The sequence below is a fragment of the Peromyscus californicus genome, unplaced genomic scaffold (genome assembly GCF_007827085.1).
Source record: "Peromyscus californicus insignis strain IS unplaced genomic scaffold, ASM782708v3 Scaffold_11__1_contigs__length_118956290, whole genome shotgun sequence".
NCBI lineage: Eukaryota > Metazoa > Chordata > Mammalia > Rodentia > Cricetidae > Peromyscus > Peromyscus californicus.
The window spans coordinates 11,585,738-11,707,633 of record NW_026294402.1 but is presented as its reverse complement, the minus strand read 5'-3'; the positions used below and the strand labels follow the sequence as shown (position 1 = coordinate 11,707,633).

General features: G+C 47.3%; 1 protein-coding gene across 6 annotated transcripts; it reads right to left on the bottom strand.

The window, feature by feature from the left end:
- Positions 1-3,196: 3,196 nt before the first annotated feature.
- Positions 3,197-58,314, bottom strand: Smco4 (single-pass membrane protein with coiled-coil domains 4). Of its 6 annotated transcripts, none has more exons than XM_052752878.1 (3): positions 58,196-58,314; positions 23,438-23,513; positions 3,197-3,923 (listed from the first exon to the last, which is right to left on the bottom strand). In XM_052752878.1, exon 3 carries the CDS (start codon positions 3,842-3,844, stop codon positions 3,665-3,667), a length of 180 nt encoding a protein of 59 aa, XP_052608838.1. In that variant the 5' UTR covers positions 3,845-3,923; positions 23,438-23,513; positions 58,196-58,314; the 3' UTR covers positions 3,197-3,664. The 6 variants fall into 6 exon arrangements, with proteins under 6 accessions (XP_052608838.1, XP_052608839.1, XP_052608840.1 ...); XM_052752879.1 differs by lacking the exon at positions 58,196-58,314 and adding an exon at positions 57,689-57,993; XM_052752880.1 differs by lacking the exon at positions 58,196-58,314 and adding an exon at positions 57,440-57,546.
- Between the last annotated feature and the right edge of the window lie 63,582 nt (positions 58,315-121,896).

Here is a 121,896-nt window from a genome sequence, read left to right as displayed (position 1 = left end):
ACACCATACACACCACGCAGATGCAGAGGTGGGATAGTTACTCACACCATGCACACCACGCAGATGCAGAGGTGGGATAGTTACTCACACCATACACACCACGCAGATGCAGAGGTGGGATAGTTACTCACACCATGCACACCACGCAGATGCAGAGGTGGGATAGTTACTCACACCATGCACACCACACAGATGCAGAGGTGGGATAGTTACTCACACCATGCACACCACGCAGATGCAGAGGTGGGATAGTTACTCACACCATGCACACCACGCAGATGCAGAGGTGGGATAGTTACTCACACCATGCACACCACGCAGATGCAGAGGTGGGATAGTTACTCACACCATGCACACCACACAGATGCAGAGGTGGGATAGTTACTCACACCATGCACACCACACAGATGCAGAGGTGGGATAGTTACTCACACCATACACACCACACAGATGCAGAGGTGGGTTACTCACACCATGCAGACCACGCAGATGCAGAGGTGGGATAGTTACTCACACCATGCACACCACGCAGATGCAGAGGTGGGATAGTTACTCACACCATGCACACCACGCAGATGCAGAGGTGGGATAGTTACTCACACCATGCACACCACGCAGATGCAGAGGTGGGATAGTTACTCACACCATGCACACCACGCAGATGCAGAGGTGGGATAGTTACTCACACCATGCAGACCACGCAGATGCAGAGGTGGGATAGTTACTCACACCATGCACACCACGCAGATGCAGAGGTGGGTTACTCACACCATGCACACCACGCAGATGCAGAGGTGGGTTACTCACACCATACACACCACGCAGATGCAGAGGTGGATTACTCACACCATACACACCACGCAGATGCAGAGGTGGGATAGTTACTCACACCATGCACACCACGCAGATGCAGAGGTGGGTTACTCACACCATGCACACCACGCAGATGCAGAGGTGGGATAGTTACTCACACCATGCACACCACGCAGATGCAGAGGTGGGATAGTTACTTACACCATGCACACCACGCAGATGCAGAGGTGGGTTACTCACACCATACACACCACGCAGATGCAGAGGTGGGATAGTTACTCACACCATGCACACCACGCAGATGCAGAGGTGGGTTACTCACACCATGCACACCACGCAGATGCAGAGGTGGGATAGTTACTCACACCATGCACACCACGCAGATGCAGAGGTGGGATAGTTACTCACACCATGCACACCACGCAGATGCAGAGGTGGGTTACTCACACCATGCAGACACGGCCCCACGTGGAAAGTTTAAGGGAGGGGGGAGAATGGAGAGAAAGAGGGAAGGAAAGAGAGAAAAGGAGAGAAGGGAAGGCGGAGGTGCACGCAGCCCTGTGAAGAGGGAAAAGAGGAAGAAGAAAAAGGAGGGGAGGGTTTTTTTCTTACAGAGGGCTTTTTTACATAAAATGATGTCAGGAAGCTGGGTGGCCCCAAGGGGCAGTTCAGAATGTTAGCAATGTCTTCAAGACATCTACTCTAGGAGTGAGGAACCTGCCTGACTCCATTTTAAAGGCAGGAGCCCTTATGCTGTATTTTTAAAAATAAGTTTCTATTTACTATGAGAGTTGAGTTGCTCTCTGTTTCCTGGAACCTGACCTTCCCCAACCCGGGACCTTGAGAATACCCTGACCCTCCATGACCCCTCCTAGTCACATGGTGGGTGATCACATGATTCAAGTGTTTGTTTGTTTTTATTTCCTTATTGCCCCATTGTCTCCCTTCTGTAAAACTACTCATAATTTTACTCTTTAAAGGGGTCCAAGAGATGGATTCAGGACTGCTCTCTTAACCCAACTTAGGAGGCAGTCGCTGGCTGGCTCTTGGGTGTACACCAATACAAAATCAAGCTTGATTTGTGGTAGTGGTTGTTAGAATTCTGCCCTTACTCCAGCTACACACGCACAGTTCAGGGTCTTGCGTCTTACCTCATCAGTGTGCACTGGTGACCACATGCACATGGCGTGGGCAGGCAGTAAGTGCATGTATGATGGAGCTCCCTAAGCCCGCTTCACAGGGAGCCGGATGCAGACCCCACCCTCTCTGCTCTCCCCCGACCCCACCATCCTTCCCTCTGTTCTCTGCACATGCTCCTTCCCAGGCCTGGTTCTCTTGTACTGCCCCTTCCTCCTAATAAAGCTCTCTGTAACCAGGTAGTTGTGGCCGTGGCGCATGACCTTCCCACGAGGAAACCAGTGCCGCCACCAGCACCACTTATCATTCAGTACAGTGGTTTTATTGGGATTAACAGGAGGAGGGGACAGCCAGCAGCTTGGTGTCACCATGGAAAACAGGAAATGGCTACAGGGCCTCCCTCCCACTCCTGGTTGAGCAGGGCCTTGGGGCCAGGCACTGAGGCTCAAAACAGAACCCTGAGTTCCCCACACTTGAGAGCTTTTAGTCACACACTCTGCCAGCCCCACACTCGACAACTGTTTTAGTAAATCTCTATACAGGGCCACTGACACTTGGGGTAGGGGGTGGCATCAAGCCACTCACCCACATCAGCATCTCCAGATTTCAGCTGGAGTCTTTCATTTTCTCTCCCAGAAAGGCCCCCTCCAATAGTCTCCAAATATCCAGTAACATCTGTGCTGTCAGCACGTCACTAGCCACTGAGAGTAGGAAAGCCCTTCCCTCCTTGCAAATCTCTCTGTAATCAGCAGTGACAGCGCCTAGAGACACCCATGGAACAGTGACCAGGGATCTGACTTCCAAAGAGGCAGCTCCATCAGGCACTAGGACCTGGGAAGCCCGCTGCTGGAGGAAAATGAGGCTCAGCCAATCTGCATTTAAAACTCAGTTGGAATGCCAAGAGCCTGCACCCATCAGCTAAGAACAAAAGCTAGCCTGACCTTTTACCACTAGGAATCAGGGTGTGTTGCCATTTGCAAATACAGCATCCAGCAGGAAATGCTAACCAGACGGAGAGTGTGTGTGGTCATATGCCAATGAGAACTCACTTTGCTAAAAGAGGTCAGTTAGCACTCACTTTGCCCCTCTCTAGACTTCTTCTCAGCCTTACAAAGACCCAGTCAAATACATCATTTTCCTGCAAGTGTAGAATAGCAGCAAGTGAAGGGGGAGGTGGAAACAGCCCCAGGCAAGGGGAAAGAGACAAGGTCTGAGCAAGGGACCCAAAAACTAGATAAATACCCAGTTTAAGACTATTATCTCCTTTATTCAAAAAATAAATATTTCACTTTGAGTCAACATATTTCAAATCCCATCAAGCACAAAGAATAAATGCTGTCCCCTGTAGTTGTGAATGGGAGCAGGAAAGCATGTTGCAGGAATGGGAGGGAGGGTGGTGCTGATTCCAACAGCCTCACCCAGAGAGTCCTCCACTCCCCAGGTCAGCTATGCATCGATTTCAGGGGGAAAAAGACACACACACACACACACACACACACACACACACACACACACACACGCTCTGCTTTGAAGTCTGAAAGGCACATGAAGTGGACCATCAGGTGTATGGCACATTCACTGATAAAATGTTCCCTATTCCCTCCCCCAAACAAGTAGAGAAATTTTAGTCAAGTCAAAGACCGGAGAAGACAGGGCACTCCTGCTTGGAGCTCGGCACTGTAGACATCTCTAGAGGAGAGCTGGAACGGAGCGCTCACTCGGTGACGGCCGGGCGCGTGGCCACGTACACAAACACTACGATCAGGAGCACCACCACAGCCACGGTGGGCAGCACCACTGTGGTGATCTGCTGCCGGGCCTCCTGCATGGCCTGCTTGCGCTCCTTCTTGTCCTTGGACGTCTCCTTCTTTGGCTTCCCCTTGAGCTGACGCATCTTTGCTAGAGGATGCTGGGAAGATACGTCCAGAGAGGTCTAGAGGGAGGGCCACAATCCTCTGTCCAGGCAGGGACCTCTGTAAGGAGAACAACTGTGATCAGGGAGGAACGGAACAAAGGAAATAAAGGAAATCTTAGAGCCGGGGAGATGGCTCAGGGCGTGAGTGATCACACCACATACGTGAGGACTTGTGTTCAGGTCCCAGTACCCCACGTTAGGCTGGGAATGGCTGCACATGCTGTAACCCCAGCACTGGGGAAAAGAGACAGGCAGCGTAGTCAAACAGTAAGCTGCTGGTTTGGTGAGAGACACTACCTCAAGGCAGGAAGAGAGCAGCAGATGAAGACACCCTGTTCTTGCTCTGGCTCCTTTTGTGTAGCAAACATCCCCCCTGGAGGGAAGTGCTGTGGGATGTTCTGTATATTAAATATGTTGCTCTGATTGGTTAATAAATAAAACACTGATTGGCCAGTAGCCAGGCAGGAAGTATAAGTGGGACAAGGAGAGAGGAGAATTCTGGGAAGTGGAAGGCTGAGGCAGAGAGATGCTGCCAGCCACCGCCATGAAAAGTGAGATGTAAGGTACCCGTAAGTCACGAGCCACATGGCAACTTATAGACTAATAGATATGGGTTAATTTAAGAAATAAGAACTAGATAACAAGGAGCCTGCCACGGCCATACAGTTTGTAAACAATATAAGTCTCTGCATGTTTACTTGGTTGGGTCTAAGCGGCTGTGGAACTGGCCGGTGAGAGAGACCGTGGGCCAGGCAGGACTGGAGAAAACTCCAACTATAGGGAAGCTCCTTAAGACTCAGGAAGTTCTACGGGAGATTCATGAAGACTTGGTCAAGAAGTCCCCCAAACCGACCAGATGCACAAGGCTGCCCCATCCCAAGGCGCTATAAGCAGTAAGGACTTCTAAGGAGACCCAGAGGAGCTGAACTGCCTGAAGAGACTGATTGACCTTAATTGTGGCAAGTTGACAAAATAAAATAACTCAGCACTCATAGGGAGGCACTGTGAGCAATGTGTCCCAGGGGAAGCAAAAGGGGAATGTTCTAGTGGGTGGTGGGTATTAGGATTCTGTACGTGCGCAGCTCGATACCCACCATACCAGACTGGGGTCCTAGAGCTGAAAGGAAAAGTGAATACATGCCCCCATCCCTAAGCCAGAAGTTATCTCAAATTGATAATCCCTTTAAAATGAAGTGAGTTTTCTTCAAGGGAATCTCACTGGAGAGACAAACTACTCTTAAGCGTGTAGGCTGCATGCCAGCAGTAGATGGCCAGCAGAAAACACATTCAATGGCATCTTTGTTTCTTGTCTCTTAATGTTGTAGCTAGGGCTTTAAATTTTTTTCACTTTTTTATTTATATATTTTTCTCTCTTCTTAACCCTACAGGTCCTTTGTGTATATATGACAGCTTTCAGTTTAGTGTTTTCATGGGGTTCCTGAGTGTGCAAACGAGGTCCTTTGTGTGTATATTATGGCTTTCAGTTTAGTGTTTTTATGGATTCCTGAGTGTGCAAACAAGATCCTTTGTGTATATATGACGGCTTTCAGTTTAGTGTTTTTATGGGATTCCTGAGTGTGCAAACGAGGTCCTTTGTGAGTATATTACGGCTTTCAGTTTAGTATTTCATGGATTCCTGAGTGTGCAAACGAAGTCCTTTGTGTGTATATTATGGCTTTCAGTTTAGTATTTTATGGGATTCCTGAGTGTGCAAACGAGGTCCTTTGTGTATATATGACGGCTTTCAGTTTAGTGTTTTTATGGATTTCTGAGTGTGCAAATGAGTACTTTTCTGCATCTGTATCTGTTTCTTTGCATCTTTTCTTTTTGTTTGTTTGTTTTGTCTTATTCTGATGTGTTAGTTTTTGATATTATATTACAATCATCTCTTAGAAGCCTGTTTATTTCTAATGAAAGATAGAAAATGGATGGATCTGGGGGGGAGGAGTAGATGGAGGGGAAACCATAATCAGGATATATTATGTGAGAGCAGGATCCTAACAGTGGGTTCTTGGATGTGGGGCAGTCAACATGAGAAAGAGGCAGCATTTGCTTGCCAGAAGTCCAATGGCTAGGCCTTATTGGCAGATCAGATGTGGCCAGTGAAGACCTGGCAGAGACAATGAGGAGGACCCCATGGTCTGCAGACACTGGGTGGACCACCAGCTGGCTAGTGACACTATCATGAGAGAAGTGACCAGAGGAAGGCCCAGTCCTTGGAAGAACAGATCCTAGGAAGATGTTACCGCTCTGTTCACACCTGCCCATGTGTAAGGATGCCCACTGGGTGTTTCTGTGGAAATATCCACGAGACAGCTGAGAGTCTGGAGCTGGGTCTGCCCACAGATCTTCAGTGGGACTAGGGGAGGTCACTACAGCACAGCAGACAGAGAAGAGGACCTGGGACTGATCCTTGCTTACACACCTGCACCCTGGAAGCTGTGGGTCAGTAGATATCGAGAAGAGAAAAAGAAACTGAAGAGAATGCTCATCGCAGGGCTCAGGAAAGCCAAGGTCACTGTTGAGAAGACCACTGAGACAGATACAAGCTGCACCCACTAGTCACTGCACTGTGTCTGCTGTGGAGGATTTCAGTGGGCATGACATAGGTTGAGACCAACAGTTGCATGTGGCTGCTGATGTCCCAAACTTTTTCTTACTTGTCTAATTAGTATCATATTTCAGAATGTATCATTAGTATCATATTTCGGAGCATGCTGATTCCTTCCCTGAGAAGATTTTGCCATGAAAAAAAATTGGCTAAACATATTCAATGCATAGCTGATGTCCATGTTAGTATGAACACTTTCATAGTCTTCCAATCTGTAAAGAGAAATGGCAAACATTTTGAAAAGCAAAGTGCAAACAGCTGGCTTGAAGTTCTGCTAGAAGACTGTGTGGCCAAAAAAGGTTTTCTGATTTTATTTTAATAATGAGGGTAACCTGAGGGTGTTTTGGGGTCTAGCAGAATGGAAGAGAATCCTCTTGCTAAAGACAGGTATGGGAAGGAGCAGAAGTGAGAACACACTTGCAAGGGGAGAGGGAAAAGCAGAGTAAAGAGCACAGGGAAGAGCTGATGAAGAGAAACAGGATCAAGGGTCTGCCCTGGGAACACAGGAGGGCAGGTCTACATGGAGGAGTCACAGGAGGGTAAGGTTTACACTGGACAAGACACACCCTGGAGGAGACAGGAGGGTGGGTCCACACTGGAGGAGACACAGGAGGGTGGGTCCACACTGGAGGAGACAGGAGGGTGGGTCCACATTGGAGGAGACAGGAGGGTGGGTCCACACTGGAGGAGACAGGAGGGTGGGTCCACACTGGAGGAGACAGGAGGGTGGGTCCACACTGGAGGAGACAGGAGGGTGGGTCCACACTGGAGGAGACAGGAGAGTGGGTCCACACTGGAGGAGACAGGAGGGTGGGTCCACACTGGAGGAGACAGGAGGGTGGGTCCACACTGGAGGAGACAGGAGGGTGGGTCCACACTGGAGGAGACAGGAGGGTGGGTCCACACTGGAGGAGACAGGAGGGTGGGTCCACACTGGAGGAGACAGGAGAGTGGGTCCACACTGGAGGAGACAGGAGAGTGGGTCCACACTGGAGGGAACACAGGAGGGTGGGTCCACACTGGAGGAGACAGGAAGGTGGGTCCACACTGGAGGAGACAGGAGGGTGGGTCCACACTGGAGGAGACAGGAGGGTGGGTCCACACTGGAGGAGACAGGAGGGTGGGTCCACACTGGAGGAGACAGGAGAGTGGGTCCACACTGGAGGAGACAGGAGAGTGGGTCCACACTGGAGGGAACACAGGAGGGTGGGTCCACACTGGAGGAGACAGGAGGGTGGGTCCACACTGGAGGAGACAGGAGGGTGGGTCCACAGTGGAGGAAACAGGAGGGTGGGTCCACACTGGAGGAGACAGGAGGGTGGGTCCACACTGGAGGGAACACAGGAGGGTGGGTCCACACTGGAGGGAACACAGGAGGGTGGGTCCACACTGGGGGAGACAGGAGGGTGGGTCCACACTGGAGGGGACAGGAGAGTGGGTCCACACTGGAGGAGACAGGAGGGTGGGTCCACACTGGGGGAGACAGGAGGGTGGGTCCACACTGGAGGGAACACAGGAGGGTGGGTCCACACTGGAGGAGACAGGAGGGTGGGTCCACACTGGAGGAGACAGGAGGGTGGGTCCACACTGGAGGAGACAGGAGGGTGGGTCCACACTGGAGGAGACAGGAGGGTGGGTCCACAATGGAGGGAACACAGGAGGGTGGGTCCACACTGGAGGAGACAGGAGGGTGGGTCCACACTGGAGGACACAGGAGGGTGGGTCCACACTGGAGGGAACACAGGAGGGTGGGTCCACACTCGGGGAGACAGGAGGGTGGGTCCACACTGGAGGAGACAGGAGAGTGGGTCCACACTGGAGGAGACAGGAGGGTGGGTCCACACTGGAGGAGACAGGAGGGTGGGTCCACACTGGAGGGAACACAGGAGGGTGGGTCCACACTGGAGGAGACAGGAGAGTGGGTCCACACTGGAGGAGACAGGAGAGTGGGTCCACACTGGAGGAGACAGGAGGGTGGGTTCACACTGGGGGAGACAGGAGGGTGGGTCCACACTGGAGGAGACAGGAGAGTGGGTCCACACTGGAGGGGACAGGAGGGATGGTTTTGCCTGCCTGGAGGGGACACAGGAGGGTTAAGACTGCACTGGAAAGAAACAAGGCTCCTGGGGTTTTTTGATTGTTTTATTTTTGAAGTAAACTGGAAAAGTTAGCTGCAGTTAGGAGGTAGGTCTAAGGAAAGGAGGCTTGAAATAATTATACTAAAAAGAAAAATAAGAAACATGGAAAAATGGTCCACATGATTGGCATTCTAACCATCCACTTCCTGTTCTTTGAGCATACTGAGGAGCCCGAGTGCTAGCCAGAGTGACTGAATCAGGTGTTCTCCTGGGCCAAGGGTGTACCTTGCAGACATGGCAAGACTTTGGAAATGGATAGTTTTTTTTTTTCATAAAGACGCTGAGCCAAGTGGCCTGCAGTTCTGAACTCTGAGAAGCATGAGAAGCCACTGTGGTTGGACAAGCTTCTGCCTATGAAACGAGTAGCCCTTCCCCTGAGGTACACAGAAGACAGACCTACAGAAGCTACTCGGTGTCCCCTGTGACACCAGCAGGAGCAGAATACGGTGGGGTCAGGAGCAGAGAGGCAGCCTTCACCTCTGAGAGGACCTAACTCTCCCCAGGCCTCTGTTCTGAGGTTACTGGTATCTGTTTCTGTGGTGATAAATGCCTTTCACCCTGATCTGGCTCTGATGTTCTCTGCACTGAACATGGAATAGCAGCCCGATTTAAATATTCCCCCAGAGCCCCAGCTTACCCAATGAGGGACTAGCACAACGCACTGCCAAGCCACAAGGTTTGACTATAACGCACAGCCACCGCTCTCTGGGCATTCTCTACACACCTTCCTGTCCTCAGCTCTCTTTAGAGCCACTTCTAAAGAGATGGGCTCGCCAGTCCCTTGTGGAGAAGAAAAAAGAGGCTAAGTGTGCCATTTCAGGAGGCTTCCCCCAGCAGCAGCTCAGGCCTGTCCTCAACCCATGCTCTTACTAACTGCTTCTCCAATAGGATTCCCTACACACATGCAGTTACATTCTTTAATCAACTTTCTTTCCAGTTTGGAGATCACAATGCACATACCTGATGTACCCAGTAAGACAGAAGCTGATGTTACCAGTTGGTTACCCCACAGTCTCTAGCGCCCCTAACCAAGGAAACGGAAACATCACAAACACTGAGTTCTACCAGATTCTAATGGGACTTCATAGGCTATGTCCCACTGCCACCAATAGAAGCCCATGGCAACTAGCCAACCCTGGGACCTTCTAAGTGGCCAGTGGGAAGAGACTGGAGGTAGGAGTATATGGGGGAGATGAGGAACTGCTATGGTCATGATTCTTCTCTGATTATAACTATGCAGTCTCTCACACGTGTGCACACTGATGGATAAATACATAAACATACACACACATAATATAACTACTACCAGAGTGCCCAGTGTACCCAATGGGCCAAAGCAGCGCCCAGTGCGCAGCACATGGAAGCTTACTACCCAGAGGGGCCGTCCTGTCCCTGAGGCTGGGGGAAGCTTACTACCCAGAGGGGCTGTCCTGTCCCTGAAGCTGACACTGGGAAGAACAGATCACTGCTTTGTTTGTTTGTTTGTTTTTAATTCACCACATAACCTATGGGAGACAGAATCCTCAGTGTTTTCTTTCCCCCTTCGACATCAGCTGCTGGGCAGATGTGTTCAAAGGCTGGTTCCTGCTATTGAGAGCAGGCTCTGGAGAACAAAGGTTACTCCAACTCCCTCCATCCCAGACCTACTAAACCCACTCTGCCTAATACTGCAGCCTGAGCATTTAAAATGCTGCCGAGGGACTCGAGGGAAAGCTCCATAGTTGAGAGTGAGCAATGCTCCTGCAAAGAACCCCAGTTCCGTTTACAGCACCCATACAGGGCAGCTCCAACTGCCTGCAACTCCTTCTCCAGGGAATCTGATGCTCTCTTCTGGCCTCCACAGACATGTACACATCTGCTCATACCATACAGAGGCACACGCACATGGTTTATAAAACCTTAAATGTGGCAGATCTCCAAAATGAGCTCTGCTGCTTAACACAGACCATATTTTAGTAGATTAGTGCCAAAATAAGGGATGTAATTTCATGTTGAAATGATAACATTTTGGATACTCAGGCTTAGATAAAGTTAACATCACCTGTTTTCTTTCTTAAATTGGCTCCTAGGAACATTTAATTCCCTCAGTAGCTTGCACAACACTTGTCACCGACACTGCTGTGCCTGAAAGGTGCTATAAGGAGTCCCATGCTCTGCTCCCCTGGAAGTGTCAGCGACAGGGGCTTCACCCACAACAGTGACAGCTCCCCAGGGCTTTCACAGCCCAGTGCCATTGGCTCTCCGCGGCCTCCTCATAGCAGCATGACCCACGGCCGCCAGCACACTATAGCACCTATGCTCACAATTAATTCAGTACTTCCCCTGAAGACCCATGGCTGCCGACACACTAGAACACCTATGCTCACAATTAATTCAGTACTTCCCTTGAGGACCCATGGCTGCCAACACACTAGAACATCTGTGCTCACAATTAATTCAGTACTTCCCCTGAACACCCATGGCTGCCGACACACTAGAACATCTGTGCTCACAATTAATTCAGTACTTCCCCTGAACACCCATGGCTGCCGACACACTAGAACATCTGTGCTCACAATTAATTCAGTACTTCCCCTGAAGACCCATGGCTGCCGACACACTAGAACACCTATGCTCACAATTAATTCAGTACTTCCCTTGAAGACCCATGGCTGCCGACATACTAGAGCAATTATGTTCACAATTAATTCAGTACTTCCCTTGAACACCCATGGCTGCCGACACACTAGAACACCTATGCTCACAATTAATTCAGTACTTCCCTTGAACACCCATGGCTGCCGACACACTAGAACACCTATGCTCACAATTAATTCAGTGCTTCCCTTGAACACTCATGGCTGCCGACACACTAGAGCACCTACGCTCACAATTAATTCAGTACTTCCCTTGAACACCCATGGCTGCCGACACACTAGAGCACCTATACTCACAATTAATTCAGTACTTCCCTTGAGCACCCATGGCTGCCGACACACTAGAGCACCTACGCTCACAATTAATTCAGTACTTCCCTTGAGCACCCATGGCTGCCGACACACTAGAGCACCTACGCTCACAATTAATTCAGTACTTCCCTTGAACATCCATGGCTGCCGACACACTAGAGCACCTATACTCACAATTAATTCAGTACTTCCCTTGAGCACCCTTGGTTGCTGACACACTAGAACATCTGTGCTCACAATTAATTCAGTACTTCTCTTGGACATCCATGGCTGCCGACACACTAGAGCACCTATACTCACAATTAATTCAGTACTTCCCTTGAGCACCCACGGCTGCTGACACACTAGAGCAATTATGCTCACAATTAATTCAGTACTTCCCTTGAACACCCATGGCTGCCGACACACTAGAACATCTGTGCTCACAATTAATTCAGTACTTCCCCTGAACACCCATGGCTGCCGACACACTAGAACATCTGTGCTCACAATTAATTCAGTACTTCCCTTGAGCACCCATGGCTGCCGACACACTACAGCACCTATACTCACAATTAATTCAGTACTTCCCTTGAGCACCCATGGCTGCCGACACACTACAGCACCTATGCTCACAATTAATTCAGTGCTTCCCTTGAGCACCCTCTTCTAGGCACTGTCAGCTGCTACAGCGCACCCCCCCACACACACTCCCACCCTTGGCCAGCTTTTGCTCATAACCTTCCCAATACTCTCTAGGCAGAAGAAATGGCTGCTTGTCTGTGAAACCTCAGGACTCAGTTTATGCCTTTATGACAGTACTCGCTGGTGGCCACTGCCTAACTGGCCGGGCCTCTGTCACTCACCCTGGACTCCTCCGGGACTACAAATGAATCTTGGTGGCAGTGTTAACCCCCAGGGCTGTCAGGAAGCCCTGGGCGTAACAGGCACTTAGCAGATATGTGCTGGATGGAGGATCAAGGCTGAAGTGATGCAGCTCTTCAGCGAACTATCAGAACGGGAAGAGCTGCAGGAAGGAACTAGGCACCACTTACAAGCACTTTCTCATAATTACCACAACCCCACAGGACTGCCACTTCTACTATGTTACATGATGAAAGAAATCAGATCAGGACAACGAGTTTTCCAAGTTCAAATACGACGAGGGAACAAGCACAATGCCAAGTCCAGTGAACGCCCACAATAAACATGTATGAAATATTTAATGAGCAGCAACTGACTGAGGATTTGAACTCAGAACCTATTCAAGGCAGCCAACCCTCTTTGTTATCCGTGGGGCCACCAAACCACCAACTGAGAACAGTAGGTACTGTTTCCCAGGCACGCCCTCCATATTAGCACTCCACAAACATGCAACTGTACCATGCAGACAGAGAAACTGAGGCTAGGAGCTGCAAGCCCCAGGTCCCAAACAGGCACAGCTGTGTTTCCAACCTGGCTCTTATGGCTCAGGTGCTGCTCCATGTAGCTGCCCCAAAATGGCCAGAAGCATCATCTCCATAAGACAATGGACCACATTTCCTGTTCATCAGATTTCCAATCTGAGGCCACAGGAAGAGCGTGAGACCTGCAGGCTGTCTTACTTGCCACTGACAGAGGCCATCTCAAGGCAGGCTTGCCCTGATGTCTAGAACAATGCACCAGAAAGCTCTTTGCAAACTTCAGTTTCTAAAGATAAGTCACTTAACGCATTGCGAGCCCCAGCTTTTCATGTTGGTGTCCAGGCTGCCCAGTTGTGCCAGGTAAAAAGCTGGGCCACATCCTAGGAGAATGAGCATGAGGGCTGGGCAGCTCCAAACCCCTGAGGGTCAGTGCAGCTTTCTCTGCCCATCACTACACTGACAGGGGCCAACAGCATGGAGACAGCCAAGAGTTGGAGTTGTGCCCACCAAGCCCAGCTTGACCTGGCCTGGGGTCTGTGTTAAGAAGCTGAGGACTATGGCAATTATGTCTGACCACTCAACACATGGAGAGTCCAGTAAGCAGGCCCGGGGCAGATGGCTGGCCTGTTCTCAGTGTAGGTCTCTCGCACCAAAGAAGGTCGTTTATGGAGCTGCCTAAGACTAGGGCAGCCTTTTTCTCCCGCTGTGACAGCTCCACTCCACTCTGCCACAGAGTAGGGGTGAGAGGCCAGCAGGCTACTAGGGAGACTGAGGAAGATGGGGCGCCAGACGCCCCCCAGCACCTGCTGCTGACAGAAGTGCTTTCCTGGGAACATACACAAGAACAATGACAGCCATGCAGGTGCCCGCTCCTCTGTCCCCTACTGCTAACAGGCCAGAGGTCTGCCAAGCACACCCAGACTGGAGTGTGTGTGTGTGTGTGTGTGTGTGTGTGTGTGTGTGTGTGTGTGTGTGTCAGAACTACAGACAGAAGCACACCTCACAGTGAGGGCAGAAGGATCAAGGAAACATAAAATTTGACAACACCAGGACCAGTCATGCCTAAAAGCAAATCCCAGAGCACAACAGAACCTGGGGGCTGCCGAACAGAACCAGCATGAAAATCCAGGGTTCTCAGTAACTTACGTAAGTAGTATTTCTTAGCAACTGGGGTTTGCAAAGTGCTTTCCCATGCATTATTGCTCTCACCCCCACAGGCACTCTGTGTGGCACTTTTAACAAGAAAAGACAGCATACACGGAGCAATTAAGGGCATGGCAGAGTCTCAGCCCTGTCCCAGTAATTCTAGGGACGGTGACCCTGGCTGACCACTAAGCCTCTTAGACTTTCAATCACTTCATTGTAAATCAGGGATAAAAATACCTCTCATTCACACATTTCTTGAGTTGTACTATACACTGGGACAATTGCAAGGAGCCAGCTCTGAACCACACAGGCAGAAAGGCTGCCCTAGGTAGGGAAACAGACTTCACTCACAGGGACTGTGACAAGACCAGACAACCGGCTTCCAGGAAGCTGATAACGTTCCAGCAAAGGGTAGCGGAGGGATTCGGAAGAAAGTGACCCTTTTCTGGGATGACCTTCCAGGTGGGCAGCAGAGCAGTCGGCCCCTCTGGTGAGCATGTCTGACACACCTTAGCATGACACAGAGGCCAACCAGGCTGCAGAGGGCAAGAAAGTATCAAGCTAAAATATCAGAAAGTGGGAGCAGGTCAAGGCAAGATGAGGCCCCATGAGCCGTCTGCTACCATTTCGTAAGAACTCTGAAAAAACTCTCCAGAGGCGAAGAATGAAGCTAGGGGCTCAGCTATGTAACTAATGGAGCCTTCATGCATGGGACGGTGACTTGGTCTAGGGGAAGGGCAGATGTGGTCACACGCTTGGTGCACTTGGAGAGGCCAACAGATTGGGAAAGTGCATGAAAGACAGAAATTGACCAAAGACTAGTCTGAGCAACAGACCTCAGAAGGGAAAACACAGGAGGTGTGTGGATGCAAAGAAATAGGAACCTGGACGTGTGAGTCAACTCTGAGATCCTGTTAGACCACACCAAGACTCTGAGGAGGTAGCTGGACAGGGCCAGCCTTCAGTTCAAGAAGCTTTCAGTTCAAGAAGCTGGACTGGATTGAGAAGATAATGGGAGATGAACTCTGGTTACAGAAAGCTCATGAGTAGGCCAAAACAGGGTCTGGGAATCAAGCCCTGCTGTCAACCAACTCTTGGATCTTGGGGAGTTTAAAGGAACCAGTAAGAGATAAAAGAGGATCAGGAAAAACTGGGTAAGATTAGTGTACCCTGGAAGTCAACTGAAGAAGGTGTTTGGGGGAGAGGGACTGCTCACCTGATGTGGCCACAGGCGGGTCCTCAGAGCCTAGGAGCAGTTGTGGTGGGGGCAGGGCAAGCAGGAAGGAGGAGGGAACATGCAGCCCTTCACAAAACCCTCAGCAGGCAATTACTCAGGGAGGACTCTGGGCACAGCCCTGGCTTTGCCATTTGTTGGTCTGTAGCGATAAGCAGGTCACTTGCTCTCTCTATGCCCCAAGCTTCTCAGCTGAAAAAATGGGGTGATCAGTTGCACCTGGAGAGCTAAGTGTGCGAACACCACCTGCTGCATATTGAGTACAATGCAAGCATCCACCAATCAGCTCTCATCATGACAGGGCGTACTGATGAAGCAACTGTGCATGACAAAATAATATGCATGAAAAACTAATATGGGAAGAAAACAACCAGCCCAGCAGGCAGGGAGAGGAAGTGGGGAAAGTCACAAAACACCTGGTCAGGTAGGGCATGGAATTGCTAGAGGGCTGTGGTGACCGGTGCGGCACAGGACTCAGCTGGTTACAGGCCATACATCTCCAAACAAGGCAAGCCAGCTGCTACCAGCTAGAATAGATTCTCAATTCTACCATTCCCACTAAGTCACAGTCCTCCCTTTTCAGCTTGAGTTATTGTCACATTCCCCAGACTAACTTCCAATTGCATGCCTCTCCTGCCCAGGAAAAAATAATCTTGGCTCAGAGGTGTCTGGATACTGAAGGGGACCTCATGAGCACAGGTCTGTCTCATACACACCTTCTATGATCCAAAGCTCTGTGTACTGATGAAGGGTGAGCTGAATGTCAAAGCTGGGGCCCCGGAAGAACCCTGAAACAATGAGCAGAAGTTACAGGGAGCTAGGCTGGACTGCCTTTGGGGCAGGGAGCTCTCCATCTCTAGCTGAGGCCTAAGGAAGCAGAGGATGAACAGCAGGCTGCAGAGGAACTATACAGTTGGGTCAAAGAGATGGCCCCCACAGTTGCTGCTGTCTCCTCTACCCTGGAGCAGTCTCTACCTGATAAACAAGCTCCTCAGAGCCAGAAAGGACATCACGTGTGTGAAGGTGCCCAGGAGTATGACCAGCTCTTCCACACTGCCATTCTTTAATGACACCCTCAGCTCCACCCACTGCTCAGTTAGACACTTTGAGACAGCAGTCATGTCGAGGAAGACCGACTCCTCCCTGGCTAGTGAAAGCTCAACTCTACAGCAGCTTAGAACCAAGGATCCGGGGAGAATCCATGAAGAGGTGCAGACCAGTCAGCTGCATTCAGTTTAAGATAATGTTTCTCTAATTTCTCCATCTGAAATAGAACAGAGTGATCATCCTCCTTAAAGGCCAGGTTTGTAGCACAGTCAGCCAAATAACAGAACTTCATTTTGTCTGCTCTACTATCTTCAGATGTCAAGGAGTCATCTGTAACATTAGCCTTGTTTGTGTAAAGTGTCATGCAGCATGATGAAGCCATCTGTGGCTCTCCCTGACCCCTAACAACATCCTCAGGTCTCCAGCTCTTCCTGGGCACCAGGCCCTCATCCCAGAGACAAAAAGCCAATTTAAAGGTTCTAGAATTGGCCCAGGCCCCAGAACACAAGTAGGTAGTGGATCAGTGTCAAACCTGAGCAGTCTGGTTCCATACCTCTTCTTCACTAATAAGCTTGTTAAATTCTCATCCAGAAACTATCTCCATGTTTAATAATTCTTTATATGTCATTTCCCCCAGATCAAAACATGGTCCTCAAGAGGGCAGGGCACATCACCCATGGCAGATGCACTATGGTGTACCCCAGATAAGAACAATGTAATTTGATCAGAACATGCCAGCCAATCCCTGCATTTCTATGGCCAGATCTGGGCACACTCCACCATCCTTCCTAGACATGAACACAGCCCTCATGTTCTAACAGTCACAGACTTCATCAATAATCAAATGCAAACATTAGTGTCTATTGAACCTTTAAAATGAAAAATCCATCTCTAAGCTAAAGTATAGTAAGTAAATTACAGAGCCCAGCTGATGGTAGATACATCAAAGAGTGAGGGGCTTCCTGTATTTTTCAAAAAAGAGTAGAAACTGCCTATCCCCAAAACTCTGTATGTGGGCCTTCCTCTCTAAAGAAACTGGGGCTCAATCCACCTGCAGGGCTGGACCTGAAGTTGAAGACAGAGAAGAAGTCACATCACACTTCATTTAGTCAACAGATATTTGTCACACACCATTGTGCTGGGACCCACATGTACAGATTCACTCATAAACTCTATCCATTGTCTGGATGCTTCCCCAGCAACATCCCTCATGCCTGGTGCTGATTAACTGTGGTGACTGCGATGTCTGCCTGACAGGTCTAGGAAACAGTCACTATTCACCAAATACAAAGCAGCCTTGGTATGCAAGATGTCTGATCCTGGCGGTGGGACCTGGTCTCTTGGAACTCAGTTCTAACTGAGGAAGACAATAATAAATAATTGTGTGCTGTGATGAGAGAGGAACAAGCCATGAGCACAGGAGGAGCAGGAGCAGGCTAGTGCAGACAGTGAGGTAGGACTGACTCTCTGATTACAGAGGAGGAGAAAAGGGTGTCAGGAAGAAACAGGAGGTAAAGGACCTGAGGCAGGGGTAGTCTGAAATGTGTCAGGTTCAGAAAGATGACCACAGCAGTCAGGGCAGAGGGGCTGAAGTGGCCAGTGGCCCGGAAAGCAGCAGGACTAGATAGGTGGGTTCAAAAGACTGTGAAAGCTGAGTGGTAACATCTTGAGGCCTATTATCTGGCTTCACTGTAGGCCCAGACTCCTGAAAAAGTTAAAATATTCTGCAAAAGGCAGGCAGTGAACTGGGTGCTATAAATGTTTACCAAATAGTGTGTGTCCACAGGGGCAGTAGTGTGTATTCACAGGGTTTCCTAGAGTGGGTCTTGGTGTGGGAGAAGGAAAATGCCCCATCAGACAATAACCTTGAGCTACTAAAGTTCATCTGTCAGTAACAAGTTGATATCTATTTGGTCTTGAACTGAGACACCATCTTTAGGGTTGAACTTCATGCTGACTTTCTAAAGTGGACGTCGAGGGTGGGTGGGGAGGTGGCATGAGGAAACCGCACAGAACAAAAGGCTTCCGAGCACCGAAGGTGGGTTCATCTCAGACGTCCCTGTATTCCAGGCTGGCCACGGCCTCTGTCCACTCAGACCTCTGTGGAGTCACTATCAATAAGAACATTCCAACAGCCTCGGTCAGGGAGAGCTGTACGGTCGCCGGCCCACTCACTGCTTCTGACCTGCTCATGAGGGGCTCATCAGCTTCCGACATACTAAACCTGGACTCCGGAGTCACTGCACCCCAGATGAGGTAAAGCTGCAATCCTCACTGACTTTCAGTGCCTATCTGACCTGCCTCCAGCCACTCAACTCCCAAATGTCAGGATCCCAATGGAACAAAGGGCCATCTTCGCACTCAACCAATCAGCCCCTGTGACTTCCACTGCCGGTGCCACATGGTGCTGATCTGGCCCTGGAATACAGCTCATCCACAGTCACACACCTGTCTGCATGGAGTGGGAGAACATTGCTACTTCAAGCTGTCCCATCTGACTGGTGTCAGCCTACTCCTCTTGTTACCACAGCTGGAGCCAAAAGCATGGAATACCCTACCCCCTCTTCCTGCTACACAGAAGTTCTCTTCCTCCGGCTCCACCCTCCCCATACTGCTTTGCATGTCCCCTTCTCTTCTCTATCCCCACAGCCTTGAATTCAGGCTGATCTTTGTTCCTGAAGGTTGCGGAACCGTTGTGTAACCTGTGTTTTCGCTCTACTCTCTCAAAGCCCTTGGTATGAAAACATGCCTAATCTCATCTAAAACCACTGCCCACACGGGCAGGGTAAAGAGTGCTATACCTGCCCATCCCCTCACTTCCCCTGACCAACAAAAACATATGGCAAGCTTCAAAATCACTGTAGCAGCAGATATGGAGATGTGAACATCTTTAGTCGAGGGGCACAGATGACTCATCTAAACCTCATGCCTGCTTGAAAGTATAGTCATTGGAAACTTTTTCAACACAAAAAATATTTCTGGCATAAATATGCATTACTCGATATGCAGGGTTAAAAACCAACCTGTCAGACTAATAACAAGAAAGCCAAGTGAGCAGTAACTGATCATTAGACATCTAGATTCCCAGCAGCTAGAAACTGTTACAAATTCAGGATTTTGCTGACACGGCACCATTAGAGTGCTGTTTCCAAGACCTGAGGAAACTGGAAGCCAGACCGTACAGGCGCCGCTGCAGGGCCCTCCCTGGCGAGCAGTGCAGAAGCTCTCCCATCCTCCAGCAGGGCACTCACTGGGCCTCTGCATTCCAGCGGCACAGCATCTTCACGGTTAAGTCACTAAACTGGAGTTGGGCCCCACAAAGGGGAGTCCAGAATTCTGAGTCTCACACCCACAAGAACAGATGAAAAGGGCTGGAGAGTCAGCTCAAGAGGCAAAGGCGCCTTCCGTCATGCCTTACAAGCTGCTTTGACCCCTAAGAACCACCCAGTGGAAGAGAACTGACTCCCTCACGCTGTTCTCTGATCTGCACACATGCCTCCACCCCAAACACATACACACAATAAAATAAATACTTCTTAAAAAAAAAAACAATGGATTAAATGACACAGGATGGGAATAAGGCCTCTGCCTTTGGGGGCAGGGTGGGGAGATTTTAAGAAGGCAGTCATATTCCAAAGAGGAATCCGACCCAGAACTCCCTAGCGCAAATTCTATAACAATGTTCCTCTAGCTACAGAATTAAATGAGCCAAACTCCTTGTTGAACCCTGTTCCCAAGTAAGGTCCTCCATGATCTAGCTCCTACCCACATGCTGGAGCCCATGCCCCACCCCAACATGTCCCCAACGACCTACTTTGCCATCAGGACAGCCTTACGGACCTCCTACTGTCTGAAGTGGTTGGCAATTCCCCTTAAGACCCACCATAAAGATCACACTACTTTCTGCTCTAAAGGTGAGGAAAGGCCCATCTCTGACACACACTCAACCACAGCCCGTGGCACCTGTGGATCTCCTGTGAGGCAGCTCACGGTCATTTTTTTGCTATGATTCATCAGTCATAGTTCAAATTTAAGAACACAGAGCAGCTGTGTTCCTTAGAGGACACACTGCACCAAAACTCCAGCTGTAATTTCACTATTCCTGTTCCTTACCTTGACCAGGAAGCCTGGGAGGATGAGGTGTTAGAGCAAGAGATGTGCTGGTAGATGTAAACACCCACCAGAGAAAGTTCAAGGTCAGATAAGAACAGCAAAGCTGCAGGGAAGAGTGTTGAACAGGAGGGTTGTACGGCCAGCTCGAATCTTCTTCCTCCCCTGCAGGATGCTGGTCTTTTCTGCCACAAGCCTAGACGGAGTCATGAGTTCCTGAGTTACAACACTGCTCAACATTCCTATGCCAAGAATATTTAGAGGAGAGGACCACTCGGGAGGGAAGGAGGTGTTAAAATGTCTTTTCACTATGTATCAGCTGTGAACTTATCAAGGTTCCAAATGAAATAATGATTCACCTCTGAGTTCTAAGAATTGAAATTCCAGGGTTCCTGGGGACAAATCGCCCCCTGTTCCATGTCCCATAACACAACAGCCATCCTACTTACACCTTTGAAAGCCTGACAGATACTTTATTGTATTTGGAAAATCAGAGTCATTGCAATCTTCAGCCCACAGAGTCCTCTCAAGTCTACAGGCTCCATCCAAGTTCAGTACTGTTAAAGATACTCCTTAGCACAAAGAGAGGATTGGAACAGAGACAGAGGGGTGCCAGGAAGCCAGCTGACAGGCCTTGGCAGGCAGCTAGGAGACAGGAAGCTGGTTTGGATGAGGTTGAGACTTACTTTGAGAGAAGCACTGAGACCTTCAGGATTTGAAGGAGAAAAGGTGACCATGACCAGATGACTCTCCAAGTCTTTCTTGGTTTGAAAAGCAAAGCAAGTCAACTACTACACATCTGGATGAGATGGAAGGGAGAGCAGAGATCTGCAAAGAGCTAAAACATGACCACACTGAGTTCGAGGTGCCCTTGCCATACCCACGTTTGCTAACTGTTGAACAAGACACAGAAAAAGCTATGGAGCACAGAGGAGTCATGGGGAATGATGGGCACCTGAGGTGGTCATTGCCAACCCCTTCCTGCCATCCTCTCCTCTCACAGTGACTGAGTGTCCCTGCCACCATGCCAACTCAAGATGGAGTGCAACCAGTGAGACCAAGTTCACCCAGGAGGTGCACAGGCTGCCTCTGTTACAGCCCCAGCATCACAGGTACCCGAGCTTGAAAGTTAAGAAAACAAAAACCCTTAGCTAGCTAACAACAAGAAGAATAGACAGAGAGAATTTGGTTTATGGAATTTTTTTCAGCCATAAAGGACAAAATTATGTCATTTGCAAGAAAATGATTGCCACCAAAGATAATCACATTAAGCAAATTAAGTCAGTCTCAGAAAGACAAATTTCGGTTTTCTCTCATTTGTGCTTCCTAGATTATTTATTTCATGGAGATATGTAAAGTGATTGATATATATAGAAAGGAACTAATGGGTGGAAGAGGACAGTAGAGAGACGTGGGGGGTGGGGTGGGGTGGGGTGGTTATGTACTCAAAGTACAATACGTGCATGAAAATGCCTCTATGTAACAGTACAATATATGACGGAAACATACAATAAAACCTTTTTAAAATTTGCTTTATGCTACAACTGGAAGTGTACAGCCTGATACATTCACTATTCAGATACAGCATCATGGGAGGTCTGCTGATTTCTCAACTCAAGTACTCCTAGTAACGAGAGTGCTGGTCTTGGTCATGGGCCCTGCAACTTACACCTTGCCAGCATGGTCCTGTTTAGAGGACTCCTGTTCAGTCCCACGGACAACTGGTATCACATACAGAGGAAAGCCTTCCAACAAAAAACCGGAAAGGTCAGCCTATTTCAGGAAACAATGGTTCATTGAAACTGCATCCTGCTCTCAAGCGAATCTGCCTCCTTCTGGACCACAACCTGGCCTCGCACTGTGGCATCTGCTTTCCAACTTCCTCATCAAAGGACAAATCAAATGTCAGTTGACAATCTGCTTTCTAATTAAAAGTTGATTCTTTTCTTTTTTTAGAAATTGCATCTAACTAAACAATTCCACATGGCAATTCGGTGTGCAGTGCCACCCTGATTGACAGAACCATTTGCAATTATTTAAAAAAGGAAAACGAAAACACTGTCAAATGCAGCAGGATCAAGTTGATTGGACACTGACTTCCAGTTGACTTATGAAGTATGACTATGCAGCATTCATACAGCACATCAATACTCGCAGCATTTAAATAAACCCTAAGTGGGAGAGGGCACTTTCAAGGCTGATTGGAAGGTATCAGGGGGAGGACATTGGCTGTAGAGGAAAGCTCAGGCTGGTGATGAAGAATCACAGGGTTAACAGAAGAGCAACATTCCCGGAAAGGCACCTGAGGCTGGGAAGGGTGGGGCTCCAGGTTTCTTGACACAAGCAGCCTGCCATGGTTTCCAGAGAGCAGACTAAGATGCTACATGGAGGGAGAAAACAGACTACATCCACATTGTCTGGTGCCCTCGGAGCAAGCTCTGAACTTCTGAGCTTGTTTGTTGACTTGGAATGAAAGGCTACCATATGCCTGTCTGTCCTCCAAGACCGCTGGGAGAAGGAAACTGTGTGTAGAATTACCTGAAGTGGGAAGGCACTCTAGCCCCAAGAGACTGCTGTGATCACCAAGGAAGGGCTGGCACTTGTCTACCCAAGGACAGCAAAGACAGGATAAACCAAAGTCTTCTTTGGAATAATTGCAGGTACAGAAACTGAGAAATGGCACCTACTGGCTGGTTTAAAGTAAAATGTTTGGGTAGGGAGACAGTTACTGCAACTGTCCACTAAGCCACCTAGAGGCTCCCATGGACAAGGGTGAGGTCTGCAAGGCACAACCACAGTGACATTAAAACCTCGCTCGCCCCAGGCTGCCTCCTGTGCAACCCCAATTCAAAACCAGCCTCTGGGCAGACGTTTGAGGAAGGTCTTTGATGAGCGAGAAGAGGCCAGGCAGCAAGGAGGCAGGTTTGCCATCTCCCCAAGGATGGGGAGTTTTTACCTTTTCTTCACACTCAGGAGCTGCTGCTTCAGTGACGACAGACAGCTGACTTCCAGTCAGAGTGATCTAGTGACTCCTGTGGAGAAATCAGAAGTGAAGGAGTAAGAGGTGTGCGGAGGTAGGCCACCCATCCTGACTGCCACCCATGCTGAGAAGGCAGACAGGGGCTCGCCTCTCCAGCTGCCAGGGGAAGGACGGACAGTCCACTGTCCTACGCGGACACAGCCCAGGTGGGAGCACCTCTGCTGGCACTCCCAGCAGACAGCTGCGCTTGCTCCCTGCATTCCTGGGAGTCCGCGGCAACCTTCTGCCAACATAAATGGTGTGAGAGCATTCCTGTTTCCTGCGACCAACACTGTAAAATGAGAGGCCCAGGGCTGGGTCCAGGAGAGCGAGTAGAAGTGGACAGTGAAGATATAGAGGCTTCTGAAATAAAGACGTGAGGAAAAGAAAAAAGGAGGAAATAGCATGGGACTCACACCACTGTCCCAAAAGTAGTCAAGGAAAAAGATGTCTGGGGACCCAGAGCACAGGCCAAAAAATAATTCCTGAAATCCAGAGACATGAGACCTCAGGATGGAGGCGCAGACTGCAGGGACGAGGGGCAGCATCAGGGCAGGACCTGTAAAACACCAACGTAAGAGTTTCACTGAAAATAGAGCTGGGAGCATCTGAGAAGAGTCCAGAGCAAAGAGTAACTGAGCAATGGAGCAATGCCCATCACCAAAGAGACCCAGCAACTCAGGGCCAAGCCTTGGCTTTAATGCACCACCCTTTCTACCAGACCAGTGTCCTGCCTTAAGTAATACAATGTGATTTGCACCAGTTTTGTGGTATGGCTATGGCTGATTGTTTCTGGTCTAGCCTGGCTTACTGATACGGCTCCAATCATCTGGCAGCCCAGCCAGGCTGGAGGGTCTCAAGTGAATTCACTAACCTGATGGTGATCAACACTGCTTTATGTATTTTTCATTTTATTGAATGTAAATACACATTCACACAAGCATGCATATACATACACATATGCATACTTGTACATACATGCATGCACACTTACACACATAATAAGCACATCCCAGACTTGTGACCAATTTCTATCACTTGCCACACTCCCTCATCAGTTCTAGCCCTGGTGAATCAGGAGTCGCACACGCTGCACAAACCCAAACTTTCAGCCCTGTATTGTGGAGCACTGACTGGTAAGGCTCTGAGAACAGGATGGTGAAGGCGGGATTAGGAGGCAGGGCTGGAAAGGAGAAGGCCGCACGTGTCAGGTTAAGACACGGGACTTCCCTGGAGTAGTGTGAGAGCTGAAGCGACCTCACTGTTGAGATGCACAGTTGACACAGGCTCCCAAAGAGAAGACAGGGCTAGCAGTGCAAAGTCAGAGGACTGGAAATCTGAGAACGAGGAGCCCCGAATGGTCTCCGGCCTCGACAGGGTCACCATCTTCTGAAGCTGGCTTACTGGCTACCGTACACCCTGGCTTCTGGGCCTGGGGGATAGCTCAGTGGCCCAAGGACTTGGGCTACTTCGGCGTTTAGGAGCGGATGCTGGTGGAGACTATGACAGGGACAGGAGCTGGTATGCAAGAGCAAGCCTTGAGGCAGCTCTGCCACCCGCCCATCCTTGCCTACCCAGTCCAAGCAGCAAAGTCAGCCCTACACTGCTCCTGGCCAGGCCTCAGTTTCCCCACCCACAAAACAAGGAAGAGGATGAGGCTCATAGAACAAAAAAGGCTCGAAATAGTGCCACCTGCCACCAACTTCCTGTGCTAGTGGTGACAAGGAGCACAGAATGTCAAGGTGGTTAGAAGCTGTCCGGCCACTAGGCTGTCACCTGATCAGAGGGGCCACTCTGTTGTGTCAAATGCGGACTAGCGCATGAGCTTCAAAACCAACTGCCACCAAGCAAGCAGTTTAAAACAGCAGAGACTTCTTCTCGGTGCCGAGGCCAGAAGTCTGAAACCAAGCAGGCAGCATACACACACATCGCCCCCGGAGGCTCCTCCTCCTCGCACAGCTCTGAAGGGCACCAGCACTCCTTGGCTCGAGACTGTGTCATCCCCATCTCTTGGCCCCATCTTCCCTCTGCTTTCTCCTGAGCATCTTGTAAGAGTCCATGAGTTGGCCTCCTGACTAAGCCATGATGACGCTACCCCATGATCCTCACGTCTGCAGACTCTTTCCTGTTCAGCCCTCAGCTGGCTTGCTTACTATTAATTCCTCTCTGATAAGTTATTGCATTTACTGCACATTCGTATCAGTTCACATCTGGGGAGAATAAGCCCCGACGCAATTTCCTGATAGCCCGAGCAGCACTGCAGCAAACGCATCTCTGATCTGGTCCCTGGAACCATGCTCAGAGCCCTGCTCCTCCTGCATGACCCAGAAGCCAGGCCACAGCAGTCGCTGCAAGAAAGGAGGGGAAGTAGGCAGGTGGCACCTTGCAGCTGGTTCTCGGCTTACACAGCCACCCTCTCACCCATTCATCTGGGCCCCACATGGTTTTAGCAGCAAAACTAAATCCACTGGTTTTCTGTTTGAGTACCACTAAGCCAAGTTTTAAACGTCCAAGTCTGAAAACAGGAACAAACTCTACACAGAAACCTGGAACCACCTGCCATCAACATGCGCTTTCTACAGACACGCATCCTCGCTGACCTCAGGAACTCCTAGGAAGCTTTCAGTCTTTGAAACGAACAGACAAGGACTTTGAGACATAGCAGAACAGGGCATCATTTCAAAACAAAAGGCCACTGGTCCCTTTGCAAACTCACACCCCAGCCTTAACTGCACACAACTTCAGAAGACCCGGGAGTGTCTAAACTTTAGCTCTAAAGTGATAGTGTTCCACAGGCCCTCTCATATCTCAGCTGCCAGCAGGAACACGGCAGGTGTGAGTCTTCTGGAAGGCTGCTCACCACACTCTGAGATGCTGAAAAATCACATACACCCTTTGAAGCCACAATTCCATTTCCCAAAATCTATGGTAGGGAACTGATCTGAGACAGAACAAAACTAGACAGTCAAGTGTATCCACGGTAGCCTTATGTGTGAGGTACAAAACAAAAAGACTTCTTGCCAACAAAAAGAAAATATTAGATAAATAAATGTGGTAGATCATAAATAAAATTTTATTAAGCCATTAAAATAAAAAATCATGTTATGCAGAATTTTTAATAAAAACAACTGCATTTCTTAAGTGAGCTAGGCATTCCCCTAAGCATGGAAAGTATTGTATATGTCCTCCCTCTCTCTCTCTCTCTCTCTCTCTCTCTCTCTCTCTCTCTCAACACACACACAAACACACACACACACACACACACACCATCAAGGGTTAGACCAACTCAGGAATGCAGGTGTTTTATTTCAACTTTACAATCAAAAAATGAGTGGTTGAGAATCAAGATACTTGCTCAAGGTTGTCTGGCTTGTAAGAAGGGGCTCTGGGATTCGAACCCACACAGTCCAGCCTCAGAGGCCCTCTTAAGCACTACAGATTGAACAAGAGCCCTAGAGATGGCAGGCCCCATCCTGAAAGCTGTGCATGTAACCTTACATGAACAAGCACTCTGAAGATATCAACAACCTTGAGTTCAAGCCGGGATGGACTCACGGCAAATAGAGGCCACAGAGTGAGCATAAACCTAGTCTGAGTGATTTAGTGATGGCCTATCTCAAAACTGAAAAACAAGTTTTTGGGGATTTTTTGTTTGTTTGTTTAAAAGAGCACAATCTGGGGATACAGCTCAGAAACAGAGTGCTTGCCTAGCATGCTTGAAGCCCTGGGTGTGGATTCAAATCCTAGTACTACATTTAATTTGCAATAATCTGAGTAAGACCTGGACGCCACAGCTAACAGAAGCAAGGGAGCAAGGAATAAACCCCTATAGCTGGTTGAGGAATCAGTCCTGCCTGCACCTTGATTTGGGACTCTGTCTCTCCAAACTCAAGGGAATAAACACACACCGTTTAAAGGCCCTCCATACACAGGAAGTCATTACAGCAGCTACAAGAAACCCATGCAAACACCTAGACTGTGCTCTAACCAATGCAGGAGAGAACGCTCATGTGGTAAGCAACAAAAACGGAAATCAAAATTTATACACAATGATCTTAATTATGCATACAAAATACAGGCAAATACAACAAATGCTTTTAGTCATTATCCCTGAATAGAAACATGTTCGGCATTATGCTTTTTTTATATTTTTTCCAATTTCTATAATTAGCGTGAATTATTTTCACAAAGAAAAGAAAGGGTTTTTAATTAGCAATTCATGATCTTTCTGCAAATCTAACTCAAATACAAAGACTAAAAACCAGGAGGTCCAAAATTTCCTGACAATCATCTTAATTCAATCTCAGGCCACCACCTGAAGAAAATCAGCAACTGAGGCCTACCACGCTGTAAAAGAACCACCCAGCCCCCAGTTTCTCAAAATCTAATTTTTCAGACTCCTGTGGGAGCAAAACGTGACCAAAGAAGTTTCAGGCTTTGGAAACCAAAGAGAGCAGAGGGCGGTATGTTTTCCTTCGTCTATCCAGCCTTGTGGTGCCGGGGAGAGCCAGGTCAGCCCGAAGTCTGCGGCCACGTGCCAAGAACAGAGAGCACCAGTAAAGGTAAATGTTTAATTCTCCGTAGAAGACGTTCCAGAAGGAGACCGTCAACGGCAGCCTCGTGTCCTCACCACGTCCCGCCTGCAGAGCTGCTCTGGCACAGGCTCTTGCTATCAGCTGTGCAGGCACAAGAACCAAGGCTGCTTCCCTGTGTCTGCACCTGTGCTTTGATCAGACAGACTCCAAGTGCATACCGTTTTCCCCAGTGTGCAGGCAGTCTGGACCAAAACAGACAGCAGGGTGTGTCTTTCTGACCTGCATGTTCTCACAAGAAGGTGGAAACCGAGAGTAGCTGGTTCCCTCTAAACTGAGTCAGACCAGTTTCCCAGAACACACTGAGCATGGGGACAGAGCAGGGAAATGAGACACTGATGAGGGCATAGAAGATGGGGGGTGCGGGGGGGGGGGGGGGGGGGGGGGGGGGAGCATCCTACAGTCCAGGTGTTCCTAAGTACATTAGGAATTGTTTGACTGGCTAGGGTACATCACCTGTAATGGCTAGAGTACATCACATGCCAAAAAGACAAATTCAACACACTGCCCTAGAAGCAGACTCAGCCTGGAATACAACTGACATCATTATCTGGATCACAAGGATACCAGCAGCAGTACCCAGAGAAAGAACTATGGGCAAGGCAGAGCTCTAAAAACCAGGGCAGTTGAGAGCAAATAATTGGGTATGGTATACCTCCTTACAAAGCATTCCCCCACCACCTACGATTTCAGTGACTAGCCAATGTGTGTTGGGGTCTCCCACTCAGCCCTCCACTTCACAGTGTACTAGTACCTAGCAGTGTCTAAACCTATGGGGTCAGGCAAGAACAAACCCAGGCAGTCAACTTTATCATCTACTAAAACGGAAAGGCAGGGGCTGGAGAGACTGTTCTTCCAGGACTGGAGTTTAGTTCCTAGCACCCATATCAGTTCACAACTACCTGTGACTCCAGCTCCAATGTCCTCTTCTGGCCTGCATGCTCATAAATAAAATATTTTTTCCCAAATCCTTCTGTGCTTAACACCTGCTGTTATCACATACACCACCACCCCCTCAAAAAAAAGTGCTAAGAAAACCCTGGAATACCATCCTAAGCTTTTCATCTGTTCAAAAGCCATCTATTCAGGCCTTAACACAAAGATGGAGGAGGAGGAGGAAGACATCTACTTTCTCACACAACCCAGGCCCATTTGCCTGGGGACGATGCCGCTCACAGTGGGCTGGGCCCTCCCACATCAATCTTAGCCAAGACAATCCCCAACAGACATGTTCACATGGCAATCAGACAGGGTAATTCCTCAGCTGAGGTTCCCTCTCTCCAGGTGTGTCAAGTTGTAGCAACCAAGATGAACCATCACAGAACAAATGACCACCAGGTGGTCCTGAAACAGGACAAATGAGGAGCCTTGAGACCACAGCAGATTCCAGTCAAGTAAACAACCCGGCTCAGTAAGAGACTCTGCCTGAGTAAAGAGAGTGGAGAGTGATAGAGGAAAATACCCAGCATCAGCATCAAGTCTCCACATTCTCATTCTCTCTCTCTCTCTCTCTCTCTCTCTCTCTCTCTCTCTCTCTCTCTCTCTCTCTCTCACACACACACACACACACACACACAGCCATGTACACACACAGGTGTGCAAACATGCATACACATCATGCAAACACTGCACACACAAAGAATGTCTAGCTATTATGAAATCTGCTTATTATTACATTTAACTTAATATTTTTAAGTCATTTCAGATTCTAATATATAAAAGTTTCTAGAAATGATCTGTGTACATGAAAGGTATTCAGATGGCTTAGTTGGGGAAAGGCCTTGAAAACATATGGACTCGGCTTGGATCCCGAGAACTCAAGTACAAAGCTGGGTACAGTGGCAATACAAGCAGCATAGATAAGCAGATCCCGGGAAGTGTGTGGGCCAGCCAGCCTGGCCTACAGACTGTCTTAAACAGAAGGCTAACGGGTACCAGCAGAACAAAAGCCAAGGTCACCCTCAGACTCGTGCATACAGACACTGAATACACAAGCCCTCTGCCATAGACATTCACACACACACACACACACACACACACACAAACACACACACATATTCACACATTTACATTCTCACACACAGATTCACACATACACATGCACACCTTGTTCAGGAAAATCTCACTAATTTTAAGACACTAGTCTGGTGTTGTGGGGGTCAGAGAACAGAGGAACGGAGGCTAACACTGTGGTGGGCACTCAGACCTGCCAAAAGGCCAGAGAGAGGAGTGCTAACCACCACAACTGCCACTGGCAGACTTGCCTCCGAGAAAGGAAAAACAAAAGCACTCTGTTCCACAGACATATGATCTAAGAACAAATATGATGGGAAGTCAAACTGCAGGGCACCAAAGACCCATTATTACATCCTAAAAAATGAAATACAAATTTCTATAAGAGAACAGAAATGGGGAGATATTGAAATTTAATGATGGAAGAAAGAGGAAAAGCCAGGCCTTACAAAGCAGACTTGTATCCAAATAAAATCCTGCAACATGAAGGAAATCACGGCAACAAAGTGCAAGGCTTTAAATCTCTTAAGATGCCAAAATCAAGATGCATCTCCGGCATGTCTGGAAAATAAAATTACAGGAGCCAACAAAGAGTAGTAAACTGCACAGTAAAGACGACAGAGAAGCTCACAGCTGCTATCCCAACTCTCAAGAGGCTGAGCAGTGGGACCACTGAGAGCTAGAGGCTAGCCTGGGCTACAGAGTGAGTGAGACTGTTTCAAAAAACTAGACAGATGATAGATGGGTAATCAGTATGTACACAGACAGACAGACAGACAGACAGACAGAACCTAGCCAGAGAAGACAAACAGGAAGAAAAGGCAGTGAGGAGAGGACATCTCCGCACACTGCACCCCACTGCTGGAGAGGGGAGAGAAGGAACAAAGGGAACATTTTCAGAGTGAAGAAGAGGAGCCCTGCAGAGTCAGGTCCAGCTCACCCCCTGAGCAAGTCCATCATCCCCTGGGAAACATCTGCTTACTCCAACCCAGAGCAAACGCAGCAAACTCGCTCTCCAGCAGCTTACACAGCTATCTGCTGAGTCACAAGAGCTACTGGTGGAAAACAATGGCAAATTGTTGAAGCTCACTGGGCCTCAGTTTCCTCTTCTGCACAATGAGGGGTCCATCATCTCTTCCAGGGTGGTGGGCAGAGGTGCCACAACATGGTGGTCCTGTGAGGCCGAGTCTGGTGCAGAGGAGGCCTTCCACAAGCAGGCCTGAGACTATCAGTGCAGCTCCTACTTCACAGCCAACACAGAATCTAGGGCTTTCGGGTCAACACCTATTGGAGGCCAGAGGGCTCCTGGAGGCCGGCTGTCAAGGTTCCAAAATTCACTAAAGTCTTAGGTGTGGAGAAGGGGTTTGAATGGGTTGGGCCAGGATCACACATGCCCAGCTGATGAGAGCTACCTCGACCAAAGCCTGGGTCTATGTGGCCTCTCTGGTGCCTGGCAGCCTGCATCACAGAGGCACTCTGCCCAGAAAGAGACCCAAGACAGGAAAGGTTGAAGAAAGAGCTGGCCTCCGGGACAACAGGATAGCTAATGCCAGGCACCACTTACAGTCTGTCCCCTCCCCTGGGCCAGGATCACCTAGAGGTGAGCTGCCAACTATTACTATGAGCACGAGGCTGCTCCATTGCTCACGTGCTCTTTTTCTGGATGTGCGTGTATGTGTGTGCGTACGTGTGTGCAGGGACCAGTGGTGAACATCAGGTGTTGCCGTTTTGATGTGGGTACCGGAAGTCACACTCAAGCCTGAATTCATGATTGCACGGCGAGCACATGACCAGCTGAGCCTTCTCCCCAGACCTGAACTACTCTCCCCATCTAAGGTCTAGGACTTTCCCCAGACCCTGTCAGAATGGAAAGCCTACCCAATGGGTGTGGGTCAACAGCTCAACATCCAGTTAGGGTAGATATTGGGAGTCTAGTAAATAAAGGTAAAACTCAAAAGATTTTGACCTAGTCTGTGTAATAAAGATAGCCAATTAAATGCATTCTGGGAAAGTCAGGCAAGAAGAAGATTGAAGACTATTTTGACAGAAATGATCAATTGGACTCTTCCCTCTTCTTTACCTCCCCCAGATAATGGAACAGCCAGTAAGTAACTCCTTAGCATGCCAGGTGCTGTCCTCGGTGCCCTTGGACGGACACTGAGTGAACAGGAAACTTACTTTATGGCTGTTTTAAGCACAGTCAACTTGTAATGGTAGCAGGTCATAATGAGGCCTAAGTCTAAGATGACCAGGGCAGATTCAAAGGGCCAGAGATCTTTCAAAGCCCGGTTGATCTAGGTGCTGAGTAAGGAAGATTGAGAGTCACAGAGAGGAGCTGGGAAGCAGGCACTGGGCCTTGCGACCACACAGATTTCATACTCTGAAGCGAATGGGCTCCTCAGTGGATCCCCGAAGGAAGGCACTGCTCAATCTGCATTTCTAGAAAGTGTGGCTATACTGGGCTCTGCCACACAGAACCATTCCAACTTTTCTTTTGTGGCAACATGCAAGTAGGATACTTTACACCCAGAAACATGCACCTGCTCACAAACACACTCAGCCTGCACTGGACTCCTGGCATTACCTGTGACCCTGGACCAGCTTCTCAAGTTCCTGCGACTGTTCCACCAACTATAAAACACAACAATAATGACACCACCTCCAGGCTGTTGTTGGGGACAGATGGGTGAGTGATACAAATCCCTTGCCGATGTCAGCTGTGGTTTGTGAAACCACCGTTACATATGATTCTCACCAACTAAATCAGTCTCACCACATGCTGAACCTCCAACATTTTCCATTCCACCTTTTCCTTCCTGAATCTTTGAAAAGCCGATTTCAGAATCTAGTGGCAAGGGTAATGACCTAACCTGAGAGATGCTGGCTTGGAGCCGGGGGGTGAGTGAAGGCAGCAGAGTCTACAGGACTGGTGAGCACCCAGTCACTAGTGAGGGACAGGAAAGGGCAAAGACCCTCTGAAGTGTCTGCAGTGGTGGTATCCTTAGGTTGGGGATCTCAGAAGGAGTGGTTTCAGCCTGTGGGATCAGAGGAAAATGATACTTCTCCCCCACACCACTGTCAACCCTGCATGGAATGGCAGCCAGCAGCAAGAGGCCAATTTTTACAATGACTAATTGATTAGGTCCTGAATATCACATTTTCTAGACTCCTGAGGACACCCTTCTTACAGCAGTGGTTACATCTGTTAATCACTGCCACGGCTAAGGACTGTGTCACCTCCTGCCATCCTCAGCCATTCCCACTGCACAGGTGACACTCGGAACAATGCCGGTGAGTAAGAGTCATGCCAGCACTCACACTGAAGCTATTTAACTCCAAAGCCAAATCCATGTGCAATTATTCTGAAATCTGCGGACCATTATCCTTGTCACAGAGACATGCAGAACACCCTGCCTGACTTGGAGACGGCACTCTCTGCTCCCCAGGACATAATTAACTCAGAAAAAGCCTTCTTTAGGCTCAGAAAAGACCACGATTTATGCATTTGTTTCCTACAGCTACACAGGTCAGGTCAAGCAACTCTGAGATTACAACTTGAAAGATTAACTGTGCTCACAGCACATTTTGTTTAGAAAATTAATGGTATTCAGAACAGTGGACTCATTAGTGCCAGGTACTAAATAAAACAATATTGGAAGTTGAATCGCCCCCCCCCCCCCATCTCCTGCTACATAGTCACTATGAAAAAGGCGAGCCCAGGGAGTCACCAAAGGTCACAGTGCCTACAACTCTTGTGTAATTCACAGAAGAAAAAAGTTGTGTTCATCTGGGGCAAAGGAAAGGATGTAGCTGAGGGGGATGAATTAGCAAAATCCGTACACTCCCTGATACAGACTGCTCCCCACTGACCTCTTCTCTACACCAGCTCTAGCCCGCCGCAGACACCAGCCTGCCAAGCACCAATAGTGACAACGGTGCGCTTTAACTGTGCAGCTGGGGTGTTGGGAGAAAATAGGATGAGAACAGACAGACTGAGAGGATTCATCTACAGACAAACAACAGCCCAGAACTAGACAGCCCACTCTACCAGTGTGGACAGAACAGGAAGAAAGCAAAACGACTTCTTTACCCATGAAAGTAGCCTCAGCCCTCCCACCTTAACCACCCTCTCCCCCACCAAGGACCAAGGGGACCTTCCTCGGGCCTTACTAAGCTGCAGGGTCCACCAGGGCCAGACGGCAGGGGTAGGAGTGGGGGATATGAATATGGGTGAATGTGTTGTGTGTGTGTGTGTGTGTGTGTGTGTGTGTGTGTGTGTGTGTGTAAAAGAGAGAAAGGGTCTGTGGCTGAGTGAGTTTATCTTGTTGGGTGTGGTTGTATAATAGAGAGAAAGGGGAGTGTGTGTGTGTGTGTGTGTGTGTGTGTGTGTGTGTGTGTAAGAGAGAGAGAAAGAAAGGGTGTGTAGTTGAGTGAGTGTCTATCTTGTTGGGTATGGGTGTAAGAGAGAGAAAGGTGTGTGTGTATGTGTGTGTAAAAGAGAGAAAGGGTATGTGGTTGAGTGAGTGTTTATCTTGTTGGGTGTGGGTGTGTAAGAGAGAGAAAGGGGAGTGTGTGTGTGTGTATGTGTGTGTGTGTGTGTGTGTGTGTGTGTGTGTGTGTAAGTGCTGAAAGCCCCTTGGGAAGAGAGACAAAGGCACTCACCCTCTTTTCCTTCCGTGGGTTTCCCCTTCCTCTTTTAACTATATAAACAAGCTGCCCTTGGTCTCTGGACCTTCCTGCCTCAGTCTCCCAAACGCCAGGAAAACAGATATGTGCCTCCATGCCTGGCTCCCTGCTCCCTTAACTGTCGAGTGTCTGACTTTTCTGTTTGACTTAATCACTTCTGGAGAATTCCGTGTACCAAGTACTGTCTTACAGGTATCCATCCCTCTCACACACGCCACATGACTATGGTGACTTCTACAAGTCCAGAAAGCGGGGCAGTTTTGACCCTTTTCCGCGGGTCTAACCATGCCGGATGCTAATGTCCACGCTGGGTCTCTAGCGTTCGTGTCTCTCCAGGTAGAACCTGCTCTCTCCTCGTAACCGGACGTAAAGACAGACATCTGTAAGCACCCGCAGCATGCCCAGCGCTTCCCATCCATTCTCTTCTGACAGTCCTAATGGGACACACTAATTCTAGGCATTCTTTAAACGTGCTGAGAGGGCAAAGACCACTTACAAGACTAATTGGCCCACAGCACAGAGTGACAGCCCAGGACTGCAGCCTTGCCGTCCAACTCCACACTTCCTTCTGTGCCCTCACTGAGAAGCCTCACCCACGAGCAATCCTTGTGTGAGGTCACTGGAGAATCTCACCTTCACGGAGACAGGTTTAGCTGCCTATCTGATTTTTTTCAAGGATGAGGCAAGGACACTGTTCACTGCTATTGAGAGTGTAACCCAGTACAGCCATTAAGGGAATAAGTATGGGGGTGTCTTAGTTACTGTCCTATTGTGGTGAAGAGACACCGTGACCAAGGCAACTTATATGAGGAAGCATTTAATTGGGGGCTTACAGTTTCAGAGGGTTAGTCCATTATCATCATGGTGGGAGCATGGCAGCAGGCAGGCATGGTACTGGAGCAGCAGCTGAGAACTTACATCTGATCCACCGGCAGAGGGAGAATGAGACTGGGCCTGGTGTGGGCTTTTGAAACATCAAAGCCCACACTCAGTGACACACCTCCTCCAACAAGGCCACACCTTCTAATCCTTCCCCAAGAGTTCCACTAACACAGGACCAAGTATTCAAACAAACAAAGAAATGGGGCCGTTCTCATCCAAACTACCATAGGATGTTTCTCAAAACATTAAAAACACAACTATTACATGGCTCAACAATACCACTCCTCGGCATATACCTAAAGAGTTCATCTGAGTTTTTAAACAGCAAAATGTCACCTAAGCCATAGTTCCACCAGGAACCACAAAGCAGGCTCTGGGACGTTTCAACCAAGGAAAACTAGCAAGGGACAGGCTGCAGACAGGGCAGCATCTGTGGGTGGGTTGCAGTCATTCTCTGCCCACATTCTCGTTCTTGGTAAAACCACATTTGCCCATGGAATGGTATGAACCCAAGATCTCTCACAGTCTTTAAAGTCTGTCTTTGCTGCATCTCTTCAGAGGTCAGGCCTGAAGCAGCAAGAGAGACTGGGTCAAAATGAGGCCACAGGAAAGACACGCAAGCGCGCACGAGAACCCATGCCGAGCACACTAACACACCCTCGTTCTACATCTCTCGGCAGGCAGCTTTCACAAGCTTTGGGGTCACCAGTGATCACAAGGGTGACAGCAAGGTGGGAACAAAAGGGCGACCCCAGAAGAGAACATCGTGCGCCTCTAAATTAACAACAGCACAGCAGAGAAACTTCAAAAGACAAGACTGACACTTCTGATAGAAGCAAGAAACTAACATGGCCGGGACAGCTGGCCAATCAGGTAAGAGGCAGGGGAGCTGGCAGCCTTCACCACACAGGTGTTCCTGAGGCAGGAAATGAGATAAAAACAACTCAATTAATTCATTGTGCATTCCTGTCCAGCAGAGCTGGGAGATAAGCCGGAAACATCAACGGAGAGCCAGAGACTCACTCTGCAAATGTTGGGGCTGACAAAGGAGCACGTGTAAAATATAAAATTACACAAGACTGACTCTGGCAACCTCTTCCCAACTGGAGGCCTAGAAAGCCACTCCTTTCTAATCAGGGGCTCTTCTAGGGAAGCTGAGGGGCGGGGGGATATGGGAGCATAAGGAGAAAGGGAGGTGAGGTGTAAAAGCCAAGAGCAAGGCAATGGGGTCACCCTCATTTGTAACCTCCCCTAGGTGTGAGACGCAGCCAAGCTGAGACTTGACACAGACGCAGCAGGCAGGCCAAGAGTCAGAACATGCTAGCAAAACGCAGATGCCAGAGGTGCCGCCGCACAGCCGGGGAAAGGGAAAGACGCTGGGAATTTAAAGCGAGGTAGGAAAACACAAAGGTGGTCGGGGCCAACATATAACAGAGCAGCTGTAAGTCCTTACTGGAGAGGGGACCCCACAATGCTGCAGCCAGCACCAAGCACTTCATCTAACAGGAACAAGACACTGGCAGCGAAAGGCAGAAGAGATGCCTGAGGCAGCAGGGACCCACAGCAGACGGACCACACCCTGTTTCACAGAAAAGATGCTAAAGAGGGTTATAAACTGAAGACACGACCACCCCATGCTACAGTCAAGGGGAAGATTTTTATTGTAGATATGAGGGAGATCAGCCAGAGACTTCTGGAAGAATCCAGAACAGAGAGAGAAAGTAGTAGACTGAACACGGCCAGCAGAGTGGGTGGGCCTGGCCAGGAGAGAAACAGGAGCAGAGAGGGGAGGTGGAATACGTAAGAGACAAAGACAAAGAAAGGACCGAGAGAGCGCAGCCAAAACAGCAGGGCTCTAAGGAGAATGAGAAGCTGGGAAAGCCTAGGGGTGAGGGGTGAGGAGAGCCAGGGTGCCAGCATGGACTCTAACATATGTAGCAGGTATGTGTGACAGTGTGGGAGCCTGGAGACCAGCATACATTTGGGATGATAAGAGTCACCACAAATAGCCATTTTGTCCCTTCTGCCAGTGACAAGGGAAATTGACTCCTTTGGTAGAAGGGAACCATCTTCACAAGTTCCTGAGGAATACTGGCTTTTGCTTAACTGCCACAATCGGAGGAAATGGAGTTTCCTTTGGACCTGACAGGGGGCTGGGGAGATCACTCAGTGGTTAAAACACTTGCCACCAAATGTGACCAGAGTTCAGATCCCCAGAGCGCATGGAAATGCCAGATGGGTGTGGTGGTCCACAAGCTGGCCAGCTGGCTGGGATTGATCAGGGATGACTCCCAATATCAGTCTTGGGCTTCCATATTCATGAACCTTCACATGTATACTCACTCACACACGTGTACCTACACTCATACATATCACACACACATGCACATGGAAAAGAAAAGGCACTAAGGTACTCACCCAATCACAGAACTGGAGCCAGAGTCTTAGACTGGGAAAGTCTGCAGGCTGAACCATTAGCTTGACTGTAGGGACAATACTGTGGGGGAGATTCTATTTCAACTAAGGCTCCAGGTAGAAACCACCTATCTGGCTAACTCTCAGCATGTACCACTGTTGCCTCTTTGAGGGGCGCGTGTGCGCGCACGCGCGCGCGCACACACACACACACACACACACACACACACACACCAAAAAGAAAAAAGAAAAAAAGAAAAGAAAGGAAAACAGTGTTTATAAAGAACAGAACTATTTTAATTTCGAGAGGAAAAGTTCATGACACTCAAGCCTAAACTACAGAATTGAGCAGACTGAGACTTGAAAACAAGGGTTGAATGCCAACACTCAGCACACAGGCCCTCAACAAACCCTGTGGGAGTATGCATGGGTGTCAGTCATGGCCTTGGTTCACAGCAAGACCGCTAAGGTCAGAGAATGACCTCAGAACCTTGCTTGCCAGACCCAGAGAGTCCACTAAAGGCATCACTGGGCTGGATACAAAGCCACCAGGTTCCCTTAAACTGCTACATTGTTTTAGAAACTAAAAAGCACCTGCTGTCCCAAGCAGCTTCATCCGGTTCTCCAATTCCAGCCCAGCCCCACTTCCCCACCTACAGTATAAGGCCAGGAAATTTCTTCAGCGCACACCTGCTCTACTGCACCAGCATCTCCTTTCTCAGCCACAGTCGAACCCCAGGTGAAGCTTCAAGTTTACTTCCAGAGTTCTGGAAGGGGCCTCCTGTGGGGGAGCATGGCTCCAGCTGCACCCTGAAGCCCGAAGAGAGTCATATCATCCTTTTTAATACTAAACACAAAGCCAAGAGCAGCAGGCCGTGCTTACGGATGCTAGGCTCTGTGCCAAGGCTTTGGGCCTAAGCCATCTCATCTCATCTCATCTCCAGTATCTCTGAGGTGGGCATGTTTTCATACCCAGCTTCAAGATGGAGGGGTTATCCAAAGTCTCACAAGAATTCAAACCCAGGTTTCTCCAGCTTAACGGCCCAAGCTTCTGTCAGAGTGAAAACACCACCCTTCGCCCTCCGGGGCATCATTGAATGAGTCCACAAAATAAACTGACAGTAGACAGGTTCCCCCACACAGGGCATCATGTTGAAGGACCAAAGTGGTGGGCGCGGCGTGGCACGGACACGACCAGGAAGCAAAATGCCCAAGGAGGAAGAGAAGCAGGTGACCTAGAGAAGAACCGATCTCTGGGAAAGATGAATGGGCCCTCACATAAACAGGTGTATCCTCTGACAAAGTGAGTGTGGTGTGACTCCCCCCTCCTCTGTGACATCCATACAATCATCTCTGGCTGCAGGATGCATCTTTAGGCAGACAAGGGGAGTTCAGATAACACACCTTCTTGCGTGTACTGTGCCCCATTTGAAGTCCAAATTGACATATTTGAGGTGGTATTTTCCTGATCCCCACCATCTTTCTGTTTTCTTTATTCATAACACTAAGGCAAGATCCGCTTTCTGATCCCTTGTGGGAAGACCATTCGCCAAACTGGCCTGCACATTTCTCTGGCTGTTCTTGCAGCTGTAAGGGGGAAACATAAGGAGTGCTCCCAGACAGACCTGGCAATGGGCTGGACAGGCAGACAGGTAGGTGGTAGCTGACGGACACAGGTTGTAACAGGTTTAGGGAGTCAGAGGAGGGGCTGTCGTATACTAGGACACCCAGTCCTTCATGCCACTGCAAGCCTATCAGTGGAAGACTAAGCTTGCAAATGATCTCGTTTTCAATGAATTAAGACTCCAAAGTCACCACCTCCACCACCATCTCACCAAGACCCAACCTCTCATGGGAAGAATCCTCATGTGACTCTCGGCTTATTCACATGATCAGAACTGGAGGCCCCTCTGCCCTACAGGACTGTGAGCTCCTTGAATTAAGGAAAATAACTCAAGACCACGTGGCAAATATAAAAAGCACTGGAACCCCAAAGACTAAACACTGTGGGCTGGTTCCCTGGCTCCCTGTACTTGTCTCCACCCAAATGTATGAACACTAAAGAAGGAAGGGGGGTGAGTAGACTGGGGAGTTCTCACTCGACGGTAGAAAACGGAAGAGTAAGTCCACTAGCTGCGTGGGAGGTGTTTTGAGAGGAGGCCAAAGGGCTTTTGAAGTGAGCTCATGATGAGTACTTAGTAAGTGACTGTGTTCAAAGGGAAGGGGACCAATATTCATGTCTTAAAAACTGTTTCTAGCTGGGCGGTGGTGGCGCACGCCTTTAATCCCAGCACTCGAGAGGCAGAGGCAGGCGGATCTCTGTGAGTTCGAGGCCAGCCTGGTCTCCAAAGAGTTCCAGGAAAGGCGCAAAGCTACACAGAGAGACCCTGGCTCGGAAAACTAAAAAAAAAAAAAAAAAAAAAAAAACTGTTTCTAAATGCTGTTTTGCCTGGCATGTTGGCTCATATCTGCTATCCTAGTACTCAGGAGACTGAGGCATGAGGTTCACCATGAGTTCAAGGCCAGCCTGGGCTACAGAGTAAGAAACTGTGTCAAAGAATAAATAAACGGAGGCCGGCAAGATGGCTCAGCAGTCAAGAGTACTAAATGCTCTTCTGAAGGACCAGGGTTTGAGTCCCAACACCCACATGGCAGCTTACAACTGTCTGTAACTCCAGTTCCAGGGAACCCAAGGCAGAAACTCAAGGCAGGGGATTCAAGCAGAAGCTACGGGAGAACAGGCCAGGCCACCTGCCTGGGGATGGTGCCACAGACTACCTGGATGGAGGAAACTCTATAGTTGAGGTTCCTTCTTCCCAGGTATGTCAAGTTGACAACCAAGATTATCCATAACAAACAGGACGACCGGCCCCCAAATCAGGAATCTCTGCAGGGTCTCCCTGCAAAAGTCTGCAGAGTAGATCACTCCCACTCTCCCTGGGGAAAGGAGAGGGTCTTGGGTCTCAGCTAATAGAGCAAAATAGGCGGGTTTCCTAAGTGAAGCTGGTGGGAAACTAAAGACAAGAGCACCCCATGAGTTGGGTTCTGACTTACACACACAGTCCGTCTCACCGAAGCTTTTTATTACTGGACATTTATAGGATACGGACACAGAAAGGGTATACAGCCAGCTCCTATTCACAAAGCCAGGAAATGCTGGAGGGGATGGCTGCTCCTGGTGGAGACGCTTGCTGGTCCCAGCAAAGTCCAGGCAGCTTCTGAGGAGGCATTCTCATTGACAGCACAAGTCGGTTTTAAACAGACACCTCTTCAGATTTTCTTTAGGAGAACCCTTTTTTAACAACTGTTACTTTGCTTCTGTTTCAAGTCAGGAGGAGCTGCTCATGGCTGACTTGCTGTGTGCCGAACCTAAAAAATAGTTTAGAGGAAGCTACAGCAAAAAGCAAGCATGCTAAGTGCTGGGCTACCACAAAAAGCATCTGTAAATGGAGACGGACGGTGGTGGCCCTGAGGAACGCTGGCCAAGCCAATCCCTGGGCAGACTGCCTCCAGTTCTACTAAGACGACTACCTGGAGCAGCAGTGTTCCCTTCAGGGCTTTGCAACCCACTGTGAGGACAAAGCTGGAGAGCAAGAATCAGCATACAACCACCTCCAAACTCAGACCTGCTCCTCAAACCTGCGGGAAGACAGGAAGACAGGCAGGAAGACAGGAAGGAAGACAGGAAGGCAGGAAGACAGGAAGACAGGAAGGCAGGAAGACAGGAAGACAGGCAGGAAGACAGGAAGGCAGGAAGACAGGCAGGAAGACAGGAAGGCAGGAAGACAGGAAGACAGGCAGGAAGACAGGAAGGCAGGAAGACAGGCAGGAAGACAGGAAGAAAGACAGGAAGGCAGGAAGGCAGGAAGACAGGAAGGAAGACAGGAAGACAGGAAGGCAGGAAGGAAGACAGGAAGACAGGAAGGCAGGAAGGCAGGAAGACAGGAAGGAAGACAGGAAGGCAGGAAGACAGGAAGACAGGAAGACAGGAAGACAGGCAGGAAGGAAGGAAGACAGGAAGACAGGAAGACAGGAAGGAAGACAGGAAGGAAGACAGGAAGACAGGAAGGCAGGAAGGCAGGAAGACAGGAAGGAAGACAGGAAGGCAGGAAGACAGGAAGACAGGAAGACAGGAAGACAGGCAGGAAGGAAGGCAGGAAGACAGGAAGGCAGAAAGGAAGGCAGGAAGGAAGGAAGGAAGGAAGGAAGGGAGGGAGGAAGGGAAGGAGGGAGGAAGGAAGGAAGGGAGGGAGGGAGGGAGGGAGGGAGGGAGGGAGGGAGGAAGGAAGGGAGGAAGGAAAGCAGGCAGGCAGAGAGCAGGCAGGAAGGCAGCAGGACTGAACAGTCTGGTCAACACTGGAGCACACACTGGCTAGTGTGAAGCCAGCAATGTCACATCTGAACACACTGCCCTCACTCAGGAGGCTTAGGTGAGGACACCAGGGAACACAGCTCAGCAAGAGAAAAGTCTCTGAAGAGTGAAGGAGCCACAGTGTCACACTAACTCCAGGTAACAGCACCTCTCCCGCCCTGGGCCATCCTTCCTTTAAAAAAGGTCAGAACAGGCCACAAAGCCTCAACCAAGCACTCATCCCACATAGGATATCAAAACTGTTCATGCAAAAACAGGCTGACTCTGACTAGACGTGTGGGTGTCCTTGGCCCCACTGTTTCCACACAAGAGTGTGAGCAGAGGGCTGTTCCACTCGGATCCCCGCATCCTCCGATCTCACTTCCGAGGTGGCTGTGAGGGTTTTAGGAGGGGAGCTTCAGGAAAAGCTCAGCACGCAGCATGTCAACAACAGAAGCAAGCAAATCCGCAAAGATGGACCCGATTTCTCAGAAGGCAGTTTCGTGCTCTTAGTGAGGATCAAGGCTTTTCCGAAAACTTAGGAAAGTGGGTAGGAAGACCCCAGAAGGGTTCCACAGCCTCTGCTGGTGCTCCATAGAAGGCCTGGAGATTCGGTGTCTCCTACTCCAGCATCTTCACACTATAAATACACCCTGAAACCAGCCAGAGTGCTTACGGCCAGTCTCCTGGGCAAACGAGGCCAGCCAGATTTGCTCTGGAAATTAAACATCCATGGAACGTAGCCAAACTCAGCTCAAAACACGTATCCATGACCTCCTTAGTCTGCCAGTACTAAACCAGTCTCCAAGCAGAAACCAAGTGGACAGTGAGATGGGGTCGCTGACTTCAGCAGCCTTGCCCAGACCGTCCTCTGTGTCACATAAAGCATGCAGCAGAGATGACTCAAGAGTCAACCCAAGGTGCTGAGACAGGCGCCCAGCCACAAACCACCGATGCGAATAGTTGCTGGAAAGCAACAGCGGCAGAGGCGTGCCGATTGCCCACGCCCTCCGGCTCTCCAGTGAAACACTTCTGCCCACGCCCTCCGGCTCTCCAGCGAAACACTTCTGCCCATGCGGACCAAGGGTCACCCGCCTTCTGCCAGGGCCTGTTCATGCTACCGAAGCCTTCACCCTTTAACTGTGACTTTCCTCCTGAAACCAGGGCTTCTGTGAGAGCTACACCATCTTCCCCCGGTGTTCTTCAGTGTCTCACACTTGGTGGGTCTACCAAGGTGAACACACACACACACACAGAGAGAGAGAGAGAGAGAGAGAGAGAGAGAGCACGCTAGCAACAGAGCACAGCTCCCAGCCACTCCCTCAAAGGGTTAGAGAACAAAATAAGACTGGGCTTCAAACAAGACAGCTAGCCAGAGAAGGACAGCGTACACTAGTACTTTCGAGAACACAGGACTGCAAGGTGATCTAAATGACAAGTCGCTTCAACAAGGGAAGTGAGTCTTGTAGAGTAGATCTACGGAACTTGCCAGGACAAACTGCAGAGCATTTAGCACCAGGTACACAGTACTAAGTACACAGAGGAGTACTCCCCCTCACCAGCTAAGCAAGGGCAGAGGGAGTCTGCCAATGGCAACACAGAGCAAAACCAAGCAAGGCCTTTCGCAACACTTCAGATCCAATATCCTCCTCCATCTCTGGGCTCAGCCCCCTTCCCATCCAACATCCTCCAAATCAACACTGCCTAAGCTCTGTGTGCCCGAATTCCCATTACAGAAACTACTTGAAAGCAGAAATTGGGTGGAGATGTTGCTTGGTTCACAGAGTCCTTGGCAAGCAAGCATGAGACCCTGGGTTCCATCTCCAGCATCATACAGAACTGGGCATGGTGGCACATGCCAGTAATCCTAGCACCTGTGAGGTGCAGAGGCCAGAGGATTTGAAGTTCAAGGTGAACCCAAGCTATATAGTGTGTTTGAGGCCAGCCTGGGCTACAAGAAATCTACCTCAAAATAAAGCAAGTTGAGGGAAGGAGGGAGGGAGGGAGGGAGGGAGGGAGGGAGGGAGGGAGGGAGGAAATGAGACCAAGCATAAAGACTGAGGCACAGACCTTCAAACTCCAAGTTCAATGCTTGCTCTCTGAAATCACTCAGACTCACTGAGCTCACATATGAAGTGCCAGGCCACTCTTCTGCCCCAGGCCACTCTATCATTGTGCACACAGAATCCCAGCAGGCAGCCTATACACTTCCACCTTCTCAGTAACGATAGAAACACAACCACCACCAGCTTCAATACCACAAATCCAGGCTGACCAACACAGCCCTAACCAGTACACAACCCCACTGCTGGAAGTCTCAAGAGAAACAGGCATGAGTGAACAGCTTTGTACAGCCGGTGTGGGGCAAGCATAGGATAAGACACAGAGACCCCACAGTCACAAACCAGAGCATCCAGTAAGTAGTTATCAGTGCTACACTCAAGTGTGACCTCTGGAACTTACACTGTGACCTTCAACAATAACTCCACTCAAGTCTCAGCTTCCTCAAATATAAAACGATAAGTTCAGGAAAGGATCTAACAGCAAAGATACAGGCCTGAACTGCACATGTGAAAACAGTTTAAAAGGCCAGGAGTAGGGATCTGGAGAGATGGCTTAGGGGTTAAGAGCACTCCCCACTCTTCCTGAGGACTTGAGCTTAGTTCCCAGCACTCCCATCAGGTAGCTTACAACCACCTGTAACTCCAGCTCCAGGGAATCTGATAGCTGTGCACATACATAGCTATGAACGAATGAATGAATGAATGAATGAATCTGACAGCTGTGTACACACATAGCTATAAATAAACAAACAAATAAATAAATAAATAAATCTGACAGCTGTGTACACACATAGCTATAAATGAATGAATGAATGAATGAATAAATAAATAAGAGGCTAGGAGTAGTGGTACACACCTATAATCCAAGTATTCAGGGTGGTGGGGGCAAGAAGATCACAAGTTCAAGGCTAACTTAGACTGTTTACAAAAAAAGGTTAAAAGGTAAGTTTCATGCTATTTATACTTTATCACAATAAAAGTAAGTTTTTGTTTATATTTTTATAAACAATTTTAGTAGTAGGATTACATAAGATATTATAAAGGCATGTCTTACAATATCTGGTACCTATTAAATTCTAATAAGTAGCAACTTGTTACTAATATTGATGTTTTTACCATGTACAACACACAAGAAACGTTATCTGGGCTAGAGATATATGTCAATTGGTAGAATGCCGCCCAGCATGTCTGAAGTCCCATAAACTAGGCATGATGGCAGAGGGATCAGAAGATCAAGGTCATCTTCAGCTACACAGCAGGTGTGAGACTAGCCTGACATACACAAACCCTGTTTCAAAAAGAAAATAAAGATGCAAATTTCCAAGAATACAAAATATAGAGATAACCAGGGAAATAACTTTTTAGTATTTCCCCTTTGCAAATGTATTTCTCAACAAATTTACAATGTAATATATGTACAATCTTGTAGTTATGACACATTTTTTTCCCTTACTTGAGTTATGAAAACAACCCCCAGAAATAAAGAGCCTTTGTTCAAGGCAAGGACAGAAAGTTGTGTGAAACTTGAGAGAACACGGAGATTAACTGAGCAACTGAAGGCACCTGCCTCCAGAAGCAGTGTGGGGGTTCAGCCAAGTCCTCCCCTCCCACGCCTCCCTCCCAAGCACCACTGCCTAGGAAGCAAGGACCTTGGAGGGCTGTCATGGAATACTAGAGATGCTGGCCATGACTTCTGGGGGAGCCTGAATGTGTCAGGTTCCCAATCGACAGAACAGCCCTGCCCTCAGTGGGTTCCCACACAGGGAGATGAGGCCAAGGGCTGCCCAAGAGGGACAGAGGGACACTCTAGTCCTCTCATCCAGGTTAAAGGTCAGACAAGCACAAAAACAGTGAGCTTCGGAGAGGCTCTCTAGCGGCGCTGCCTGCCAAGTGTTCAGGGAGCTCCAGGATGGAGCTTTTGTGCCACTGCCCATGATGGGGTGGGGTTTCCAGTAAGGTGGCTGCTTTTGAGTCATCCGTGCTCTGGCAAGTAGCCCCAATAATGTCCCCAACTGAGGCCCAGGGCAGCAAGTGACTTGGCCAAAGCAGGAGAAATAGGAACAGAATTTAGTATCACAGTCCCAATGTGGGGACTCTGAGCTCAGATTTCACAGCGTGCAATAAGCCTGGAGCCCCCAAAACATGTCAGAGTCCACACTCAATACTATCTTGTCTATCAAAAGTTACTTACCAAGTGCTCAGAACACAATGACAGAGACAAAAGCCATCCCCAGGCTCAGGACCAAGCTGACTCATAGGTACATTGGGATTGTCATCTGGCTATAAGACAAGGGTTCCCACTGTATACATAACGCTGAAACAACACTGGCCTTGCATCATCTATAGGACACCACCAGGACCATCTTCCTGATTGGCTCTAGCAGAAAAAGACTGCATTTTAAAAAGCACTTCTTCTATGGGAGTCGTTTGATGTGCTAAGAGAAACACCCCCAAAATAACCCTGGGGGAGGAATTACACTCTCACAAAATGCATCAGGGGTCTACAACTTTCACTCTGCAGAGTGCTTTGCTCAGGAGGGAGTTGGGGGGTAAGTGTGTATCTCCCCAAAGGCAGCTACTCCTGACACAGGCAATTCTACCCCCATCTCCACTTATCATAATTATCATCTAAAACCATGCTCTTCACAGGGGACTGGGCAGCAGCACCATCCAGCTAATCTCCAAACATGGCTGACCTCTAGGACCCCCTCTGTCGGTGAAGGAAGCAAGCTCACCCCACGGCCCACCTCTCAGGAGCCTTCCTCACCGCCTTCTGCAGCTCCAAGAGGAAATTCCTTGTCAGTTAGACAAGGTGGCTTCCGATCCAGCGCTGTGCTGTTTCCTCAGCAGTCATTCAGACTGACCCCACAGGCCTCAGGCAGGCCAGCAGGCTAAGGCAAGCTTCCGTCCGAGTCGCTTCATTTTAATGACTGCAACTAGGTGTTTTATGAAAACCTTGTGAGTTACAGAGTGAGAAGGCCCTGGGCTTAGGCACTAAGAACACAGCAGATCAGCCCTCTCTCTCCACAGGTCTCTGCAGACATTCCTGCATTTTCAAGGCTAACTGTGACCCACTCACCAAGGGAGCTGACTGGACTCTTCACTGCATTGTGACTTTACAGCTTGCAAAGATCTGGATGCTGAACTTGCACACTGACCTCAGCATTTCCAGCACCTGCCTGGAACAGAGGATGGAGCCCACAGGATCAGGGAGTGGAAGGCCATGAAACGCACAGCAGGGTAGCTCTGCATGCTTTTTCCATGTACACATGTCACCCAAGCCTCGTGCTCATGAATGTGGCATGTGTGAGGGGAGGTGGGTGGGTGAGGGATCAGGAAAGGGCCGAGGATCCGTGGTGATCGGAAAACTAACTTCTTCCTTTGAAAGGCACGCGCGCGCGCGCGCGCGCGCACGTGCACACATACACACACACACACACACACACACACACACACACACACACACACACACACACACACGGAGCACATGCATCAGCACAGCCATCTGAGCTTAGAGAAGTCCTGCTGTCACGGTGATTGCAGCTTTGACAGTGGCTGACACCCCTCTACAGGAAGACCAGCACCTCCAATAAGGACAGGACAGGACCCCTGCTGTCCTTGAGCCCTCAGAGGCCTGCCTTCTCAGATGTCCCCACAAAACACACACTTCGCATTTAACACACTGGCCCTGCACCATCTGTGGGAGGGCGCGCCCACCTCAGAGGCTCTGCTGACCACCCTTCCTTCGTGACAGTTAACTCCAGCCCTAACTTAGAACAGTCCCTCCTTCTCCCTTCCCTCAGGCTGAAGCTCAAATAAATACTCCTTCAGTGAGACCTTCCCCAGCTCCTTTCAACACCACATCTGCCTGACCCTCTCTCTGCCTTTCAGCCATCCCTTCATCTCACCCACTAGCTGATTTTGAACAATAGCCCCCAAATCCATGACCACCTGGAACTTCAGGCATGGGACCCCATGTGTAAACAGGGTGTGTGCAGTTAGTTAGGTACAACCTAAGTGTGGCAGTTAATTTTATGTGTGGACTTGACCAGCTCGAAGGCATCCAGACATTCAGCCTGTCACAGGTGAGAAGGCAGAGTGAGCAGAGCCGACTTCTCTGCCTAAGGTGGGTGAGTCTATCAATCAAAGGAACCCTTGAACAGAACAGCCTGTGTACATGAGAGTTCCTCTGACTGACTGCTGCAGGACTCGGACAGCACTGGTCATTTCCTGCCTTTGTTCTTGAACTCAAAATCAGGCTTGGGGGTCTTCAGCCTGCCAGCTCTCAGACTGTGACTTCTATTGTTGGCTCTCCTGCTTCAGGCCATAGACTTGGTCAGAACTCATGCCTCATCATGCTGGGTCTCCAGCTTCTGGAAGACAGATCCTAGAGATTCAACACATGTACAGTCACACACACACACACACACACACACACACACACACACACACACACATACACACACACACACACACACACACACACACACACACACGCGCGCGCACACACACGCGCTCTAGCTCTCAGGAAGAGCCCTTAAAACAATGAACCTAACTGCTTGTTCTGAGCCTCTGGAGAACCAAGCACAGAGGGGTAAGGACAGCCCCAGGGGATGGCAGATGACAGCAGAGCCAGGAGCACCCAGCAGTTCTCCGCAGCTAGGATGGGAACATGGAACAGATTCCCGGGGAGCCTGAGAATGGGCAGAAGAAACTTCTGCTGCTTCAGCCACTGCCCCGGGTGCTTTGTCTCAGCAGCCACGGGACACCAGCACACGTGCATGGCCCTGGCTTCTTCCCCTCACAGTACAGTCCAAGCCCACTGGAGACAGACCATCACTTTAACAGGAGGAGGGCCGCTACCTTCAGCCTAGAGACACCCATGCAGAGAGACTAATGTGCTAACGTCCCTCAGAGACAGCCAGCCAGGTGAGGAAGCGGACTGGGAACTCACTCTTTCGATTCACAACACTAACTTCCCACAGGCGGTGACCTCACCTCCAGGAGAGCTGCCAAGGTGATGACTGCCGTGGGCCAGGGGCAGGATCCAGCGTGACCCTCCTCTCCATCACACTGTGACCTTGAACAGGCACCTCACCCCTGGGGTCTCAGTGTCTTTATCTGTCAAATGCAGTGTGTAATAAAAGCCCAGGCTATCTGCTCTCTACAGGCTAACTGTGGCTCGTTTTAATTTGTGCTGGTTCTGAGAAGCCGCCCAGACCTCCAGCCCCAAGGTGAGGCCTTGATTCTGCTGACTTGCTGACTTCTATTCAGGGCATACCTTTGGTACCTACTGCACACTGTGCTCAAGTCTCTGTTAGTCCACTGTACCATTAACTGTCACACACACACACACACACACACACACACACACACACACACACACACACACACGGTCCAGACTCATGTCACAGCTTCTGTAACTGCAATTCTGCCCACTCCCTAGGACCTCCTGCATCTGTGCAGGGTACGCTGGGACCCCGAAGCTTCCAGACCACATGCTCATTCACCAAGCACGGCTTGCAGCAGCAATACTTCTTCCCAGGTAGATACCACCACGCTGGGTGTTCTGCAGGCCTTGGGTACAGCCTTCTCCACATTCAACCTGCAGCAACCTCAGTGCATAGGTTGACCCTGATCATTAGAGCCTCGGGCAGTAGATGACACAGCCAACACTGTCCATGTCTGGAAACAGGTAACACATGGCAGTGTACAGAAGATGGGAAGAGTCCCTACTCTCTAAAGCCTGAGACCTGGACTCCCTCTCTGTCCTGCCAAGTGTGACTTGAAACAGACATGTTACCTCTCAGGGCCTGAGAAAAGTTCATTCTAGGTTTCAGGATTCAGCTCTGGGGTACTGATGTGCACGTAAGAGCTGTTCACTAGGAAAGCATGGGGTGAGCGTTCCTCTCCTGCCAAGGCTCCCTGAGAGCCCCCCACCTGCACCCCTCTCTTTTCCTATCTGTCTCTAGATAGCTACTGATCTCCAGACCGAGCCCCTTCAATGTTAGTAGGCTATATGCATTTTCCTATGTACAGTCAAATGTTCAGGCATTCACTTAAAAACATTTACTGGAGATGGCTCAGGAGGAAAAGGTTCCTGCCACACAGGCCTGACAATCCCTGCAACCAATATAAAGGTGGAAAGAGAAAACCAACTCAAAAAAGTTGCACTCTTACCTCCACAAATGCATGCTTACACATTCACACATGCACACACACAAATTAATTAAAAGTTTAAAACCATTTACTAAGGAAAGGAATTTGCAAACGGAAGAAATTACTTCAGTCACTGAGTGCCTGCTGAGTAGATGTCCAACTCTATAAAGAGCATTCTGGATCCTCACAATCACCCTGTGAGTTAAGTCCTAGATGGGCCTGGATCCCTAAAGGGGAAACTGAGGCTAGAAAGAGAACTAACCCTGTTCTAGTGTCAGAACATAAGGGCTTGGCTCTCCCCTCGATGAGGACTGAGCAGGAGCTGAGTTCCAAAAGAGCCGGGCTCCCAAGTCCCTTCCTCACCCCTCTGCCCCACCACCCCCACTGCGGGACCCCTTCAGGAACGAAGACTGAAGTGCTCCAGTAAGCCAAAACTTCCCAAAGTCCATGTCTCAGGCTGTGTGGACAGCCCAGAGGAGTCAACCTGCAGGTACCATCCGTCTATCAGCTTGTTGGCTTCCTGCTAAGGCTGCAGTTTCTCCTAAAGACCCTGGTACCTGGCAAACTGTCACAGTATCCCACAGCAAGCGAGGAGCAGGGGTGATGGCCACGCAGCTGGAAGAAAAGCCTGCCCCACAGAGGCGCTCTCCCAGGCTTTGTGGAAGCCACAGCATCTGGTTTTCAAGTACAAGGTCTCCACATGCTATTCACCATGTCGGAGGCCTCCTTGGCAGACCAGTCTCAACTGGTACTTACACACACCCAGTTCCTCAGGGAAATACTCCAAGATATTCTCAGGGACCCTACACCAAATCCCGAGTGTCCGGCACCGTACCTAGACTCTGGCAGAAGTGGAAAGAATGTGAAACCAGGAGGTCTGGCTGCCAGGTGCCACGCCACCACCCCTGGTGCCACAGTGCTTCCGCCACCCTGTGCAGAGCCAATCAGGGTCCTTGTGTGCTCTACTCAGTGGTTACTAAGGGCCTGCCTACTCTGGCGTAAGCTCTCATCACTGAGATCTGGAGGCTGAGAAACGAGTACCAGGACTTTACCGGGAATCGACAGAATGCTGATAAAATGCAATCTATTTCTTCCACTCGGTATAATGTCAGCCGGTAAGGAAAGGGGCAAACTTGTAAACTGTAGTAGCAATCAGGACATCTAAGAGCACCATGTGGGTACTGCTGTGATGTGCTAAACGAATGTGAACATCCGACAAATCAATTCCAGTTTTAGAGAAACACAGGCATACTAACGCACAAACACTGCGTAAGAGAAAACTTCATGCGCTAGCACATTTGTCCATCAACAGGAAACCAATTCATAAACTGATACACCTACAGCACACTTTACACACTTAACAGACAAAACAACAGAGAAGAGATACATGCGTGTAAATAACTTCACAACATCTTACAAGAACAAAGAAAGTGGATTGGTGCGTACAATAAGATCTAGGCTTGCGAAACAAAGAAACCCTATGTACATGTGTCTAAATGGGCTGACAAATGGCTTCAAGATGATCATCCAGCTGCTAAGACTAGTTGCTGCTAAGGACTTGGCAGGGAGGAGGGACCTGGGAGAGGGTTGTTGGGTGTTACCACGGCTGCTCTCCTCTTCCACCACACTCTTTCTGTAGGAAGGTGGGGGTGTGGAAGCAGATACTCACACGCCACCTGTACTTGTACGATCTAAGAAGAACACAACTGGCCTGACTGTAAACACCACCACCCAAACAGACTGTCCTGCTGCCAAACTGCACCACACATCAGTATATGTTTCCATGACACACTCCAGGAGGAACTAAAAGGTTCAAGTTGAATTTCTGACAACAGGCCAAACTGGGATTGACCAGGTAAGAGGACAACATGGAAGCAAGGAGAGCCATGAGTTCCTGAGAACACACAGGCCTTTCCTACCCTCAACCTGCCATGCCCAAACACACCAGATCTGGGCCTTTCCTCACACAGATAGACACGATGTCAAAGGAGAACTGCCCTTCCTGCAGCAGAGGGGAGGTCTCCCACCATCATCCAATGAGCATCTCCCAGGCAAGCCAAGAGAAGGATCTGGCCAAACTCCACCTTCCCAACAGACGCACGCACGCACCATGTGCCAGTGCCTGTGTTCATGAGAGGGCCAAGACTGGCAGAAAAGCCTGCTCAGTGGATTCCCTCCACTCCGGCAAGCAGCCCGGGGATCGCAGCCCCTCACTCCTCAAACCCAAACCGCATCAGTATACAAATCAGACATCTCTGCCAACAGAGCAGCGTTAGCACAGAGAGATAAATCAGCGGTATCCTGGCTAAATGTATATTTATTCTTTCTGCTTGCCAGAGCCACAGCACTGCTGTAGATTTAAACATCTGATAAATATCTTTTCTGATTCTTAGTAATAATTAAAACAAACAGACCCCAACACACACACACACACCTCAAAAACAGAAAGTCAGCAAAGAGGCGGCTCTGCTTTGGACCTAATACTCCATGGCAGCTACGATCTTCAGTAAGAGCACTCTTCCACAGCCTGGGCCCTACCCAGACAAGGATGCTATTGCAGTCGACAGTCTGGGGACCAAAAGGAGGCACCTTAGGACCATGATGTGAGGTCACCCCCGCAAAAGAAAAAGCAAGCAGTAAGCAGTAGGCACTGAGGTGGGTCTACACATAGTGTCTTCCAGCAGAGACTCTGAGACAGGCTGAGAAGCTGTGCAAAGACGTCCAACAGGTACCTCAGCTGCCTTCTCATCCTCACAAAGAACACAGCCCAGACAAAGCCAGAACCTGGCCAACCGATCCCCAGCCTGACCAGAACCAGAACAAACAGGAATGCAATCCAGAAATGGAAGGCCATAAGCAAGTTTATTACAGTCTCCAGCACAGACTAAGGGAGCTGACCCAAGATGTGTGAACAGTGTATTCCATGTAGGAATTCCAGTCACCCAGGGCTCATAAGCTGCTCCACCTGAGTCTGCCAGCCTCCACTGCACAGGCTACAGCACTTAAGGCAGCGACTCTCAACCTATGGGTCTTGACCCTTTGGGGAGTCACATATCAAACATCCTGCATATCAGATATTTACATTACAATTCATAACAGTAGCAGAATTACAGTTATGAGAGTTTCATAGTTGGGGGGGTCACCACAACATAAGGAACTGTATTAAAGGGTCACAGCATTAGTAAGGCTGAGAACCACTGCTCTAAGGGAAGATAACCTCTGTTCCTCGGAGTTGGCCACTAACCACAGTAAAGGCATCATCACGCTTTCCCTGGCAATCCCACACAGGCAAGCACAGAGAACTGAGCACTAACCCTAGCATGTCTGCTTGGGGACCAGCAATTACTGGGATGCAAACCGCTTTGAAACTAGACTGCATCCTTCTAGCACTTTCCACTTAAATGCTCAAACCGCATCTTCCTAAGTGGGGTCTAAGGAGCCCGACTTCAATCCTGAAAAGCTTCTGGAAATGATAAGGTCAGAGGGTGACCACAGAGAAGGCCTTTCTGGTCACACGAAGACACCGGTCTCTAGCTGGCAGTGAGACACCAACAGAAACCATTCCTGCTACTGCAGATTTCCTCTCAGCATCGCCAGGCTCAGAACTCAAAGCTGTAGAAGGAAGAGGAGCAGGAGGACTGGATTCTCTGAACTCCATCCTCCAGAGACCGAGCTCTCCCCATTCACTGTGCACCTTTCCCCCATCAGAGGGCCACAGTGCGTGTTCTTCATGCAGGCTGTGTTTTGAGCCCACTATATTAATGGACTCTTTCCTCTACTAATTTCCCTTTGCTGTGCTTATCTTAACACTCCTTGTACAGACTTGCCACTTTCTACTGAGGAAGCTCCCAAACTACAAGACAAAGGCCCTATGCGATCCTCAACAGAGTGAGCACAGCCCCATCTGCCCAGAATCGATGTAAGCACAGGCCATGGTCTAAGGCTGACTATTTGTTGGACACGTGTCTCTGAACCATCACTACATCTGTGACAGTCTCTCAAATTTTCTGAGCATGCTTCTGAGCACTGGAGACAACAAGATCAGCCTTTCATATCTGCAAGACACATGTGTCCGTGAGCCATCACCACACCATGCTTTGTGGATGGTGCGATGGGCCTCCCAGGTGTACTGTCAGGATCATGTCCACGCCATGACCTCTTCGCTCTCCAAGAGTGACCAACTCTGTGGCTGTCCCCAGCCTGGCTCAGTAGCCGGTGCTCTTTATTTCCTCTCTACAATCCATGGGCAAGAATTAACCCAAGAGAACAGAGGGCAGAGGCAAGCTCTAAAGTGTAAAAGCTAGGCTATCAAACTGGAAAAGAAACGGAAATTAACTCATTATTAACACAATGTAAGAACAGGGAAGGAACAGGGGGAAAATATGAATTCCTGGGATGCTTTGGACCTCATCTGTTTCAAAAACTTAGGAGGGTGGCATTTTAAAGACTCATAATGGGGATATTTCCATGGTTTAAAAACTATTTTTTAATAAATTTCTTCAGGGAATTAGAAGGCACTTTTATAGACTGACTAGATCCTAATGAAAATCCCGGCATCCGTCACAACACCCTCTTGGAATTTAATTTCCCTTCTGCACACAAGTGACGACAGAAATTCACTGATGTTGCCACTAAGGCAAGTCACAGTCTGCCTAGAGTGCAAAAACTTCAAAGCCAACAGGGGCAGGAGGACTAGTGGGAAGTGATTCCAATCTACCTGTGTTCCTCATCCACTGTCAGCCAGTCACTTCCTCCATGACCACCTGCCCCGTCCCTTCCAGGGCCTCCAGAAGCCCCCAAATTCAGCTATCCTTTCCTTGTCCAAAAAAGAAAAGAAATCTAGGAAATAAGCCAAAGAAAACTAGCTATAACTACCTCCATCTCCCAACACATGATTTGCCCTTTCTGGCTTCTGATTTTGTTCAGTTCCTTCTTGAACCCATCCCCCCAAGGCCCTGGAATGTTCTCTGTGTACACTGGGATTGGCGTGAGGAGGCAAAAGCCGGAGGAATTATTCATAAGGACAAAAATGTTCTTTAAAAAGCCTTTCTCCCCTGAGGACAATTCCTCCTGGAAGACTTAATCAATCCCATTATCTGGAGTGCCTGAGTAAGGAGAGAGAGGAGGGGCCAGACTTCACCCAGCATTTGGTTCACAGGTGAGGGAAAGCAGCATGGCTCCCATTTTACACAGGCAGATCCCAGGTCAGAGGTGAGGCAAGGGCTGGGGACTTACACCTGGGCCCACTTATACTCCCAAGATTCATGTTACAGGCGGCTTCCAGTGTCCAGGCCTTATGGCCCAACATCCTGAGTAAGACAGCATGTTGATTTTCAGGTTCATGACGTCACTTAGAGATGGCAACCTTTTAGACAGATAAGAATTGCTTTCCCATCACTACAAAAGGCTATCTGCATGCAGAGAAGCTGCTGGGACCCAGAGTTGTGTCTCTTGGCTTTGCTTCCTCACCCATGAACCGGAGCCCATTCCTCTTCACCAAGTCTAAAAAGCATAAAGGGTTCAAGTGGTAACTATATTGAAAATACGATCTTTGTTAATTTAGCAGTCTCTGTTAAAGTCATATTCACAGATGCACACACGACAGATATTTTAAGGGCTGGATGTAATTAGTCAAGCCCTTACATGTTTAAGATACCAGTTTACACTATCTTAAAGTTAACATCTACTGCCACTCCCAAGAAACTAGCAACACAATTTTAAGGATTACTGAAAATGACATGGTCAAGTCAAAGCCAATGTGGATTTGGAAAGCTGAAAATGGAAGTGGACAGGAGAAGAACATTCAGTTACGACAGAACAAGGAAACCCTCCTCACCTCCCACACCTTAACTCGACCATTAATACGCTGGTTAGCCCCGGTTTCAGGGATTCTGTGACTGCCCTCAGCACCCAGAAACTTGTCTCCCCAAGTTCAGATGAGGGGACTGGGGAATAAGACGGTGTAGACGCAGCCAACACTGCTACTTGGATATTTTTTTAATGACTGCACCCAAGCATACTGCATGCCTATTTATTTACTACTTTCACTTGAAAGCAATCAGCTTAGTTCAGAAACACCACATGCACTAGGAAATCAGCCCACGACTTCTAAGCCGGGATGGAAGAGACGGCAGGGCTGCAGTTGCACGCGCCTCAATCAGACAGAAGGATAATGAGATCTGGACATGTCCACCAGGGAGGGCTCCATCAAACCAACTGAGCGACCACCCCAGGCTTGAAGGCTAAAAAAAGAAACCGTTCATGCCCATGGGTGATATGTTCAGTATGTCCTCAGCTTTAGGAGCAGCTTTATAGCAAAGACAAATGGACAGCCCGGAACACCACTGCCTGCCTGAGCACAGCACTCACAAGGTACACTTACCACCAATGATTACTTTTTTGCTTTGTGTGGTCAATCTTTTTAGCTTCTGTTTCCCTTTCAAGCTACCCTAATTTCTTCCTGAGAGCAAGTAGGAACATATGTGCACACAGGAGTCTGCAAGTCAGACAAGGCTACACTCCAAGCCTCCCTCTAAAACCTATTCCTGCATCCCATTGCACAGATAACAACACTGAGGTCCGGATGGCTCACCCAAGGTCATGTCCTACTGACACAATGAGATTCTCCCAAGGACTCAAGAGGCCCCTGACCCGGGCCCACAATTGTATGCTACTGCGCTGGACTTGGCATGGAGGTGTCTTGAATACTAAGTTTATTTGGGGGTGAGGGTCATCCAGTTCATCAAAGGGCACCACATAGGTTGTTCTAATAACTCACGGACATCCGCTGAAACCTTGTTTGGGAAGTATCCAACGACAGACAGGAAATCAGAGGCCATGTCTTCTATCCACCCACCATGGCTAGATGTGCTGTGTGGCTCTGGGCAGCTGCTGGCCCAGCCCCGGGAATCTCTTAAACGCTAGGGGGCCCCGACTTTCGCAGCTCCGAGCAGGGAATGAGAGGGTGGGTGGGTGTGCGTGCTTCATGCGGTCCCATCCCACTCTCCTCAGAACACCCTACACGTACCGTTCACTCGGCGGCCCGCTCAACTTCCCCAGGACCAACGCACCGCAGTGGGAGGTGAACGAGGCACCGGGAGGGGCGGTCCTGGAGCCCGCGACGCACGAAACCACACTCAGTTCCTTCCCCACGGGGACCCCGGACGCCACGAGGGGCCCCCAACTCCGGGCCGGGCCCCTGGGCCGCAGCGGGGAAGAGGCCGGTCCGTCCCCGCCGCCTTCCTGGGTTCCCCGGCCGCCCGCCGCCACCTGCAAACACGCGCCCCTCTGCGGGCCGCGCGTGTGTCCGCGTGTCCGCGCGGGGCCTCGGCCGCCCGCGCCGCACTTCCCGCCCGGCCCCCGGGGCCGGCGAGCCGCCCCAACTTTTCCCGGCCCGGCCCGGAAGGCAGACGCGGCGGGGAGCGCAAAGCCGTCCCGCCCGCCGGCGCGCGCCCCCCGCGGCGCCCCGGCCTCCCGGCCCCGCTCGCCGAGGCCCCGCTCGCAGCCGCGCGCTCCCCGCAGCCCCCGCGCCCACCTGCCGCCGCCGCGCACGGCCGGGTACGTGGCAGGGGCCGCCGCTCGCCCGCCTCGCCTCTGCTCGCGCCTCGCGGGCGGCTCCGGGGCGCGGGATCGCGGCGCCAGGCGCCCTCTGCCGCCGGGAAGCCGAATCCTGCGCCCTAACCCTAACGCGGGGCCGGGCCGGGCGGCACCCTGCACCCTGCAGCCTGCAGCCTGCGGGAGCCCGGCAGGCCTGGACCCCAGCCCGCCACATGCAGGGGGACGCAGGCGTCGCTGTCAGGTCCAGCGGAGGCAGCCAGGCCTGACGCACCCTGAGTCTAGGACCCATTGAACCGGAGGCGGGGGTCTGTCTTGCAAAGCGAAGGGCTACCCTGCATGGCCAGGTGCACCCAGCTGCGCCTCCGCCATTGTTGAGGGGAGAAGGGAGGGTTTAGGGTTTGCGGAGTGTTATGTTCCACATGGCGGAGTTGAGCTTGGCCGGCCAAGCGGTCTGTGACCAGAGGCGCTGGCTTCCTCAGGTGGCCACTCTTGCAAAACTGTTTTCAGGTGGCCCTTGGGTACGTTCAGAAAGCTGCACAGTTTCATGTCCGACACAGGTCAGTTGCCCGATGGCAGAAGTTTGTGCAGTGTGACCTGTGTCTGGGGTTTATGAGGAAGCAAAATAAAAACACAAATCTTCCCCTCCCATCCAAGTAGACTTTCACACCTCAAGGGGATGATATTCTGACGAGGGTTTGTTTCTTATGAATTATACATGTGCACACATGTTCAGCTTATCATAAATAAAATGGGATTTCTTGCTCCTTATCTCATCAGTATTAAAGCCCCACAAGGCCCTAAGCTAAATGTTACTAAGGACTTGTAGCCAAACGCACAGATTTTAAATCAACCACTCAAAAGTTGAACAGTCTCAGGAAAGCTAATCTCCTTTTGCCAAAAATGAACTCGTCCATAATAGTCGTAAAATCTACTTCCTAGTGTTGTGGTTTGAAGATCCGCAGAGATCGTGTACAGCACTTAGCATAGCCATGGCAGGCTATGGGGGGGGGGGGCTAGTTTGGGGTCTGAGGAGATGACTCCAGTGCTGGCCACTCAAGCATTAGGACCTCAGTTCAGGATCTGCACCCCATAAAAGCTCAGCATAGTTCTGTCTCTCTCTCTCTCTGTCTCTCTCTGTCTCTGTGTGTGTGTGTGTGTGTGTGTGTGTGTGTGTGTGTGTGTGTGTGTGGTGTGTGTGTGTGTGTGTGTGTGTGTGTGTGTGTGTGTGTGTGTGTGTGTGTTTAAAATCCTAGCGGGGGAGAGGAGACATTTACACCCTTGGAGCACTCTGACGGACTGACCAGCTAGCCTAGCTAAAAGGCTGAGATCGAGGTTCCGTGAGAGACCCTGTCTCAAAAAACAAGGTCTCAGCCATAGAGGAAAGGCCACGGTGTTGACCTTTGACCTCCACATGCACATGTTCCTGCAGGCACACAGGGACACACACAGGAAGTAAAGGCCAATTTTTAAGGTTTATTTTTGTTTACTTTATCTATGTGTGCCCGAGGAGGCCAGAAGAGGGCACCAGATCCCTGGGCGGTTCAGTTACAGGAGGCTCTGAGCCATCTCGCCTGTGCTGGGACTAAAACTTGAGTTCCCTGGGAGAACAGCAAGGGCACTTAACTTCCATGCTACCCCCCTCCCCCCAAAAAAGGTTAATTTTTCACTTGAGGACATCTTTGCACCTTAGGTTTTGTTGGTTTTTTTAATTTTATTTTGTTTGTTTTGTTGATTTTTTTATTTGTTAGCTTTTTGGTTTTTTGGGTTTTTTTCCAAGACAGGGTTTCTCTGTGTAGTTTTAGCTGTCCTGGATCTTGCTCTGTAGACCAGGCTGGCCTTGAACTCACAGGAATCCTCCTGCCTCTGCCTCCCGAGCACTGGGATTAAAGGCATGTGCCACCACCACCTTAAGGACATCATTGAGACCCTGGGTGGTGGCTCCGTCACTTGTGTAGGAACAAGGCCACCCCTGTCTCCCCTGAGTCATGGTATCGCATTGGTTTGTTAAAAGCTGTGACTGTTGCAGATTTCCTAAAGAGCTTCTGTGACCAGCCCTTTAAGAAAAGTAACCAGTCTATGAGGTGATCTCTGGAGTACACAGGTATTTCATAAAAGCATTATCAGTGTAGTTAGCAAGCACACTGGGTGAGTCTATCTAGGGTTGTGGGTCCTAGATGGAGAGAAACAATTGTATGAGGTAAAGTTCTTGTCCTTTGACAGTTCGAGCTCCGGGGGATGAGACATGCACGGTGTCCTCCATCAAGGGCAAGGCCCAGTCTGCAGCACCTTTCCCTCTAAAGGTGATGTATATGACTTCCCAAGGCCACCGCCAAAAATTCACAAGTATTTTTATGAGCCATTGAAGAAATCAGTCCCTTAATGAGGTGACTCCCAAGTTCCTTTGCGTCTGGTCAGCACCTGTTTTGCGTCTTAGTGAAAGGCCCTCATTTTCTCATTAGAGCTGCAGATTCCCAAAGGTCAAGAGCCACTGCTCACCCAGCACTCCCTGACTGGAAGGAAGAAGCACGCTCTCCCTGAGATGGTTCCCGCCCATGCTGACCATGTGACCCACTTGGACCTGTGGGTATATTATGAGATCTTACGAGCTGAGTACTTGAGCCTTATTCCTCACTTTTTGGGGTGCTGCCCCCCTAAGACTGCCACAAAGAACCCTTGTCTAACCTCTACACATACGAAAGAGCCCAAGGAGAGAAGAGCTCTGCAACACAGCCTGAGTGAGGTTTGGGCAAAGCCAGCCAGAAGGAACCGGGATTTCAAACTGTAAAATGGTACTGATTTAAGTCACTCGGCATTTGGGATGGTTTTTACACGACAAGAGATAATAGAGACACCCACCCTTCCTGGTAAGCATGTCTACAGTTACAAGGCCTTGGCAAAATTCACCCAAGAATCAGTCTCCAGCTAGTGTTTTTCTGTCGTGAAGTATTCAGCTGAAGCCTGTGTCTGAGCTTAGCCAAGCATCACATTTTATGTAAATGCCTCTCCCAGAGTTCTTCATTGAATTGGTTCATCACTGAGCCTGGCAGTTTAAAATTCTTTTGCTGCCAGTATGACAAGGGGCTGGCAAGGTCAGCTTGTAAGCGATCAAGCTTTGAGCCTAACTGACTGGAATGCCAACCGCAGGTGTCACGGAGGTTGGGTGTGTTCATTTCTTCCCCTATATTGTAAGCTCCTTAATGACGAGGGGTGTGTGTGTGTGTGTGTACCATGGTGTGGTGCATGTGAAGGTCAAATAATGACTGAGGGGGGTGGGGTCAGTCCTTGCCTTCAGCTTAGTGTAAAGAGGGGTCTCTTGTTCACTGCTGCATACACCAGGCTAGCCGACCTGTGAACTTCTGACAGTTCTCTTTGTCTCCCAAGAGGGGCATGCTGGGACTGCAGGTGTATGTACTATTGCATCTGGCTCTTCATGCCGGTTCCAGGGCTAGAAGTCAGGGGTACCTGTCAGTCAGTGCAGCAAGTGCTTTACCCCATAAGCCGTCTCCTTAGCCCATGGTAAGACCAGATCAGGAAACACTGGGAGAGAAGAAGAAGCCAGATCATTGAACCTAGCACCTCATCATGTCACGAGGAAACACCTGAGCTGGGAAGAAGCCGATGGATCCCCAGGGATCTGTCTCAACACAGACTCTTTTATACTCCTGAGTGGTTCTGGTTTTCCTTTTTGACATTTGTTGCAGTTTAAAATATTCTCCCTGGGGCTAGAGAGGCGGCTCAGTGGCAAAGAGCATGTGCTGCTCTTGCAGAGGACCCAAGATGAGTTCCCAGCACCCATATCAGGTAACTCCCAACTGCTTGTAACTCGAGCTGCAGATTTGAACTCTCTCCTGGCCTCCTAGGGCACCCAATGTTGTGCCCATGTTGCGAATCCCCCAGAGACCACCAAGGAGCAGATTTCCGATGGAAGCACACAAGGGTCTTTTTATTTTCAGGTTCGAACCCAGACCAACACCCTACGCTCCAATGCAGTGGATGGAGGGAAATGTGGCAGTGGAGCTGGGCTCAAGGGGTAGGAGAGTTTTTAAAGGGAAAAACCACCAGCCAGGAATTACATATTTTGGCGTTTTGGCATTGGGTGAAGGGATATGGGACAGGGTGATTTTTTTTAACTATTGGTCTAGACTTTCAGTGTGAAATCATATTTGAAACTAATTGGCTGCTTCTAGGGTATTGGGTTTGAGTTTCATTGTCACAGAACATTCCTGAGATTTTTTTTTTCCTGAAACTGAGTACAGTCCCCAGTCACCAGGTGGTCTAAGATGGTGGCCCTTCCCTAAGATGGTGGCCCTTCCCTAAGATGGAGTCTGTAAAGTCAAGTCTAGGCTTTTATATTGCCTTCATACCACATATACATAGCATATACTCACACAGACACACACACACACACAATTAAAAACAAAAATAAATCTTTAAATGCAATGACTATTTAAATACAATCTTTAAATACATGATCTTGGGCAATCTAAGAGATAGGGTAGTCAACATCACACACATACACACACACACAGTGGTAGACGGGCAGGTGGCCTACAATCTCTTCATTCATGTTTCAGAAGGGCCAAGAGCTAGGGTCGCATAGGGATTGTCGCCAAGGCTCAACCACTAAATCAGCTGCTGGTTTTCTTCTATGCCTGTTACACCACAAGCCCTAGAAGAAAGCAGCTTGGCTTCACATGGTCAAGAGCCCTCCCTCAGCCAACCAAGACTCGTGTAGAGATGTATCATCCCTGAGCTAAGGGGGGACAGTCCAACTTCCTGTATTAGAAAAGGTGTGAGGGAGAGGTTGGCACAGTTACAAAGTTCAGCCTGAATCAGAAAGACAAGTGGCGTGTGCTTCTCTCATGTGGATCTAAAATTTTATGTGTATACCTAAAACTTTTTGTATGTGTATATAGTGTGAGTAAAGACATGAAGCTGGCTAGGGAAAGGAAAGGGACAAGTGTAGGGGGTGAATTTGGTCCAAAAGTCCATCACATACTTAATCAAAATGTCTTTATGAGTCTCACCTCTGTGTACAATGACTGTGCACCAGGTAGCAGGAAGAGTCCTATTGCTTTAACCTCTGTGCATCTGCCTTTCCACCAGAAGCTAGCCCGTTCTTTCCATGAAGTTTGCTGGAATCTGACTTCCACAAGGAAAACTAATACATCTATCAAGTAGTGTAATAAAAACCTCTTTTTTTCCCTCACAGTAATATATAATTTTTTCACAAAGACTTTGAGCAAAATTATACCTACTCTGTTGCACAGCAAAAGGTACACTTGACTCTTCTCACAAAGCTGTTAAACCCCTTCTAAGGAAATGATTTCAAATCTCGGCTTTCGTGTGTGCACAGGAGCCCACATGAAGAGTTCACCAGACACCTTCAAACTCACTGGCCCTAAGCTCCTGGAGTTGACATCATCAACTAAGACCAGAAGCAATCTCTACTCCTTGTCCACTAACAGCCAAGCATGGTAGCCCAGGCTTTCCTCCAGTTTGCGGTCTTCCTGCTTTACCCTCCTGAGTGCTGGGATTACAGGACTGTGCCAGCCAGACCCAGCTCAGGACTTAATTTCCTCCTAGAGTGTCATCAACTTCCCTGTCTTCATGCTCCTTGACTCCTTTCAGGATGTCACAGGCTTGTTTGGGAAAGTAGGACCACACTAGAGCCACACTCCCCAGAGCCCATTCAAAGTGGAACTGCCAGTGTGCTGAGGATGGAGTTGCCCAAGGGCTGAAAATAGTCCGCTACAGTTTTGAAATTCCAGATTGAAAAAGACCGCTTCTGATTTGTCTTTATTTACCGTGACCCTCATTTACTGACCTTTATTTACTGTGACTCATCTACCAGCTGTGCCTTTTGGTCTCTAAATTCCAACATCAAAACCTGTTTCCTGTTACCTCCGCCCCTCTCCCCAAGTGGATTTTCTTATCCAAAAATAGTGACAAAGTTTCTAGTCCACGCTTACCTCCTCAATCACCCCATGTCCTTTGAGTGAATATGTACAAAGTATTGAGTTTTGTGGGTACAGGGGTATGCCTAAAATATGTCATCCTTTACCCCCAAGGAGAAGCTCATAAACCAATGAGAAAGCTAAATAAATGAATTTACAAATAAATTGTAGAGGAAAAGAACTAGTTCTGTGAGACAGTATAATAAAAGAAGCAGCTTGGAACTGACTGAGACTTGGGGGGAGGCTATCTGATGAACAGGCAAGGGCCCTGTCAGGAAACTGCTCCTCTGTGATCCTCACTCAAGGCTTCAAGATCTTAGACAAGAACAGGACAAAGAATGGTAACTTCCCAGTGCATCAGAGGAGAGGAGTCCTGGAGTCGGCCTGCCTCCCACAGACACACTTCCCAGTGCATCACAGCAGAGTCCTGGAGTCGGCCCTGCCTCCCACAGACACACTTCCCAGTTTATCACAAGAGAGTCCTGGAGTCGGCCCTGCCTTCCCACAGACACACTTCCCAGTTTATCACAGGAGAGTCGGCCCTGCCTCCCACAGACACACTTCCCAGTGCATCACAGCAGAGTCCTGGAGTCGGCCTGCCTCCCACAGACACACTTCCCAGTGCATCACAGCAGAGTCCTGGAGTCGGCCTGCCTCCCACAGACACACTTCCCAGTTTATCACAAGAGAGTCCTGGAGTCGGCCCTGCCTTCCCACAGACACACTTTCCAGTGCATCACAGGAGAGTCCTGGAGTCGGCCCTGCCTTCCCACAGACACACTTCCCAGTGCATCACAGGAGAGTCCTGGAGTCGGCCTGCCTCCCACAGACACACTTCCCAGTTTATCACAAGAGAGTCCTGGAGTCAGCCCTGCCTTCCCACAGACACACTTCCCAGTGCATCAGAGGAGAGTCCTGGAGTCGGCCTGCCTTCCCACAGACACACTTCCCAGTGCATCACAGGAGAATCCTGGAGTCGGCCCTGCCTTCCCACAGACACACTTCCCAGTGCATCACAGGAGAGTCCTGGAGTCGGCCCTGCCTTCCCACAGACACACTTCCCAGTGCATCACAGCAGAGTCCTGGAGTCGGCCCTGCCTTCCCACAGACACACTTCCCAGTGCATCACAGGAGAGTCCTGGAGTCGGCCCTGCCTTCCCACAGACACACTTCCCAGTGCATCACAAGAGAGTCCTGGAGTCGGCCCTGCCTTCCCACAGACACACTTCCCAGTGCATCACAAGAGAGTCCTGGAGTCAGCCCTGCCTTCCCACAGACACAGTTGCAGCACAAGGAACCCCCCCCCCAACACACACACAAAATGCCTCTCAACAGCAACTCCTTTTCCCCACTCACCCCACATTGGACTTCCAGAAACTCTGGACTCCCCTTGGCTGCAGGACCTGGGTCAGCACCCTGGTGATTATCACTATGTCAGCACCCAGGTGAGTGTCAGCACCCAGGTGAGTGTCACTGTGTCAGCACCCAGGTGAGTGTGATACCCTGTGTGAGCACCAGGGTATCACCTAGGTTAGAGCTCTAGTTCCCATGCTCCATATCCAATCCTTTGGCTCCCAGAGGAAGCAGCTGCCTCAGTCTCTATATGCATGCTCACAGTCCTTTCAGTTTGAGACAGCTACCTGTTTACTGAAGATGGATTTTATCTCAGCACATCCTAGTGTCCAGCGTCTGATCTGATGTGGGTAAGAGCGGAGTCAGAGACAGCAAGTGTGCTTTATAACTGCAAGGATGATGAGGAAATGGCACGAGGACCACCGATGCAGAACTGCCCCTGAAACCAAGGAGCCCGGCAAACGTGGCTCTGATTGAGCTAAGACTCCACCGTGTCTACAAAAACAGATGCCCTCTGACATACCTCCCTCTAAACCTGATGCCCATGGGAACACTGTAAGTCCAAGTGCATTGCAGACACCTAGACTGTCCAATATTGCTGTGGCCACAGAGTCTGTTAGCCTGACTGTGTCACTGCCACAGCCTAGCAGCATACCATGGCTTACAAAGCTCACCTGGAAAAACACTAAAGTTCAAAACCTATGGCTTGAGCTCTGAACCATCCCGTCAGGATCATCTGTATCCAGAGTCAGATCCTGATCACAGAAACATTAAAATGTATAAAATACAGAGGGGGGAAAAGTCGGCACCTGTCACTGCTTTCATGAAACTCACCACAGACTCTGATTTCCATCTGCTCCACAGCCGTGCTTCTGGCAAGGCCAGTGCCCAAGGACTTCAGATTCCTTTTGGAACAGTCTTTCTTAGTTTTGTCTGGATGGCACGTCATCAAGGCACCCACCTTTCCTCTCTTGAATGGACGAGCACCTGGCCACCAAGCTAGGTCACCAGGATGTAAGAACAAGGATGGGAGTGTGAGGAGCTGATCACCCCAGATGTGGGATGCAGATAAGATTGCCCACATCTGGCTCCAGAATCAGATCCTGCTAGATAAAGCCAAAGAACCCTAAGTGGGACTCCACTCTTCACTGTTGGTCCTAGAACTGAGGCCGTCATCTGCAGTTCATGACTTGGAAATGATCCACGGATAGGTGTAAAGGGTCAGCGGACACATAATTTAGTATGTCCAGAAAACGGCTTTTCTTCTGATGGAATGGTCTCCAGTTTTCAAGGGTGTCTGTATCAATTGCCTTTCTCATTGCCATGACAAAATATCCACAAAAGCAATATTAGCAACGGAGGTGTTGCCTGGTCGAAGTTTGGGGGGTCATTCCATCATGGTGGAGAGATCGTAGAGATGGGAGCATGGGGTGGCTGCTCACTTTGGTCAGTCAGGAAGAAAAGGGGGCAGTGCCTCTGCTCTCCTTGTTTTTTGCCTTTATCCAGTCTGAGACCCCAGCCTGTAGAGGGGTGCTGCCCCCAGTTAGGGTGGACTTTCCCGTCAGCCCGTCCTGGAAGCCTAGAAATGTCTTTGTTTGCACTGACTTTCACCTTGTTCCTTTCTGTATGAAGGTAGGCAACACACCATGGTGTCATGAGCTAGGCATGTGACACTGCCACTATAGAAATCAGAGATTTTTCACATCATAGTGTTACAGAGATCTGGAAATACAATTTATGCCTCTCACTACTTTAAAATTTTAGCATTATTAAATCCATAGTAGATGATGTTATTCAACATGTTAATGAAGTGTATGTATTACTTAGTCATCAATATTTTATAATTGTATCTCAATGTAATTGGCTCTCTTTGTAATCTGTATTGGCAACATTATCCTGAGAAGAGATCTAAGAGCTCCATCAGGCTGCTGACCCACCCACAACACACAGAGGCCAAAAAACCCTTTAAGGAAAATCCTGATAAGAGTCTCCTTCCCCTACCCATCTTGGTTCTATAACAGCTGAACATCTTGACTCTCAGTATTTCATCATTTGAATTCAGCCAAAGAAGCACACATCGCCTAGGGTCCAAAGAGAGGAACTGATATGAACTATGGAACAGAAACAAATGAGAAGGGAGAGGGAGAGAGAAATGAAGGGGACAGAGGGGAGGGAGGGAGGAAGGGAGGGAGGGAGGGGGAGTATATCCACAGAGAGCAGATTGGTGATTCTAGGTGGCTGGAGGGGGCCATGGGGAGATTAACCTCTTTGGGGCACAGGGCCTCCTTTGGGATGGTGATTACTTTACAAGTAGACAGAGGTAATCATGATACAGTACTGCATGTGTTCTAAATGTCACCCGATTGTATACTGCAAAGGGTTCATTTTAACATGAGAATTCGATTCTATTCCAGTAAGATGTAAAATGCAATAATAAGACGAATAATAGAAAACTCCATAGCCAACCCTACTGTGAATTATTTGAGCTCCCACTTAGAGAAATAAAGGGAAAACACTCGAAGGTTTAGTGGCATTTCTTTCTCTCTTCCCCCTGCCCCACCCCCCAACTCTTTAGTGCCTACTGAAGTTTCAGATTGTTTATGAAATTGCTAATGTGTACTTCAGCCCCCACATTAAATTCTGGCTTGCACTTAGGCATATTAAAACACACCACTAAATACTCACCTGACAAGCTATATTTTAATCCTCAAACTAGGCTATATTGTGCCAGGATGCATGTTTAATGCACCTGCTAAATTTCTCCTGGATTGAAAAACAGCCAGCAGAGGAGACTGATGAGGGGCAGGAGATGTTGCTCATTTCTGTCCACTCCTGATAGTGTCTAGGGGTTGTGAGCTGGAGGAAGTGGGAGATGCCCTAGAGGAGACATCGTTAAGTTCCTTAGTCCTCTGCTGTCTCTAAAGACCTCTCCTCTATTCCCTCCACATGAAGGCTGGATTAGAGAGTCATTCCAAGATGGAGAACTCTGGTGGCTGTCGTGGGTCCCCACTTCATGCTAGACTGTGGCTTTTGGCTGCTCTTTCTTCACCCTGCCTGTGGCTAAGCATGACACCTGTCAGCTGTCTGAATTCTTGGGTTGTGAGCTGTTCTACATGCTGGCCTTGGAGGGCTTTTTAGGAAGAGATCTGAAGCACCATTTTGTCTTGCTGCCTCAAATAGGACCTGGGAGATCACTGCAAGTGTTCCCACTCGGGAACTCACTCCACACCCTGGACCTCAGCCCTTGAGGTATGCAGCCCCAAGCAGGGTGCTTGGGCACACATGTGCTCAGGCACACATGTGCTCGCCCTCCTCCAGCTCCTCTCCTTCCTCTTCCTGTCAGCCCTGCTCTGACTCTCCCTGCTGCACAAGGCTACAACTCTGCTTCACACTAGGTCCATAAATCCTAAGGTGCGATTTCACGTGAAAACTTTTACAAACGCCACACGTTCTGCAAGCGTTGGAAAGACCTGCGTGCCTTACCCTCAGGCTTCATCTTAAAAATAAAGATTTTTCCAGTTTATTTACCTTCTTGTCCCAATTATTTCAAGGCATACACTCACACTATACAAAACTTGTGAAAAAATAACACCTATCGGTCCTGAATCTCAATAACTTCAAAAGTTTTCTCTTAAATGTCCATTTTTAATGTTGTGTAGCTGAAAATGTCCCTTTCCAAGGTATCCTGAAAGGCAACACAAGAAGCAATTTGAACTCCTTGCTAAAGACACAAGGGCAGACAACACTCAAGCTACAACTGAACAGCTAACCCAGGAACACGGCCCCAGGGCTCACAGGGGCCTTATGGCACACTCCAGGAACCGTGTTCCCCAACTTCTCTGAGCCTCGATTTCCCCAGCCATGACATCCATTCTTTCAAGCAGCACTCACTGTGAGCCATGGTGGGCCAGGAGCTCCAAGGACCTGGGTTATGATAAAACCTGAACCTTCCACTGTCAGAAACACATGGCCTGCCAAGAAAGTAACCACACACTTACTCTTCAGCATGCCCGAGACTGATCCCGAACCATGCACCAGCTCATCAGACCCCTCCAACAACCCTTCGTGGAAAACCCAGGACACACAGTCTAGATTAGCATCTCTCCTAAATCCATGGTTAAATCCTAATCCACAAGATGATGGTGAAGGAAATGAAGCATCAGAAAGGCGATAGGGTCATAAGGGCTTGCAAAGTGTTAGTCGGGACTCTAAACCAGTGCTTCTTAACCTTCTTAATGCTGTGACTCTTTAATACGGCTCCTCGTGTTGTGGTGACCCCCAAACATAAAATTATTTTTGTTGCTACTTCATAACTGTATTTTTGCTAGTTATGGATCATGATGTGAATATTTTTGGAGATAAAGGTTTGCCAAAGGGTTGCGACCCACGGGTTGAGAACTACTGCTCTACAGGAACAGAACAGACAGGATGGACATGGAGTTTGAAACGGGATTTAGTAGATGGGCTTACACAATATAGGCTAGGTAGTTCATCAATGTCTGCCTGAACATTGAAAATGCTGAGTGCAGAAGCTATCTAGTCCCTGAAGCTAGATGCCTCTGTAGTCCCAATCTGGTACTGAAGGCCTGAAGGATTCCCACAGGGCCACTGGTCTTCAGCCAGCGTTGGGAAGCCGAGGAAGCAGGATGCAGATGTCAGTGGAGGATGATGAATGCTGGCCACAAGGATCATCACACTCCCCAGCAAGAAGCAAAGGCAGGCAGGGAAGCAGGGCCGTGTTTCCCTTAGACCCCTTTACATCTGGATGGTTGCCAGAAGATGCTGCCCCCTGTCAGGAGGGTCCTCTCCCCTCAGGTAATCCTTCATGGATATACCCTCACAGACCTCCCTCAAGAGGTGCATCTTTTAATTGATTCCAAATCCACAAGATCGGCAATCAAGATTAACCATCCCGTGGTAATTAACACAGAGATCCACAGCTTGACAATGTGTAGAGAGACTTTGGAGTCTCAGTCCTAAATGGGATGCCTTCATCAAGCCCCTCCCCTCAAGGCACAGAACTCTGTGTGGAAGAGGAGAAAGAAAGACTGTAAGAGCCAGAGGTGGTGGATGACTCTGAGGAAACAGTGCCTTCCAAACACAGCAAGGCTGACACACATGTGAACTCACAGAGACTCTGACAAGCATGCACAAGACCTGCCTGTGTGCAAGCCAGACAAAACCCCAGTACTAAGAAGTGGACACAAAGCCCCACCCCCAACCAAGATACACTGGGCAAGGGAAAATCAGTTTCCTCCAAGGGAGTGGCACTAGATACATCAACCACACTCCAGGGCAGGCCCCATGGCCAGAAGCAGTTGATCAATACAAAACATTCTCCATGGTTTTTGTGTATGTGCTTTTTCTTTCTTCTTCTTCTTTTTTTTTTTTTCCGAGACAGGGTTTCTCTGTGTAGTTTTGGTGCCTGTCATGGATCTCACTCTATAGACCAGGCTGGCCTTGAACTCACAGAGATCTGCCTGGCTCTGCCTCCCAAGTGCTGGGATTAAAGGCATGCACCACCACGGCCGGCATGTATGTGCTTTTTAATTTGTTTTGGTATATTTTGTCTAATTGGGATTTTGTTGGTTGGTTGGTTTTGATTTTCATTTTTTTGTTTTGATGTTTTTTTATTTGAGAAAGAGAGAAAGAATGCAATTGGGTGGGCAAGGAGGTGGGGAGAAGCTGGCAGGAGTTGGGGCAGGGAAGAGAATATGATTAAAATATATTGTATGAAAATAATTTTAATTAATTAATTAAAAGAGAATGTAGACAGAAAAAAACATTTTCATGAATAGAAAAAAAAAGACTAACTAACCTTCAGAGTGTCTTTTACCTTCTGCCTTGTGGGGTTGTAGTGAGCAGGTGGCTGTTCGAGAGGGGGCAGGTCCTCAGCACTCGTGGACTCTGCCCCGAGCCTGAACTCCTCAGCTCCACAGCTGAGAGAGGAGTGTCTATTGCCACAGAAACAGCAGCTTCTTCGAGAAGCCACTCAGTGCATGTATTTGACTGGAGCAGTTAGATCAGACTCAGACAGCGTTGTCATGGACAGCACGATTATCTTCACTCACAGATGAAGAGTCGAAGTCCCCGAGTGTTCAGTAACTCACAGTACATACTGTTGTAGTCTGACAGGCTTGCGTGTTCAAACTCATGGCCCCCAGCTGGTGGTGCTGCTATGGCAGACTGGAGACTTTGCACAGGGAACTGCCTGGAGGACATAAAGTCCACAGAAGCCATGCTTCTTGTTGCATGAATTCTAAAATGGGTCTTTAAAAAAAAATGTGGAGTCAGATATTGGGGTGAATGCTGAAAGATCAGAGAGACAAAGGAACAAGCCACTGCCACGTCTCACCTCACCAACTCCATGAATCCTCTGAAAGGGGTACAGTCGAAAAGGCTTCTGCTGAAAAGGCTCTAGTTCCTGTCTCCGCCCAACTGTATTACTTCCTTCCTAGTGTTGGGATTGAAGGCCTGTGTGACTTCCAAATACTGGTAGCAGGGGCATGAGATCTCAAGTGCTGGGATTAAAGGTGTGTGCCACCACTGCCTAGCTGTTTCTCTCCTAGACTGAATCAATCTCATGTAGTCCAGGGTGACTTTGAACTCACAGAGATCCAGATGAATCTCTGCCTTCCGAGTGCTAGGATTAGAGGTGTGAGCCACCACTGCCTAGCCTCTATGTTTAATCTAGTGGCTTGTTCTGTTCTCTGATCTTCAGGCAAGCTTTATTAGGGTACACAATATATCACCACAGCTTCTGATCTAGTGCTCTGCTTCCTGGTCTTCTGAGATGTGAGCACTTTCAGGGTCCTACCACCAGGGAGTCTCCTGTTCCCTGCCATGATTGTATCCCCTCAAATCCTGAGCCAGCATAAATCTCTCCTCCCTGAAGTTGCCCTCATAAGCAATGAAGGTCACAGCGATGAGAAACATAACTAATACACATGGCTGATCATAAGCAGACCTAGGCAGCTTCCTATAGAGTCCACCACTAACACCACAGGACTGTTCTTCCATCTGTCTTTCCACACTACACCTCAGGACTCAGGAGCGAGAGCCATTAATTTTATCTGAACAAAGTCATAGGGGACATCAGATGTGAGTTTGTGTCTCAGACAAGAGCGTAAGGAGAATTTCACTTGGCAGGGATAGGAGCAAGGGGCAGCCGATGGGGCAGAAAAAGCCAACATTTTAAGGTATTTAAGAGCCTGGAACCTCAAAGCTGCCAGGTAGAACAAGGCCATCAAAGCTACAGTGAGGAATAAGGGCCAAGGTCTCCTCCTGTTAGCCCTGTGATCCTAATGCTTCCTGGAAGCAACCGTTGTTTGTCAATATATGAGCAACGACATCAAGCTTCTTCAGAACACAGGTCCCTGGGCCTGCTTTTCTTGTCACTGTCACACACATCGTAGTAAACCCTGGAAAGCAGGCCTGTTAAGTGACAGATGTTGGCACAGGGAGGTGATCATTACTTAAAAGAAATGTCAGAGCTTTTAAAAGACGTAGCACACATTAAGATACATGTTCCTAAGATGTATCTCACTAACTGCATATTGAGCACCCGTGCTGTACACACAGAATCAGCTGGTAATATCACAGTGAGCAAGTCAAGAGAGCCGCTGTCACAGAGCCTGCAACATGTTCTAGATGGAGAGAGAGAGAGAGAGACAAGCATTAGGGAAATGGCCGGGAAACCTGGCCGGGAAAGGCTTCAGCGAGTTCTCATCAGCAGAAAGTCAGCCCAGCTAGGGATTTTGTGATTGGCTGTCCAGGACAGCCACCCAAAAAGGTGCCATTGTTACTGAGAGATGAGCAGGGTCCGGCTGTCAGGGGGCTGAACACAAGTGTCTGTGACCAGCTCGTGGTGGAGCAAGGGCTCCATGTGCTGCTATGTCTGTTAGAAAGGAGGTGACATGGCCTGTCATGAAGATTAAATGAGAGGAAACATGTGACATGCCTTGTGGAAGCTCGATAAAGGTCACCTGTCCATCATTGCCATCCTTATCGTCATCACCACTGTCATACCAGTTCAGTGAGCTCGGGGACAGGTCATGTTAATCATCACAAGTCGGATGAGAAACTCAGGATGTTGTGGAAAAGCAATTGCAAGTCGTTGGTGAGCTTTGTCCCTGTTGTTAAGAAATTTAGCACTGAGAGATTGGTGCTGGGCAGAGGACCCAGGAGTATGAGGCACGAGGCCTCTGTAACAGCCCAGGCAGAAACTCTTCATAGAAACCTTAAACGCGCACCTCTTAACACAGTTTTCAAAAAAGAAGTTGTATGTATTTTTCAGTGTGCTGCACATTTTTGACAGAATATGTTTATATACCTTCTGATGTAATATTTCATCACAGGTAAATGTATGTTGCTTCCTCAAGAGTCTCTAAGAATGCTCCTCAATTCTCCAGACAGTAACTGCATGTCCCCAAAATAAGATATGTAGTTAGAATCACCTCCAAGAAATTCAGACTCAGCTCCACAAAACTGCCCTACTCCAGGCTGCAGTCCCATGTCCCAAGGTCCCCATGCTTCTGACTGACTGGCTGTTAGTCACAGGTTCCCATGATTTCCCCATTAGAGTTGATAATCAACTGGAACAATGCACAGAACCTCACGTACAGCAATTTACTTCCGGTAGAGGAGGCACCTTCAGAGCAGCAAATGAGAGAGGCTCACGGTGAGGGCATGGGGTGCTCCGTGCCTCTGGTGCACTGGTCTCCCAACACCACTGTGTACTCACCAACCCTGGAGCTCTGCAAACTCCATGACTAGGGATTCCATGGAACGATACTCCATACAGTGACAGGATCAGTCAGTTACACCTCAATCTCCAGTCCCCGTACCTTCGCAGAGTTCAGAGACAGAGGTTGATCATTTCAGGCTTCAAGCCAGGGTTTGCTCTTTCTACTGACTCACCCCTATTCTGTGGCCATCTCAAGGCCTGCCAGAGTTGCCTCTACAATAAACGATGCTCTGATCACTCTAGAAATCCCAAGGTGCTTAGGAACGCTGCACCAAGAGCCAGGGACAAAGGTTCTATGCATAAGGTACACCACACCCTTGATTGGACACCCAGAGAAGAGCATGCTTATTAATTATATTTAGAATCAGATAATATAAACATATAAAATATGTTTTTAGTCTGTGATTAACTGGAAGGATAAGAATGCCACAGGTCATGTGAGGCAGCCCTTGTAATCCTGTGATAAGCCACTGATCTCTCTGGGATTAAACACTTCCACAGGGCAGGCCAATGGCTTTGGTCTTCACACTGGTAATGTTTAGTGTGATCCCTGGCACACATAACTGTTCAATAAGCATTTTCCAAATGCATGAATGAGTGCTACAGAAACCCGGTGGTTAGATGTGACCCCCTGCCCTTGAGGAATTTGTAATACATTTGGAAAGAAAGCAGAGACACAAGTACTTAAATAATTCCTCCCCAAACCCCCATGAGAGAGAGGTTTTGCATGTGGCCAATGCTCTTAGACCTCTGACCTAGGATGTACTTCCTCTTTGTGTGTCCTTTAAAGAGTTGCTCCCTTCTCTATGCTTCCCTTCTCTGTAAAGAGTCATTGTGACAGGTAGTCCACCTAAGGGCTTAAAGTGATGCCGGGAACAAAGAAAATGCTGGCAATTTGAATCCCGAAGAGGAAGTAGCTTTTGCCCTGAGTAGTACTGGTGTCAAGAACAAAGCATTTATCTGAGTTAATAAGAGACAAGATTAATAATGGGATGATGGAAATCCTGGGCGATCTGGCATCCTGCAAACCTCTGAGGCTGAGCCTCACTCCAGCAGAGAGGTTTCTGGTCTTCAAGACAGTAACTCACATTAGGTGCTCCATGGGTCCCAGTTACAGAGTCAACTTGGGAGCAATCCAACCCATAGTGGTGGCTGAACCTCCTCCAAGATGCCAGTTCTTCTGTTTTTGGCTGGAGGAGGAATGAGTGGCTTCTGCTGCCAATTTCAGCTGGTCACTGGCCATGCATTGGCAGCCCGCCTCTGGAAAGCATGGCCTCGTGTTGTGTGTTCTGCAATGACATCTCCAAAGTTGGCTTTTGGCCTCCACCATGGAGCATCAGAGAGAGCAGTGAATAAAGCCACGACTGCTATTGGGGAGACAGACCCCCTAACCTGGGCTCTGCCCAGGACATGCAGCAGCAGACAGAGTGACCTGGCCCTCACTTCCATTCCTGTGGAACTTGGCACCCTCCTTGCTCTTTGTCTTTGGAATGCCACAGCTCTAAGACACTTGCATAGAGACAAGTCCTACTTCTCCTTCATTCTGATCTCTGGTCCACTCCAAACTACCGAAGGCATGTCACACTCCAGAGCACCCAACCGAGAAGCCCAGCAGGAAATAAGGCAAAGGGTGCAGGCTCGGACACGTCAGACGCCTGGGATGCACTTGAATGGTCTCTGGGGCCGTTCCAGAGCCTGCCACTTGAATGCAAAGCTAGGGATGGCCAGGGCGACCAGCACGGCCTAGAGCCTAGTTCAGTGAGTGGTACAGGCTGTTGCTCTTCTGTCAATTGTCGATTCTATCCTTCTAGCTATAGAATGTACACATTTCAATGACAATCTACTATACTTGTTTTCATTATAGTAGGGATTCTAACAACCAAAGAGACCAAATGATGGAGTTGGCCTGGTAGAAATACTGGCCTCAACTTACTGACCAGTGGTCTGGAGCAAGTCACTTCTCAGTGCCTCAGTTGTATTCTCTGTAAGAGTGGGATAAGGGAAGCTCTTATGACATGCTAATGAGATCATGCACATAAAACATTATACTCACAGGTGCCCTCAGTGCATGCCTGCGAGTGACCTTGCATGCCTAAGCTGCCTATCAGCTCCTCATGTTATTTCTTCTTTCCAGTTCTTCTGGTTACAAACTGTTGTGTGGCTTTTCCTGAGGAGGCGTAAGCAAACATCTGTTAATCCCAGGCAGGCCAACAGAAGGTGCATGAAAGAATTGATTCTACAGACAAGTCCAGCTTGGTGGTCCAGCAAATGCATTGGAGTTTCCTGCAGAAGCAGGAGTGACTCAGGCAGCTGCATCAGTGCAGAGTCCTCCCCAGAGGGATGATGACTCAGGCAAGCTGTGTCCCTGGGGCTGCCTGCAGGGCTTGCAGACTAGCAGGCAGCCGGACAGGTCAGAGTCTCCTTTCCCCAGCAACTGCTCACTGCTTCTCTAGCCTCAGGGAGGGGCTAGAGTCTTGTCCCACTAGTTATGCGGCTTCCCTGAGAGCACTATGTTTCAAACCACAGATAACAACCACACAACAGCACAAACACGCAGGCCTTTCTTTTATGAACTCATCATTAAGCTTCAGTGTTTTCATTGGTGGTGATTGTATTAATCAAGTTCCCTTGGGAAAGAGAACCAATAAAGATATAGGCACAGCAAGAGGAATCTTAGTACAGGAATTGGCTCATGAAATTAAGGAGGTCTGCTATCCAAAAGCCAGTAGTGCGCCTTAGTTCAGAGCTGAGCTGGGGATGGAGTTTTAGCTCAAAGCCCCAAGAGCCAGAAATGCTGATGCCTAGGACAAGAACAAAGTGATAGCTCGGCCAAGGTGGGGTGTGTGTGTGTGTGTGTGTGTGTGTGTGTTTTCCCTTCCTCCATTGATGTGGAATGTCTTTCTGTACACTATGAATATGTGTTGCTCCCATAGGTTAATAAATAAAGCTGCTTTGGCCTATGGCAAGGCAAGATAGAGACAGGCAGGAAATCCAAGCAGAGATACAGGAGAAGGGCAGAGTCTGGGAGACTCGAGCCAGCTGCTTGAGGAGCAAGATGTATTAGAACACAGGTAACACCACAAGACACGTGGCAAAACATAGATTAATAGAAATGGGTTCATTTAAGTTATAAGAGCTAGTTAGTAATAAGCCTGAGCAATTGACCAAACAGTTTGTAATTAATATTAAGCTTCTGAGTGATTATTTCATAAGCGGTTGTGGGACAGGGAAAAGCCTCCGTCTACACTCCACCTTTTGTATATGTGTGTGCATGAACATGGAGGCCAGAGGTTGAGATCCTTTGTGTTCCTGCATTACTCTGCATATTCCCTCTGGGACAGGATCTCTCGCTGAACCCAGAGCTCATCGATTCAGAGAGGCTGGCAGGCCAGCAAGTTGCTTGAGGATCTCCCTGTCTCATTCCCCAGATCTGGGGTTACAGACCCAGCTGCCTTCACATGTGGGTGCTAGGGATCTGAACTCAGGAGCAAGCACTTCACCCACCAAGTCACTTCCCCACCCCATCCCATCCCTTTATGTCCCGTTCAGACTGCTGCTGGTCAGTAACTATAGCTCGAGGCCCACCTGTTAAAGGCTCAGCTGACAGCCTCTAATTACTGCACTTGGGGTTTCTGGGATCTTTAGGCATTTTTTTTTAAACTTTTAAAGTTGAAATGATTTCTAGCAGCCAAAAAGAAAACACTTTCTATCTTGTGGCTCCTAGTGCACCCTGCAGTGGCAAACTCTCCCCTGTCTTTAACTATTCCATTTTGAATCTTGCACAGAAAATTCAAAAGTCCTTGTTCCTGTACAATTCCTTTAACCTCAGTTCTGCATTTTAGATGTTTGCCAAATAATCTATAAACAATAAAATAGCAAAAATACAAATTTAGTAAAATTAAATTGTATGAAAGTATTTTTTAAAGGCAACACAAAACCCCAGAAAGGTCATATTTGGAGCTAAATGTCCAAACAGGCAGCAGGTGCGCTGTCTTCAGGCCAGACCCTTCTGTCCTAATGGCCATGTGGCCCTGAATCAGCCACACAGGGCACATGGGACGCATTTGGAGACTGGGCTCTTTGGCTGCAGGCAGGCACACAGTCCTTCAACAGAGCTGTACCCTTGGGCTTTGCCTTTGAGAATTAATGTATCGCTGTGTTTCTAAAATGCAGGCAGCCAGCTGGCTTCCAACAAGGTGTCAGCAACTGCCAAGTTCTGGTCTTTGGGATGGGACATGCTTCCTGGCCTCCCAGGGCACATGATCCTATAATTTACAGTGTCCTTGACTCTTGTTCATTCAGAGTAAATGATTCTTCATCCCTGGCTTAGAAGCTAGGCATGTATCACACTGTGGGGCTATTGTTTTCCTTAATCCATTTCATAGGGGGCTAGTAACTCTTTAACTAGTGTTTGTAAGGGCTTGCTCCCAGCCTGGTCCAGACGCATGGAAAATCAACCGTGAACACACAGAGCCGAGTCTGTCCAGAGCAGAACTGAGGTGAGAGACAGACACTGATCCAAGGACACAGCTTCACAAGTGATGAAGAATATTGAACAGCCATGTTTAGTCACCATTCTCTTGCTGTGAAGAGACACCATGACCAAAGCAACGCTTATCAAAGAAAGCATTTAATTGAGGCTGGCTTACAGTTTCAGAGGCTTAGTCCATTATCGTCATGACAGAGAGCACAACTGTACACATGGCGCTGGAATAGCAGCTGAGAGCTACATCCTGATTAGTAGGCAATAGGCAGAGAGAGGGGGGGGAGGGAGAGGGAGAGGGAGAGGGGGAGGGGGAGGGGGAGGGGGAGGGGGGAGAGAGAGAGAGAGAGAGAGAGAGAGAGAGAGAGAGAGAGAGGCTGAACTTCCTGTGGGATTTTGAAACCTCAGAGCCCACCCTCAGTGAAACACCTCCTCCAAGAAGGCCACACCTCCTAATCCTTCTAATCCTTTCGGACAGTTCCACTCCCTGGTGACCAAACATTCAAATATAAGAGCCTGTTCTATGGGGGCCATTCTTACAAAAACCACCATAGGGAACAAAGAAACACAGGAGGGCAATAAGATCTCTTAAGAGTGAAAAACAAAGGCACCTGTGCTAGACTGGCCAGGAGTAAGGAGGGGCTGCAGGAGGTACTGAGGCAATAGGGTGTGGAGAGAGGTGCTAAGAGAGAACAGGGCTGCCCCATCGGGGGCAGGTGAACCTAACTGAGGATTCAATCCATACCCAAATGCTAGGTACCTTCGGAATATCCTAAGCCAGGGACAATGTGATCGGGAACACCCTTTGAAGGATGGTCTATGGCAGCACCGAGAGCGTGAAGTATGGAAGGGGCAGTTAGAGAAGGAAGTGTAAGAAGACCAAATAAGCTGGAGGCTATGGTGACTGATCACACCATGGTGCTGCCAATGGTGCAGAAGAACAAAGTGTCATTCATTGCTGATGGGCATATGAAATGGTGAGGTCACCAGTTGGAAGTCTCTTACGAAAAACCCCACAGACTTGCCATGCACAACAACAATTACCCTCCTTGGTATTTATTTAAAGATGCTGAAAGCCTGGACAAGGATGCATATATAATTTCCTGTTCATAATTTCCAAACCTTGGAGGACCCGTGAATTAATGCATGCCTGCTAGCGCTCAGTTTGCCCCCTCCATTTGATACAGTCCAAATCCCCTGCTCGGGGAATTGTCCTGCCCACAATTAAGGTATCCAGAGGGCTGCCTCCTAAGTGTCAAGCAGACAATACCAACCATCACAAGGGAAGTCTGAACTACATGACGTTCTGAAAATGGGGAAGCTTTGAAGACAGCGAAAAGACCAGAGACCAGCAGGAAGTGGGTCAGGGAGGCTTGAGAGCTGAGAGACTGTGCAGTACACGATTGTGATGGTAAGCGTTTAAAACACAGAATGGGCAGCACCGAGTGAGTCCTAAGGTGAGCCTGATCAGGGGTCATGATGCTTCAGCTGTGGGTTTTCGCTGAGTCTAATACGCCACTCAGATGGTGGATGCTGGTAACGGGAATGTGAGCATGCTGGGAGTAGCTGAGTGTGCGGGAAATCTCAGTGCCCTCCTCTTTGCTTCAAACACAAAACTGTGTTGTATTTCTTTTTCTCCTCTTTTGTTATTTCTGTGAACTTTATATATAAGTACTGCATCTACATCACTCCCACCCTTTCCTGCCTCCAATTCCTCCTGTGACCTCTCAAATTCATGATCTTTTGAAAAAATTCAGATGTACTTACTTTACGTGTAAAAGTGTTTTGTCTCCATGGATGCATGTGCAACGTGTGCGCAGATCTGAAGGAGGCCAGAAGAGGGAGTCAGGTCCTACGGAACTGGAGTTACAGTTTGGGCCACCTTGTAGGTGCTGGGCTCTGAGCCCAGGTCCTCTGCCAGAGCAGTAAGTGCTCCTAACTGCTGAGCCATCTCTCCAGGCACCTGTTTTCTTTTGGAATTATTGTTGTTGCGTGTATCCGCATATGTATATAGTCAGGCAGTTAAATGAAAGGTTCTGAGACACTTGGTGGGAGGGGTGTCGGGTAATCGGAAAAAAACGTTTACAGAGGTGGAACTGTCCAAGCTAGACCTTGAACAAATAGAAAGCAAGAGCAATAGGAAAGAACAGGTAGCAGGTCCAGCTGCTTCAAGATGAGCAATGGTTTATGAAGGGGCTCTGTCTGGGGTGCTAAATGCCTCCCCCCAAGAAGACCACACTTGTTGAGGTATATAAAGTAAGGAGAAGGAGGAAGGGAAGGCTACTCCGCACCACGTCCTATGACAAAGGCAGCTAATGGCAACAGGTAGTTCGTCGGGGGTGACAGTGTACGATGAGAATGTGGAAATTATCAGGTGAATCTGTGTGGCAGCGAGGAGGAAGACAGGAAATTCATACTGGCACGGTGGGAAAGTGAGGATCCAAACTGTGCCGCACAGCATGAGCGGGAGACTCGTGTGAAGTAAATGTTGGAAGTCAAGTTAGCAGATTTAGTAACTGATTTTGCTAGGTGGGGAAAGTGGGAGAAATGCTTTCAAACCTCAGCTGGCCTATTAAATCAGCTTTTAGAAAGATACACTTTACATAAATTAAAGTGGGTCTATCTAAGTACGCAGCTCGATGAAAGTTGACAGTTTCTTCTGCACCCACGAAACCACAACCAAAACCGAGTATCTCCTTCACCTGGAAACTTAGCTTGTGACCTCTTTGGTCAGCAAACAACACCCCTACCCAGCCCAACTCAGACAACTGCTGTGGGATGTTCTGTATGGCAAATGTGTTGCTAATTAGTCAATAAATAAAACACTGATTGGCCATTGGCTAGGCAGGAAGTGTAGGTGGGACAAGGAGGAGAATAAAGCTGGCAAGTGGAAGGCTGAGTCAGAGAGACACTGCCAGCTGCCATGATGACAAACAGCATGTGAAGATGCCGGTAAGCCACGAGCCATGTGGCAAGGTATAGATTAATGGAAATGGATTAATTTAAGCTGTAAGAACAGTTAGCAAGAAGCCTGCCACGGCCATACAGTTTGTAACCAATATAAGTCTCTGTGTTTACTTGGTCGGGTCTGAGCAGCTGTGGGACTAACAGGTGAGAGAGATTTGCCCTGACTGTGGGCCAGGCAGGAAAACTCCATCATCTACAAAGACAACCACTGATATGTTTTCTGCTGTTGCAGTTTTTCCTTTTCTAGAATTAATTCAACAGAGTATTTTTGAAATTCATCCACTTGTGTTAACTAAATCAGTTGCTCGTGCATTTATATAGCAAAGCATCCTTTGCATGGATGTATATCATACTTCATTTCTATTTATATATTTTTAAAATCGTTAAGTCTCTTAGTTTCATAGAAAATTGCCTCAAATACATATTTTCCATATATACACAGCCTACCTTCTCTATTTTAATTGTTACATATTTATTGAATGAAGTGCTGGGTTTTATAAAGCTTTCACCCTAGTGTCTCATGTACATTTGACCATCTGCACTTACAGTGTTGGTTACCTTTAATTGTCAGTTTGCACAGCCTAGAATCACCTGAGAGGAGAGTTTCCTTGAGGGACTGTGTACATTACATAGACCTGTGGGCATGTCTGTGGGGAATGTCTTAATTCTATTCATTCATGTGGGAAGTGGGACAACTCAGCCCACTGTGGGTGGTACTACTCCCTAGGAAGAGCATTTAAGACTTGAAAAACGAAGCTAAGCACAAGCCAGCAAGAAATGACTGTGCATGCATTCATTCCTCTCTGCTCTTGACCGTGGTTGTGACCAGCTGTCTCAAGACCCTTCTCCACCATGGCAGGCTGTGACCTGGAAGAGTGAGCAAAAACAAACCCTTGCTCCCCTAAATTGTGTGTTGTCTGAGTGTTTCATCACAGCAACAGAAATGAAAGGAGAATACCACCTCCCTCTCTGCCCTTCAGCTATTCCCCTTCTCACTTAGTTCCCAGTTGGGAGGTGTTTGAGTTGGTTTCTGTTTGGGACAAGAAATAAAACTGTGAAGAGCATTTGTGTCCAAGGATCCGTGTGCATATGTGTTTTTATTTCTGGGCAAAAAAAAAAAAAAAAAATCGTAGGAGTAGAATTTTGGGAAGCCATGCTAAGCATGATGGAATACAACAAGAAACTGTCCGTGGGTCCTCCAAGGACTGAAGCTCTTTGTATTCCCTTCAACAACTTACACACATTTCAGTTGCTCCATATTCTTGCCAACACTTACATTGTTGGGGTCATAACCCCAGGCACCATCGTACTGTGTGAATAGTAATTCATTGTGTCTTTTGTTTTTACTTATCTATCGATTGATAACAGCAAGTCTCTTTCCCTTGGGCTGTTTTCAGGGGTTTCAAGAGTTCTTCATGTCCCTTGAGAAACTGGGAGGAGTGCAGGCATTTAACTGAAACAGGAGCAGGAGAGCTGTTTTTAAAGTACATAGGGGGCAGAAACAGTGAGCCTTGAATGGCTGGTTTCAGGCAGATTGAGAGCAATGGGGGATTGTCTGCTCTGCAGATACATCATGGAGGCCAAGGTAAGTATCAAATGTCCTAAAAAGTAGTGAGTTTTAAACTGTGTTAGAAATTAATTTAGTGGCTCCTGACCAAAAATTATCCCAAAGGGCGATAGAACACAAAAACGTATTCCAGGCTCTGAGGTTAAGTTACATCCATGAAGATTCTTGTAGGATGTATAAATGCCGTGCTGGTCATGAGGGCATACCTCTTCTTGAATTCTGGTACAAGGAAATATTGGAAGAAAGAAAGAAGGGTACCGATGTAGTCACCCACGTCACCCTGGAGAGGTGAGTGGCTAAGGAGTCCGACTCTGTCAGAGCTGCCTTCAGTTCCTGGCTGCTTCTCTTCACTAGCTCTCTGGTCTTGGAAAAGTTGTGTGGAAGGCTGACTTTTCCTTCCTGTAAGTGTAGATTGGGAACAGGGACAACATCTAAGGTAGAGGCCTGTGCAAAAGGCAGCTCAGTGCAGGGGCCCAGTGCCTCTCTCAGAACAGAAGCAACCCTTGCCAAGCTCTTGGCCGACCTGGCGGATGGGCTAGAATTCCACACCAGCTCCTCTGCTGGGCAGCCTAATGACAAGCAAAGCTACACGCTTCACACAAGCAAAACGTATTAGTTACTTTTCTCACTTCTATGGCAAAATGGCAGGGGGGATAAAGCAACTCGTGGAAGGAAGGGTTAAGGAAGGAGGGCAGGCTCACATTTGAGAGCACAGCCCATCATGGTGGGGAAGGCATGGTGGCAGGAACATGAGGAGCTGGCCACATTGTGTGCTGGTTGGTTTTTGTCAACATGACACAAGCGAGGGTCACCTGGGAAGAAGGAACCTCAGTTGAGAAAATGCAGAAAACGCCTTCACAAGATTGGTCTGTAGGCAAGTCTGGCTGGCCGTATTTTTTTTTTTTTTTTTTTTTTTTTTTTTTTGATTGATGACTGATGTGCCCAGCTCACTGTGAGTAAAGCCACCCCTGGGCAGATGGTTCTGGTTTGTATACGAAAATAAATTGAACAAGCCATGGTGAGCAGGCCAGTGTTTCTCCACGGTCTCTATTTCAGTTCCCGCCTTGGCTTCCCTGGTGATGAACTATGACTTGTTTTATCACAGCAAAAGAAACCTAACTAGAAGACACTGCATCTGCAATGTGGAAGCAAGGGTGGATGGGGCTCAGCTCACTTTCTCCTTTTTATTCAGTCCCGGACCGAGAATATGAGATTGTACTGCCCACTTTCAAGATAGGCCCCCTGTTCTGTTAGACACACCCAGAGACCCTGCAAAGACATCCAGATGTGTGCTCTGGTGATAGTTCTACACCCCATCAAGTTGACAATGAAGATGAACAGAGGATTAACGGAAACTGTGCTTGGAAAGTTTGTAGTGTTGAGCCCAGGTTCTCTGTAAACACTGACTGGCTTCATTTTTGCTTGTTAATCTTACCAGGGCAGAAACCATCTCCCACTTAACTGAGAAAATAAAGGTGATATATGGGGCTCCCCTCAAAAAATCTTGTTTGGTGGAAGCAACCCAGATGCCCATTAATTGATAAAGAGTGGCCTCTTCATATAATGGAATTTAATTGGATCATTAAAAAGAATGGAGAACTGGTACATGCCACAAAAATGAATGAACCAATCCAAGTAAAGACAACCAGCCACAGAGGAGTTTATGATGAGGAAACATTCAGAAGAGAAAATCCGCTGGGCTCCCCAGCAAACACTGACTTCCAGGGTGGGGTTGGGGGATGGGTGGCCAACTCCAACAAACAGCTTTTCAGTGATTAAACACACACTGAAACTAGATGATGGTGAAGACCGCATGGTGTTATGAGTACCTTGAGTATGTCAAGTCATATGCTTTCAAGTTTTAAATGGCAGATTCTATGTGTACTTTACCATGATTTTAAAAAAAAAAAAGGCCTATTCAACTTAAGGATTGTTTATGGTCCTTCCTTCAAAAGCTGTTTCAGAGGAGAGAAAGGGAGAAGGTGATGGTTAACATTGTCAACTTGACAGGACCTAAAGTCAGCTAGAAGACAACCTTTGGGCATGCCTGTCAGGGCTGACCTTGCTTAAGTTAAGTGCAGTGGGAAGACTCTCCCCGCCTCCCTTTAATTGTGCATGGCACCATCCCCAGGGCTGGAATCCTGGTGAATAAAGAGGAAAGCTGAGTATAGGCATCATCCCTCTCTGCCTCCTGGCTGCAGATGTGAGCAGCTTCCCCAACCTTTTGCTGCTGTGACTTCCTCACCATGATGGTCTGTTCCTCCAACTGTGAGCCAAAATCAATTCTTCCATCCTTAAGTTGATTTCATCAGGCATTTTATCACAGCAACAGGAAAAGTAAAACTAAGGAAGGGAAAGAGATGGGTGGGGGTGGGGAGAGAGGAAGTGGGGGAGCTTGGGAGCACAATGAGAAGGATTGACTCAAGAAGTGAGAAAGCTGAGGGAAGACACTCCTGAGAATGGGCCGAGATGGGGCATGCTTTGTAGGGAAGGAGATGGAAGGGAGTGACTGTGGGAGAGTCCCCCCCATACACAAGGATGCACACTCATAAATGTGCACACATGCACGGACACATACATACACACACACACACACACACACACACACACACACACACACACACACACACACGGACACACGGACACACGGACACACGGACACACATTCTCAAGAGGGTCTGAAAGCTTTTTCAGGACTAGGCCCCCTGCTGAAAGAAGAGACTATGGGAAGGAGCCTGAGCCATGAGAAGCCTCAGGCAGCCGTCTCCCCCCTCCTCAGATGGGACATGTGTATTGTTAGTGTTCCTAACAGAACAGGGATAATTGGACAGATAATTAATAATAATAATCCCTCCTGCTCTCACTCCTGCAAGTATTTGGCTTGGCCCCAGGAGCTTGGGAGCTAAATAATTCTTTATTACAAACTGATTTAACAGTGAATGAATGGTGTTATTGGTATTAATAATTAGAGCCAATTTACTACTAACTATGTGACTGAGTGGAGCAGCACTGTGTACATTCTGGAGCACAGGGTGACTTTATAAATGTTCTCCTCTGCTTTGCAGGCATTTGATCCCCTACTATGCATTTACTTTCTTGATTATGTCTGACCTGGGATTATTTAAAAGTCACTTTACCTTCTCAGAGGTGAGCTAAGCATGCAGCCTTCTCTAAAGCATTTTAATTCTCCCCAGTCTAATGTAAGTCGGCCTTATATTAACCACCTTTTAGCTTAGTTTAGTTGGTTGGTTGGTTGGTTTTTCTATACAAGTCTTACAATTCTTACTACATAGTTTCAATGCTTGGAACTCACTATGTAGAATGGGCTGACCTTGAACTCATGTGATCCTCAGCCTCTGGGTGCTGGAATTACAGGCAGGGTCCCAGCTTTACTGAACTATTTCTTTTTAATTACCTAATTGAGACTGGGGAGGTGGTTCAGTTAATAAAGTTTTGCTGCACAAGTGTGAGGACCTGAGTTCAATTCCTAGTGCCGATGTAAATGCTGTGTGGGTATAGAGGCCAGCCTGTGATCCTCAAACTTGGGAAGCAAAGACAGGAGATCCATGGGGCAAGTGACCTAACAGACAAGCTGAATGGTGAGCTCTGGGTTCAAGTGAGAGGCCCTGCCTCGATATTTAAGATGGAGAGTGATCAAGGAAGATGTCTAATGTCAGCCTTTGACCTCCACATGCACACACATGCACACATGTACACATCACACACACACACACACACACACACACACACACACACACACACACACATACACACACACATGTAAAAAAAAATCCCCTGGATGATTGAAAATAATTTAGAGGAAGAAAATATTAGCGTGACTATAGCAGCATTAAAGAGTGTCTATCTAACAGGCCTTAAAATATTCAGGCACTGTTTGCTAGTCAATAATATTTAAATCTCCTTGCTTGGTATTCATCCAACAAATACTTTTTGAGCCATGTAGCAGGTGCAGAAGACACTGAAATAAACAAGGCATTTCATCACTCCCAGGGAGATACTGAGAAAGCAGAGGAGAAGGACATAGAAATATGTAGTTGCCCTCAAATTGAATAAATGTAAAGAAAAAGCAGTCACCTCAGCCTGCATTGAGGCATTCAACAAAAGTGTGCATGACAGCTACCTAAAAATATTGCCTTCTGTGGCTTGAAGATGTTTTACTCACAGATCCAACATAAATATCATCATTCATCTATCCCCAGTCACCTCAGAGGTTCTCTGTATGAAATATTGACATTTTGTTTTTTTATTCATTATGACTATTTCATTGCATTGCCATTTTTCTTTATTTATTGACACATTCCAGCATCTTTCCATTGCCCTAAAAGAATTACATGAGTTGAAAAGTGCTGCAGCTTCCGTGGGTGTAGAAAATATCTCAGACCCAAAGTCTGTACACGGAGCTTTGGGGGGCCCACAAGAGGACGACCCCAGCTGACCCCAGCTACAGCTGCAGCAGAAGCCGCTGCAGGGCTGGAGATGCCATGTGGTGTGCAGCGTATATCTGTGGATGGTACCTGTTTCTCTCTGTCCCCTGACCCCTGAGTGACACAGGGCAGGCCCTCCAGGTCCAGGGCTCCCCGGTAGCATTTGTGAGACGTGGGCAAATCATACGTGGGAGTGAGTTCTCTTTTCCCAGACAGACATTGCTTTCACTCAGTGTGCCTCATCTGGCTGAGAAGAGGCCTTTCACTCCTGTTTTTAAAAACTGATATACAAAATAACAGGGTTCTTTGCGGCATTTCCACATACGTGCATCACTGCATCTGCTCACATCCACCACAAACACGGTGCCAGTGTGATGGTGAGGAAGAGTTGAGACGAAGCTGTAGCTCTGTGGTAGCACGTGGGAGGCCCTGGATTCAGCTGCCAGCCCTATAAAAGAAAGGAGGATGAAGGAGAGGAGGAGGAGGAGGAGGAAGAGGAGGAGGGGAAACAACTATATTTGAGGGTCATCTCAATGCCATCATTGTTCATTTATTCAGGCATCAATAGTTAATGAGTGCCTACTGTTTACCAGGCTGGAAACACATTACTCTCTCTGGTTGGGTGAATTTATAGTCTAAAAGGAGACAAAGATAAGAAACTACTAGTTAGCAGATAAAGCCCTGAGAGATCTGAAGTCAGGACAGGGTGGGGTGATGGGGAGCAGCAGGCACTTTGGATAGGGTGGTGATCCAATTAAGGCAGGTTGAAGCAGCGTGTCACCAGATTAGGACTGGGGACTTCGGCCAGAAGAGCAAAAGCATAACAAAACAGTGTCCCAGCTACCCTGCAAGAGCGCCTCAAGAGACTCAGAACAAAGCCTGAGTCTGCACAGCATTGATCTTGCCTTGACTAGTCAAAATTTCAGAGATTTTGTGGTTGTCATGGACTAAGTTGTGTCCCCTAAATTCCTGTTGATGCTTTACTTCCAAACCCCTCAGAATTTGGACACTCGGCCTTCAAAGCAGTGGTTAAATTAAAAGGAAGCTATTAGGAGAAGCTCTAGCCCAGCCTGACTGGTAAGAGAATACAGTACAGAGAGAGAGGCCCCTGGAGTGCCCCAGCACAGCTGACACACCAAGCCGCCCTGCAAGCCGAAGAGGGAGGCTTCAGAAGGAACTGCACTCACAGAGACCCTCCTCTTGGACTTCTGGCCTTCACACCTTCAAAAAGTTCATCTGTATATGCCTGTTAGTGTCGTTTCTAAGCTACCCCAACATAGGAAGCACCAGCCTGAGACCACCCAAATCAAATTCTAACACTGAACCTTGAGTCCCATGCCCTGTAGTTGATATATTGTGCACCCCAATAAACTTATCTGGGGGTCAGAGAACAGAACAGCCACTAGATTAAACATAGGTTTAGACAGTGGTAGCATACACCTTTAATCCTAGCATTCCAGAGGCAGAGATCCCTCTGGATCTCTGTGAGTTCAAAGCCACACTGAAAACAGCCAGGCATGGTGACTCATGCCTTTAATTCTAGGAAGTGATGGCAGGAAGCAGAAAGTTATATAAGGCATGAGGACCAGGAACTAGAGGTCCTTTTAAACTTTTAGCCGCAGTTCAGTTGAGATCCATTCGGATGAAGACACAGAGGCTTCCAGTTTGAGGAAACAAGATCAGCTGAGGAATTGGCAAGGTGAGGTTAGCTGAGGCTTGTTCTGTTTCTCTGATCTTTCAGCGTTCACCCCTGGCCCCGGGTTTGTTTTTATTAATAAGACCTTTTAGAGATTTGTGTTACAATGCCCTTTCTAGATTACTGAAGTCAGGAAGTGTGTGGGAAGAAATATAGAGCTAGATTTTAAATGTACACCCTTCAAAGCATTGGAAAGCCTCTCATAAACATTGCAGTCTGAGAGCGGCTAGCACTAAGGCCAGCTCATTTCCTAGAGGAAAATTCCAGAGTCCAAAGAAGGAAAGCGGTGTGTACAGCAGGACCCCCTAACCCAGGGTCTGCTGCTCTTCCCACCACTCAGCAGAGGCTGGGAGCTTGCCCCTTTGAGTGAGTGAGGTCCCATCAGGCACTGGGACCAGGCTCCTGGTGGCAGAAGCTCCCGCAGTTTCCTTCACTGGTGCTGAGGAGAGCTAAGTGGGTGTGGTGGATGTGGAGCCCTGCAGAGGCCTCACTGCAGCCAGACTACGTCTTTTAGGATGAAGTTCTACAATGATGCTGCACCATAGCCTCTAAATTTGCTGGCTGTGAGTCAAGTTTGTTTTTCATGTTTTCTCTGCCTAACAAAGAAAAATAATTGACTGCTGTTGTTTACAGTAATGTCTCTGATAACTGAAATTATCACCTGATAAATTTTCAGTTTATTCCTCGAGCAAAAACCAACTTTCTTCTACCCTTTACCAAAGGCCATTTCTTAACCTTTTATTAATAGAATTATTTTTATAATTTTCAAAATGTTTCCCACCTTCTGGACCTGATGGCTCAGGTCTCTTATCACAGCCACCCAAACAGCTGAGGCAGAAGATTGCAGATTTCAGGCAAGCCTCGGCAACGTAAGAGAGCCTATTTCAAAATACAAAGGAAAAAGGAGAATGCCACTTGGTGGTGGAACACTTTGCCCAGCACAGCATGTGTGAGGCCATAATTCAATCTCTGATAGACCACATGGGGTGGGGGTGGGGGTGAGAATGCTTTCCACCTTAGGGGATCCCAAATTGAGTAATGACTAATTATATGATCAAATGAAAAAATGAGTCTCCTCTTCTTTTCCTCTCCCCTCCTTAGTCATGAGTTTTGTAGTTCATAAGTCATTGCCTGCAAGAGAGGACAAAGAATCCACGCACTGACTCGCCTCTGTCCTCCGTGGCTGGTGTATGAGAACCACAGGGCTTTGGGCCCCTATCAACCATGCTGACTACAGAGCTCCACCTAGGTGTCCTGAGGCCCATTCATTTGTAAACCTGGTCCACTTCCTGTGTCCTGACCACCTCACCTTTTACCCCAATCTTGTTTGCATCGCCTTTTATTATGAGGCTTTTTTTCCCCTTTTGAATAATAAGTTGTCTTGGGAAAGTTCAGTCCTGCGATTTACTCTCACATGTAGGGAGAGGGATCTGCAGGAAGGTGAGTAGAGAGGAAACACGCTAACATAACTGTGTAAACAGCCAGTGCCAGGGAAGTCAGGCTGGCCTTGTTTAATAAGCTACCTAAACATGTCTGGGCCCCGCCCTTCTCCTGCTCACACGTGTGTGCACATATGTATGTGTGTGTTTGTATGCATACATGGATAGCATAACATGAGTCTTGGTATATGTTCTTACACACAACTTAAGTATTTAACACACAGGAGTTAATTAGGAGAAGAGAAAGGGGTTGGGGGAAGGGAGGAGGTTTTTCAGACAGTTGCCTGTGCTTCCTAAGATACTGGAACAACCAACCTCCCTCCCTCCCTCCCTTCCTTCCCTCCCTTCCTTCTTTCCTTCCTTCTTTCCTTCCTTCCTTCCTTCCTTCCTTCCTTCCTTCTTCCCTCCCTCCCTCCCTCCCTCCCTCCCTTCCTCCCTTCCTTCCTTCCTTCCTTCCTGCCTTCCTTCCTTCCTTCCTCCCTTCCTCCCTTCCTCCCTTTCTCTCTCTCATTTCTCTCTTGTCTTTCTCTCTTCCCTTCCCCTCCCTCTCTCTCCCCTTTCCTTCTTTCCTTTCTTTCTTCCTCTTTCCCTCTCTTCCTCTTCCTCTCTCTCCTCCCCTTCTCCTTTCTTACCTACCTTCTCCTTTCTTCCCCTCTTCTCCCCTTCCTTTATGGCCCCTCTTTCCCTCCTTCCTTCTGTATTGAAGTTCAAGCCCATGGCCTGGCCCGTGCTAGGCAAGCACTCCACTATGGTGTTCCATCCTCAGCCCAACTACCGGAAACACTTCCTCATGAGCCTTGAACACTCCTGGAAGGGGAAAGTACCTGTGTAGGGGCATTTTCAGAGGTCTAAGCTTGATGCTGCTAAAGCAAAACAGCTATCTGAATGCCTGGCCTCAAGGACCAGGGCAGCTGGTAGCTGACTCGGTGACAGTCCACTGGGCACGGTCCTGTCAGTGGCCTAACATGTCTATAGGTGTTTCCATTTCAGGAGCTTGACAGAGACTCACAGAAGGCATCCTGGACACCTCTGCCACCAACATTCTACCTCAGCAGGCCTGCCTGTGAGACTGTTTTGTGAGGTAAAGGGAATTTGCCAGGCTCTGGGAACAGTGTCTCCCAACAGGGTTTGGTGCTGATATTATGAATCTCATTAAATAACTGAAGAAACATGTTTGAAAGAGGCTCCTTGGCCTAGGACAGTATACCCCATCACTTTAGTGAACAGACCTAAGCAGTCAAGTGCTTACCAGGAGCTCCACATCTATCCATGTGGCATCATTTCACGCCCCCTTTCACTGGTCCTTCTGTCTCATCTCGGAAAAAGCATTCAAGGTCAGTGACTAGTCCAACCTACACAGTAGTGACAAGAACACGGGGGTGAAGGCTCCATGCACGCACCAGCTTGACCTCTCCACATTCAATGAGCTCTGTGGAGGTTGTCTTCAGCAATGACACCGACCGCCCTGCCTCACCCCCACTCTCAGTTTGCTGGGAACAAGCCTCTGTCCTTGCATCAGCCTGGGTTGTTAGGGGATCTCCACATTCAACACTCAACCCACTCAACAATTCAACCAAATGCAGTTCAGACCGGGCACTGGGAGGCTTGCCTGTCTACAGGATGGCCAGTCCAGACTCCATATCCTCCATTACTAGGAGTCCTCACTAGGGTCACCCTCATAGATTCCAGGAAACTTCCACAGCACTAGGTTTCTACACCACCCCCAAGTGGCCCCCAATTCCAGCCATCTCTCCCTGCACTCTCTCCCTCCATCCCATCTTCCCCAATACCTGATGCCTCCCACTCCTGACACCACCCACCCCCGCCCACCCATAAAATCTATTCCATTTTCCCTTCTCTGGGAAATCCATACATGAGCCCCACAGCAGCCATTCTCAACCTGTGGGTCGCGACCCCATTGGGGGAGTTAATCAACCTTTTTGTAGGTGTCGCATATCAGATATCTTGCACATCAAATATTTACATTACAATTCATGATGGTAACAAAATTAGTTATGAAATAGCAATGAGATAATTTTATGGTTGGGCCACCACAACATGAGGAACTGTATTAAAGAGTCAAAGCATTAGGAAGGTTGAGAACCACTACCCCGGAGCCCTCCTCTTTACCTAATCTCTTTGGGTCTATGGATTGTAGCTTCGTTATCATTTTCTTAACTACTAATATCCACTTAGAAGTGAATACATACCACATTTGTCCTTCTGGGTCTGGGTTACCTCAGGGTGATTTTTTTTTTAGTTCCATCCATTTGCCTGCTAATTTCATGGTGTCATTTTTTTAACAGCTAAGTAATACTCCATTGTGTAAATGTACCACATTTTCTTTATTCATTCTTCTGTTGAGAGACATCTAGGTTGTTTCCAGATTCTGGCTATTACAAATAAAGCTGCTATGAACATAGTTGAGCAAGTGTCCTTGTGGTAAGATGTAACATACTTTGAATACATGCCCAAGAGTGGTACAGCTGGGTCTTGAGGTAGATTGATTCCAAATTTTCTGAGGAACTGTGATATTGATTTCCACAGTGGCTGTACAATTTTTCACTCCTATCAACAATGGATGAGTGTTCCCTTTGCTCCACATTTTCACCAGCATGAGCTGTCACTTGTGTTACTGATCTTAGTCATTCTGATAGGTGTAAGAGGGAATCTCCGAGTAGTTTTGATTTGCACTTTCCTGATGGCTAAGGATGTTGAACATTTCTTTAAGTGTTTCTTAGCCATTTGAGATTCCTCTATTGAGAATTCTCTGTTTAGATCTGTACCCCATTTTCACATTGGTTTATTTGGTTTTATTGGGTATCTAGTTTCTTTAGTTCTTTATATATTTTGGATATTAGTCCTCTATCGGATGTGGAATTGGTAAAAATCTTTTCCCATTCTGTAAGCTGCCATTCTGTCTGATTGATAGAGTCCTTTACCTTACAGAAGCTTTTCAGTTTCATGAGGTCCCATCTATTAACTGTTGATCTTAGTGCTGTGCTACTCTTTTCTGTTCAGAAAGTCTTCTCCTGTGCCAATGAATTCAAGGCTACTCCCCACTTTCTCTTCTATCAGGTTCAATGTATCTGGTTTTGTGTTGAAGTCATTGAGCCATTTGGAGTTGAGTTTTGTGCAGGGTGATAGATATGGATCTATTTACATTCTTCTACATCCAGTTTGACCAGCACCATTTGTTAAAAATGCTGTCTTTTTTCCAGTGGGTTTTTTTTTTCTGGCTTCTTTATCAAAAATCAGGTGTTCATGGGTATGTGAATTTGTCTGGATCTTCAATTCAATTCCATTGATTAACATATCTGTTTTTATGCCAATATCATGTGATTTTTATTACTAAAGCTCTATACTACAGCTTGACATCAGGGATGGTAATACTCCAGCAGTTCTTTTATTGTTCAGTATTGTTTTAGCTATCCTGGGGTTTTTGTATTTCCATATGAAACTGAGAATTATCCTTTCAAGATCTGTAAAGAACTGTGTTGGAATTTTGATGGGGATTGCACTGAATCTGTAGATTGCTTTTGGTAGGATGGCCATTTTTCCTATGTTAATTCTACTGATTCACGAGTGTGGAAGATCTTTCCATCTTCTAATCTCTTCAACTTCTTTTTTCAAAGACTTGAAGTTTTGTCATACAAGTCTTTCATGAGCTTCATTAGAGTTACTCCAGGATATTGTATATTATTTAAGGCTATTATGAAAGATGTTGCTTCCCTGATTTCTTTCCCAGTCCATTTGTCATTTGTATAAAGGAGGGCTACCGAATTTTGTGAGTTCATTTTGTATCTTGCTACTTTGCTGAAAGTGTTTATCAGCTGTAGGTGTTTCCTGGTACTATACTGAATAAATTTGAAAAGAGTGGACAGCCTTGTCTTGTTCCTGATTTTTGGTGGAATCCTTTTGCATTTCTCTCTGTTTAATTTGAGGTTGATGTAGGCTTGCTGTAAATTACCTTTATTATGTTTAGGTATTTCCCTTGTGTCCCTAATCTCTCCAGGAATTTTATCATGAAGGGGTATTGGGTTTTTTTAACAGCCTTTTCTGAATGTAATGAGATATTTTCTTTTTCTTTCAGTTTGTTTATATGGTGGATTACATTGACTGATTTTCTTATATTGAACCATCCCTGCATCTCTGAGATAAAGCCTATTTGATAATGGCGATTTTTTTTTTTTATGTTCTTAGATTTGGTTTGCAAGTATTTTATTAAGTATTTTTGTATCTATGTTCATAAGGAAAATTGGTCTATAATGTTCTTTCTTTGTTGAATCTTTATGTGGTTTGGATATCAGGGTAACTGTGGCCTCATAAAATGAATTGGAACAGAAGGAAATGCAATGTTCCTTCTGTTTTTATTTTCTGGAGTAATTTGAGGAATGTTATCATTAACTCTTTTTTGAAAGTCTGGTACAATTCTGCATTAAAACCATCTGGTCTTGGTTGGAAGACTTTTAATGACTTCTTCTATTTCAGTAGCGGTTAAAGGTCTATTTCAATTGATTATCTAATCTTGATTTTACTTCAGTAAGTAGTACCTATCAAGAAAATTATCCATTTCTTTTAGATTTCCAATTTGGTGGAGTACATGTTTCTAAACTATGTCCTTATGGTTCTCTGGATTTCCTCGGTGTCTGTTGTTATGTCCTCCTTTTCATTTCTGATTTTGTTAATTTGGATATTCTTTCTCTGCCTTTTAGTTAGTTTGGATAAGGGTTTGTCTATCTTATTTATTTTCTCAAAGAATCAACTCTTTGTTTCATTGATTCTTTACAGTGTTCTCTTCGTTTCTATTTTATTGATTTCAGCTCTGAGTTTGATTATTTCCTGAATCTACTCCCCCTGGGCATGCTTATTTCCTTTTGTTTTAGAGCTTTCAGGTGTCCTGCTAAGTTGTTAACGTGAGACCTCTCCATTTATGTAGGCTCTTAGTACTACAAACTTTCCTCTTAGCTTGCTTTTGTTGTGTCCCATAAGTTTGGGTATGCTGTATATTTATTTTCATTGAATTCTAGAACATCTTTAATTTCTTTATTTCTGTCTTGACCCATTTTTCATTCAGTAGAGAGTTGTTCAGTTTCCATGAGTTTATAAGGTTGCTGTTCTTGTTGATTATATCCAGCTTTAATCTGTGGTAGTCTGATGGGATGTGGGGAGTTATTTCAATTTTCTTGTATCTGTTGAGACTTGCTGTGTGTCTGAATATGTGGTCAGTTCTGGAGAAAGTTCCACTAGGTGATAAGAAGTTACATTCTTTTGTATTTGGGTGAAATGTTCTGTAGATATCTGTTAGGTCCATTTGGTTTATGATGTCTATTAGCTCCATTATTTCTCAGTTTAACTTTTGTCTGGATGACCTTTCCATTGGTCAGAGTAAGGTATCAAAGTTTCCCACTGTCATGTGAAGGTAAATATGTGATTTAAGCTATAGTGGTGTTTCTTTTACAAAAGTGGGTGCCCTTGTGTTTGGGGCATAGATGTTAAAAACTGAAGTGTCATCTTGGTGGATTTTTCCTTTGATGAGGAGGAAATGTCCTTCCTCAATGCTTTGATTATTTTTGGTTTGAAGTCTATTTTGATAGATATTAAATTGGCTATACCCACTTGCTTCTTAGGTCCATTTTTTGGGAATATCTTTTTCTAACCATTTATCCTGAGGTCATGTCTATCATTGATGTTGAGGTGTGTTTCTTGGACAAAGCAGAAGGATGGATCCTGTTTTTCTATCCATTCAGTCAGTCTGTGTCTTTTTTTTTTTATTGGGGAATTAAGATTGTTGATATTAAAAGATCAATAACCAATGATTGCTGATTCCTGTTATTTTGTTGTTCTTGGTGATGGTGGTAGTAGTGGTGGTGGTGATGGTAGTGTGTGTCTGTCTGTGTGTTTCCTTCTTTTGGTTTTGCTGGTGTGAGATTATTTCCTGTGTTTTCATGAGTGTAGTTAATATCCTCAGGTTGTTTTCCTTCTAGCACCTTCTGTAGAGCTGTATTTATATACAGATTTTGTTTAAATTTGACATTGTAATGGAATGTCTTATTTTCTCCATCTATGGTGACTGAAAGTTTTGCTGGGTATAGTAGTCTGGGTTGGCATCTGTGGTCTCTTAGGGTCTGCAGCATATCTGTCCAGGCCCTCTGGTTTTTAGTGTTTCCACTGAGAAATCAGGCATAATTCTTATAGGTCTGCTTTTATATGTTACTGGGTCTTTTTTCCTTGCAGCTTTTAGCATTCTTTCTTTGTTCTGTATGTTTGGTGTTTTAATTATTATGTGCTTAGGGGGCTTTCTTTTCTGGTCCAATCTATTTGGTGTTCTATATGCTTCTTATACTTTTATAGACATGTCCTTTTTTAGGTTGAGAAAAATTTCTTCTATGATTTTGTTGAAAATATTTTCTGGGCCTTTAAACTAGGGTTCTTCTCCTTCCTCTATTCCTATTATTCTTAGGTTTAGTCTTTTCATAGTATCCCAGATTTCCTGGACGTTTTGTGTCAGGAGTTTTTTTAGATGTAACATTTTCTTTGACTGATGTATTTCTTCTATTGTATCTTCAGTGCCTGAGATTCTGTCTTCCATCTCTTCTATTTTGTTGGTGAAGCTTGCCTCTGTAGTTCCTGTTTAAATTCCTAAATTTTTCATTCTAAGAATTCCCTCAGTTTGTGTTTTCATTATTGCTTCTATTTCCATTTTCTGGTCTTGAACAGTTTCATTCATTTCCTTTAACTATTTAGTTTTTTTTTTTCTTGGCTTTCTTTAATGATTTATTCATTACCTTCAATTGTTTATTTATGTCTTCCTGGATTTCTTTAAGGGACTTATTCATTTCCCCGCTAAGGACCTCTATATCTTCATATAGCTGGTTTGAAGGTCTTTTTCCTGTGCTTCAGCTGTGCTGGACTATTCAGGGCCTGCTGTGGGAGGACAGCTGACTCCAGCGCAGACATATTGTCCTGCCTGTTATTGTGTTTTACACTAGCATCCAGGCATCTGGATTTGGGGTGATTATAGGTCTGGGTGCTGGTTTCTGGGAGGGCAGGAGGGGATAATCTGTGGGATCCACAGGAGGCATGGACTGGGGAAAGGGAGGCTGCAACCGGTGTTCTGTTGCAATGCTAGGGATAAGCCTGAGATTGGGTCTGCTAAGGGAACAAAGAGCTACACTTTTATCTTTAATCAACACGTAATAATTTTATGTATTTATGGGGTACTGTGTGACATATGCAGAGTAAATGATCGAGGTAACTGGCTTATCCATCCAAACATGCATCAGTTCTCAATGCTGGGACCACTCAGCATCCTCTCTATAGGTACCTTTGAGATCCATAATTAATTGCTGTCAGTCACAGCTGTCCTCCTCCATACATGCTCCCCCAGCTAGAAACCCAGGTCCTACTCATCGTTCTGTGGGGTGTGCTCCAGTGAGTGTGGATTCACCGTTTTAGCAGTGTTGTGTTTCATAAGGCTGAAGGATCACTACAGCCGGAGTGGCCACTGCTTCAGATGGCAGAGTTTAAGTGGGTCTTAAGTCACATACAGGGGGTGAGAGGGCAACCCGGGGGCTTCTGCTCTCAGGAAATGAGAGTGAGGGACCATGGGGCATCCAGGAGAAGTCAGCAGCCGAGGCAGCTCCCGCGAGGACAGTGTAAGTGTAAATGAATGGATGTGCCTTGTCATCCAGCTTGTGAGTAGAAATGGGAAACTATCCAGGCAAGGTTATAGAGGGGAAAGAATGCACGGAAACGGAAATAGGGAAAGATGGGGGGGGGGGGGAGGAAACAGATCAAAGCAATCTATGAGGCCTCTAAAGAAAGGTGGGAGGTTTACCTGTCTGCCTCTCGGCTCAGGGTCCATTCTTCAACTGTCATGAGGCCATCCTGGACTGTGTCCCAAAGTAACGTTTACCTACACTAGAAACTCTTTCAAAGTTCAGTTTTATATGAATGCGTTCAGTTCTGTTTGGCTAACTTATGGAACATTTATTGAGCCTCAGAGTGTACCAAGTATATTCCATCCATTTATCTATTAAACTCACCCATACTGATGGTTCATGCCTGTAACCCCAGAACTCAGGAGACTAAGACAGGAGGATTGCTTTGAGTTCAAGTCCAGCCTGGGAGACATGGTTTCAGGGTGGGGGAGGAGCAAACAGAGGTAAAATGGGATTAATACCATCGGCTTTAAACATCTCTGTGGCATGTATGTGTGTATCTAGCTTTCGGTAATAACGATAATTATCAAGCACTTCTGGAATAATGCTGGCACTTTCCCAAACACATGACATTTATTCACCTCAGAAAATCATAAGCAGCTCTGTTACCAAGCTCCTTAGGAGAAGAAGACAAGCTGGGAGGCCGGAGGACAGCCATTCTTGCCTGAGGCCCTCCTGGCTGTTTGAATGGCTGAGACGGGCTGGGAGGCAGTCTGAGCCTCCAGGGCTGGGGACTGCATTCTCTATCTAGCTGGCAGCCTGCACAGGTTCATTTTCTGCTCTCCCCGCCCCCCCCCCCCCCCGCCCCCGCATGCCTGGTGCTTGTCTCCTGGCACCGCCTGCCTCTCAGTCAGCGGTTCTCTGTGGGCTCCCGCTGGACGCCTGCACGGTGGGGCAGTGCAAGCAGGGATCCCTGGGTGCGGCTGAGGACACACTTTAATTAAGGCGGGCTGCACTGAAGAAAGAAACTGGCAGGAAGCGGCTTCTCAGGGACCCCTCTCGGTATTCCCAGGCCTGCCCATCTGCACAGCAGGCCCCAAGCAGCTGGAAGGCAGACAGTGCATGGTGGCCTGGCCGACCCTTCTCTTCCAGTTTTAATTAAGCCAGCAAGTTGAGCACGCGCGCGCGCGCGCACACACACACACACACACACACACACACACACACACACACACACACACACAAACTGGTTTCACATGGATTTGCTGGTTCTGTGTTTATTGTCACCCCGATAGCTGTTTCACAGCACTTGGAGGGAGGCCCATGGAGTAGAACCAGGAACCAATTCCACACAGCCCCACAAGAATAAAAACGAAACAGATCTATATAACCAGGAAGGATATGAGCCTCTGGGCTTACCTATGAGAAGTTCTCAGTTAAATTAACCTCTGGTCATGCCTGGGAGGGGTTTTCTTGATCACAGTAACTACAGTGGGAAAATCACCCTGAACATGGGTGGCACCTTCCTGTAGCAGCCCAGATATTGGAAGGTCCATGGTCAAGCTCTTGCTTTTTGCCTCCCTGCCTTGGCGTCTCCCTGGCTAGTTTATCTAGACAGTCGCTGCTGTCACCAGCTACTACTGTGCTGTCCTTCACTACCATCAGATCACAGATTCCTCAGCCTTCTAACACGGACTGAGGGCCAGCAGCTCTTCAGTGGTTCTCTGTAGCAGGAATCTTAACAGGTCTTATTAATAAAATCAAACCTGAGGCCAGTTATTGGGGTGAATACTGGAAGATCAGAGAGACAGAACAAGCTACAGCTAACCTCACCTGGCCAACTTCTCAGCTGATCTGTTTTCTCAGACTGGAAGCCTCCATGTCCTTATATCCAAATGGCTCTCAGCTGAACTGTGCTGCTCAAAACTTAAAAGCTAACCAGCCAAATGCTTAACCAGCCAAATGTTTAACCAGCCAAATGCTCCTAGTTTCTGGTCCTGACACCTTATATACCTTTCTGCTTTCTACCATCACTCCCTGGGATTAAAGGCTTGCTTTCTGGAATTAAAGGCGTGAGTCACCATCCTTGGCTGTGTCCTTGAACAGGTGGATTTCTGCCTCTGGAATGCTAGGATTAAAGGCGTGTGCTACCACTGCCTATCCTAAGTATCTAGAGGCTTTTCTGTTCTCTGACCCCAGATAAGTTTATTAGGGTACACAATATTTTGGGGAACACAATACCACCACAGTTCTCCAGACTTTTGACATCAGACTGGACCGTGAAAATACGCAGCCTAGTACTGTTCCTCCAGAGAACATGGGCTAATATGGGATGTAATTCAAATTTAGTTCTAGGTGGTTAGTAAGGTAAATAAAGCTGCCAAAAGATCACTGAAGACTAAAAAATTAAGAAAACAAATGCTGAAGATGGCACTTTAGAATTACAGGCTAAGTGTCCCTTATCCAAAATGCTTAGGACAAGAGTATTTCAGATTTTGGAGTTTGGAGGAATCTGGGATATTTGCCTAGACTTTGTAGGCTGAGCAATCCTAATCAGGTAATCCAAAACAGAAAACACACCCAAACTCCCAATGCTTCAGAACCTGACCCTTCAAAGTTTCAGAGCCGAAGGTCTTACAGAATGCACAGTAAGTGTAATAAACACAGGCCTTCTGCGTGCTGACACAGCTTGTACCTGACAACATTTGGACCTGGTCTGAGAAAGCAGTTGTTTTTAGGTAAATTAAAATTGTGTTTCCTTGAAAACCTTCTATGATGCAGACACTTTTTTCTCCCCAGTTAGCCTCAGGAGTCAAGGTTGGGCACAAGTAACTTACAGAAAGGAATTGAAACAGGGTTAGACGGGTGGTGGTAGCACACACCTTTAATCCCAGCACTCGAGAGGCAGAGGCAGGTGGATCTCTGTGATTTCGAGGCCAGCCTGGTCTACAGAGTGAGTTCCAGGAAAAGTGCAAAGCTACACAGAGAAACCCTGTCTCAAAAAACCAAAAAAGAAAAAGAAAAAAGAAAGAAAGAAACGGGGTTATGCCAAGAATGAGTGCCCATCGTCTATTCCCCCTTCCATCTTACAAAAAGGAGAATTCAAATCTTTTGATTTGTCTAATGTATTTGGCAGCCTGTGCTCTTAGCTTCTCCTGCAAAGCTGCCAGGATCCAGGACAAGCCCCAGTGCAGCCATAGCTCCTTGCCCTACACCTTTTTAAGCCTGGCCTCCTCCACACAGTTGTTAGTGAGCAGAGAAACCAGGCTGTATTTTAAGATGTTCTTATGTAGTTCTATCAACAAAATGGGTATACTGCAGAGAAGCAGCATTTTAAGGGATCAGCACCAGGTGAGTCATTCCTGAATCCCCAAGTCCTAAGGACAGACACAGTGACTTGAGGACCGAGAAAGCCTTCAGGCACATGTTTCGTAGAACAGATTGTACTTCTTGAACTTCAGTGTGGCAGGCTGTCTGTGTTGCCGAGCTGCTGTCACCAACAAGATGCTTGTTATCAAAAAGAAATACGCGCTGACGGCTGAGAATGTCGCCTTGTGAATGCTGCTTCTTGCACTCTGTAAAACACTTCACTGGAATGTTGTCACCTGTGCTGAAAGATATTCAGACTTTCTTACCTAAATTGTCTTGCCAAAGACGTTCAGAATATGCTAATGCCACAAATCCCTAAATAAAAAGCCAGCTTAACAAGCCCCAATTCCTAAAATTTAATATAAGAATAAAATACTAAATCCCTGGCATCTGTGGCTCAGCTTTTGCCAGTGAGTCATGAGGTAGTTCTCTTTAATATCTCCAGTATACTTAGTTAGCAAAGACTGTGTAAAATGGCAAATGGTTTATACTTTTCATCTGAGAATACACAATGGATGTGCGGTATTGCTGGATGTTGAAGTCTGTGGTGCTGTGGAATAATGCTTTTGTACACTGGTTAAATAAAATGCCGATTGGCCAGTAGCCAGGCAGGAAGTACAGGTGGAATAAGCAGACAAGGAGAATTCTGGGAAGAGAAAGACTGAGTCAGGAGATGCCAGCCCACTGTCCAGGGAGCAGCATGTAACGACACACAAGTAAAGCCACGGAAAACGTGGCAACATATAGATTAACAGAAATGGGCTGAGTTTAAGTGTAAGAGCTAGTCAGTAGTAAGCCTGAGCTAATGGCCAAGTAGTTATAATTAATATAAGCCTCTGTGTGTTTACTTGGGTCTGAGTGACTACGGACGTGGTGGGACACAGAAAAACTTCCAACTACACTGTTGGGGATGATGGGCGGGACTTCTGCAGCGGGGTCTGTTGTGCTGAGCACAGAGGTAGAACACACCTGTGAGAACACTTGGACCTCCTTCCTGGCCCTAACCACTCTTTCCCTGGAGCTCTAGTTCTGCCTATTCTAGGCCCTGTTAGGATTTTGTTCTTTTTATTTTTTTCTTCGCAGTGCTGGAGATTGAACCCAGGACTTCATGCACGGGAGTCAAACACTATACACTGAGTTCCATCTCCAGCCCTATGAGAGAAATCCATGCCTCCCAGTATCATCAGTCTCCAATTCTTGAAAAGAACCCTTATCCAACAGTATTCCTTCAGAGTCTGCCTTCCAGAGTTCTGTATGACACACACCCCACACTCAGACACAGCAGGGATTTCTAACCACAGTTCCCATTAATGCACCTCACCTTGGTCACCAACACTCAACCCTGGAAAAACTGCCTAACCATGATTACCATTAATGCATCTGGACATTTACTGTCAAGCTTATATTTTCTGTGATATCTAAAGGGTAAAAAGCATCCATCCATTGCCTACTAAACAAAATCCAAGGTGCCACCAGAACCCTTCACAAGCTAAACTACCAGGGCCATTCCCCATGCTCACCCTGGATGAATCACCACTGTCTTCTGCTAAATTGATTTACGCTCTACTCCCTGATAAAACTTACTTTTGCCAGATCACAAAGTCAGTCTATATACTCAACTCACCTGGATCTAGATGCATACCTCTGGGTGTGTATATGAGGGTGTGTCCAGAGATACTGAGCTGGTCAGAGAAGATTCTTCTTCTGCATGGATGGCATCACTCTGTGAGCTGGGGTCCTAGAGTGAATAGAAAAAAGGAAATTCACTGAGCACCAGCATCCTCTCTGCTTCCTGACTGGGCTGCCTCCCCCTCCCTTTGCTCTGTCTCCTCCACCCCCACAGTACAGTGTATCCTCAGACTATGGGCCAAAATAAACCAGCTTCTTTAAGTTGCTTTTGTCAGTTGTTGTAACAAAATTGTCACAGCAATGAGAAAAGTAATTAATAGATCCATGATATCTACTCATGACCCATCTTTCTCCTCCAATATCCTATTCATTTACTCAAAACCAGTTCTTCCATGAGAAGTCCCATTCATACCCCCTCTCCTGCAGACAGATCCATCTCAGCTACAATGGCCACTGTCCTTGCTGAGGAGACTTCTAACATAATCAAAGCCTCTTCCTGGCATGTCTCGTCTGCTCTATTGCCAGAGTATTCTTTCGTAGAATGCTTTCTCTATTTGACACAGGATAAATTGGGACAAAGCAGGATTTAATTTATAATGGACCTTAGTCACCAATAAGAAAAGAAAAGAGAAAAATTGTTAAAATGTATTTTCAAATCAAATAAAATATATTTTAATATAAACTTCTACAGCTCTCTATCCTATAAAATGAATGGACTCCCCTTTCTGCTTCCCCTTGATCAGCTAACACAGCCAGGGTAATGGCTTTATGTGCACACACACAACACACACACACACACACACACACACACACACACACACACACACACACACACTTCCTAGTTCCAAGAAGGCTAAATAAAAATGAAACCTCAGGAGAATAAGTGTTGTATTTTAAAAAATGGCTCAGCGGTGGCCTTAGCAGGTGGAGCCAAGCCTCAAGGCGGAAAGTGAGTGACAGATGGCACTCACATGGAAAGTTTTATTAAGGCGGGGGGAGGGAGAGAAAGAGAAATGGGTGGGGGCTGAGGAGAGAAGAAGAAGAAGAGAAAGAGAAGGGGGTGAAAGGAAGAGAGGAGGTGCACGTGACCGTGACAAGAGAGAGGGACAGAGAGAAGGGGGAGGGGTTTTTTCTGGAAGGGGACTTTGTACCTGTGCACAGAGTCTATGCATCCACGCAGTGCAAGTACATGGTGACCTGGGCTGTCTAAGTATTTGCCTGGGTTAGCAATTGCATCCTGCCAGATCCCCCAGGGGCAGGCCAGGTAATGTCTAAATGCTAACAATAAGCACATCTAGTGGTCAGATCTTGGATGCTAAATACCATCCTCCACTCAGAGGAACCAAGGCCCTTGGGAAGGAGTGAACTGCAGGATTTACACAGGGAAGGAAGGTAGATTTAATGCTAAAAAGGAAGGAACTGACCCAAGACTCGTGAGGAAACTTGAGGACCTGAGATCAGATCCCCATGTAAAAGCCAGCAATGGTGATGCATGCCTGTAACCCCAGTGCATGGGTGGGTCAGAGACGGGTAGATCCCAAGGGATTCCAGACCAGCCAACCTATCAAAAATGGTGATTAACATATTCAGTGAGAGAAAGAATGGAAAAGCATTTGAGAAAGACTTACACACACCTGCATGGGTAAATGAACCTGCACACACACACACACACACACACACACACACACACACACACACACCAAAATCATAGGTATGTATCAGTGTTACTTTCCCAACTTAAAAATAAACATTTTTGCATGTGTCTGTGTGTGGTGTGTGTATATGTGTATTTTCATGTATGTGGGTTCACATATATGTGGGAGTATGCACACATGTGTGCACACATGCATATAGAGGCTCAAGGCTGACATCAGGAGTCTTCCTTGATCACTCTCTACCCTATTCATTGAGGCAGGATCTCACAATTGAACCCTGAGCTCACCCTCTTGCCTAGTCTAGCTAGCCAACTTGCTCGTGCTGGGATTATGAAGGAGCTACCACACCAACCCAACATTTACATGGTGCTCTGATGCCCACACTTGTGTGTCAAGTACCCACTGAGCCATTTTCTCAGCCCTACCTTTCCAGTTTTGAAGACTACTGTGGTTACACAGGATGAAGGTCTTTAGGATTTGTACCTTGGAGTATCAAAGACGAGTAGAACATCATATCTGCAGCTTATTCCAGAGGTATGTACATTCTCATCAGTATACACACCCATGAAGCAGGAAGAAAGACAAATGGTCAAGTAGAGAATTGGGGATTAGGGAATAAAGGAGTGAGTTTGGAAGTCCTTTTTGGAAATATCATTTCAAAAAATATTAGGGAGTTCTAGTTTAATTAAGTTTAAGGTGGCCCAGAGCTCATGCTTTTCAGCTGAGAGTACAGCCCCTTTCACTTTCCATAAATTGGAGAAAGGTCAAAGGCAGAACAATGAAGTGACTGAGGATCCACCAGCACACCGGGGACTTAGTGTCATCCCGGCTGTGCTGCTGTCCCACCCTGTGGGTCTCTTGGGATCTTGTCTGCTGGAGGCCATGGGGGTATACAGCAGGTGACAACTAGTATTCAACAGGTTGACCCACCAGATGAATAACTCTCTGATGGGGAGCCCCATTTGGCAAAGACCGTTGGGTCACTGACTATAGAAGGCTGGTTGCTTCCGTCTGTAGTTTTTCTCATGTACCACTACATTTCTTCCTTAAGAACTGCTATGGGTGTTTTCCTACTTTTCTACTTTCCTTCTTTCCCTAAGAACTGCTTGTGTGTTTATCTCATCTATATATTCCATCTATTGGGCACATTTACAGCAGTGGATGGTCAGGAAGATGATTTCTGCTTAACCTGTATAATTTTGATGGATAGAAATAATACTAGGCTATTTTTCCAACTCAAACTAATAGAAAAATGACAGTATTCTCGGCTACAAAGTCAGCTTTTTCAAATCCAAAACATATTAGTTGCTCCTGGAGACGAATTGCTCAAGGGCAAGTTCCCAGGTATCTGTTTGTTGAACCAAAGTCAGGCAGATAACATTAAGACATAAACTCCCACCAGGCAGTGGTGGCACACAGCTTTAATCCCAGCACTCGGGAGGCAGAGGTAGGCGGATCTCTGTGAGTTTGAGGCCAGGCTGGGCTACAGAGTGAGTTCCAGGAAAGGCACAGAGCTACACAGAGAAACCCTGTCTCGAAAAACCAAAAAAAAAGGCATAAACCCCCTGCAGTCATTGACTTTCTGCATGTACTCCTAGCCTCAAGATCCAGCCAACTAACTGTTGATTGTTTAAGTCTTGAATTTCAGTGTCACTCTCCGTCTGGGAATGCTAACCACTCAGAGATACGTGCTTACTTTATTCACCATGGCTGGTCAGCCCGACTTCCCTTTCCTTGCTGTGGAATCCTTACATGGATCAGAATGGCTCTGTCTCTTACTGTTTACTCAAGAAATGCTTTAAGACTCTGAAATATAACTCATATTTATCCAGAGTTTTTGCTGTGGAGACGGAGATATGTATATAGGGCAGAAATGTGTGTGTAGAGGAGAGTGAGTGAGTGAGTGAGTGAGTAAAGAGTGAATGAGTGAGTGAAAAAAGAGTGAGTGAATGATGTAGTAGTGTGTGAAGGAATGTAGCAGAGTAGAGAGAAGAAATGTGTTTAGATGAGAGATGTGGAGTTATGTAAAAAAGAGATGTAACTGTGTGTAGAGATGTGGAGCTGCAGGAGAGAGATGCATGCATGTAAAGAGAGTTATGTAGTAGTATGTAAAGAATGTAGTTGTGCGGAGGCAGATTTTTATAAAGAGATTTTTCAAGATGAACTAAAAGAGAAAGTTACCATCAGAAAGTATGTGTTTCCTTATTTACCCCCAGATAGAAAAGTCCAGGCCTCGCTGCATTCATAGATTTTTTTTTTTGCATACCCTTGTATATTATTAAAGGACCAGCCATAATAATATACTTCCCAGGGGCCCAGAAGAGAAACTACAAATGGCAAGAACTATTTTTGGGAAATTAATTAAGTACACCAAGCTCTTTATCTGTCTACTTTATTCCTCAGGAATAAAGTCCTGTCTACACAGCTTCAGTTCTGTCTCATGCCTAGCTCCTTTCTTGTCTGATTTCTCTCTACCTTTATCTACTGTTCCCTCTAAGTTCTATCTTAATGCTCTCATCTCAATTCTGCCTCATCTAGGTCCTTCTCATCTCATTCTTACCCAGCTAGTATTTCCCTATCTGGTTCTTCCTCATCTTCCATCTTGTCCTCAAGTTCTCCACTCCTATCTTCCTCTCTGTATCCTTATACCTCTAAGTCCTTTCAAGTCTCTGAGGTGTTCAGCTATAAACCCAAGCAATAGTGATCCTCTGGCAGAGCAAGGTCACCAGGCTTGAATCCTTATGGGGTCATAAAGGCAGGTAGGATTCTCCTCAGGCAGTGACCATCAGGCTTTCTTTCACAACCTGGACATGGAGTGGTTAAAGGAGGAGATCAATAGAGAGCTAATGATCAGTTAGTATATCAAGAAGGGGATCTATGTGCTCAGTCTACATTCCTAGAAGTGGCTAGGTAAGAAATTAGGAGTCTATTAGTAAGGCTGTAAGGAAGGAGGGCCTCGCCCTAAATTGCACAAGAAATAAAGCTATCCACCTAACTTAGGAGATAGGTGTTGTTTCATTTGGCCTTGGATGCTTAAGTCTGTTCTTAGAGAGTACAGAGGTATCTCTGATAAGATGCTTTCGTCCCTCTGGGGATGGTCCTGGCCGGATGCTGCCAATGACAATAATTACAGGGAGACTTGAACTGGGGTTCTGGCTGTACATAGCTGTCAGCACACAAGGTTATCTAAATATTCCTTTAGTAGAGGTGAAGTGGTGCCCAATAAATGATGGGAAAACTACAATAGCACACTCATAGCAGGAAAACAGTTGATAATCAAAAGCCAAATATCACCAAGGCTCCTTGAGCCTCAGCTTGACCTCTGGAAGGCCCTTGGCTTCTTGCAGGTATTAGCTTTGTCATAATCAGCTGAAATCCTACATTATATATTTCTGCGGCTTGTAGCATACCCTGGAGGTGGTCTTGGAGCAGGCTTTCCCAAAAGCCACCAATACCTGTTGTTTTCATTTCTCTCCTCTGGAACTTGGAGTAAGAATGCTACTTCACTATCCACGGTGACTAAAAAGGATGTAAACCAATTAAAGTCAGAGTTTTCATTTTCCTACTGATTTTTGTTTAATTACCAGACTTAGGTGTTATGGTGTTGGTGGAGCAGTAATCTAGATTACTTCCATTATTAAACATCATTTCTTTAAGTGCTGATACTCCAGTGGTTTAAAATAGAACATTGAACTTCTAATAAATTCTTAAGCAATTCATTTTTTAAATAATGGAGCTGGAGATAAGTCAGCAGTTAAGAGTACTTGATCTTCCAGAGGATCCAGGTTCAGTTCCTAGCACCCATGTGGCAGCTTTACAAACCAGCTGTAACTCAAGTTCCAGATCCGATGACCTCTTCTAATCTCCAAGGTCACCAGGCATGCACATGGTGCACAGACATACATGCAGGCAAAACAATCATAAAATAAAATAATTTTTTAAAACAAAGGTTTCTTTTTTTTTAAGAATTATCCCTTGTTCCCTCCCTCCCTCCCTCCTCCCCTCCCTCCCTCCTATTGTAACTTCTAAGATGGCAGGTTTGTGGAAAGGTTGCTGAAGCTGTCTCTCAGACAAGCTTTATTAGCAGAATTAGACAAAGAAGAGCTTCATCATACTCTTCACATCATAGGGGGTCCATCTTGGATAGCATGGGGCTCCTGAAGGGAAAGAGCCTTCAATTCTCCTGAGTTCTGGAGTTGAAGCATGATGGGGTGTTGAAGGGAGAGAGCCTTCAGCTCCAAAGAATAAAAGGGCTTTCTTGCTCTTATAAGTTCTGGTGGGGGAAGGGATGTCACCTAGGTTACCTACCAATAGTCACAAGTTAGGAAGGACACTAGATAAAAACAGCTATAATTCAAGGTTGTCTCAAGGTTGGGTGTCAGGAGGGAGCTGACCTTGTATCTACAAAGCTTCTGAGGCCACAGGAGCTTCCTTGTCAGCTCTGTCCACAGAGAGCTGAAGGGACTGTAGGAGGGTTGAGGTGGCCTGTTTTCTGCCAGACACAGCTGGAGGGTCTGGGCTGAAACACCTTCCTCACTTCCCTCTTTGACTTTCCCTCCCTCCCTCCCTCCCTCCCTCCCTCCCTCCCTCCCTCCCTCTCTCCCTCCCTCCCCCTCCTTTCCTCCCTCCCTCCCTCCTTTCCTCCCTCCCTCCCTCCCTCCAACCTTCTCTTCCCTCCTTCCCTCCTGTGACATGCAATCTCTGTGTTTAAATCCAACTCTTCCCAGGTGGACCCCATATCCCCAGAGGCTTACCCTTTTCTGCCCCTGGGCACCTGCCTCCAGGGTGGATAGATTGCTGAATGAGACAACGGTTTCTTGCTAATGCTGAAGGAGACAGTGGGACCCTTGGCGACAATAACCTGAACTGCCATCGTAATGGCTCTTGGTGTCAGAATGCAACCAAGCCTGCTGTGGAGCCCATGTTGGTGGAGTAGGAAAAGGGACTCCCTCCTTTTCCTAGTGTCGGAAGCAGTGCACAGGAGGAGGGTGATGTGGAAAGACAATTATGACCCCTGTAGCCCCTCACTTCACTGTGGTTGCTTGGATTCATCAAATGCTCAAAATCTGGAATTTTAATGAGCTAGCTGCACTTCTCTTTGGGAAGAATTAATAATGTTGATGAGCAGTCTTTTCACTTGTGTCGGCCAAGCGTCATACCTTAAGTTTTAAAAGAAGCAAGGAAGAAAGTGCGGGGACTGCACATGGATAGTTAGCAGTCCACTACACTGAACACCCAATTGTGAAGAATCCTCAAACACCACATTGCAGGTGGGGGTTGGGGGGACAGACACTGCAAGTTCAATACAGGCCTCTGGTTCCATCAGCTCTGGGATATGGACAATCAGGAAGCCTCTGGATGATCACTGAGGGTAGTGTTTCCAGCAAAAACAAAATTCACACTATAAACTTATAAACTACTGTAAAACATATACACGGATACATTTTTATGAATAAAAAAAAGGCAACAGGGTCTTGTTATATTACCCAGGATGACCTCAAACTACTAGGCTCAAGCAATTCTGCCTCAGTTTCCTGAGTAGCCAAGACTACAGATATGTGTCACCACACCATACTATAAGGCATTAAGTCCACCTATTTTCTTTTAACCTTTCAAACATGTTTTCTCTTCATTTTAGTAACTGCCTTCGGACATTGTAAGAGAGCACTTCTTTACATGTGACTCAGCGAAGGCTGCTTCTATAGCAGGAGGGGCCTCCTCTCTCACCGTCCCTCGCTGACACCTCCCCACAGGGCACATTCAAATTGGCTAGGCATTAAAATTTATGAATGAAGTATAATTTATGCAAAGTAAAGCCAACTACGGAAAACTTTCAGACATGCTCATACAAGCATGTTTTGTACATTGTCTGTATCCTCCTCCACACCTCCTATTTTCCCCTTTGCCACTCTGAAAACTTTTAAATTATTTAAATTATATTAAGTGAATACAATAGCAAGAAGGATAAACCCAGGCACATTGGTATTTAATCTCTAAAATACCAACATTTTATGATCTCAAAATTTCTTACTTCTCCTAATAATTTATACATATCTACCTGTATCCCATTTTTTTTTGGAAATATAGTATACATTCAATTATTGCTTAATATAAACAAAAGGAAAAAACAAAAAATTGCATAAAGCACTTTAGGTGTATCCTAGGCATTTGATTTTAAATGTTTAATCAAATGTCCTACACATATTCACAATGAGTAAATTTTTACATTTTTTCCTGTATTAAAAGTGCTCCTCTATGTTTTGTTTTCCTTGCTGGTTCTGTTTCATAGCCATTTAAAATACGTTTTAATTACATACAGCCAATCAAAACCTTGGCACAGTGGGATGTTTTAGTCCCAGGAAAGACATGGGTCTTTAATTACTGTTGCATTGTTTTTAATTCTACTTCTAAAGTATATTCTCATCTGCAGTGACAAGATTTAAAAAAAAAAAAACAACCTTACATTTCACATTTTGCACTTAGCATCTAAATTACACAGGACACAATGGTAATCAGAATATATTGTTTCAATCATAAACCCAGAGTAGCGGGGGATGTTGGTCCTAATGGAAAGAATTAATCAGTAGCATTTTTATATTCCTGGTGTAGGGAGATAATCTGGTCTCAGAGTCGCTTCTTTCTGAGGCCACCATCTCTGGCTGTGATTTCATTCTAACAAGCCAGAAAACTGCTTTAATCTTGCAGCTGGAGCTCTATGCATACGCTATCAAAGGTAGGCAGATCTTACTGACGTTCAAAAGCAGGTAATGAGAACCCGGTGGCTGATACTGGACTGGCATCAGGCCTGGAATCACTTTTGCTTGACGGAGTCATTTTGTCCTCAGCATCACTTTGTTCTGTCAACCAGATTTCCTCCAGTAGTGAGCAGCCAGATTTCCTCCAGCCCCAGAAGTGAGCAGCCAGATTTCCTCCAGCCCCAGAAGTGAGCAGTCAGATTTCCTCCAGCCCCAGTAGTGAGCAGCCAGATTTCCTCCAGCCCCAGAAGTGAGCAGCCAGATTTCCTCCAGTAGTGAGCAGCCAGATTTCCTCCAGCCCCAGAAGTGAGCAGCCAGATTTCCTCCAGTAGTGAGCAGCCAGATTTCCTCCAGCCCCAGAAGTGAGCAGCCAGATTTCCTCCAGTAGTGAGCAGCCAGATTTCCTCCAGCCCCAGTAGTGAGCAGCCAGAGTTCCTCCAGTAGTGAGCAGCCAGAGTTCCTCCAGCCCCAGTAGTGAGCAGCCAGAGTTCCTCCAGCCCCAGTAGTGAGGAGCCAGAGTTCCTCCAGCCCCAGTAGTGAGGAGCCAGAGTTCCTCCAGCCCCAGTAGTGAGCAGCCAGATTTCCTCCAGCCCCAGTAGTGAGCAGCCAGATTTCCTCCAGCCCCAGTAGTGAGCAGTCAGATTTCCTCCAGCCCCAGAAGTGAGCAGCCAGAGTTCCTCCAGCCCCAGTAGTGGGCAGCACACAGCACTCCCCCAGAGGCTTCTTGTTCAAAGTTAGAGCCCTCAAAGTAGACAGGTTATTTAATACCCAAACTCCACATAGCCAGGAATAGTCAAGAGCTCCCTGTACCATGCTCCAGGCTCATTTGTCCAGTAGTCCCAAAGTGTCCACTTCTGAACCCAGCTTGTAATGATGTCCACTCCAGGCAGGAAGATTCTCCCAATAGCACTCTTCCCTTTCACTGGAAAAGCCTGGCTAGCAAGATGCTGGGTTTCATGAAGATGCCCACAGTCCAGTTTGCCTTAGTTGGTTTGCATTGCCTTGACAGAAGAAACGAGAAAAAAGGCTTCTTTTGCCTCTCACATAGTTTCAGGTGTTTCAGTCCTTCATGGCAATAGCAGTGTGGGGCAGAAACTCATCTACCACAGGCAATCAGGAAGCAGAGAGAGCTAGACTAGAACCAGAGGCAGATATAGCCTTCAAGGTCCACCATTAGAGGCCCCACATCCCAGAGGTTTCACAACCTCCTGTAACAGCCTTGAGAACAGTATTCAGTCACACAAGCCTGTGGGGAGCATTTGATATTTAAACTAGAACATGCTTCTGCTTGGTCATCTTGTATTGCAAAATGCATCCAGGATAACTTCAAGAGTCCATGTAGTTTAAATAGTTCCAACATTGACTTTTGAAAACTGCCAAACTCCCAACTGTGACTCCCTGTAAAATCAAAGAGAAAGTTATGTACATACAATGGCACCCCACAAACATTCTCACATTCTTATTCTAAATGTGGGGGATGGATTTAGCAAGTGTGGTGATTTAAATAAGAATGGCCCCCATAGGTCATACATTTGAATGTTTATTCATCAGAGTAACACTACTTGAGAAGGCTTAGGAGGCGTGGCCTTGTTGTAGGAAGTGTGTCACTGGGGGTGGGATTTCAGGTTTCAAAATCCCAAGCGAGGTCCAATGTCTCTCTTTTCCTGCTACCTTCAGATCTGGATGTACAACTCTCAGCTACTTCTCTAGCACCATGTCTGACTGTACGCCACCATGCTCTCTACCTTGATAAAAACGGACTAAATCTCTAAACTGTAAGGAAGCCCCAGTTAAATGGTTTCTCTTATAATAGTTGCCTTGGTCATGATATCTTTTCACAGCAATAGAACACTGACTAAGGCAGGAAGGAAATACTCCACCAAAGCAAGACCAAAACCCAGAGGGGGAGCCGGGTGGTGGTGGCGCACGCCTTTAATCCCAGCACTCGGGAGGCAGAGGCAGGCGGATCTCTGTGAGTTCGAGGCCAGCCTGGTCTCCAAAGCGAGTACCAGGAAAGGCGCAAAGCTACACAGAGAAACCCTGTCTCGAAAAACCAAAAAAAAAAAAAAAAAAAAAAAAAAACCCAGAGGGGCAAACACCACAGCCTGTAGCTCTTTGTTCAGTCCCTGGGACAAATGGTGACATCATCTGTGATCTGAAGGACTTGGGCAGCCCAGTCCATCCCTACAGCCATGCCATCTGCCACACACATGTCCTCTCTCTTAGGTGGCTCCACTCAACTCCTGCAGCTTTCCTTGGTAGACCATGCACGTTCCCAGCCTCTCCAACATTCTGATCTCATTTTTTTTTTTTTTTTTTTTTGGTTTTTCGAGACAGGGTTTCTCTGTGTAGCTTTGCGCCTTTCCTGGAACTCACTTGGTAGCCCAGGCTGGCCTCGAACTCACAGAGATCCGCCTGGCTCTGCCTCCCGAGTGCTGGGATTAAAGGCGTGCGCCACCACTGCCCGGCTCTGATCTCATTTTAACTTCATGCATAGCTAATTCAGGAGCTCCATCAGAGACAACAGATATTTTCTTCTGGAAATATGGTATTAGCCTCCATGATTCTGTAGCCTTGTATTCTTCACATCTACAAACCAGTACTCCATGAACAATGCAAAATTCTGCTGACAACTTGAGAAGTAGCTGGGTGCAGTTGGACCACAGATATAGTTGCTTCCAAGTGTCTATACTGCTGAAAAATACTCCCCTGGGTGACCCTGTTCAAGCAGGGCACACCCATGGCAGCAAGTCCCCCAAATCTGCTTTTGTTTTACACCTTTAATATTCCAATATTCCAGTCTTGTCTTTGGTGTATTTTTTTCTACTCTTCCAGTCTAAAGTGCATGATTTATCTTCAAAGGTCTTAATCGTTTTAAGGATTATAGATGATTTATCCACACTCCTCTTGTCTTCAGCCAAAGCACACACTTCCCACATCATTCTGGTCTGCTTCCTCTCTCTTCATTCTCACTTAAAGCTAACTGGACACAGTCAGCAATAACTGTGCCACAGACTGAGCATGACGTCATCTCACAACTTCCTCTGCCAAATTAATTAGACTGTTAATTCAAATTTCCTCAAATTTCCATGACATGGACAGATGGTAGACACATTCTTTGCCAGAATATAACATTAATGGCCCATAGCCCAAGTGTCAGGAAAGTCCTTGTTCTGATTGTAAGTCTTGTGAGTACAGTCTTTACTGTTATTTTTATGTGAATTCCTGTCTTTGGTGCTGCCAACAGAATGGCCTGTTAAAATCTGCTTACAGCATCCTAAGGGATCTCTAGCCCAGGCTCCGTATGCTTCAACGTTCTTCTACAAACCAGTTCCAAAGAACTAAGAGCCACATGGTTGGGTTCATCACAGCAACGACCCACTTCCTGGCATCAGCATTCTGTTAGTGACAGAAGCAGCTGAAGGAGGGGAAAGTTTATTAGGGCTCATGGTTTTAGAGAGATGTCAATTTATCATGGCAGGAAATGCATGGAGGGGCAGGACTCAGTCACAGTCAACCAGGAAATAGAGAACACTAAACTGGAATCAGAAATGGGTACCAGCTTCCAGACTCACCCCTGGAGACCCATTTTCACTAGCCAGATCCCATCCCCTAAAGATTCCACAGCCTCCAAAAATAATAGAATTATCTGGGGTGTATTTCATATTCAAACCATGCAACCAGCTATAAAAATTGAGAATACAGCCTGTCACAAGTCTCCTGCCAAAAACAGGGTAAGGGAAACAAAGAATTAACTCTCATAAAGAAAATCTACTGAAGGAGGGAGAGGATACCAAAAGCAATGTGTGTCTCCATGGACCATTTTTACTTGTTCTAGAATCATTCTTCTGCAGCAACAAAACTCTGACAAAAGCAACTTGGAGGAGAAAAAGGTTGACTTCCTCTAACACTTTCAGATCACAGTCCGCCATGAGGGAGTCCAGGGCAAGAACTCAAGGTATGAGCCTGAAGGCAGGACTACTTGTTATTCCAGTCAGCATTACCTACAACCAGATATCTCACTCACAGCCAAGTAGATATGGTAGAAACCACTGAGAAGCACTGCTTGACAGTGTATTCGCAGACCCTTGCCTAGCTTTCTTTCTTTCTTTCTTTCTTTCTTTCTTTCTTTCTTTCTTCCTTCCTTCCTTCTTCCTTTCTTTCTTTCTTTCTTTCTTTCTTTCTTTCTTTCTTTCTTTCTTTCTTTCTTTCTTTCTTTCTTTCTTTCTTTCTTTCTTTCTTTCTTTCTTATGTTTTTTTTTTTTTAACAGGGTTTCTCTGTGTCGTGTTGGTTCCTGTCCTGGCTGGAACTCACTCTGTAGCCCAGGCTGGCCTCAAACTCACAGAGATCCGCCTGACTCTGCCTCCCAAGTGCTGGGATTAAAGGCATGCTCCACCACCACCCGACTTTAGCTAGCTTTCTTAGCAGCCCAAGACCACCTGCCCAGGGAATGGTACTGCCCACAGTGGCCTGGGCCATCCCACATCAGCTAACAATGATGGCAATCTGCCACAGACACACCCACAGGCCAATAATCTGGGCAATCCCTCAACTGAGACTCTCTTGGGTGACTCTACACTATGTCAAGTTGACAATTAAAGTTAGCTAAGATAGCATCAAATGCTTGGTAAGCACCAAAGCACCAGCTGGAACAAATGCACACTCTTCTACAGGGGCTATAACCCAAGTTTGGGGAAGTCCCCAAACCCCAGCCTCTGATGGCTTCTAGCATCCTTTCATTTATGGCTGTGTATGGGTGGCTAGATTAGTCATGGTTCTCTAAGGAACAGAACTGGGCGGGGGCATTTATTATTAGAACGGCATATAGTCTGTGGTCTGGGTGGTCCTACAATGACCGTCTCCTAACAAAAGCCCAATGATCCAGTAGTTGCTCTGTCTAACAAGACTGGAAGTCTCAGCAGTCTCAATTTGGTGACAGAGTCCCAGAGAATTCCTAGAGAGGTTCCATTCTTCAGTCTATGTTGGAATCCCAAATAAATAGGTTTTAACACTAGTGAAAGAATACCTCAGCAACAGGACAGATGAACTTGCCAGCAAGAGTGAGGGCAAGCAGGCAAAAGCAAAAGCTTCCTTCTCCATGTCCTTTTATGCAGACTACTGCCAGAGGTTTGGATTAGGGTTAGGGTCAGTGTTCCCTCAAATGATCCAATCAAGAAAGTACCTCACAAGTGTGCCCAGATGCTTGGATTTTCTTTGATTTCGGAAGTAGTCAAGTTGACAACCAGGATTAGCCATGACAGTCACCTTGGATCCTTGACTTCAGTTTGACCTGAACTTCCTGTGGCTGCTATACCAAATTACCATAAGTTAGTATTTTAACACAAGAGAAATTTCTCACTCATGTCAGGCTAGAAGTTCAGTATCGGAGTGCTGGAAAGGCTGGGAACATATCAGGGGCTCTAGGGAGAATCCACTCCATGTCTCCTGATTCTGGTTCTGCTGACTTTCTTGACTCATGTGCCCTCTGTGTCTGCTTCCTTGGTTACCCTGCCCACTCTTTTGTCTGGGTCAAATCTCCCTCTCTTACCTTCTTCTCTTCAATATAAGGAGATTGCATTTAATGCCTGCCAGAATGATTCTAAATAGTCTTGCTATCTCATGGCTCTTAAATTAATCTCTTCCACAAAGTATTTTGGGGCCATGTAAGGTGACATTAATGTGCTCTGAGGATTAGGACAAGGACATCTTTGTGGAAGACATTATTCACCCTACCCTATTGATAGTGATCATTAGCACATTATACTTGTCACCTGAAGGCGTGGCTAGCTGACAGAAGAGAGTTAAACAGAGCATCCCAGCTTGGTTTCATAGGGCATCTCAGACTCCTGCTGCCTTCCCTGATGTAAATTGCCAAATAAGACAGAGTGTTCAGTTTCCAATCAGGTTAAGAGCCTCCAGATAATCAAGTAAGTTGTAAAGGACTTTTAACACTACCTTAAAACCCTTTTTGGAGAAGCCAGAAAGAGCTATTTGATTGTAGCTTGCTTGCATTTGCTTCAAATGAGCACATCCACACAGGTCAGCCAAAAATGTCACAGGCAAAGTGTATGTTTAACAATACTGGGGAAACTGCCCCATGTTATTTCACTGTCTTCTGGTCTTTTGTTGCTGTTAGATAATAATTCTAATGGCTTTGATCATCTTTCAAGGGCCACCGTAGAAGTCAGTGACATTTGAATACTTATGTCTAATCCATAAGTCTTGAATGGTTTCTAAGATGACCTTAACCCAAAATCCATTATGCCCTAAATCACCCAGCTTGGTAACCTGTACCAACCAAATACATAGTAGATAATTATTCAGTATTGAACTTTGCTTCGGTTGGGTACATATGTTTAACTTATCAACCACAGCAGTACAGCAATGCACCTTGGGAGTATAGAAGCAGCAGTCTCCACTGCAGCACTGGCCAGAATGACTGGTGCATGAATAATGAGGAAACAGAAGCAAGGTGAGATGGTGAGAGCCTTCCTTTCTCACTTCAAAGCCTACTTGCTTGGCATGCCCTCCCCCTGACTGCTCCTCCTCTGAGCCAACTCTGAATACATTCATATTTCAGAGTGTCCACGGATAATGATGCTCCTTAGCTAATTGGTTGTGAAATGCTTTAAGAGCTTTATGACAGAGGGAAGGTACAATTAGTTATTATTAGATCACACAATTCATTAACTCCAAAGGGCAAACAAAACCTTGTTTGAGAAAATAGACTTGTCAGAGTGTGGTTCTCTGTTATCGGCAATGCCACTCCCCCACATCCCCAAAAGGAGATCTGCATGCTGCCACAATGTCAAGGTCCCTCGGAAATATAGTTGGGAGCAGTTATTAGTGTGTTTACTTGGAGAGGACACTCAATCAAAAACACAATTTAGTCATCACAGCCAATCACTGGGACTCAAATGAAAATGCTTTTCCAGTGTTTTAAACACCACAGTGTTAAAAGAAAAAAAGGAAAGTCCTGACACTGGTAGAATCCTACCAAAGGAATTCTATCTCTGCACAAATGAAGAACAGGTTCAAATCTGTAAGGTTATTTTAAAGAGAAATATTTAAACTGTACTTACAGAGAAACCTTTCCTGTATAAGTTAATATAAATACTATCCCATTTTCTGTCCCCTAAAACATTTCTAAAAAAATTTATTTGTGTGCATGTGTGTGCATACTCACGAGCACACCATGTGTGTACCATGTAAATACAGTGCCTACAGAGGTCAGAAGAGGGCATCAGATCCCTTAGAGTTGGAGTTATGGGCTGTTATGAGTCACTTGGCTTGGGTTCTAGGAACCAACCCAGGTCCCCTGGAAGAGCACCAAGTGCCTTAGCCTCTGAATCATCTCTCTGTTCCTCTAAAACATCTTTGAATGCGAAGCCTGATATCTTCCTTGGAGACTCACCTTTGATTTACTTTCTAGAACGTTTTGGGCAGTTGTACTGTAATGGTGCTATACTACATGGTACTATGGGAACTCATCGATTGAAATAAGTCCCTGGAAACAAGCAAACAAACAAAATCCATGTTTTGGTCTTTAACTTGTTATCCATTGATACAGAAAATGGGCTGTAGATTTCAACTATTGGGAAGTTATCTAGATTCCATAATTACCAGGGACAGACATCTATCTCTGCCATCTCAAGCCAAAAGATGCTCTGACTTCTACAGTCACAGGAAAAAGGATGGAGTTGGTCTTTAGATACCATACATAAGGACTCCAATGCTTTGTGATGTGCTGTTTATTTTTATCATCACTATGACCAAGCACCTGACAGAGACAACTTAGAAGGAGGAATCATTTATTAGCTTGCAGGTTAGAGGGCTTGCCCCATGGTTGGGTGGCCCCAAGCACTTGAACAGAACATCACGGCAGTGGCAGCCTTTGAAGGAGGAGACTGTTGGCCTCACGGTAGGAAGCGGGAAATGAGGAAGTGGGCAGAGATGAATATAACCTTCAGAGGCACATAGTCTAGATTAGAACTTACTTCTTTCAGTTATGCCCCAACCTCCTAAAGTTTCCAGACCATCCCAAGTAGCACCTCTACGTGGGACCAAGTACTCAACATGCTAACCTGTGGGGGACAGTGCATACTCAAAATATAATAAGGGTCTGCATCTAAACGTCTTCTTTCTGCTCTACTGAAACTAGAATTTCTCTTACAGCAGCCTGGCACAGATTTCTCTGAGTGTCAGTCTTCCAGCAGAGTGAGCCTACAGGGAGGAAGTACTCTGGTTGGCTTAGCTTCAGCCATACAACCACACATGGACCCATCTCCGAAGATAGGGTAATGGTGTAACTTCTGCATTCTTCCTCATGACTCTGTGGAAGAGTTCTCTAGAGTTACACATGGCACATACCAGACAATGGAGCTTTAGGGTACAGGCATTATCAGCTTCACAGAGATTTGAAGGCTTGATATCAACTGAAACCATCAACTTCAATAGGGTTGAGTATGGACATTTTATTTTTAAAAATTCCAGAGGAGGGGCAGAAAGAATATAAGACTCAGAGAATGGGAATAGCTCTGTGAAGCACTGTCTTCTGGATGTGATGTGTCTGATGTATCTCTGAACTCAGCAGCTGTGATTGTAGGGTGAAAAAGGCCAAGGAAAAATACCCTGCCTGTGACTTGACCCCAGGACCAGGGCTTGAAATCTCACTAATCCCTGAGCCTGCCCCAGAGTCAGGCTGCAGAATCCCACCAATCCCTGAGCACAGAATCCCACCAATCCCTGAGATCCCTGAGCTTAAAATGCCACCAATCCCTGAACATGAAATTCTGCCAGTCCCTGACCTTGTCCAGGAATCAGACTATCGGGGACTAGGGGGGTCCAGCCCCTCGATAGTCTCCTCCCAGGGTCCGGGAAGAATCTACAACCAGCTGATAATTAATCTTTGATGAAAAGAAATGAATCTATGTACATGAAACTCCTTAGTTCATACACTTTATTATTCTGTGATAGTCCTCTCTCTGCACAACTTCTATTCTGCTCTCATGTCTAGCTCCGTTCTTGCCTGATTTCTTTCTATATTTATCTACTGTCCCCTCTAGGTTCTATCTTAATTCCTTCATCTAGTTCTGTCCCTTCTGGATTCTCATCTATCTAGTTCTTTCCCCTATCAGCTCCTCTCCCGTCTCCTTCTCTCTCATCTGGCTCTTCCTCATCTTGTTCTTCCCCATCTGGCTCTTCCTCATCTTCCATCTCGTTCCTCTAGTCCTCTCTTCTAGTCCTTCAATCTAGTTCTTCCCCATCTCAGTTTGTTCCTCTCAAGTTCTTACCCATCTAGTTCTTCCATTCTCTTTTCTCTTCTCCGTCCTCTGCCCTGGAAGTCCCGGTATATAAAAGGAGGGTCCGAGCTAAATTGCGTAAAGCTATTATTTAACGTCCACCTGACCTAGGCAGTGTCTCCTTGTGGAATTTACCTTAAGTCAGGAGACTTGTATGTGGGCTGTTATCATTGTTAATCCTCGGAAATTGGGCAACCACCTGGGCGGTGTCTCCTTGTGGAATTTACCTTAAGTCAGGAGACTCGCCTGTGGGTGGTTATCACTGTTAGTCCTCGGAAGTTGGGTGACCACCTGGGTGGTGTCTCCTTTAGTCCTTGAAAATGGCTAGGGGAGATATCTGATTCCAGAGAAAGCCTTTCCTGAGGCTGTTCTTCAAATGCCTGGAATGTGTATGTCTAGAGAGTGATCAGTCCACATTGTTAGCCCTTCTTAGGGAAAAATCAATTGGGAAAACTATGAAGGCACACATGATTTTTATAACAGAATACAGCTGATATATAACAAGCCAAGTAACACCAAAAACTCCTTGGGATTTGGCTTCCTCTGGAGGAATTCCCTGATTCCTCCAGGTAGTGACTTTGCCATAACCAGCTGAGTTCTTCTGATATATTCCTGCGGCCCGCAGCAGTTCCCCTTTTTTCGTTTAGTTA

Coding starts and splice junctions, on each gene's coding strand:
- Smco4 (XM_052752878.1), bottom strand. CDS start 3,844: ATGCGTCAGCTCAAGGGGAAGCCAAAGAAGGAGACGTCCAAGGACAAG.